General features: G+C 41.3%; 1 protein-coding gene and 1 non-coding gene across 4 annotated transcripts; both read left to right on the top strand.

Annotated features, from left to right (window-relative positions):
* The first annotated feature begins 72656 nt into the window (after positions 1 to 72656).
* LOC122541302 (hippocalcin-like protein 1) lies at positions 72657 to 135067 on the top strand. Of its 3 annotated transcripts, XM_043677941.2 has the most exons (5): positions 72657 to 72792; positions 73831 to 73956; positions 125478 to 125876; positions 129845 to 129950; positions 133976 to 135067. In XM_043677941.2, exons 3-5 carry the CDS (start codon positions 125499 to 125501, stop codon positions 134071 to 134073), a joined length of 582 nt encoding a protein of 193 aa, XP_043533876.1. In that variant the 5' UTR covers positions 72657 to 72792; positions 73831 to 73956; positions 125478 to 125498; the 3' UTR covers positions 134074 to 135067. The 3 variants fall into 3 exon arrangements, with proteins under 3 accessions (XP_043533876.1, XP_043533885.1, XP_087833899.1); XM_043677950.2 differs by lacking the exon at positions 73831 to 73956 and having other exon boundaries at positions 72668 to 72792; XM_087977773.1 differs by lacking the exons at positions 72657 to 72792; positions 73831 to 73956 and adding an exon at positions 74331 to 74433.
* On the top strand, positions 127950 to 128131 carry LOC122548707 (U2 spliceosomal RNA). Its single transcript, XR_006311318.1, has one exon. It is a non-coding gene; the product is annotated as a U2 spliceosomal RNA (small nuclear RNA).
* Positions 135068 to 144179: the final 9112 nt, after the last annotated feature.

Below are 144179 nucleotides of genomic sequence, written 5' to 3'. Positions count from 1 at the left end.
TGTTCTCTAACTTTATTAACCCTTCCTGCCTTCTGCACTTCCTACTCTCACACACAGGGGCTTTCCATCACCCCTCTTTTCTCTCCATCACCAGAAACTCTCTATCATTCACTTCCATCATACTCACTCACTCTCTTTGTGTCATTGCAGGAAAAATACTCTCCTACAGGGGTAGTGGGGGGGGGGGGGGGGGGGGAGGGGTGGGGATCAAGGCTGGTGTGCTGGGATGTTGGATATTAGATTCCTCACCCCATCGGAGAAGACGTTGGAGTTGGTCATTCGAAGAGGCTGACAGCTCATGTGGGCACCAAGACACCTCCCCCCCCACCTCGATTATACTCTCATCCACCCTCTTCCATCAGGCAGAAGCTACAAAAACTTGAAAACACATACCAACAGATTTAAGACCAGCTTCTTCCCTGATGTTAACAGACGAATGAATAGACCTCTCATATTTTAGAGTTGATCTCTCTCTGCACCGCCTCTGTTGCTGTAACATTATGCTCGGCATTCTGTTCTATTACCCTGATGTATTTATGTATGGTATGATTTTTCTGGTTACAGTGCAAAGCAATACTTTTCCCTCGGGTAGGGGAGTTCAAATAGAGGGAGCATATTTTTAAGATGAGAGGAGAGAAATTTTAAAATAATGATTGAGGGGCAACTTCTTTGACACAGAGTGGTTGGTGCATGGAATGAATTTCTCAAGGAAGTGGTACACTTACAATGTGATAAAGACACTTAGATTAGTACATGAATAGGAAATGTTTGGAGAGATACGGCCCAGAAGGAGGCAGGATGGACTAGTTTAGTTTGCAAATACCATCTGCAAATATTCACAGCAGTTGGTCTGCACAGGATCTGAGTGCTCGGTCAAGGACTCCATCCAGGCCAGTCGCTTTCCGTAGGTTCACTCTCAAGAAGGCTGATCTGATGTCTGTGGCAGTGACTGTGAGTACAGGTGCATCCTACACTGTTGGGATAGGTAACTTTGTTTCACTGACCTTCTACACAAAGTGAGCATAGAATGTATTGATCTCATTGGGTAGGGATGTACTGCTGGCCGTGATTCTGCTCAACTTCGCTTTGTAGCCCGTTACATTATATAAAACGCTAGATTTTGAACCGGTGATTATGAAGGAGTGTTAATACATACCAAACTCAGAAGGGCATAATATTCATGTGATGATACCCAGTTATCCATTGGGATTTTGATCTTCTCAGTGATCGAGATGTTGTTGAAATAAATTTGATGAGTTACTGCATTGTACTCTAGACACTCATTCTGTTCAGTGATAGAAGGGTAGATATTGATTCTCAAAATACTTTGCTGTGATGTTAACATATTTCTCCAAGGGGGAATCTCATGGTCCATAGACTATCATCTCTTCGCTTGCAGTATTATGAAAGATATGAGCAATTAGTTGTACTTTAAAATGTCAAAACAATGGGATGGAAATTGATGTTGGACAATAGTGCAAAATAAGCAATAGAGAATTGGCAGCCTCTTTCAAACTCTGCCCCGTTTTCCTTTCAATTGAGGGTTTGCAGTATCATCTAGGATGCACTTTTGTGTTTTAGTAAGCCAAGCCGTGAGCTCCACCCTTCACTGAAGGAATGCCTTGGATGCCTATTCCAGCTGGGTTCAGGACATAGAGTCATAGAGTCATAGAGATGTACAGCATGGAAACAGACCCTTCGGTCCAACCCATCCATGCCGACCAGATATCCCAACCCAATCTAGTCCCACCTGCCAGCACCCGGCCCATATCCCTCCAGACCCTTCCTATTCATGTACCCATCCAAATGCCTCTTAATGTCGCAATTGTACCAGCTTCCACCACTTCCTCTGGCAGCTCATTCCATACACGTACCACCCTCTGTGTGAAAACATTGCCCCACAGGTCTCTTTTATATCTTTCCCCTCTCACCCTAAACCTATGCCCTCTAGTTCTGGACTCCCCAACCCGAGGGGAAGGACTTTGCCTATTTACCCTATTCATGCCCCTCATAATTTTGTCAACCTCTATAAGGTCACCCCTCAGCCTCCGATGCTCCAGGGAAAACAGCCCCAGCCTGTTCAACCTCTCCCCATAGCTCAAATCCTCCAACCCTGGCAACATTCTTGTAAATCTTTTCTGAATTCTTTCAAGTTTCACAACATTCTTCTAATAGGAAGGAGTCCAGAATTGAATGCAATATTCCAACAGTGGCCTAACCAATGTCCTGTACAGCCACAACATGACATCCCTATCCTGTACTCAATACTCTGACCAATAAAGGAAAGCATACCAAACACCTTCTTCACTGTCCTATCTACCTGCGAATCCACTTTCAAGGAGCTATGAACCTACACTCCAAGGTCTCTTTGTTCAGCAACACTCCCTAGGACCTTACCATTAAGTGCATAAGTCCTGCTAAGATTTGCTTTCCCAACATACAGCACCTTACATTTATCTGAATTAAACTCCATCTGCCACTTCTCAGTCCATTGGCCCATCTGGTCCAGATCCTGGTGTAATCAGAGGTAGCCCTTTTCACTGTCCACTACACCTCCAATTTTTGGTGTCATCTGCAAACTTACTAACTGCACCTCTTATGCTCGCATCCAAATCACAAAATGACAAAATGACAAAAAGTAGAGGACCCAGCACCCAGTCCTTATGGCAGTCCACTGGTCACAGGCCTCCAGTCTGAAGAGAAACCCTCCACCTTTGAGCCAGTTCTCAAAGAGAACTTTGAGCTAGTTCTCCCTGTATTCCGTGAGATCTAACCTTGCTAATCAGTCTCCCATGGGGCAACCTTGTCGAATGCCTTACTGAAATCCATACAGATCACATCTACCGCTCTGCCCTCATCAATCTTCTTTGTTACTTCCTCAAAATACTCAATCAAGTTTGTGAGACATGATTTCCCACGCACAAAACCATGTTGACTATCCCTAATCAGTCCTTGCCTTTCCAAATCCTGTCCCTCAGGATTCCCTCCAACAACTTGCTCACCACAGACGTCAGGCTCACTGGTTTATAGTTCCCTGGCTTGTCTTTACTGCCCTTCTTAAACAGTGGCACCACATTAGCCAACCTCCAGTCTTCCAGCACCTCATCTGTGACTATCGATGATTCAAATATCTCAGCAAGAGGCCCAGCAATCACTTCTCTAGCTTCCCACAGAGTTCTAGGGTACACCTGATCAGGTCCTGGGGATTTATCCACTTTTATGCGTTTCAAGACATCCAGCACTTCCTCCTCTGTAACATGGACATTTTGCAAAATGTCACCATCTACTTCCTTACAGTCTATATCTTCCATATCCTTTTCCACAGTAAATACTGATGCAAAATACTCGTTTAGTATCTCCCCCATTGTCTGCGGCTCCACTCAAAGCCTGCCTTGCCGATCTTTGAGAGGCCCTATTCTCTCCCTAGTTACCCTTTTGTCCTTAATGCATTTGTAAAAACTCTTTGGATTCTCCTTAATTCTATTTGCCAAAGCTATCCCATGTCCCCTTTTTGCCCTCCTGATTTCCCTCTTCAGTATACTCCTACTTCCTTTATACTCTTCTAAGGATTCACTTGATCTATCCTGTCTATACCTTACATATGCTTCCTTCTTTCTCTTAACCAAACCCTCAATTTCTTTAGTCATCCAGCATTCCCAATACCTACCAGCCTTTCCTTTCACCCTGACAGGAATATACTTTCTCTGGGTTCTCGTTATCTCATTTCTGAAGGCTTCCCATTTTCCCGCCATCCCTTTATCTGCAAACATTTGCCCCCAATCAGCTTTCAAAAGTTCTTGCCTAATACCGTCAAAATTGGCCTTTCTCCAATTTAGAACATCAACTTTTAGATCTGGTCTATCCTTTTCTATCATTATTTTAAATCTAATTGAATTATGGTCGCTGGCCCAAAGTGCTCCCCCACTGACACCTCAGTCACCTGCCCTGCCTTATTTCCCAAGAGTAGGTCAAGTTTTGCACCTTCTCTGATGGGTACATCCATGTACTGAATCAGTAAATTGTCTTTTACAAACTTAACAAATTCCTCTCCATCTAAACCTTTAACACTATGGCAGTCCCAGTCTATGTTTGGAAAGTTAAAATCCCCCACCATAACCACCCTATTTTTCTTTAAGGTGGCTGAGATCTCCTACAAGTTTGTTTCTCAATTTCCCTCTGACTATTAGGAGGTCAATAATACAATCCCAATAAGGTGATCATCCCTTTCTCATACTGTACATATCAAATAGGAGGGCCACATATTGCTATTCAGAAATATGAGCCCCCAATGAACAAAACAGTTCCCTTGTTACACTAAAAGGGGAAACTCTCAAAGATAAACATATTAGATTACATTACAGTGTGGAAACAGGCCCTTTGGCCCAACAAGTCCACACCGCCCCACCAAAGCGCAACTCACCCATACCCCGACATTTACCCCTTACCTAACACTACGGGAAATTTAGCCTGGCCAATTCACCTGACCTGCACATCTTTGGACTGTGGGAGGAAACCGGAGCACCCAGAGGAAACCCACGCAGACACAGGGAGAACGTGCAAACTCCACACAGTCAGTCGCCTGAGACGGGAATTGAACCCGGGTCTCAGGTGCTGTGAGGCAGCAGTGCTAACCACTGTGCCACCGTGCCGCCCATATGACCCACTTTACACAAAGAATATGAATCTTGCATATGCAGACATTCTGAAATGCATATTCATCAAAATTTTTCTTGTGCATAGAATGTTCAAACCTTTCCTCTCCTTCCTTTCCACACATTCGATCCCCCCTAGCTTTTCCTCCTATTGTGTTTTTCCTTTCCAGTCCTCAAAGTTTCAGAGTCCAGGGGTTCTCCTTTTTAAACATTCTGGACTTGGAGTACCAGCAAATGCTAGTTTTCTGACTGGTGTAAAATGGCAGTTACCCATTCAATAAGTGAACCTTTCCAGTGATCTAGGCCCAGGAAGTTTAAAGACAAGCATCAGCTCAGTGAGCAAACAGGTGTGGAAATACAGAACCAACATAAGTTTCAGGAACCAAATCACAGATTTGTCTCACCGGGCATGTATGGCACAAGGCAAAAGTGAGGATTGCAGATGCTGGAAATCGGAATCTAGATTAGAGTGGTGCTGGAAAAGCACAGCTGGTCAGGCAGCATCCGAGGAGCAGGAAAATCGACGTTTCAGGCAAAAGCCCTTCATCAGGACAATTCTATATTGTATGGCACAATTCTACTCCAGTCATGTAACACTTCATTTCTGACATCGATCAATGAGAGTTTTGTTTCTTTACCTGTGAATCTCGACTGTCTAAACTCATTTTAATGAAGTCAATGGAGGGCATAGGTTTAGGGTGAGAGGAGAAAGATTTAAAAGGGACCTAAGAGACAAATTTTTCATACTGACGGTGATGCATGTGTGGAATGAGCTGCCAGAGGAAGTGGTGGAGGATGGTACAATTACAACAGTTAAAAGGCATCTGGTTGGATATATGAGTAAGAAAGGTTTAGAGGGATATGGGCCAAATGCTGGCAGATGGGACTAGGTTAATTTTGGATATCAGGTCGCCATGGACGAGTTGGACAGAAGGGTCTGTTTTTGTGCTGTACATCTCTATGATTCTATAATTGGAATTTCTGCAGCCATTTGTGACCATTTACTTCATCTGGGTTGAATGGATTTGAACACAGGAATCAGGGTGAGACAACAGTGTTCAAACCTTGTGCATTACAAAAACTTACACAGAACATATGCCACAAAAAAAAAATTGGCTCTCCTAATCCATGCTATACATGAGCCCACAATATCCACTCTCCATGTTGGAGTGCTATATACATGCGGTCCCTGTTTTATGAATACGTTCCGTTCCAGAGTACATTCGTAAGTCAATGTTTAAATTTGAGTATCATTGTAATGAAACGTTCAGTTATTTGTTCAGCCTGACATTTACATGCTCAATTGATGCTATGAACAAATGCATCTTGTTATTTGTCAGAAAAAATGTGCTGTGCTATCTTTACTTTCATTAAAATTAATGGAGTTTTTTTGTAGTCCTTTCACAGATGATCACTCGTCTAATAACTGGCATGAAAGCATTAATATAATTGCTGCATATCCTGTCACTGTATCAAGATCTCACTAAAAGGATTCCACAAACAAATGTAGATCATCCAAGAAAAAGCAAACTTGTACAAATAAGATACCTCAAACCATGAAATATCTGAAATGAAAGCGGAAACTGCTGAAAACCTAGCAGGCAGACAGGCAGAATCTGTGAATTCTTTCAGAGAGTGTTGGGTTAGAGTGACTACTGGTAATTCTCAAGTTTGTGAGAGAACAGAGGGAAAGATCCAGATGACGTAAAAGTTCTGAAGATGGCAGAAAGAGCAAAATGTGTAGTAGCCTGGCACCGGATCAATTAAGTGAATGTGAATGAGAAGGCCATGGAAGAATAACTCAGCATCTTGTCATTGAAGTGGGGGTTATGAGGGGATCTGGTTGAGGTTGTTGCGGAGGATTGATCACTGGAACTCAAAACAATAGTAAGTGGGGAGATTGAATGGAGAGATGGCATGAAAAGTTTTTCATAAACAGATGAAATAAAATTAGAGTTGTTGACTGAGTTGTTTCTGACGTTTTAGATGCTGCAAATGACCACAGGATAAAGTTATTCACTGTCTCCAACAATAGGTCCTCTTTCAGGTCATAAATTTGGGTCTGACAATACTGAAATTAATCTTAACCAGCATCTTTTCATTTGGTTGCACAGGGGAATATGTACTATTTTTCTGAAGACCAAAAATATCTTCTTAAGTTGTGCCCAAAATTCATCCCTCAAATTAATTAAAATTGAGCTGTTAATTATTATTAATATTCCCTCAAACCAATGTTTTGTTTCTTTACTATATTTGCCTTTAGTTCCATGATATACTTGTTACTTCATGGCTCCTGCCCTCTAACTTTGCACATTCCAAATATTTCCCAGTGTGACCCAATGGTAATGCCTCAGACTTGGAGGCACCCACAGTGAAGGTGAAGAGGAGGGGGAATGCTTTAGCTTTAGAATTGAGCAGAGGGGCATTTGTGTGGAGCAAATGTTATTTCTGACTTGACAACCCAAGCTAATACAAAATCTGAGGAGTCATGATTGATGTTGAACACTGTGCAGTCTTCACCGAAAACCCCTACTTCTGACCTTCTGATGGAGGGAAGGTCATAGCTAAACAATTGAAGATGGTTAATCCTAGGTCACTCCCCTGAGGAAATCCTGCAGAGATGTCCTGGAACTGAGAGACTGACATTTGACAACCACAACATATTCCTTCAGTTTATGTGTGACTCCCAACCGGCAGAGAGGTTTCCTGCTATTACCCATTAATTCCAAATGTGCTGGAGCTCCTTGATGCCATAAGCAGCTTAATCCTATCTTGATGTGAAGGGCAGTCATTCTCAATGCACCTCTGGAAATGAATTGTTGTCTTTGTGTTTGAACCAAGGCTGAGATAAGGTCGAGAGAGGTGGCCCTGGCAGAACCAAAACTGAGTATCAGTAAGTGGGTTATTCCTTTGTAAGCACTGTTTGGTAGCACTGTCAATGATCCCTTCCAACACTTTGTTGATAACTAAGAGTAGAATGATGGAGTAGATTAGTAGTTTAGATTTGTCCTGCTTTTTATGCACTGGGTAATATATCATTGCCACCACTATTAGTGTACTGGAACAGCTTGGCTATGGGTATGGCTAGTTCTGGAATATAAGTATTGTTAATACAAGAATGTTGTCAGGATCCATAACCTTCTGTGTATCCAGTGCTTTCAGCTGTTTCATGTTATCAGGGGGAGGGAATTGAATCGGTTGAAGACTGACACCCATGATATTGAGGACATTAGCACAAGTCTGAAAGTGATCATCCACTTGACACTTCTGGCTGAAGATGAATTCGCACACTTCAGCTGCGTCTTTTGCACTGGTGTGCTGGGCTCCCCCAACATTAGGGATGTTTGTGGAGCCTCCTCCTCCTCTTGTTAGCTCCTTACTAGTCCACCAGCATTCGTAACTGTATGTGGCAGAACTGCAGAGCTCAAATCTGATCCTTATGAGCTGTGGGATTGCTCAGCCCTGGCTATTTTGTATCTGATTTTGCTTCTGCTGCTTGCCATATTCAGGAGTTCCTAACACTGCATGTTGCTTCACTTGAACTGCCATCCTTAATGAGTTTTAATTGTACTTACTTATGTTGCCTTTTATATATTTTTATGTTCATTTGGATACTATGTTAAGATTTAAAAATTCAAAATACTTAAACCACATACTAGAATCAATTCCGATCAGCTCAAATGAATATAGCTCTGTCTGCTTGCCAGTGTTTTTTTTCTCACCTGCTCTCTCGATGGAAGGTACTCTCAATGTATCATAGAATCATAGAATCCCTACAGTGTGGAAAACGGCCATTTGGCCCAACAAGTCCACACTGACCCTCCAAAGAGTAACCCACCCCTACCCTATTGCTTTATCTTATCTATTCCCTTCTTAATTTTAGTTGTTTGTATAAATTCCCCTCTCATTCTTCCAATGAATATAATCCCAGTCTATTCAATCTCTCCTCATAAGCCAACCCTCTCAATTCCAGAATCAACCTCACGTACCTCCTTTGTACACCCTCAAGTGCCAGTACATCCTTTTTCAAGTCAGAAGACCAAAGCTCTACAGAGTACAGTACCTTTTTGAGTGATCTCTGGTGTCCCACTAAGGATGCTCAGAAACCGAACCAACAGATTACTACATTTCTTAAAAGATTTTTCTAAAATCATTAAGAATACCATCAGAAGCAATGCAATGACTGTGATAAAGCAATGCAATGACTGTATAATACGTTATTATAATTTGGGAATTTGAATTTTTAAAATAGAAACAAGTAGATTTTGGTTTCAGTTCTATGAAGGTAATTTTTTTTTTACAAGGTCAGGACGTAATTTGGAACCATGACTTAAATATATAATTACCAAAAAAGCATGAGAAGTGAAGTGTCTGCCAAGATACCTATGATATTAAAGATGAACATGGGTGGCACAGTGGCAGAGTGGTTAGCACTGCTGCCTCACAGCACCAGGGACCCGGGTTCGATTCCCGCCTCAAACAACTGTCTGTGTGGAGTTTGCACGTTCTCCCCGTGTCTGTGTGGGTTTCCTTTGGGTGCTCCAGTTTCCTCCCACATTCCAAAGATGTGTAGGTCAGGTGAATTGGCCATGCTAAATTGCCAATAGTGTTAGGTGCATTAGTTAGGGGTAAATGTAGGGGAATGGAATTGGGTGGGTTGCATGTTGGTGTGGACTGGTTGGGCCAAAGGGCCTGTTTCCACACTGTAGGGAATCTAATCTAATCTTATACTACTGAGTTTACCACAGATAAAGTAGATCAGGTACCACGAGTTTAGCTTGCATTCAAGAAGAATCGAGTTTTCAGTTCATGAAAATAATAATCCAAGTGGAAGGGTTTTAGTTTGTGAAATCTCTAAGCTGTGAGTGTTGCTATAAAAGACTTCAAGTTGTCAGAACTAAAAGGAGGTGCAGGCCAGCAGAACTGGAAAGAACTTGTGAAACTCTCTCTGCATTCCAGTTTCAACTGTGCGATCTTTAGATCTAGAATCCTCCAGCTTCCAGCTGCATCAAATATGTATTTTTCTACTTAAAGTCAAACCTAACTTAGCAGAAGAGTAGACAAATTGACCGAATTTCCAGCAATTACTCACTCAGCATTGGAATTTATTTAGCAATGCAATCTCTTGGTTCTGTTTGAAATGCCATATTAATTCAATATACTATAGAAGACATCAACTTTCAATTATCCTTTAAGTTTTATTTTTGTTGTTGCAGGGATGTCCCAGAAGCAAAATAAATCAAATATAGTCAATAGTTTGAGTACTGCATTAAAATAAGTAGGATGTGGAATCATTTTGCCATTCTAGAAAACAGTGCTTGATATGCCAAAACTATGGGGTAAAAACAATGACTGCAGATGCTGGAAACCAGATTCTGGATTAGTGGTGCTGGAAGAGCACAGCAGTTCAGGCAGCATCCAAGGAGCAGCGAAATCGACGTTTCGGGCAAAAGCCCTTCATCAGGAATAAAGGCAGAGAGCCTGAAGCGTGGAGAGATAAGCTAGAGGAGGGTGGGGGGTGGGGAGAAAGTAGCATAGAGTACAATAGGTGAGTGGGGGAGGAGATGAAGGTGATATGCCAAAACTGTGTATCTACTAGGGAAGTGAGCAAATTATCATGCAAATAAAGATTCACATCAGCAATTTTCATGGGAAATCTCACAGGTAACTGCTAAATATCAGTAGAACCCATGAGATTTCTCAATGTCACCAACGTTATGGCAGTAAGCCAAAAGGACACACTATGAGTTTTCTGTATAGTGTGTTAGCATAGAATTTTTGCAATGGAGTTCCTGATCTCACACAATAACCTCAGCAGAAGATCAACAAAATCTTATAGAAATGTTGTATACAGTCTTTGCACAATTTTACTGGGCTTTGTTACAATTTGCCACTGAAGTTATGGTCAGAAATCAAGATGAAATCCAAAACCAAACTTTCCTTGTTGTTTTGTTTAGTGTGTTGAAAAGATGATGTAGTGCAACTGCATTGATCTTAAAGTTGGAATTTCTGGAAAAAGCCCAGCAGGTCCGACAGCATCTGTGGAGAGAAATCAGAGTTAACATTTCGGGACAAGTGATCCTTTCTCAAAGGGTCAGCCTCAAATATATTAAACGACCGAGACGCGACAGTTCATTATGGTAACAAACTGCACAGAGTTATGACCCCCTGTGAGAAGGAATTTCTCCTCAAGTTTGTCTTAAATGGGTGATCCCGAGATGATGCCCTTTGGTCCGAGACTCTTTCACAATCTGAGTAGTTACTTCCTTTTTTATCCTAGAATGCAACCCTCAAAGTTTATATTCTCCCACTGAATAAGTTTTTGATCATCTCTGTTGGTTTTTGAAAATGTCCCAATTGTCCAGTTTCCCACTAACCTTTGCAACATTTTAGGTTTCTTTCTTTGAGCTTGAGACTATTCTTAACCTCCTTGGTTAACATAGGTTGGTTGAATCCTTTCCTAGAATCCTATTTTTTACCTATTTTTGAATCAATGTTATCACACACCTCTGGAACATATGGGATTTAAACCTGGGCCTCCTGGTTCTGGGACATTACCATGGCACCACAAGACGGCCCCTATTCCTCATTGTTTTTTTTTTGCTGTGAGTCATGCACTATTTTCTTAAATAAAGGCAAAAGACTGTGGATGCTGGAAAAATGAAACTAAACACATTGAGAATGCTTGAGAAAATCACCAAGTCTAGCAACATTTGTGGAGGGAGAAAAACAGAGTTAATGTTTCAAGTTTAGTATGACTCATCTTCAGCACAGATCTTCTTCTGATCAAGAGTCATATCAGACTATTTTCTTAAACGTCTGAGAAATGTTAACTCTGATTTCTCTTCATGGATGCTGCCAGATTTGCTGAGTTTTTCCAGCAATTTCTGACTTAGTTTTTTAGATATCTGCCCTTCGCTACTAAACCCATGTCCCAGTCCACTCCAGCCAGCTCTACCCTCACTCCCATGTAATTATTTAAGTTTTTTAAGTTTAGCACGGTTGTTTGATAAGATGCAAATGTGTGAAAATAAGGTAGTCACCACTCAAAGGCTTCAGAGGAAAATCAGGAAATTATTTCTCAATGTTGAGAATCTAATTATTTTTCATTCTCACCAGATTGTCCCACCATTACTCACACCATACCATGAGGGAAAATTCCATCCAATGTCCTCAGATAGTGACCCCTGCCACATAACTTGCAAAAATTCTTCCCACGGTAGTAAAATTATGCTTCCTTCTTTGATGGTGCCTTTATGGCTTAAACTGCAGTCAAACATTTATTTAACTCCATGCCCACTAGTGCTTCCTAGATTCAAATGAGAACTAAGGATAGGTTCAGGTCTGGCAACAACCGTGAAGCTGACAGTGAGGGAGGGGGTCAGGAAGAAGGTGGGGAGTATGGAATCACTTCTCAAAGTGTGGCTTTGGAGAAACACTTTTATTTAACATCATGTTACCCTGCATTGTATAGATCTGCGTGGTTCTTGGTTCAGACTTTGGACCAGGTAAGTCAGAATTCTCTTGTTCCCATCTCTGCCCTTCACACCCCCACATTCCCACCTGCCTTCCCTCCCCTTCACCTTCCCCCCACCCCCCCACCACCATTGCTTACCTGTCAGTCACATCATGAGTTCAATTGTTTGACTCTACCTTCACACCCCAAATGTTGGTCAAACCTACCTGTACTACCGCCTGGTGGACAACACCCACTCCCTATATTTTTCCAGACAGCACAAAGTCAGGTAGCTTCATGGTATCGGAGAATCATTACAGCTAAGAAGGGTCTATTTGGCCCATCATGTCTCTGCTGCCTCTTCAAAGGAGAAATTCACTGAGTGCCACTTCCTCCCTGTAATAATCCAAATCCCTTTTGAATGCCTCAAATGAACATGCCTCCACTACTCTCGGGAAGTTCATTCCAGATCATACTCATTTGCTGTATGAAAACACTTTTGTTCATGTTATCATTGCTTCTTTTGCCAATCACCTTAAATCTGTGCCCTTTGGTTCTCGAACCTTCCAATAGGATACTTGTTCTGATTTATTCTCCTCTCCCTGTTCACCAAGGAGAACACTCCCAGCTCCTCTGATCTAGTCAGGTGACTGAAGTTACTCATCCTCTGAACCATTTTCTTGAATCTTTCCTCCACCCTCTGTGCTTCAGATCCCTCCTAAAGCGTGGTGCCCAGAACTGGACACAATAGTCCAGTTGAGGCCACAGCAGTATTTTATGTAAGTTTAACATAAATATCTTGCTTTAGTACTCAAATTTTCAATCAATAAAGTCCAGGATGGAAGATTCCCCTCAGAATTGATGGGAAAGGTAGCAGGAAGGGTAGTTAATAGGGTTGGTTGTCACAGGGTATACATCCTTTCGCACCATCACAGCAATTAAGCTTGAGGCAAGAATGCCCATGATTGAACTTCCTGAGCCACCTCTAATTAAGCCCATAAGTGGTCAATTAATGACCGCATAAGGGCCTCAACAACATCTGAGCTATAGTTACTTCAGTTCCAGTATTGTGACCTCCCCTACTGGTCCTAAGTTAGAGGTCAACTCGCCATTATACCACACTATCATTTTCTCTTATCTGCCATCTCCACAGAAAATCTTAGGAACCGCGTAGGGCAGCTGCAGACTGATGGAGCTGGTCTGGGTGCAACAGCAGCTTTTTAAGACTGGTATCCCAGTGCCAGGGATACCAGTCCATTCCAGCAATGGTGAGTTGTTCCAGGTACAGCAAGTATTAGAATCAGACAAGAAGGGTGCCATAGGGCTGGGGTAGGTAGTTAATGAGACAAGTTTGGTAAGATATGGCGAGAAATTGTGATAGGGCCTCACAGAGAGAAACCTCTATGAAACTCAACAATGTAGTCTAACAAAACTTCAGCCCCGTGTTTCTACTGTCCCTTGTATTCTACAAACTAATTTTGTTCATATGTGTGTTGTGCTATACTTTATCAAACTTCTTTTTGAAGTCCAGGTGCACCACATCAACAATACTCTCCTCATTAACCCTCTCTGCAAGCTAATTAAACATGGTTTGCCCTTAACAAATGCTTTCCTTACTTAGCCTGCACTTTTCCAATTTTTGTGTTCAAACTTGTCATTTTTCAAAGCTTCTCCACCACTGACATTATTCTGAAGTTATAGTTCAGATCTGAGGCCTATAGTTGCTGAGCTAATAGTTACACTTGTTTCTGAACTAAGGCAGTAACATTTGCAACTTTTCAGTCCTCTGGCACCACTCTGACTCTACAGAAGATTAAAAAAATTATGATCAATGCTTCCACAATTTCTCTTCTCATTTGCCTCAGAATCCTTGGATATATTCCATCTGGGTCTGCTGTTTTACCCACTTCACTAACAGTGTCCAAAATCTCGTCATCATCAATTTTCAACCATTCTTCTGTCTGCATTAACTCTTCTTCAGCCATGGACTGTGTCATATCTTCATCCTTGGTGAAAAGAAATGCAACATACTCATTTAATAACTTAGTCTACTTCTATATAAGAATTAGTTTTTTGGTCCTTAATTGTGCCCATACATCTTTTTACCCCCATTTTAGTATTACATGCACATAGATGACTTGTTGTTTCCTTTATATTTTGTTTGCCAGTCTCTGCTCATACTCTCTCTTTGCTTCCCTTATTTGCTTTCTCAATTCCCCTCTGAACCTTCTATTTTCAGCTTGCTTCTCAGTTAAATCACCATCCGACATCTGTCATAAGCACACCTTTTCTTCTTTGGCTTAATGTGTGATCCAGGAAACATTGGATTTGTTTGTGCTACTTTCCCCTTTTGAGGGAATACGCCTAGATTATGACTGAAGTTCCTCTTCGAGAAAGGCAGCCTTTCTTGAGTTACTGTTTTGTCTCCCAGCTTATGAATCAATTTATCTGGGTCAGATCCAATTTTCCCACAGAAGATGGCTTTCCCTCACTTATTTACTCTTACAATGGATTGTTCCTTGTCTTTTAACATAGCCAACCCATACCTAATATTGCAATGATCACTGTCCTCAAAAATTCTCCCTCTGGCACCAGATCCACTTGGCCAACATTGTTTCCAAGAACCAGGACTAGCAATGCCTCCTTTCTCATCGGACTAGAAGTATTCTGCTATAGAAAATTCTTCTGAATACATACTATGAACTTTTGCCCCTCTCTGCCCTTTATACTTCTACCATCTCAGTCTATATTGAGATATGTAAGCCCCTCATTATAACTACTCTATAAATCTTGTACGTCTCTGTCACTTCTTGCAAATTTGTTGCTCCACATCTGTCCCACTGGTTGATGACTTTATAGACTACACTAAGCAATGTAACTGCACCATTTTTGTTCCATAGTTCTGGTATAATCGATTCTGTCTTTAACCTGAAACATCCTTTTTCCAACACTACAGTGTTCATCTTAATCAATACTGTCATCCCTCTTGCCTTGGTCCCTTTCCTGTCTTTCCTGAACACCTTGCATATCCAGGAATATTTAACTCCCAATTCTATCATTCTTTGTACTATACCTTCAGTTATAGCCACAACATCTTGTTTCCATATGACTACCTACTCCAGTACCTTGCCAATCTTACTTACCACACTCTACATGCAAATTCACATACATGAAAGAAAACGCTAATTTGCACACATTTTTCTGTTCACTAAGCTTTTTATGTCCAGATATTCCTTGTGTTTACATAAGTAATTAATTGAACACTACTGGCATCATCTGCAGAGAAAGAAGACGTTCTATAAATAATCTTAGGATAGCAAATGTAGAGAAAATAAACTTCAAAGCTGCTTAAAGTGCTACAGTCTTCATGGAAACTTATTTGAGAACTGTCTTATGAATTGTATCCAAACAGGCAAAGATCACCGTGATAGAAATCTCACTGAAACATATTATCATGTAACTTGCATAAAATGTCCCTGCTCTGTTAGAGAGAAGGTTGAGAGGTGACTTAATTGAGATATATAAGATAATTGGAGGGTTAGATAGGTTGGGCAGTTTGAGCCTTTTTCCTCAGATGGCGATGGCTAGCATGAGGGGACATAGCTTTAAATTGAGGGGTGATACATATAGGACAGATGTCAGAGGTAGTTTCTTTACTCAGAGAGCAGTAGGGGCATGGAACGCATCGCCTGCAGCAGTAGTAGACTCACTAACTTTAAGGGCACATAAATGGTCATTGGATAAACATATGGATGAGAATGGAATAGTGTAGGATAGATGGGCTTCAGATTGGTTCCACAGGTCGGCGTGACATCGAGGGCTGAAGGGCCTGTACTGTGATATGTTCTATGTTCTAACAGGAAGAGCTTCTCTTGCATTTGACCAAAAGAAACCAAAATGTTTCCCAATGTGTGTTCCTGAAGAAGACTGATGCCTCCCTTCATGGAAGTGTGGACTGGAGGAGTGACACATGACTTTAAAGTAAAACTGGCAGATCCCTATTCAGACAGGAAGTTAACAAATATGAATGAGCCATTGCCAAGAATGAAGAGAAATGGCTGCAGTATCAATTGGGTTGACTTTCATGTGTCCATTTTGTCATAAAGTTTGTCTCCCTAGAATTGGTTCAGAAAATCACTGAAATGACACCAGAGACACGGCCAGTCTTAAGATTTGAAGTGATTGTGAAATCATCTTACTCGACTATCGAGGGAGTAGTAAAGGAAGCAGCCCAGAGCCTCAGGCCATATGACATTTCCCTTCTAACACCATCTGGCTCCTGCAAGAGAAGTCATAAGCCTGTTGTGACAGTTTTTCATTAAATAAATATTTACTTGTCTCATTTCTGAGTAGCCTGCCCTAACTAAAGGAACAAAAGCAAATTTCATAGTGCAATTTGCTATCTTTGATGGGAAGAAATCACATCATACCAGTTTCTGGCATGTGCTTTGTTGGCAGTGTGTAGATTTTTTCCATTAAATCTGTGTTTTTGTAAAGAAGAAGAAATTTTAAGTAGATTTTCACAGTAAAGTGATCACGCGCTGTTGTTTGTTCTTTCCGAATCAAGTTCTTTTCTTTTCAGTAGATCCCATAAACATGAACCGACTTGTACTTATTGGGTTAGGCTTTTACCCACTCCTACTTCAGCTGATACACTTCATTCTCTAGGGTTCCTCAAAGTAGGTTCCTTGCTTGCTTCCGTATTAGTTTAGTTGGTTCTAAGACAGCAACTTAAGGGCAATCAATGTTTAGAGCTTATCGTTCCTTGATTCATTGAAGGCATCAAATAAACACTTTAATATAAGAACTGAAAATACAATTTGGTGCAGATTAAAATCTAATTTTTGAATTGCCTTTTTTATAAGTAAAGTTTCGTAATTTTCCTTTGCATTTTTAAGCTCCGATCTGGCAAGAAGCTAATTGTGTGAGTTCTTCCGAGGTTCTTCCAATTGTGCTCTGAAATTAAAAGCCAGGAGGCACGGAAGTTCCATACCGGTTTTCTCCCTCCTTGTGTGGAGATGCCCAATGTCCACTCAAATATTCCCAGGATTACGTTGTTGTGATCTGACATTCAGTATGAACAGTCTAACTGAGATCCTGCTATTCCATGGTGCCTTATATCAAATATTTTAATGGAATCAAAGTAATCTATGGATTCACAAATAATTTCAATTTAGAAAGCATTACTTATGCAAATTTAATGAAAACATACACAAAAATGTTCAGACCTATGTATTCTGTGTCAAACATCCCACTTTGTACTCAGAAAAAGAATCAGAATAAGTATCCATACAAACATGAAATGTTCTTTAATCAATAGGGTGAAAATCAAATGCTAAACCATCAATTTTCCCTGCATTATTGGCAATCTTTCTTAAGAATAGTGAACATCATTTGACTTTTGACATTTCGTTGGAAATTTTAATCCAGAATTTCAGCCATTAGGGTCTCTCCGTGTACGATGTTAGTTTGACAACAACCTTTTCAAGCATTTTTAGGCTTCACTGATCATAAGTATATTTAATGTTAGTCAGTTGTTGTTGATAAATTGGGATCAGAAGACCACTGAAACACACTGGCTTCAGATTTACTCAGTTCCAAGGAAGCGGATAGGCCGACTCTTACCAGAAATTGGTTAAGTGTTCGTTTTCATTGTGCTTCACCGTTTTTGTCCGAGAGCACTAGCGAGTTCTTTGCACTATCTTCCCAAACTCGCCTCATTACCTCTGCACCACATATGTTGTCCCATTCCTCCTATTCTCCAAATCACTGCAGGTTTAAGTGCTGCACATTGCTGGAACCTCACAGGATTCCTTTAGAGGATGTCTTTAGAGCTCAGCTGTGCACCTGATCAAGGGCTGGTATTCTGCGGTGACCATGCACTGTTTTATTTGCCCTGGACATGTTGGACAGAGGGTATTTTGTACCCCACTTTGTCCACAGGGACCTAGAGGTCCTGCTGGATTGGGGTACTTGTGATCGCTGACTATGGATGGTGCCAAGAGCTGTTGATGCCTGATGAGGGCCAAATAGCAAGCTGGGATCACCAGGTTACTGCTCTGAGTTTCATGTCGGCAATTCTAGTGTCTATCTGGTGGGTGGGAGAATAACTGGATATCAATGAGACAAAATGATATTATAATGAGGATGAAGATACAGGTTAATTATGCATGCTAATAGCCCTCTCACCAACAGGAATCTTGCTTTACAGCCCTTGGTTTGAAAATGGGACTTTATGCTTTCAATGATGGGTAGCTCCTCACTGCCAATTTCACACAACTTTCTCACCAATGCCCATGTCGTTCAGGGACTGGGAAGATTCAAACCAAAGGATGAATTGCTAAACCATTTATTCAAATTCATTAGAATTTTACAAGTCACGAAGGTCATTTGGACTCCATTTTGATTGATCCATCGGGGACATTGTCTCCACTAAACAGGAATCAACACAACAGGCAGTGGGACACCATTTATGTTAAGGGGAAGTGCTTGATCCAATCAAAGAAGCTCATCACAGGCAGAAAATAGCCTCATCTCTATCCTTCCTACCAAAATGTATAAGTTCACACTGTGCCACATTGTATTTCATCTGCCACTTCTTTGCCCACTTGACTAGCATCTCCAAGTCCTTCTGCCGCCTTCCCCCTTTCTCAACACCATCTGTGCCTTCACCTAATCTTGTGTCATCTGCAAACTTAGCAACATTGCCCTCAGTTCCTTTATCCAGATTGTTAGTGTGTAATGTGAATAGTTGTGGTCCCAACACTGATGTCTGCGAATTCCACTTGTCACCAGTTGCCATCCTGAAAAAAATCCCTTTATCCCACTCTCTGCATTCTGCCAGTCAGCCAATCCCCTATGCATGCAAGTACCATGCTCCTAACACCAAGGACCTGGGCGGCAAGGTGGCTCAGTGGTTAGCACTGCTGCCTCACAGCACCGGGGACTCAGGTTCGATTCCAGCCTTGGGCAACTGTTTGTGTGGAGTTTGCACATTCTCCTCATGTCTGCATGGGTTTCCTCCGGGTACTCCGGTTTCCTCCCACATCATCAAAGATGCGCAGGTTAGATGAATTGGCCATGCTAAATTGCCCGTAGTGTTCGGGGCATGAGTCAAAGGGAAATGGGTCCGGGTGGGTTACTCTTCGGAGGGTCAGTGTGGACTGGTTGGGCCAAAGGGACTGTTTCCACACTGTAGGGAATCTAATCTAAACTAATCTAATCTCAGAAATGCATAAAGGTGGATAAATCCCCAGGACCTGATCAGGTGTACCCTAGAACTCTGTGGGAAACTAGAGAAGTGATTGCTGGTCCTCTTGCTGAGATATTTGTATCATCGATAGTCACAGGTGAGGTGCAGGAAGACTAGAGGTTGGCTAACGTGGTGCCACTGTTTAAGAAGGGTGATAAGGACAAGCCAGGGAACTATCGACCAGTGAACCTGACATCGGTGGTGGGCAAGTTGTTGGAGGGAATCCTGAGGGACAGGATGTACAGGTATTTGGAAAGGCAAGGACTGATTAGGGATAGTCAACACGACTTTGAGCGTGGGAAATCATTTGGAAAGGCAAGGACTGATTAGGGATAGTCAACACAGCTTTGTGCATGGGAAATCATGTCTCACAAACTTGATTGAGTTTTTTGAGGAAGTAACAAAGAGGATTGATAAGGGCAGAGTGGTAGGTGTGATCTATATGGACTTCAGTAAGGCTTTCGACAAGGTTCCCCATGGGAGACTGATTAGCAAGGTTAGACCTCACGGAATACAGGGAGAACTAGCCATTTGGACACAGAACTGACTCAAAGGTAGACAACAGAGAGTGGTGGTGGAGGGTTGTTTTTCAGACTGGAGACCTGTGACCAGTGGAGTGCCACAAGGATCGGTGCTGCGTTCTCTACTTTTTGTAATTTACATAAATGATTTGGATGCAAGCATAAAAGGTACAGTTAATAAGTTTGCAGATGACACTAAAATTGGAGGTGTAGTGGACAGCGAAGAGGGTTACCTCAGATTACAATAGGACCTTGACCAGATGGGCCAATGGGCTGAGAAGTGGCAGATGGAGTTTAATTCAGATAAATGCAAGGTACTGCATTTTGGGAAAGCAAATCTTAGCAGGACTTATACACTTAATGGTTAGGTCCTCGGGAGTGTTGCTGAACAAAGAGACCTTGGGGTGCGGTTCATAGCTCCTTGAAAGTGGAGTCGCAGGTAGATAGGATAGTGAAGAAGGCGTTTGGTATGCTTTCCTTTATTGGTCAGAGTATTGAGTACAGGATTTGGGAGGTCATGTTGTGGCTGTACAGGACATTGGCTAGGCCACTGTTGGAATATTGCATGCAATTGTGGTCTCCTTCCTATCAGAAGGATGTTGTGAAACTTGAAAGAATTCAGAAAAGATTTACAAGAATGTTGTCAGGGTTGGAGGATTTGAGCTGTGGGGAGAGGCTGAACAGGCTGGGGCTGTTTTCCCTGGAGCATCGAAGGCTGAGGGGTGACCTTACAGAGATTTACAAATTTATGAGGGGCATGGATAGGGTAAATAGGCAAAGTCCTTCCCCTTGGGTCGGAGAGTCCAGAACTAGAGGTCATAGGTTTAGGGTGAGAGGGGAAAGATATAAAAGAGACCTGTGGGGCAACGTTTTCACACAGAGGGTGGTACGTGTATGGAATGAGCTGCCAGCGGAAGTGGTGGAGGCTGGTACAATTGCAACATTAAAGAGGCATTTAGATGAGTATATGAATAGGAAGGGTCTGGAGGGATATGGGCCGGGTGCTGGCAGGTGGGACTAGATTGGGCTGGGATATCTGGTCGGCATGGATGGGTTTGACCGAAGGGTCTGTTTCCATGTTGTACATCTCTATGACTCTATGACTCTCTTGCATGCATTTAAGTATAACACTATCAGTCCTGCATTGACGGCCCCCAACTCCTTGTTCCCTTGTCAGCTGTGCCCTGTAATTAGATTCCTGATCGTTTCCATATTCTCAGTCCTATTACTTGCACTGGAAACTATAATGCCCTTACTGCAGCCCTAGTTAAGCAATTCACCAGGACTCTGGTCCCATCATGCTTTAGATGGAGGCTGTCCCATCAGAACAACTCTCTCCTTCCCCAGGACTGGTGCCAATTTCCCATGAATTCAAACCCGTTTCTCCCACACCAATCTTTCAGCCAGGCATTTACCTCTTTAATCTTGTTGATCCTGTGCCAACTAGCTTGTGGCTCAGGTAGTAGTCCGGAGATAATGATCTTTTTGGTTCAGCTTTTTAATTTTCTCCCGAGCTTCTCATATTTCCTCAGCAGAGCCTCTTTTCTCTTTCTGCCTCTATCATTGACACCTACATGGACCACAGCAACTGATCTTTCCCTTTCATCCAAGATCCTCTGCAGCCCAATGAGATATCCTATACAGCCTCAGGACTCTCAATCTTGGCCATAGAGAACAGTGCGTATTCCCCTGACTATACTATCCCTAATTACAATTTTTATAGGATCATCACTGATGGGTGGCATGGTGGCCCAGTGGTTTATACTGTTGTCTCACAGTGCCAGGGACCAGGTTCAATTCCAGCCTTGTCTGTGTGGAGCTTGCACATTCTCCCCATGTCTGCGTGGGTTTCCTCCGGGTGCTCCGGTTTCCTCCCACAGTCCAAAGATGTGTGGGTTGGGTGGATTAGCAATGGGTTTATGGGGATAGGGTGGGGGTGTGGGTCTGGGTGGGATGGTCTTAGGAGGATCAGTGCAGACCCGATGGGCCAAGTGGCCTCTTTCTGCACTACAGAGATTCTATACAACTACACCCCTCCCCCCACCACGGTGCTATGGTCAGTTTGCTCATCCCTCCTACAGCCCTCACTCTCAATCACAAAGTGAACAAGAATCTCAAACCTGTTAGAGAAGTTCAAGGGCTGAGGGTCCCACGGAACTACCTACTGGCTTCCTCTATCTGCCTCACTCATAGTCACACCCTCCTATCCCTGACCACTGACTGAATAGATTAGATTAGAGTCTCTACAGTGTGGAAACAGGCCCTTTGGTCTGACAAGTCCACACCGACCCTCCAAGGAGTAAACCACACACTCCCATTCCTCTAACCTGTATTTACCCATGACTAATGCACCTAACCTATACATCCGCAAACACCGTGGGCAATTTAGCATGGCCAATTCATCTAACCTACACACCTTTGGATTGTGTGAGGAAACTGGAGCACAGAGCACCCGGAGGAAACCCACGCTCACAGGTGGAATGCGCAAACTCCACACAGACAGTCGCCCAAGGTTGGAATTGAACCCAGGTCCCTAGCACTGTGAGGCAGCAGTGCTAATCACTGAGCCACCATGCTGCCCCACTTAATCTAAGGAGTATGCCTGCCTCCTCAAAACATAGAGTCCAGGCAACTTTCCACCTTTCCTGATGTGTCTCTGTGTTCCCAAGTTCAGACTCCAGCTCATCAACTCTGAGCTGGAATTCGTCAAGCAACCAACACTTGTTACAGATGTGGTTATTATGAACCATAATGTGGTCCACCAACTTCCACATCATGCAATTACAACGTAGCACCTGGCCTGGTATATCTATTTTAATTACATCATTCTTACTTTGAATTTTTTTGTTAATCTTGTGCTAGTCATTTAGTTTGTAGCCTTCAAACATTTCCCCTATTTACCTTCAATCTGAAGTAAGCTTTAATAGATATTCAAATCAGTAGCTTTCACCAACCAATGAATGTACAGTTTACCTATGATGTCATTCATGTATGGGAACCCCACTCCTGAGCTTAATTACCCTGTTAATAAAATTTACAAACTATGAGTCAAAAAAAAAGCAAAAAGCACCTTGCTCCCCTCTGCATTGAATTCTCACACTGCCACCAAATTCCCTGAACTATAAACTCACTCAGGTTGTGTCTCACTCTGGTGAAAAACGTGAGCCAATTCGGAACGGCTTGGCCCATAGCTGCTGAAAATCCCATTTACCTCTGGGAAGAGGGATTGCCTGGGGTATCCCCAACTCTGAACCTTGTCAACACTCATCTCAATCCTGTAAACAAAAGGCTACTTTAGCTAAATTTTTTTCAATGTAGTTGCGCCATGTCAGAGGCTTAGTTTTGCTTGGCTGGCCTAGATCCCAGAAGGTGGTTCCAAACATGCCTTTACAGAGGTGGACACACCTTCACTCACTCAATGTGCCAGCTGAGCTAGCCTTAGGAGCAGGAACCCTCAGTTTGGGGCAACTCCTTTGACCTCGTTAGGGAAGATGAAGATTGAATTGACTTAAAAGGTGATGATAAAATTCATCTTACTGCATGTTCAATTGGGTTCTGCAGGAGTAATGATGGAACCCTTGCAGAATCCTGGAGTCTCAGTATGTATAATGCAGCCTATAACCCTTCCAATTTGTTTATCATTTTAGGTCTAGAATATTCTGCCCACAATTCCATTTGGTGTCATTGACAGTGATATGAAGTGGAACTTATTCAACATAAACCTGCTCACTGGTACTCAGGATGTGTTCGTCGAGGCCCACTCAGCTCATGACACTTTGCAGCCTTGGTTCAGACACAGACAAAAGAGCTGAATTCAAAAGTGGAAGTGAGGGTGACATTTGACATCAAGGCCTCATTTGACCAAGTGTGGAATCAAGTAGCCCTCGCAATATTGGAGTCAATGTGAATCAGGGTGAAATCTTTCCACTGGAAGGAGTTATACCTGGCGTATAGGAAAATGATTATGGCTGTTGGAAATCAGTCATCTAATCTCCAGGACATGTCTTGAGGAATTCCTCAGGGTAATGTCCTAAATATTGATCCATCAATTATCTTCCCTCTAATATATGGTCTGAGATTGAGATGTTTGCTGATGATTGCAGAATGTTAACCATTATCCTTTGGCATGCAATGGGATTACCATCACTGAATCCTCGCACTATCAATACCTTGGGACTTAAGCATTGATCAGAAACTGAATTGGACCAGCCACCTAAATACCATGGCTACAACAGCAGATCGAATGCTGGGAAACCTGTGGCAAGTAACTCACTTCCTGTCTCCTCAAAGCCTGTACACCATTAGCAAGGCACAAGTTAGGAGTGTGATAGAGTACAGTCCACTTGTCTGAATGAATGTAGCTTCAACAACAGTCAAGTAAATCAACACCATTCAGGACAAAGAGATTGCTTGATTAGGACCTCTTTAACATTCACTCCCTTTACCATCAATGCACAAGTGTAGCAGTGCGTACCATCTACAAAATGCATTGCAATAACTCACCTTAGACAGTACCTAGCTCCCAGCTCCAGCCCCACACCAGGTCCTAGCTCCCAGCCCTGCCATATTTCACCATCCCTCCAGAACTACCCCTCTCTGAGCCGAAGCCTCTTAGACAGTACCTTCCAAACTCATGACCTCTATCACCAGATAGACAAGGACAAAGAACCATTGGACCACAACTATCTGTCATACATCATTCCAACTTAGAAGTATCTCATCATTCCTTCAAAATCCTGGACTCCCTTCCTGATTGCATTGTGAATCTATCTACACTAAATGGACTACAGTGGTGCAAGAAGCCAGCTCACCACCACCTTGTCAAGGGCATTTAGGGTTGGGGCCATAAATAGTGGCCGAGTAAATGATGCCCACACCCTGTAACTGAATAAAGAAAAATGAGAAACTGAAACAGAAACTGCTGGAAAATTTCAGAAGGTCTAGCAGTCTCTGTGAAGATAAATCAGAATTAATGTTTCAGGTCCAGTAACCCTTCTTCAGAAAAAAAATGAGGTTCTGTTTTGTGGAGCTGGCCACATAATGAAATTTATATAAACAGAGCGAACAAGAAAATTAACACATAAATACAATACAGAATTTCAATTACTATGCATAATGATCTTTTCAGACTCAGACATCTGGAACGCCACCATGATAACTTTATTTTCATCTTGATTACAAATAAGTTGTTAGAAACACTTTGGAATGTTTGCATGAACATTTTTGGCAGGGACTGTCTCCAGATTCCTTACTTCAAAGCAGGGCAACCAAGATGATCATCTGTTTGCGATACAAGTTCTATGCTTCCACATAACGACTTCAGGCACCACAACCACATCGACATTTTATGGCTTCCTTCTCCATTAAGGGTTTATGCCTGAAACATTGATTCTCCTGCTCCTCAGATTCTGCCTGATCTGCTGTGTTTTTCCAGTACCACACTCTCAACTCTAATCTCCAGTATCTGCAGCCCTCACTTTTTCCTTCTTCATTGTGCCTCACCACATGATGATGCCTTAAACGCATTGCCTGTATACCTCAATTGGGTATGTCTCGGATGCTTAATGAACGCATTAATGACTGACAATGGTGCTGCTGATGCAATTAAACTCAAAAATTTATTCTATTGTTTCCTGGCAAGTAACTCCTCTGGGAAATACTTTCTTGAGAGATTATGCAGAATTATAACATAATCAGCCACTTTTTAGCTTTCTTATGAAAAAAGCATACATTAGTTAGTACACTTTATCTGTTCACTCAAAGCCACTGAAAGCATAAGGGTTCTCATATCTCCAACCTTAGAGTGGAAGCTGGTTATGACATTTGTTACCTCATCATTTGTTGTTATATGCAAGGCATTATCCTCTCGTTACTTATTTTTGCGGAAATGCCTTAGACATATTAATAGCTGTAGTTCAGTCCTGCAGTCATAGCCTCGGCACATAAAATGGATATTTGTAATGACGGTGGGTGAGGAGTATGGGAAAATAACAAGCCCTTTCTTTTCTTTCATTACTATCAGCAGGTCGAGAGTGTAGTGCTGGAAAAGCACAGCAGGTAGGAATGATGAAGGGCTTATACCCGAAACATCGATTCTCCTGCTCCTCAGATGCTGCCTGACCAGCACTAAACTCCTGACTGAGCTCCAGCACCTGCAGTCCTCACTTTCTCTTAGTAAGAGCAGGTACCAGGGAACAAGGACCTGAAGTATGAGGCTTCTATATGTTAGCATTCAGAATGGGAATCACTCAGAGTATTGTCTGTGAACTTTGTTTCTAGTTTCAGCTGATGTGCAGACCCTGTTGCTATACAAAATAGTTGCATGCTCCTGCATTATTCAGTTATCTTCTCTATTATCCATCTGAGATGCCTTTACTAACCATCAACGTGGTCATCAAACTGCCTCCAACATGCAATGAGCTCCTTGTAATTATGCAAGTACTTCTTACAGCTACCGACATAATCCCCGACTCCCCTGTACTCCAACAATTCCTGTATTCCTCCATGTTCAAATCCGTGCCAGGAGCACTTTTACAGCAGAGTTTGGAATTTCACTTCAGAAACTCACTTCCTTTCGTTCCAGCCATTTAAGACTCTTGTCCAAGAACCTGCTCATTCCTTCAACTGAAAATTACACCTTGTTCCACATACCTATCAAATCTCCCAAGATGCACTATCTCCTCACCCATCCTGCATCCTTAATTGTCCCATCTTATTATTAAGTTAGCTACCTTTGGAATTTCTGACTGCACAACCCTTCTGCAATTTTGATGGCCATAGGTGCAATCCCGGCGATTAATGCTGGGAAGAATCAGTTCCAGGAATTTCCGTGCCTCTTTACCTTAGCTGATATCCCACAATTCATGCTATTGCTGCTCCTTCCTTTGCTTGCTGAGAAATGCTTTAATCTGTCTCCAGCATGTTTCTCCTGTTTTGCCTCTTAGGCATTGTACTCAAAGCCTTTTACTTTTGATCACCTTGAACTGAACCTTTTGACTGATTGTATTTCACTGCGTGACTGTTTAAAGCAAAGCAATTAACCAATCTTTAGATCAAAGAAAACGGGGCAGATATTCATACAAATGAGACATTGAAATTTTGCTACACAATAGACAAGCATTTAACTTGCTCAACATGTGCCCTTCTCTGTCTATATTGTAGAGAAAGATCTGACTACACTCTGTGACCTTTTCACTGACGTACCCATCCTCTTCATTTGGAAATAACCTTTTGAAGTTTCACAATAAGAAATAGGGCCTTTCCATCTGGGGCCTTTTGTTAAAGTATCCACCTCATCAGATGGAAATTTATGCTCATTATGATGAATATTCTGCACCAGTTTTCTGAATGATTCTGTTAGTTATCAGAAAAAAATGAAATCTCAACACTCAAGAAGGCTCAATTGTGTTCATGCACGGATGTGAGCATGAGACAAGTAATTTACTGCTTATTTTATAACATATCAGAAGTACATTATCATTTCTCCTTTGTTATTGGGTCAAAATCCTGGAACTCTTTCCCAAACAGCATTGTGGGTCAACCCACAGCAGGTGAACTGTAGCGGTTCAAGAAGGCAGCTCACCACCATCTTCTCAAAGGCAACCAGGGACAGACAATAAATGCTGGTCCATTCAATGAAACCCACGGTCCACAAGTGAATATAAAAAAAAATGATATTTATAAATATGCAAAAAGATTTCCCTCCAAAGTGTGAAACTAAAACATTGGTTGGGTATTTATGGTGTGAGGAAATTAATCAAAGAAAATTATCCTTGACACAGAAGGAACTGCATCATTATTAAATCGGCCGGTCCATATTTTTAATATAAAAACATTCTGTTCAATTCAAATCTCCATGCACAAGTTTCGCTCATATGGCAAAAAGCCTTTCTTCAATGCTTCTTTAGTACATTGTCAGTTACTGATTGATACACATCAGGAGTAAGTAGTTCATCATCTGATTATTTTCCTTCCCTTCTCTCAGGAAATGCCTTCTATCCAGTGCCATAACATGTTAACAGAGCCATGATTGGTGTATTGAGGATCCACACAAACCAAACAATTTCTATTCTTTTAAACTTGGCCCAGACAATAAAAACTGACAATCAACTCACATTTTTATTTTATATGATGAGAAATGTGGTTCATGATTTAGAAGGTTTAACTTTTTGAAAACATTTTCCCAGTTGCCATGGAAATGCAGGCACATTCCAAGAGTTTCCAACAGCTGGAAACTGTTTTCTAAGTTCAGGCTGTGATCAATTATGGGTGCTTTGGTGAAATAAGGTGATTCATATGAAATTAAGTCAAAAATGTATGAAAACACTCACAAGTTTAACTGTTTGGCGATTCTTTTAAGCTTCTTTTGGAAAGTTAGAAGTGCAAACTCTATAAATATACTATAGTTAGGGGTTGGTTAGTTCAGTTGGCTGAATGGTGCCAACTGCATGAGTTCAATTCCCACACTGGCTAACATTACCTTGGAGGATTCTCCTTCTCAACCTCTCCCCTTGCCTGAGGTATGGTGGACCTCAGGTTATACCAGAGTCAAGAGTGTGCTGGAAAAGCGCAGCAGGTCAGGCAGCATCCGAGGAACAGGAGAATCGACGTTTTGGGCAAAAGCCCTTCATGAGGAATGAGGCTTGTGAGCCAAGGGGGTAAAGAGGTAAATGGGAGGGAGGTGGGGCTGGGGGGAAGTTAGTTGAGAATGCGATAGGTTGATGAAAGTGGGGACAATGGTGATAGGTCGGAGAGGAGAGTGGAGCAGATAGGTGGGAAGGAAGATGGACAGGTAGGACAGGGCATCAAGGCGGTGCCGAGTTGGAAGGTTGGATCTAGGATAAGTTGGGGGGAGGGAAATGAGAAAACCGGTCAAATCCACATTGATTCCGTGTGGTTGGAGGGTCCCATGGAGGAAGACGAGGCGTTCTTCCTCCAGGCCTCGGGTGGTTAGGGTTTGGTGATGGAAGAGGCCCTGGACCTGTATGTCCTTGGTGGAGTGGGAGGGGGACTTGAAGGGTTCGGCCACAGGGTGGTGGCATTGGTTGGCACGGGTGTTCTGGAGATGTTCTCTGAAACACTCTGCAAGAAGGCATCCTGTCTCCCCAATGGAGACACATCGGGAGCAATGGATACAGTAAATGACATGTGTGGAAGTGCAGGTAAAACTCTGATGGATATGGAAGGCCCCTTTGGGGCCTTGGACAGAGGTAAGGGAGGAGATGTGGGCACAGGTTTTACAATTCCTGTGGTGGCAGGTGGAAGTACTGGGAGGGGAAGGTGGATTGGTTGGAGGGGGTGTCATGGGCGGGCAAGAGAGTCGCAGAGGCAATGGTCTTTACGGAACACAGATGGGGTGGGGAGGGAAATATATCTCTGCTGGTAGGGTCCGTTTGTAGTGGGCGGAAATGGTGGAGGACGATGTGATGTATACAAAGGTCCGTGGGGTGGAAGGTGAAGACCTGGGGTGGGGGGGTTTGGTCTTTGTTGCGGTTGGAGGGGTGGGGTTTGAGGGCAGAGGTGAGGGAAGTGGATGAGATGTGCTGGAGGACATAATCAACTAGGTGGGAGGGGAAATTGTGGTCCTTAAAGGAGGAGGCCATCTGCTGTGTTCTGTGGTGGAACTGGTCCTCATGGGATCGGATGTGGTGGAGGCAGAGGAATTCGGAATTATCTCTAATTAGAGAGTAGCCATATGCCCAGGAGGACTATGGTGACTTTCCCATTTTAGATATCAATCAGTAACAAGATAATCCTTGAACATAGCATGATTGTAACTTTGATCCTAAGTTAAAGATAGGTGAACAATACACGGTAAAACATATGTGGTTTAAGTCATGAAGGTTGAATTGACTTAAAAGCTGATGATAAAATTGTTCAGTTGGTTTCTTCTGGAGTAATGATGCTTTACCATGTAACACAGATCTGAAACCTGTAGCTTTGAACATTAGAAATGTATTCTTGATGCACAAACCCAACTGGCAGTGTAACTATGTTTAATATGTGTCTTGGAACAGAATAGTGTTACCATAGTAACACTGCTCCTACGGTAGTTTTTCATTTTATCTGTAGTTTGAACCAATGTCACAGATTAATTTAGCTTGATATGATCAGTAAGATACTTTGTACTACTATAGATATATGACATAATAATGTGTTTGGATGATCACATGATTTAATCGAGAAGACAGTCTCTGATGACAGTGAAGTCACTAATTTCCAGAAGAGCAGGTCAATTGTTTGCCACAAAGTACCTTCAAAACCTAGTCACCTTGAAACAAAAATAATTTGGCCCCCAGGGCTTTATGTAAACATCACAAAATGTTTGTTCAGTAAGTGTTGTATATTTTTATTCAAACAACACACTGATTTCTAATACACGCGCAAGTTCTACTTTGCTATCACAGCCAAAGTGCAAACAGAAATGTATGAAGCCTTTCTTCAGTGAATAAAAGAAGCACTTGGCAAATAAATTCAGGTTCACTAAAATAGATTTTTCTATTAAAGGAATACAGAGGGTAACAGCATTTGCTGACACTTTAATGCAAATAGTATATCAAATTCGTATAGATAAACTCAAATATCCAGAATTTGCTGTCAAAATTTTGCCGTCCTTCTGTTGGTTTTGCAAAACCAACCTTTCCCTGTCTGAACGACCTTTGAAATGCATTGAATGGCCTGTCGTTGCTGTACTCATGAAGTAGATATGAACTATACACACTACAGTGAGTCATGGTTGGTCTGAAATGATGCAAGAGGCCTATCTTTGAGTCAGTTTTGGTCCACATTCATTTAATTCTGCCTGAATTAAGATGCAGGGAACTTTTTTAGTTTTCGGTCATTCTTTTAACAAAGTGGTCAGTGTTAATTACTGGCCATCAACCACTCTGGCATAGAAAAAGCCCGAATTACAATTTTTAAGGTTTCAATTTTCATGGGAAATTTTAAAATTCAAATAGTTTAAATTGAAATGATATTTTAAACCATTCTTTTTGTTCTTTTTCTCTGTTTTGAATGTACAACACAGCAGCGTGTTTAACATGATGGCTTTATTTAAGTGAGCTATATTACATGCCTAGAGTATGTATGTGCACCTCGTGATAGAGGTCAGATGACTGTGGCAGACTGGGAGGGACATTTTGTACATGATTGCATTTCAATCTAAATACTCCGTTTTAAACCAGTCATTCTTTCTGTATGGGATTTGACATTGAATTTACCTACAGTAAGTTATACTTCCTTTTCTCAGTCTATGCATTGCAATCCTTTCAAACTGATTGTACGTTTCTTTACTTGCCCAGTTTACTTAGATCCCTGGTGCCTTCTTTCCCGCATTATGATGTTATCAGCTTCAATACCTTGCCATGTAATTTTCTTAAGAAAATTAAACACACAGGATCAAGTCTGTTGTTCGATGTCACTGCCACTGTGAAATTTGACCCATTTTTCTTGTGACCTGAGTAGTATCCAAAAATGTGATGCTGGAAAAACACAGCAGGCCAGGCAGCATCCGAGGAGCAGGAGAATCGACGTTTCGGGCATAACCCCTTTTTCAAGAATGAAGAAGGGCTTATGCCCAAAATGTCGATTCTCCTGCTCCTCGGATGCTGCCTGGCCTGCTGTGTTTTTCCAGCATCACATTTTTCAACTCTGGTCTCCAGCATCTGCAGTCCTCACTTTCTCCTGAGTAGTATCTGAACTGAGTATACAACTACACAGAACTTAGAACACTACAGCACAGGAACAAGCCGTTTGGCCCACCACAGCTGCACTAACTGTGCTAGAATTAGTACTTACATAGAGTCATAGAGATGTACAGCATGGAAACAGACCCTTCAGTCCAAATCATCCATGCTGCATACTTCATATCGAGTCAGAGTCAGACAACCTGGAAACAGACCCTTTGGTCCAACCCGTCCATGCTATAAAGGTTTCCCAAACTAAACTAAACTAGTCCAATTTGCCTACATTTGGCCCAAATTCCTCTAAACCTTTCCTACTCATGTACCTTTCCAAAAGTCTTTTAAATATTGTATCTGTACCTACCTCTACCACTTACCCTGATTGTTCATTCAATATACGCACTACCCTCAGTGTGAATACGATACCCAGCAGGTCCCCTTTAAATCTTTCCCTTCTCACCTTAAACATATACCCTTTAGTTTTGAACTCTTCTACTCTAGGGAACAGACCTTTGCTGTTCACCTTATCTGTGTCTATCATGATTTTATAAATCTCTGTAAGGTCACTCCGCAACCTCCTATGATCCAGGAAAAAGAAGTCCTAGCCTATCCAGCCTCTCCTAATTTCTCAAATCATCCAGACTGGTATCCTTTTTGTAAATCTTTTCTGCATCCTTTCCAATTTCATAATCTCCTTCCTATAGCAGGGTGACCAGAACTGTACACAGTACTCCAAAAGTGGCCTCACCAATGCCATGTACAGCCACAACATGGTATCCTAACCCCCATACTCAATGCACTGACTAAAGGAAGCATGCATACCAAATGTCTTCTTCACCACCCTATCTACCTGTGACACCACTTTCAAGGAACTATGTACTTGAACCCCTAGGACATTTTGTTCGACAACACTCCTTAGGGCCCTACCATTAACTATAAGTCCTGCCCTGGTTTGTCTTACCAAAATGCAACTCCTTGCATTTAGCTAAATTAAACTCCATCTGCCACTGCTCAGCCCATTGACCCAGCTCATCCAAATCCCCATTGTCCTCTTAGATAACCTTCTTCATTATCCATTATACCATCAATTTTGGTGTAATCCACAGTTTGCTAACCATGCTTCCCACATTCTCATCCAAATCATTTACATAAATGAAAAACAACTGTGGACCCAGCACCAATCCCTGAGGAACACTGCTGAACATTTTGCAAAAATTGATGCATATTTTATTAAATTAATATAAAGATAATGCCTCTGTGGTTCCAGAGGACTATAGAGCTGCCTTCTCATTACCGAGGTGACTGATCATGGTTTAAACTGAAGGTCACCACACCTCAGACGAAGGACAGGTGAGACCTTCATAGTGATCTCAGCCTGTCTGGGAATTGACCCCATGCTATTGACTTCACTCTACATTCCAAAGTAGCCAACAGATCTAACTAATCCCCACACATGGGAAGAGGATTACCTAAGCGAGGAAATCTTAGGTAGGTGTAAATAGATGTCTTTAATTGAAAAGCAAAATCTCTCAATGTCGGTAAACTGAAGTGTGAACAGAAAGTGCTGGAAAAACCCAGCAGGTCTGTCAACATCTTTGGACAGAGTAACAGTTAATGTTTCAATTCAAATGATTCTTAATCTGTATCAGAGCTTCTGTTTCCCATTCCCATAAAAGAGTTGGATGTTGGCAGAAGAGGAATGACATGGACTTTCACTGAGGCACCAAACTCGAGCATTGTCAAACTGAGAGGGAGAATGATCGAGACTTCAGTGGAAATCACACAAACGAGTCAAGCAGGTAACTGGGTGGGAGAAGCTTTTCAATACAAGGAGATTTGGAATGGTAATAGGGATGACCAAGCTACAGGCTGTGGGTCACTTATGGCCCAGCTGAGCATTTCATACAACCCAACGTCTGCCATTTCCCAACATTGTGATCCCTGACTGCCAGGGCCCAGCCACTGTATTTCCATCATGCCAATTCAGGAATTGGCTGGAGTTGGAGCTACCACTTCCAGAAGAAGCACAGAAGCAAGAATTTGGGTCTGTCCCATGCCTGGACTGAGGAAAGGACACCTTAATTCCTCAGGAAGTAACTGGAGGTCATCACAAATGTTCCAGCTGCAAACTTTGACCTGCGAGTACTCACTGCCTTTGCTGGTGCATATGTCATTCAATAAACTTTGTCCCAAAGGGAGAAGATTCTCAGTGAACAATATTCCAAAAGTGGCCTAATCACTGTACAGTCGCAACATGACCTCCCAATTCCTGTACTAAATGCTGTGACCAACAAGGGAAAGCATACCAAACTCCTTCTTCACTATCCTATCTACATGCAACTCTACTTTCAAGGAACTATGAACCTGCACTCCAAGGTCTCTTTTCTCAGCAACACTCCCTAGGACTTTACCATTAAGTTTATAAGTCCTGCTCTGATTTGCTTTTCCAAAATACAGCACCTCACATTTATCTAAATTAAACTCCATCTGCCATTCCTCAGCCCATTGGCCCATCTTATCAAGATCCTGTTGTAATCTGAGGTAGCCTGCTTCGCTATCCACTACACCTCCAATTTTGGTGTCTTCTGCAAACTTACTAACTATAACTCCTATGTTCACATCCAAATTATTTATACAAATGACAAAAAGTAGTGGACCCAGCACCGATCCTTGTGGCGCTCCACTTGTCACAGGCTTCCAGTCTGAAAAGCAACCCTCCACCACCACCCTCTGTCTTCTACCTTCGAGCCAGTTCTGTATTCAAATCATTTGTTGTCCCTGTATTCCATGAGACCTAAGCTTGGTAACCAGATACCATGAGGAGCCTTGCCGAATGCCTTCCTGAACTCCACAGAGATCTCGTCTATTGCTACAAGAACATAAGAACTAGGAGCAGTAGTAGGCCGTCTGGCCCTTTGAGCCTGCTCCTCCCCGCAATAAGATCATGGCTGATGTTTTTATGGACTCAGATCCACTTACCCACCCTCTCACCGTATCCTTTAATTCCTTTCGAGTTCAAAAAAGTCTATCTTAGCTTTAAAAACATTTACTGAAGTAGCATCTACAACTTCCCTGGGCAGGGAATTCCACAGATTTACAACACTTTGGGTGAAGAAATTCCTTCTCAATTCAGTTCTAAATCTGCTCTCCCTAATCTCATGGCTATGCCCTCTTGTCCTAGTTTCATCTGCCAGTGGAAACATCCTCTCTACTTCTGTCTTATCTATTCCCTTCATTATTTTATATGTTTATATAAGATTCCCCCCTCATTCTTCTGAATTCCAATGAATGTAATCCCAGTCTACTCAGTCTCTCCTCATAAGCCACTCAAGTCTGAAATCAACCCAGTGAACCTCCAGTGCCAGTACATCTTTTCTCAAGGAGACCAAAACTGCACACAGTATTCCAGGTGTGGCCTCACCAGCACCCTATACAGCTGCAACATAACCTCCCTGCTTTTAAACTCAATCCCTTTAGCAATGAAGGACAAAATTCCATTTGCCTTCCTAATTACTTAAGTACCTGCAGACCAACCTTTTGTGATTCATGCACAAGGACAGCCAGGTCCCTCTGTATAGCAGCATGCTGCAACTTTTTACCATTTAAGTAATAACCCTTTTTACTGTTACTCCTACCAAAATGGATGCCTTCACATTTACTAACATTGGATTCTATCTGCCAGACCTTTGCCCACTCACTCAAAGTATCTGTGTTCCTCTGCAAAGTTTCACAGTCCTCTGCACACTTTGCTCTGCTACTCATCTTAGTGTTATCTGCAAACTTTGACACACTACATGTGGTCCCCAACTCAAATCATCTATATAAATTGTGAAAAATTGCAGTCCTAACACTGATCTCTGAGGCACACCACTAGTCATTGATTGCCAGCCATAATATCACTCATTTATCCCCACTCTTTGCTTCCTGTTAGTCAACCAATCCTCTATTCATGCTAATACTATACCTGTAACACCATGCATCCTTATCTTATGTGGCAGCCTCTGGTGCAGCACCTTGTCAAAGGCCTTTTGGAAATCTACATTCACCACACCCACTGGGTCCTTGTTGTCCACCTGGCTTGTAATGTCCTCATAGAATTCCAAAAGATTTGTTAAACATGACATGCCCTTCATGAATCTATGCTGTGCCTGCCCAACGGGACAATTTCTTTCGAGATGCCCGGCTATTGCTTACTTGACATTAGACTCAAGCATCTTCCCCACTACACAGGTTAAGCTAACCGGTCTATAATTCCCCATCTTTCATCTACCTCCCTTTTTAAACAGTGGTGCCACATTTGCTATTTTCCAATCTGCTGGGACTGCCCCAGAGTCCAGCAAATTTTGGAAAATTACCACCAATGCTCGTCAACTGTCCCACCATAAAATCGTTGTTTCCAGTCTACTTTAGCCAAGTCCTCCCTCATTCTGTCTCATTACACAGGACCAGATCTAGGATAGCTTGCTCCCTCGTTGTTTCCATTACATACTGTTCAAGAAAACTATCATGGATACACTCAACAAAGTCCTCTTCAAGGCTACCCCAACTGAGCTGGTTAGACCAATAAACATGTAGATTAAAATCCCCCATGATAATTGCTGTACCATTTTTACAAGCATTAGTTATTGTATTGTTTATTGCCACTAGAAATCTAACAATACATTAAACATAAATAAGGCTGACTTCAAACTCATGGGCACTAAAAAATAATAAATATGTTTACAACATTTACACTTATATGAAATGTTCTGATGTATAATGTTGTGGCCTGTGCAAGATCTACATGGCTCAACAGTGCAAAACGATCAGGCAACCCTGAAATCGTACATTACTAGAAAAAGAACAGCAAAATGAATTCTGCTCTCACCGCCACGAGGAGGAACAGAGGCTTAAGGAGGTTGACACAAAGGGTGGAATCTTCAAGGGGTCAGCTTATCTCTTTCCAAACGACCTCCAGGTCAGTCATTGGGTAACTGGACACACACACCACGTGCAGGGGGCTCATGATAGCAGGGCTTGGGTTGGGTTCGGTGAAGGTGAGTAGGATAGATGTTGCAGATGTCAGTGAGACTGGGAGAACCTGAGTCTTGCTGTGAGATTGGTACAGCAGCAGCAGAGTGTGTGAGGTATTGAATAGAAGATGGTGGCACTGACACTGGGGAAGTGGAGAAGGTCACTGACCTTCTTCCAACAGTGTTCCTCCAGATAGCTGAGACTGTGGTAACCTGGTTGGCAGCCGCAGAGCAGGCTGGCACGGTTTGGTGTTGCGATCTCAGCTGCTGGTCCTGAGGGGAACAGGAAATCCTGCAATGGCACCACCCTGTCCAATGGATCCTTTGCCCATTTCAGGGCAAATGTCAATGCGGCAGATATTAAAGATGCCATCACTGCAAGGAATGCCAGTGAATTCTGGGCTATCCACTGAGCAACTAGTTATTCTGGGAATAGTGTATAATTGAATGGGGCTGGAATTGGATGTGAGGACACTATGGAGAGTTTGATAAGATATGGAGAGAAAATGTGCTAGGTCTTGCGGCAGAAATCCCTTCAAAATTCGAAACAACTTGGACTTCACCAAAACAAAAGTAAGATTCAACCCATAGTGAGATTGCTTTCTGACAAGTTGAATTATCAAAACTTTAACCATTTTTGTCGTTAAGAAACAACATTATAAATAGCAGGCTTGTGGGAAACACCACCAATTCACTGATAGCCGAAAACACTTGAATATTTATACATTCCACTGTGTGCAATCTCAACACAGGTGGATATGTTATTTTTACCTCCCAGCCCTCGCAGTGCTGGTCTCTGACCTCCGTGTATAAAGTTGGACCTAATGTACAATGTGACACACGCTCACATCCATTGTGCCGCAGATTTAATCAAATGGAATTTTCTCATTGTTATTCTGCTGTCACTGAAACAAAGGCTTGAACCTGCCTCTGTGGGTGTAATATAAAATACTTGCCAAAAAGGTTGCATTGAAAGAAACAGATAAGCAGATCAGTTCTAAACAAGGGTGGATTTTTCTGAAACAATAGCTCAGAAAGGAGAAGCTGAACAGAAAAAATACCTGAAAATCTGAACACAACATGTGGAGACATCAAATCTCCAGAACAGGTGCAAATGCTGGATATTCATTTTTGATAGCAGTGGGAGAGGAATTTGATGGTCAGTTTTGTAGCAATGATAGATAAGATTTGATGGGCATATGTGAAAATTGTTGACACGACACGACATCTCGTGTTTAATATGTCAGTCCCTTCTGTCCGCCCAATATTCAACAAGTCAGTGCTTTTTGGGATGTGCTGAAACAGATGGAAATGATGAGCTCGTGATATCACAGATGTCAGGAGCTGATGTAATGCACAAATATTACAATTTTCCAATAACAGCACTGGGAGAGCCTTCCTTTTCACTCCTGAAAGAACAAGCATTGTGAAGTAACAATGAGCTACTTAAAGAGCTGTATAGCAGAGGTCACTCTATTTGTGCCATTCTTACTGTGGGTTAAGGTTTCAGTCCAGCAACCTGGACTGAAACACCTGTATTGCTAGTACTGAAGGAGTGCTGCTCTAACAGAGAGTCCAGTTTGCAGATGAGATATTCAGCCAAGATCCTATCAAGTGAGCATAAATGGCACTATTTCAAAGAAGACAGAGGGCGTTCTCACCAGTATCTTGGGTAATATTTATCCCTCAATTAATATCACAAAAACAGATGCTATTTGTGGGAGTAGGTACAGATTACCTGTTCTATATCCTGCAATACATCAGTGACTAACTTCAAAAGATCTACTTCATATCAAAGGCTGTATAGTGTCCTGCAATGTTTGGTGGCTGGGAAAGATCTACATAAACTCAAATCATTCTTTTATTCCATAAATGTTGCAACTGATGTGCTTTGGCAAAGTTAGTGGATATACTGTAATGAGTCACTTTCTGCTGATCACAAAAAGGCAGAAAATTACATTGCCTCCACAAGTGAGGGGCAGCAGTTCCAGAGGCACTTGCTGTGCAACTTGAGCAGGTAATGCAACAGGAGAGGCAGAGAGGGAAACATTGGCAAGGAAGAATAAGAAGAAGGACGCTCTTTACTGGGTCCTACTCCTTTGCAGAAACACAGTCCTATTACATAATAACCAAGGAGCAGTGGTCCAGGAGGCTTCACTTGACGAAGTTGTGGGATCTCCTTAATAAAGAGCTGGAACCTCAAAACAGATCAAGAGGAGCCCTCCCAGAGGCTGGGATAAATTCTGATATCCTTTTGTTTTCACAATTGGTTCCTTCAGGCGGGAGCTGACAACACTGTTAATGTGTTGCAATTTAGTATACACAGGAGCACATGGGTGTTAACTATGATCGGACTGGAGGAGGGAAAACTTTGCCCTCTCTCTCTTGAACAGGGAAGAACAGACTGAAAGGGCACCTGTTTTCACCTGAGTTCCCCACAGTGCAGGTGTCATTGACTGTATGCATGTGGCCCCATGAGCCCCCCATGTCAAAGGGAAGAGATACAATAACTGCAAGGGCTTGCACTCTGGCATTATATAGTTGATGTCCGACCAACCCATCTTATCACAGAGGAAGTGAGGACGGTAGATGTTGGAGATCAGAGAGAGGTGCTGGAAAAGCACAGCAGGTCAGGCAGCATCCAAGGAGCAGGAGAGTCGACGTTTCAGGCAAAAGCCCTTCTTCAGGAATGAGGCTGGGAGCCTCCGGGGTGGAGAGATAAATGGGAGGGGGTTGCGGAAAAGGTAGCTGAGAGTGTGGTAGGTAGATGAAAGTGGGGATGAAGGTGATAGGTCAGAGAGAGGGTGGAGAGGATATGTGGGAAAGTAGATGGACAGGTAGGACAGGTCAAGAGGGCGGTGTCAAGTTGGAAGGTTGGGTCTGGGGAAAGGAAATGAGGAAACTGGTGAAATCTACATTGCAGGGTACCAAGGCCGAAGATGAGGCATTCTTCCTCCAGGCGTCGGGTGGTTAGGGTTTGGCGATGGAGGAGGCCCAGGACCTGCATGTCCTAGGCGGAGTTGGAGGGGGTGTTGAAGTGTTCAGCCATGGGGCGGTGGGGTTGGTTGGTGCGTGTGTCCCGGAGATGTTCTCTGAAATGTTCTGCAAGTAGGCGTCCTGTCTCCCCAATGTAAAGGAGACCTGTTCTACCTGTTCATCTGCCTTCCCACCTATCTGCTCCGCCCTCCTCTCTGACCTATCACCATTAACCCCACCTTCATCTACTTATTGCACTCTCAGCTACTTCCCCCCAGCCCCACCCCACCTCTTATTTATCTGTACACCTCCTCGGCTTCCAGGCCTCATTCCTGATGAAGGGCTTTTGCCGAAACGTCGATTCTCCTGCTCCTTGGATGCTGCCTGACCAGCAGTTCTTTTCCAGCGGCCCATCATCTTATCACAGAGCCAATGCCACTCCCATAGGGCACTACCATTTCAAGCATAAGTGCTGGCATATAGATTCCTGAACTGCTATGATACCTTCGGTGTCCCCTTTGGCATACAGAACCATGATCATGCTTGTTATTATGACCAAATATGAAGTGGGTATCGGTTCCCTCTTTTTAACCTGCTGTTTGTTGCCCCAGCAAGTACTCTAAATATTTCTTTTTAGCACACAGCTTTCAGACTTCAATTAAGCTTAGAACCCCTGCATGTGGAAGCTGGCTATTTAGCGCATTGAGTCCACACTAACCCTCTGAAGAACATCCCATACCCATAACCCTGCATTTCCCGTGGCTAATCCACCCAGTCTACACATCCCTGAACACTATGGACAATTTAGTATGGCCAATCCGCCTAACCAGCACATCTTTGGAGTGTGGGAGGAAACCAGAACGCCTGAAGGAAACCCACGCAGACACGGGGAGAATGTGCAAACTCCACACAGACAGTCGCCCAAGGGTGGAATCAAACTTGGGGTCTCAGCACTGAGGAGGTAGTGTGAACCACTGAGCCCATTGTGTAGCCCCAATGCTAGGTTAACTGGATCAAAATGAAGAAGCCAAATACAAAGGATTTTCTTGAGAGAAAGAAAGGAATTTTATTGCTTATTAATCTGGGAAAAATCATAAAAATACATCCAAACATAGGCCATGAGTTTAAATTGGCAGTATCTAATACAACAGGTCAGGCAGCATCCAAGGAACAGGAAAATCGACGTTTCGGGCATAAGCCCTTCTTCAGGCTGAAGAAGGGCTTATACCCGAAACGTCGATTCTCCTGTTCTTTGGATGCTGCCTGACCTGCTGCGCTTTTCCAGCAACACATTTTCAGCTCTGATCTCCAGCATCTGCAGCCCTCACTTTCTCTCAAAGTATCTAATACAAGTTGGGAAAGTAAATGTGATGCATTTTAAAAGTTCTTAGAGTCTTTGGGGTTCAAATTTTTAATCTGAGACAAGAGTTGTTTAGTTGTTGACTGTTATCCTCAACTGATGTGAAGTTTGTGGATACTCTTCAGTTGTTAGTGAATAGTTGTTTCCCCAGTTTGCTTTTCCACTAGACTCTGTTTTGAAGGTACTGAAGGAAACAGGCAAGGAGAGACAGAGGGAGAGTGATTTCCAGTTCTTGCTTATAAATCCATTTTTCCTTCTTTCTGTTCTGGTGCTCAAAAGCGACAATTGAAATATAGTTCAGTGTACATTCCTAAGTCTAATTCCATTGTCTTTCCAAGCAGGTTAATGGGGGGGGGGGGGGGGGGGGGTCAAGCCTTTCCTCTCCAAATAAGTGAAATTACCATACAATGTACAGTGGTGCCTCGGAATCTGAATTTAATTCATTCCAGGAGGCTGTTCGGATTGCAAAAAGTTTTGATTCCAAAAATATTTTCCGCCAAAAGAAATAATGGAAAGTGAATTAATCCTTTTCTGGACCCAAAAAAAAAATTTTCAAGACACTTTTAACTGCAAATATACATGGTTAAGGTAAAATTTGATGAGTAAATGACCTAAATATCAAGTAATAATAATAAAAGCAAGAAATAAATGTACTAACATGAAAATAACTTTATTTACCTTAGTGAGGAGTGCAAATGGTGAATGTACTTATTTGCTTCACTGCTCTTCTTGGGTGCCATGGTGAATGCACAAGGGTGATATTTAAAAAAAACAGCACCAATCAAAGTGAAAACACAAGGTAAACTAGTGATGGACACACGAGAGATGCTTTCACGACTAATTCCCGGAACGAACTGAACAAACAATGTGCGACCTGAACGTTACGTGGTGTTCGAATTCTGAAAATGTGTTTGGATTTTAGGGCAATATTTTCTCAAAATAATTATTCGGATTCCAAGTTGTTTGAACAATAAGGGGTTCGGGGGTCACCATTTTAAATTCAAACAGGACAAGCGAATTTATATACATTAACTTAATTGCCTGGTTTTGATGGCTTTAGATAAAAATGATAATTTGAATGCAGAAACTTTTATTTATTCCACATAGGTCTTGTGAAGCTCGCATCAAACTATGGCAAAGTGACCATTGCAGCCATTTCTTAGAATCATCCAATTCCTACAATGTGGAAGCAGGCTATTTGGCCCATCGAGTCTACACCAACCCTCTCCCTGTAACCTTGCATCTCTCATGCCCAATCCACTAGACTGCACAGTCCTGGACACCATGGGCAATTTAGCATTGACAATCCACCTAACCTGCATATCTTTGGACTTTGGGAGGAAACTGGAGCACCCGGAGGAAACCCATACAGACACAGGGAGAATGTGCAAATTCACTTTTTTTCCCCTTTATTTTAGTCCATGAAAGGATTTAGGTTGAACAATCAGGAGGATAGAAGTTATAATTTGATATTACCACCATCTACCATGCTGGCAGAAATCTGGGCCTGTACACCAGAGGCCAGGGATTTTATTGCTCTGTGCATTCTCCTGCAACAATCAGACACTAGAAAGACACTGCCTGCGCTGCAGTGGAACCAGACAGAACATCCAGCACATGCTCCACCATTGACCAGGCTGGCAGCCCTGATGGAAAGGATGAATGCCAAGCCATGCACATTTGTATTCATAGAGACAGACAGCACAGAAACAAAGCCTTCAGTCCAACCAGTCCATGCTGACCGTAATCCCAAACTAAACTAGTTCCACCTGCCTGTGCTTGGTCTATATCCCTCCAAAACATTTCTTATTCATGTACTTACCCAAATGGCTTTTAAACATTGTAATTGTGCCCACATCCATCACTTCCTCAGGAAGCTCATTCCACACGCTAACCATTTTCTGTGTAAAAACTTTGCCCCTCGTCTCTTTTTACATCTTTCTCCTCTCACCTTAAGATATGCCTCCTAGTCTTGAAATCCCCCACCCAAGATAAAAGACACTTGCCATTTACCTGATGATTTTATAAACCTTCATAAGATCACCCCTGTGCTATGGTGGAGCCCAATTCCTCTGTGTTCCTAGGCAGTGATGGGAAGCTACCTGATTAGTCTCATTATCCCAAGCACCTGAGTGTGCTTTTTACCAGTGATTTTCCCAACAGAAACCTCATCCTGTAGTTGAACTAATCAGTAAGCTTATCCTCTGGGCAGTTTGTAGACAATCTGACCTATCACCCTAGCCTGGCTGCAGTCCACCTGTTCATGGATACTCACCACGTGCTGATCCTAATTCTAAGCTAACCTCCAACATCCACTGTGCTGATATCTGAGCTGGGCTCGAGTGCCACTGAGTCTTCCTCCATTCTCTCTATCCCCTGGTGTACTTCCAGGTGAAGCTGCAAGGCTTGAGCAGCCTGAAAATCTTGGTTGACTGGGAGCACAGAAACATATGGGGAAGGTAGAGAGCTAGGGAGAATGTATGGGCTCATCCCATCTACAGCCTCCATTTCAAGGCATTTGTCAGCTTGAAGATTCAGTAGAGAAGACGGATAAATCAGCAAATAGCATCATACAAAGATGCCCTCAGCATTGCCCAGTGTCACTGGATCCATTGCATTGGTAGTGTATCCCTCAGATCCGTCCATTAAAGAGTGCCCTGGTGATGGATCACTGTCGTCTTCCATCAGATATCTACCTCACCGCATTGTTCAGGTCAACCCTCTCCTGAAAGGCATTGAAGTGAATGAATGAATGGAGTGAGGTGATCGGAGTAACTGAGTGAGTGATTGGAGTGAGTGAGTTAGTGGGGTGATCAGAGTGACTGAGTGAGGTGATTGGAGTGAGAGAGTGAGTGAGTGAGGTGATCAGAGTGACTGAGTGATTGGAGTGATTGAATGAGTGAGGTGATCAGAGTGACTGAGTGAGTGGAGTGAGTGAATGAGTGAGGTGATCAGAGTGACTGAGTGAGTGAGCAAGTGAGGTGATCAGAGCGACTGAGTGAGTGATTGGAGTGAGTGAGTGAGTGAGGTGATCAGAGTGACTGAGTGAGTGAGTGAGCAAGTGAGGTGATCAGAGTGACTGAGTGAGTGAGCGAGTGAGGTGATCAGAGTGACTGAGTGAGTGATTGGAGTGAGTGAGTGAGCGAGCGACTGCGTTCCTGTGTGTTTGGGTGATGTGCCTACCATAGCTCAATAGTTGTTGCTTGACAGTGCAGAACTTGAGTACTGCTGAGTAAAGAGACATGCTGAGGTTTTTCAGCTGACAATCATCAGGCCAATATCATCAAAATTCTGTGTCTCACGGGAACAACAATTTATACTACATGAGAAGAGAGTGCTGATTCATTATCAAAAGGGCTCTCATTGCAAAGTCATTGTCATGGTTAACCCACCAGAGAACCGTTAACCACAAATTTTAAGTTAGGTTAAGTTCAAAGTAGGCAAGTCAACTCTGATTATGATGTGGAGGTGCCAGTAATGGACAGGGGTGCACAGGCTAAAAATCACACAACACCAGGCTATAGTTCAATAGGTTTATTTTGAAGCTGTACTTCAAACTCTGATTAGTCAGTGTATTGCCCTAGGGAGTGAACCATGGAATGGCTAACCCGAGGCTGAAAGAGTCTTTCTGTTTGTAAAGGACAAGGTCCTCCATGCAAATAAACAGAGCTTCCAGCATGTATAGATAAGCCACACAATGAACCTAACTGTCACAGTTACAGAGTCGTACAGCATGGAAACAGCCTTCAGCCCAATTCATCCATATCGACCTGATATCCTAAATTAATCCAGTCCCATTTGCCAGCATTTGGCCCATATCCCTCTAAACCCTTTCTATTCATATACCCATCCAGATGCTTTTTAAATGTTGTAATTGTACCAGCCTCCACCACTTCCTCTGGCAGCTCGTTCCATATGTGCACCACCCTCTGTGTGAAAATGTTGTCCCTTAGGTCCCTCTTATATTTTCCCCTTTCATCTTAAACCTTTGCCCTCTAGCTTAGGACTCCCTTAAGCTGGGTTAAAGACCTTGTCTATTCACCCAATCCATTCCCTCATAACTCAAAACATCCAATCCTGGAAACATCCTTCTAACACTTTTCTGAACCCTTTCAAGGTTAACATCTTTCCTACTGCAGGGAGACCAGAATTGAACACAGTATTCCAAAGGTGGCTGAACCAATGTCCTGTACAGCCACAACATGACATCCCAGCTTCTGTACTCAATGCACTGGCCAATAAAGGCAAGCGTACCAAACACCTTCTTCACTACTCTAACTGTGACTTTACCTTCAGGAGCTATGAACCTGCACTCCAAGGTCTCTGTTCAGCAACACTCCCTGGGACCTCACCATTAAGTATATAAGTCCTGACCTCATTTGCCTTTCCAAAATGCAGCACCTCACTTTTATCTCAATAAACTCCATCTGCCATTCCTCAGCCCATTGGCCCATCTGATCAAGGTCCCATTGTACTCTGAGGTAACTTTCTTCACTGTCCACCACACCTTCAATTTTGGTGTCATCTGCACAAGCCATACATTCCCTATTTTAACATCCAAATATTCAGAGAAATGACAAAAAGCAATGGACCAAGCACTGATCCTTGCAGCACATTGCTGGTCACAGACATCCAGTTTGAAATTGTGTAATTCTTAGCACAATTTATGTTGTTTAGATGGTGCTGTCCAATCATGCATCACATCTAATGTTGGACAATGTGTTCCTAGCTTAGCAAGCATGGGCCGTTTCATTACCATCAGTACTCTGTTTGATGCAAATGGCTAAAAGGTTGAACAGTTTGGTATTAGTCATTAGGACATACAGCCTAAGTACCTAACATCACACCGGCACTGAAACCCACATGCAATAATACTTGTTTGTGTGGTAGACAGTGCATTGTTTTGGTTTGATGGGAGCATCCTGTCAATGGCAAAGCCACTCATGTTGCTTCTACATAGTAGCAACGTGAAACAGCTAGCTTCACCTGTTGCTCAGATTTATGAGAAATTTAATCTCGCCATGGTAACTTGAGAGAGACTGGACACTTTCCAAAACCAAAGTGACGGCCTTGTGCCAATCCATGCATTTACACAGCCTGTTTGGGATAGCCCTTATCCTGCAGGATAGCTATGATGTGCCCTATTTCAACAATCAGAAATTGAACAGAGGGCAGAAGCCAGCCCAGATTGTGCCACACACTGTTCATCTGGCAGGTCTTCTTCAACCACAGTCCTATTACTGTGACCACAGTCTGAGGTTGCACTCAATGTCCCTTGACCCTACTTTATTCACCATTCTTGCCCCCTCATTTACCCTCAACCCTCCATCCTTCACCTGCTAGCCTTCTTTGGCCATCCTTGACCCTTCCTCATTCATGCCCGAAATGTCGATTCTCCTGCTCCTTGGATGCTGCCTGACCTGCTGTGCTTTTCCAGCAACACATTTTCAGCCCTTCCTCAGTCACCTTTGGCTCTCCTGGTCACCCTCAAGATTCCCTGGATCATACTTGACACTCCTTTAATAATCTTTGAGTCTCTCTTGATCATCTTCAATCATCCTTGACAAAAGCTTGGTTGCCCTTGAAGTTCCCTCGATCATCCTTGGTACACAACTCTCCTTTGTTTATCCTTGACTTTCTGACAGTCACCCTTGACCTTTCCTTAAATACTTTCAGCAATTCCTCAGTCACCAGTGACCTTCCCTCATCATTGTGGGCCCTCCATGATCATTCACACCTTTCCCTAATCAACCTCAACTCTCTATGAGTCTTGATCTACCCCCTGACATTGCCAAGGATTCCACATCCCTTGTCCAGCAAACTTTTCCAGTAATGACACACAGCTACGATTCACTCAGTTTCAACTGCAGCACACCAGATTTACCCGATCATGAAAGTGCACCTCCACTTTAATTGCAAAGGTATCAATAACTATAAAACATTTTAAAGAGTTCTCGTTGCGTCCAATCCATTACAGTTAGGTAGTTGGCCATATGCTACCAGTACTGCAAGTCCTGGTTCCACAATTCTCCATCACAAGAATTCAACACTTTTACCCTGACATTGGGAACTTGTAACCGGGCTTCCCGCTCTATTCAGTGTCCCCACCCACATCCTTCCCTATTCCCATGGCCATCAATAGGCTCTGCCTTATGCCTTTCATCAGGGAAGATGACATGCGACACATGGTTTGTGATCAACATTACTCAGATTTCTGGGGTGTCTGAAGGGCACTCATATTGAAGTGGAGATGTGACTAAGTGGGAACCACATCTGACCACACCATAAGCATGAATTTTGAGTCTTACCCACCTTGTTTCCAATGAGCAGATAATGAATTATGGTCCTCATACCCAAAAAGCAAGGTAAACATATTCTGATCCATTCCATTGCTCAAATCACAGGTAAGCTCCTTTAGAATGCCCATCAAGACATCAATAAGCTTAATCATTCTGAACATTATCTGCATTAAAACCATTTGATCATTTACAAACTTAATCCTATCCAAATGTAGCACCACCTTGTTTTGTTGAATGTGTCCAACAAACAGCTGAGGATCAAAGGCCACAGAATAAAGGTTCCACTGACACCTTGTAATGCCTCTTGTCAGGGTCATTGCCTCTTGATGTGCTAGCTCAGTCCTACTAGCAAAGAAAATGTTTAATGTTTATGACATGCTATCTGCTTTCATTATCGCAGCCATCGTTAAAAGCAATATTCAATTTTGTCTGTTGGTTTTTCCAGATGTGCTTAAAATGTTACAGTAACTCACATTTAAAAGTTCTTTTTTAAAACGGAATATTCAAAAATTGCAGAAAAACATAAAAACAGTGGTACAAAATAGTGTCAATTCAACTCTGAAGTACTAACATAAATCTAACTCAAAATAATAATAGCAAAGGTCTTCCCTTTATGCCAGTTAAAAGCATCTTAAACAATAAACATTGTCAGCAGATCTTCTCAGAAATCAATAATAACAAGTGCAGTTATTGCCCTGAAATTATCCAGCAACAATTACAGACAGGCTGGGAAATCCGTGCATTACAAATTGTCTGTGTATGTGAGTTTCACTCATTGCTAAATCTCATTCTCTGATTTTTATTTTAGTCACTTGTGCCTTGGCTCCCTCTTGGCATATTACCATCTGCTTCCATTGCATGCTTCCTAGTGCCTACTGACAAAATTATATATCAACAAGTACTCCATACTCATAGAATTCTGTTTTCTGTTTGTCAGACTCTATACCTGTCTAGTATGCTTTTTGAACTTTTCATTGTTTGTTTTGCCCAAAAACTGGTTGGTTTGGTACTTGTCCAACACCTCCCTGGTATTCCTTTTACCCAGAACATTATCTATTAAGCTGTATATCCAAGCCAGAAAGCATATTCTTTTCCACTGGAGACTATCTTATATGTGCTCATAGATCGTCACTCATTTAGTTTTTTGAAAATGTTTTATTACAAATCAAACAAGGTTACATCACCTCAGATTGAAGGGCATTAAAGAGCCATCTAACTCCAAGGATAACTAGATCTTAATTCAGATATGATTACATTCCATTCAGTGCACTTAGCTTTCCCTGTGCAAATAAACAGATAGGCACACACAATGCAATTGGTAACGCAACCATTTGCCTCTACACCAGTCTAGCATGTATACTGCAAAATTTCTAATGTGCGGCTGTACAGATCTAAATAAAACTATTAAAAGAACACTGATAGGGTATATAATTCAAATAAACACATTTGTAAAGAAGTATTTAAATGCATATGACTTATCACATTTCCAGATTTCACATTTTTCTGGGTGACACTTTGGACAGAATGTTTGTCTGAAACTCTTGAAACACAGTTTTCTGCCAGGGTTATGCACTCAGAGTGGGAAGGGGGTGTGAGGAGAGCAGGAATATGACACCAATTCCATTCCAATGAATAAAATCACTTAAATTCTAGCAGTGGGGGACAAAGAGAGTTTTCACTTTTTTCTGTATGTCATTGGAACATATCTGAGGTTCTCCTAGCCTGCCTTTGGAATTCAGTCATCTCCAACCATCACTGGTCTCACCAGAATTTATACCAGCTAAAAGCTAGAGTAAATCCAAAGGAAAGGCAAAATCTTTGCAATTCAAGATGATTGATTGATTAAGAATCATTTATCTGAGGACCTGAAAATTGGAAATCCAATGAACATTGGTGCTGTCACTGACCTTTCATTCAGCAATAAACGGAACAGCATTGCTCAGGCATAGCAGCCAGGAACCCGGGGGGGGGGGGGGGGGGGGCTTTGAATTTCCTTTTATGATGGACTTAGTTCTAAATAATTTGGAATAGGATCAGAGCTTCATTGCTTGAGAAGACACAAGATTCACTTTAAAAATTATGCAGCAAAGTAGTCATTTACGAGAGAGAACTATGGTGGTGAACCTTGATGCATAGCTAGTGCAGACTTGAAAATAGTAGCTTTGGTGTTATAGAGCTAAGTTGAGGATGGGCAGGCTCAAGCATTAACTTTAACATCAAATGGTGAATTGTGCTACCAGTAAAACATTAGAAGAATTTCACATAAAAAATAAAAACAAGGCTTTTAGTTTAAATTTGTTCTCAGGATGTGAATGTCACTGACTAGACTTGTATTCCTTGCATAACCCTAGATCCCCTTGAGCTGTTTGGCTTCCTCAGAGAGCAGATATGATTTATTTTGCTGTGGGCCTGGAGTCACATGGAGGCCAGACCAGGGAAGGATGGTAGTTTCTTGTCCGGAAGGACATTAGTGAACTAGGTGGGCTTTTATACCAATCAAAAATGGCCACCACTAGGCTAGCTTTTAATTCCAGATTTTTATTGAATTCAAATATCACTGTCTGCTGTGATAGTTTATACCCATGTGTCCAGAACATTAGCCTGAGTTTTTGGATTACTAGTCCAATAACATTACCACTGCCTCAATGCACTGAATGTTAATTCTGCTAAAATGACAATTACACCAGCTAGAAATAGGCTGATCCCTCAGTCTAGGAGAAAGTGAAGACTGCAGATGCTGGAGATCAGAGCTGAAAATGTGTTGCTGGAAAAGCGCAGCAGCTCAGGCAGCATCCAAGGAGCAGGAGAATCGACGTTTTGGGCATGAGCCCTTCAGGATTCCTGAAGAAGGGCTCATGCCCGAAACGTCGATTCTCCTGCTCCTTGGATGCTGCCTGATCTGCTGCGCTTTACCAGCAACACATTTTCAGCTCTGACCCCTCAGTCTGGCCAAATGGAAATTTCAGAAACTGCACTTCACATTAAACAGTTCTGTCAGGGTAAAGCAACATCTCAACAAATATTTACAGGGACTAAAAAGAAACCCAGTTAATTACAAAACACTTAAATTAGTAAATGATAAAGGAATAAACTATTTAAGGATTCTGGATTAGTGGTGCTGGAAGAGCACAGCAATTCAGGCAGCATCTGAGGACAGGCAAAATCGACGTTTCGGGCAAAAGCCCTTCATCCTTTTTATTCCTGATGAAGGGCTTTTGCCCGAAACGTCGATTTTGCCTGTCCTCGGATGCTGCCTGAATTGCTGTGCTCTTCCAGCACCACTAATCCAGAATCTGGTTTCCAGCATCTGCAGTCATTGTTTTTACCTCCCTAATAAACTATTTAAGATTATACAAACTCCATGCACATATCACTTTTGTTTCTTTCCTAAGAGTAGGCTTCCCTTTTACATTATTAACTGCTAAATGCGTGAAATGTTTAAATGAGTGGAAAAAATGACTAGATTTATTGATTTAAGTGTTTATTTTGTCAATAAGCTCTTTGTGTTTTACCATTGCACAGAACAGTTTTATAAACATTTTTGGCATTCTGTGAAAATGGCCTAATAACAAACACACCTCAGCAACCACCTCATTCTTTCTCCACCAGACTCCACTTTCTATTCCAGGTGAACTCAGTGAATAACCAATGCTGTAGAGAGAGAGAGAGAATCCTAGCACATTTATTTTAAAAAGCAGACAGTTCAAAAAATCATTCTCATTATTTTAATCCATATTGAAAATCATCTTGTACAACATTCCCTTTTACAAGCTAAGATGATCGTGATGTGAACAGCTCACAAACCTTTGGTAATAATATCCTTTCAAGATGAAACATAAAAGACTAGACAGCAAATGATGACTTCTCCAACTCACCATTCCCTCCAGGTAAAACATCTTACTCTTCTCTCCACTTAACACTTCCACTAGTAACCTCTGACTAATTACCACAGCAGAAAGGTGAGTATAAACTTGCCACACCATGGTACAACAGTATATTCACTCACAAAGCCTGTCAGGCATCTAAAACAAAGTGAGCTGCAGCTTATCATTGAAATGTCATTCTCTGAGTAGTTGACAAATTACTAAGTCCAGTGTAATTTTGTATTGTAGATCGATCCAGCAAATTACAATCTGGCAGAAACAGATTGATCTGACCTTTGAAAGTAATTAAAGGCACAATACCCAGCATCATATCCATACAAGAATTAAACTTATATGCAATGAGAAAGTTATGAGATTTACTAAATGGGTGCTTTTCTTAATACAAGGTCGATGATACACACAAAGCACCAAAATGATCACTGACTCCATGGAGCTCTCTGCAACTACTGCAGGCATGCCCTTTCCTAAAAAAAACACTGTATGATCAATAGACTATTAGTAGCTGCATTTTGATTATCAAATAGTAGCCATGTCTTTGCATACAATTTCTGGTGAAGGACTGGCCATCAAGGAATGCAATAAACAATTTTTCCCATTGGAAGCATTTCATAGCAGTCGTTTAAAATGCTGGAGCTCTGAAGATTCTGGATTCTATTCAATATAAATCCTCCAAAGGTAATTTAGGAAATGTTGCAAGATATAAAAGAGACCTAAGGGACAACTTTTTCATGCAGAGTGTGGTACGTGTATGGAATGAGCTGCCAGAGGAAGTGGTGGAGGCTGGTACAATTGCAACATTTAAGAGGCATTTGGATGGGTATATGAATAGGAAGGGTTTGGAGGGATATGGGCCGGGTGCTGGCAGGTGGGACTAGATTGGGTTGGGATATCTGGTCAGCATGGATGGGTTGGACTGAAGGGTCAGTTTCCATGCTGTACATCTCTATGACTCTATTTTCAAAGCACGCACCCATTGATCAAAATGACTATGTTTAATTCTTTCAAACTCAGCATAAGTCTAACCTAGTTCCTTCTATGTGTTTCTGAACTGCTATCTACATGCTTCTGATATCAATTCATAAGCACTTAAAATAGCCTGTTTAACCTCTTCATAATCTCTTGACACCTCATCTGACAGCACGGGCAAATACCTCACTAGCTCTGATTACCAGTTTAGTCTGAACTAGCATTAGCATAAATCCTCGGACCACTCCACCTGCCAGGCCAATATTTCAAATGAAATAAAGAAGGCTTCAACATCTTTCTCATCAAAATGTGGCAGAGTTTTGGCATATTTGTATATATCATGATCTTCTCTTTTAATCTCCATCCTGTTCACTTGACTTTGCTGACTAAGTTGCAACTTCTCAAGTTAAAATTCTCTCTCGTTTTGTTTCTCCCTTTCTTCTCTCTCTCTTTGCTCAGCTAAGAACCTTCTCTCTCTCTCTCTCTCTCTCTTTCTCCCTCCCTCTGTTTAACTTCTAACTCCATTTTCCTCAATTATAATTTAAGTTTTTCTACCGCTACTGCACATGTCTGTTTCTCGGACACACCTAAGTCTTTGAGTAATTCCCTCACAATTTCAGCTTTACTTTTGTCCTTAGTTAAAACCAAATCTAAATTATTTGCCTTATTCTTTCCTTCTAAACTTTCTTTGCAAATTTGAGAATCATCTTCAAATTCCAGAACCTCTTTAGCAATTTTAAGAGCCATTTCTCTCATGTTTAATTTAATCAACCACAAGTTACTGAAATTAAACAAATTGTCTCACCTACATTTTATTTAAAGATCTCAGATGCTAGCCTGCAAGTGTTTAAATCTGCCGGGACTTTTCGTAACCCCCAAATCTATTCAAATCTGTCTAAACCAGTTCAAATCACAAATCCAAGACCCAAATTATTCAAATCACAGACAAAGGCCCCCTAAACGATTCAAATCTCAGTGATGAGACCCCAAATTGTGACGACACTGGGTAAACACTCCTGCTATATTTAAAACAACAATACCGAAAAAAATTATCCCATGCAGTAATCTGTGAAAAGTTTGAGAGGCCAAGAACTGTTTAAAGTAAAAATTAACAACTTTATTTCTTTAAGTATAACAGAGATTAATAACTAACAACTATTTACAACTCCTCCCTTGAATCTATCTTTTACCTTCCCCTTCTACAATACTTGTCCAATAAAACCCCTGATTAAGATTCACAAAACAAAACCTCTTATCTCAAAGCCAGTCAGCTCTCAGTTTTCTCCATAATCCAGTCTTCTTTTCTCCTTCTTGGGGATTCTGCTTCACAGGTTACTGATTCATAAAAGGTACCTTTAAAAGAGCTATTTTCTGGGCAGTGTGCAGATGTCGTTGGCTTGGCAGTTCTCCTCTCAACTGTTCAATTTTCCCTGGACTTATGCCTGACTTATTGTGTCATTGGCTTTTAAGATTGTCAATATACTCAATTCAAACTTGATTAGAATTTGACATTTTACGCGTATAATTTAAGCTGATTGACCGATTTTGAATTTGTTCCTTTTGGTCTCATAGCAACTCAGAAAGTACTATCTGTTGTGAATCAAATGTTAAATTGTTTCTTATTGAGAACACTTGGTGCTGTCACTGATAGTTTTTAACTCTCTTAAAGGTGCAGTACATCCACATTTTCATAACAATACCCTTTACTGCCCAAATTCTAGTCTTATGATAAAAGGGTCTATGAAGCCAGATAATTCAAAAAATGAAACCCTTGTGCTATGCACATTATAATCTTAAATAAAGTTGTCCAAACTTCTGAAAGATGACTGATGAAAAGTGGCATGTTGAAAAATCAGTCAAACAGAACCACTTCACAATCGCTGTACAAGTGAGCAAATCAATATTAAACTGACCAAACATCAATGTAATCACTTCCACACTCCCTGTGACATGGTATGTAGAGTTTACCGCAGTGTCACCAATATTTTTTTTAAATATAATTTTGTGGTTAGCCATTTCTGACTAGTTGAATCTTAAAAAGGACTTACCTCATCAATCTGTCTCCCTCAACTGAGCAACTGACAACAGAATTAGACCATGTCCAATAGAAACAGAAAGAGTTAGAGAAACTCAATAAGTCAAGCAGCCTCTGTGGAAAGAGCAACAGAGTTAATGTTTTGAGTCCAATGTGACTCTCTATCAGAACTGAACAGAAAGAAAACTGATGAGTTTTACACTGCAGCAAAACACAGAGGGGAGGAACAGAAGGGAAGGTTAGAGGTGAGCAATGTTACGAGATCGCAGATGTCATAGAATATAAAGAAGGAGAGTAGGGATGATTGTAGAGAAGTGATATAGATCCAGAGTAGGTGTTAATAGAAGTTGTTAAGAGCATAATATAGGTGAGCCCTATTGCAAGCAAAACCATGAAAACAAGACAGCTGTTTGTTACGAGGCCCCAGAGATAGGAGTATGCGGCTGGGATAAAAGACAGAATCCATTTGTGTTTGGCCAGTTAGAGAGACCACAGCTAAATTTTAACACCCTCCCTAGCCTCACTATTCATGGATTGCTCAGAGGGACTGCCAATTCTTCCAGCTGCTATCTGCCTCACCATCCAAACCCTCCAGTTAGTAACCATCTCCAACTGTTTTCAGATGAACAGGAACATCTTGGGAGACGCGTTGGATCCTCTGAAAAGCATAAATTTGAAAATTGGGGTGAGGAGCAACAACTCAGTGCCAGTTGAAGGGCACCCAATGTAAATAGTTTGGGAATAGTACAAGCCCCAAATGTCTGATCACTCAAACTATCATAATGCATACATCTTTGTAAAGGATCAAAAAGCTATCCAATAAATTGAAGTGGCTCTCTGTAAATCAAGAACAAGGAATTATCTGGAAAATAAATATGTACACCCACCGCAATTTGAAATGATGTGAATAAATTGGAATGTCCTTTGTACGACTTCATACAGCTGGGCATAAATAGAACTTGTTGTCCTCAAATGTGAAATTGCTGTCCCTGACTCACTGATACAGATATAAAACTTAATCTGTGCACCTGCTCGATCACTGTATCTTGGCAATAATGAAAGCCTTTCACATAGCACATACTGCACTACGACTGATATTAATATAACTATTTCCCTATCGTCCTGGGTGACAGGACCACAACTCTGATTCCTGGCATTTCTCAAGATAAAGAGCAAGAGGATAAGGGGGAGTATTAAACCTCCCAATACATTAACTGGAAAAAGTCACCACTTGAACAGGATAGGGAGGTATACTAACTATTCGTGAGTGATTGTGACTCTGCAAATCCTTAGAGATGTAGAAAGATGTTCTCAGAAGCAAAAATTGCAGTGAATCTTGTTGAGACACTTCTTAACACATTCCCTTGAGGAAATTGGACCATGTAGGTGATGGAGCTGCCTCATTTATTCACATAGGAAACATGATGAGCAAATTCAGGTTTTTCTAAGTAGGTCTGTGGCTACAATCTGAGCAGAATGGCAAATGAGTAATCCTTCTCTAGCCTAAAGGTGACAGTGCAGCCAACTTGCAGTCAGTGTTCCATGTCATATAGCTACTTTACTAGATAAGATTATAATGGATGATCACAAAGCCACTGTGAAAATTGAGTGACAAAACATTGAAAATTGTAACTTTTTTGAGGACTTTGGCTGAGTAGAAGCAACACCTCAGATTACCCTCTAGGACGAATTGAAGCAGCTCGTTAGAGCGCACTGATCTGTCCCCATGTAGATTAGTGCCCCAGATGAGGACACATTTCTGTCCAGCATAATGCAAGGTGCTATCTAAATTTTGCTGATGAGTTTCTGCAACAGCAGACAGCCAAAGAGTGTTTCAAAACAACCAGTCAATTGTTAATCTCTGGAGACCACTGGACACAAAATTAAATTAGAACTTGCAAGTTTGAGAAGAAGCATTGAATTGAAAAAGTAGGCTGGCATAGTCATACATCAAATTAATTTCACTTAGTCACTTGGTAGCATCAATTTTCAGTACATTACACACGAACATTTTTGGACATAAACATGCACCATGTTACTCCTCTTGCTTAATGTGTAGACATGTTTGTTACACTTCACTGCCGTGGCAGACTGGAAAGCAAGCTCTGCTATTCCAGGAGTCATTACAGAAGTTAAAGATTTTATAAACGTACGTAAAATTCCCCCATTTACCTGTCATTTAAACCCAGGTTAATAACAAGCATGGATCAGGTTTCTGTACATAACAAGAACTACTATTTATTCCAAAAACACAGACTGTACCTACAGATAAATAATTATGAACTGTTGATATATAACTCTACTAATTAAAACTCTAACTTACTTTTAAAATCCCCCTCTGCACATGCATACAGTTAGAGATACAATAAAGAATTGGGTGTGTTGGTTGGAGGGAAAGACTAGGAAGGTAGCTTAATGGTCCCTGTACATGGGGTTCACTAATCCCTGTTCATTGAGATCATTCTTTTGGCTTGTCAAGACTTGTTGCTTCTTGACTCCCCTTCTTCCAAATACTTTTACTTGCTTACAGAAAATACAGGATGGCTGATTCACATTTATGAAGTATCTGGTTTACTATTGACAGCCGCAGCCTACAGTAACTGTTGAGGGAAAAATAATGACTTTATTCATGCTTAAGGTGATTTTTACTGCAGAAACAAAGAGTCAGTTTCTACTCTTGTAGGGGTCTGATGGTTTCTCTCAAACATTCACACTCCCAAGCCATTCAGCTACTTGGGAGCCAATCCCAAAATTCATAGGCTCTCTAATTCACAGACCAATTAGCTGCTTGTTGCTGGCTGAATCTTCATTTGTTCACAGTTCCCTAGATCCAGCTTATCTGCAAGAAGAATTTCACTACTGCTTGAACAAGCAGCTGTGTAAACAATTCTTGTGTGAGGTAACTTGCTTTCAAAAAGTGTAGCAATCATTTAATAATCTTTGGCTTTTAAACCAGCCCTTTTTCCATTTCAATCATAATGTCATTGATTCATAGAGATGTATAGCAAGGAAACAGAGCCTTTGGTCCAACTCGTCCATGCCAATCAGATGTCCCAAATTAATCTAGTCCCATTTGTCAGCACTTGGCCTATATCCCTCTAAACCTTTCCTATTCATATACCCATCCAGATGCCTTTTAAATGTTGTAATTGTATCAGCCTCCACCATTTCCTCTGGCAGTTCATTCCATATATGCACCACCCTCTGCGTGAAAAAGTTGCCCCTTAGGCCCCTTTTGAATGTGATGTCTTTTAATCTTACTAGTCTTGATTTACTCTTTCCCCTCTCACCCTAAACCTATGGCCTCTAGTTCTAGACAGTCCCACCCCAGGGTAAAGACCAAGTCAATTTACCCTATCCATGCTCCTCAGGATTTTATAAACCTCTATAAGGTCACCCCTTAGCCTTTGATCCTCCAGGGAAAACAGTCCCAGCCTATTCAGCCTCTCCCTATAGCTCAAACCCCCCAACCCTGACAACATCCTTGTAAATCTTTTCTGAACTCTTTCATGTTTCACAGTATCCTTCCTATAGGAGGTAGACCAGAATTGTCCACAATAAAAATTACAGAAAAATAAAAAGACACAGTTTTTACACTTTTGATTGTACACCAATTTACACATAATAAAAGCAATGTAGTTGCTGAAAATCTGAAGTAACAACAGAGTGTGCTGAAAGTACTCAGCAGGTCTGGCAGTACCTGTGGAGATAGAACCAGAGATAACATTTTGAGTCCAGTATGATTTCTTCAGAACTGAAGGAAGATAAAAATGGGATGGGATAAATGCCATTGAAAAGGGGCATAAAGAGAGTAGAACTAACATAATTCAAGACAAAATGCTTTGCTTCTTTGCTAAAATTATGACCACTCTACTTTTTGTTCCATGGCATCTTTGTCATTTTGATCTCTCCTACCTTCTACCCTATCTCTGAACTTCCATATAGCTCCCTCCTTTCCATTCCTTACACACCCCACCCCCACCTTCAATGACATAAAACCCATCACATTTTTACCTTACTCCATCTCCAAAGAAGAATCACATTTGACTTGAAATGTTAACTCTGTTTCTCTCTCCATAGATGCTGCCAGGCTTACTGAAAATTTGCTAACCTCTCAGTTTGTAATTTACAACTTCCACTGTTGTAGAAGTTACTAACAATTAAACCTGCTCACACCCGTTTGGGACACCAGCAAATGCAGTTGGAAAGCAAAGATGCAACAGGATACGAAAGCATTTGCCTCTTGATGTTTAAGGAAAATATTTTTGGTAATCACGCCTGATATTTTAAGAATTTGGTTACTTGATCTGAAGTGTAAACATCTTAAGTAACTGAACACACATGCTGATCATTTTATAGACTTACCACCAAGGGTGGGAGATTAGCTGCCACATGCCAGTTTTCAGGTTGGACAGCAGCCAAATAGAAATTATCTGACTCGGAGTTCAGCTGATTTAAACGGATGAGATAGGCCAGCAGGACAAACTATGACTGTCTCTTTAAAATCCGGAGATGCAAACTGGCAGATCACCTGAGCTCATGGAAGGAGTCAGTCAGTTATATTTACAGGGAGCAAAAGATTAGATTCTGGAAGCTAAGTATTATATACTTTCACAGAGGGGATGTACATCACATAGGGCCAAATCCTCTGGCCACTGCATGGTTAGAGGCTGGACACATGACAGAAGCTGCATGTCAGGACACTGTGGAAGCCCTCACACTCAGACCTGCGAGAATTGCCTGGGAAGTTCAAACTTTCGATGAGCTACAACCTGATATCTGAGTCGCCAAACTTCGGGTGGAGACTAAGACCAGAAGCATGGAAATGAGCTGAGTTAATGCATGGGGTTGCAGTAGCCTAGTGGTATTATTGCTAGATGATTAATTCAGAAACTCAGCTAATGTGGTGGGGTCTCAGGTTCAAATCCCACCATGGCAGGTGATGGAATTTGAATTCAATAAAGAATCTGGCATTAATGGCTTAATGATGACTGTAAGTCCATTGTGAGTTGCTGGACAGAACCATCTGGCTCACTAATGCCCTTTAGGGAAAAAAAAACTTGCCATCCCCACCTGGTCTGGCCTACATGTGACTCCAGACCCACAGCAAAGTGGTTGACTCTTAACTGCCCTCTGGGCAATTAGGGATGAGCAATAAATCCTGGCTCAGCCAGTGATGCTCTCATCCTGTGAATTAATATATATTAAAAAAAAGACTCTTTGTCAGAACACAGGGCCCAAAACATTAACTCTGTTTCTCTCTCCACAGATATTTCCAAACCTGCTGAGTTTCTCAGATGCACAAGAGACACCCAATCCCCATCCCTGCTATGACTTCTAAGGAACTGCCTAGGATATTTGAAATTCAAATGGACAATTCTCCTACTCCTAGGACTGCTTCAAGGAGCTCTCTAACTCCGAGTTAGAGTTGTAGACTTCGGATCAACTTATTTGATAATTACCCAGGACGTTTAGACAATAAAGTCCTTCCCCTTAGTCAAAAAACTGACCTCTTGAACCCCATTCTAACAAACCCCTGGTTCTCTATTTACCCTCTGAGCTCCAGACTCCAACTCCTGCTGCCCAACTCTCCAAGTTGTCCCCTGAGTCACAGCCCTGACTGCTCCTGCACTGCCACACTACCCACCTACCACTGTACTCAGCTACCACCCTACCCTTTACATACCAATACATTCACCTGTACACTCACACTAACACATTGAGAAGTTCCAGGCAATTTGAAGCTACTTACTTGGACTCAAGTCATGATCTACTCACAGTACTCCAAATGCAGTCTCACCAATACCCTGAAGAATTGAAGCATAACTTCCCTATTCTTGCCTTCAATTCCCCGCTCAATAAAACATGACAGTCTATTAGCTTTCCTGATTACATGCTGTAATTGCAAACTAACCTTCGGTGATTCACACATGGTAGATTAAATTATAAAGTTAGATCTGATGGCATTCAGGGAGGGCCTACCAATTGGATACAAAATAGGCTTTATGGTTGGAGACAGAGGATGGTGGAGGATGCTTGCTTTTCTGAAGGCCTGTGGTATTCTGCAGGGATCAGTACTGGGTCCCCTGTTGTGATCTTTTATAGAAACAATTTGGATGAGAATTTGGGAGGCATGGTTAATAAGTTTGTGGATGATATAGTGGACAGTTAAGAAGATTATCTAAGATTACAAAAGGATATTAATCAATTGAGCCAATGGGCTGAGGAGTGGCAGATGGAGTTTAATTTAGATAAATATGAGGTTTGGACTTCAGCAAAACAAACAAGGGAAGGACTTATACAGTTAATGGTGGGGCTCTGGGTAGCGTTGTGGAACAGACGATCCTCAGGGTACAGGTACACAGTTCTTTGAAAGTTGTGTCACAGGCAGACAGGGTGGTGAAGCAGCCATTTGGCATGCTTGCCCTCATTGGTCTGTACATTGAGTCTAGAAGTTGTGATTGTGCAGGATGTTCGTAAGGCCACTTAGTAATATCCTGCCATAGGAAGGATATTACTAAATTGGAGAGGACTCGGAAAAGATTTACAAGGATGTTGCCTGGACTGGAGATTTTGAGTTATAACGAAAGGCTGAGCATGTAGGAGGTTGAAGGGTGACCTTATAGAGATTTATAAAATCATGAGGGACATAGATAAGGTGAAGAACAAAGGTCTTTTCCTGAGGGTAGGGGATTTCAAAATTAGATGGTATAATTTTAACGTGAAAGGAGAAAGATTTTAAAAAGAGCCTGAGGAACAATGTTCTCACATAGAGAGTGGTTTCAAATATGCAATGAACTGCCAGTGGAAGTGATAGATGCAGATACAGTTAAAAGACATTTGAACAGGTACACAAATAGGGATATGGGCCAAACGCAGGCAAATAGGACTAGATTAGTTTGGGAAACCTGGTTGGTATGGATGAGTTTGATCGAAGGGTCTGTTCCGTGCTGTATGACTCTATGATTCAATGCACTAGGACACCCAGGCCTCTCTGTGTTCTAGGGCTCTGCAACCTCGCACCATTCAGAAGATACACTTCATTTTTATACTTGTTGCTAAAATGTGGGAACCTAAATGAATAAGTCTTTCATTACTTCATGTTTTCATCTAAAATAGAGATAAGGAAAACAATTCTCTCTGAGGGTCATGAGTCTTTGGATTTCCCTTTCTCAAAAGGAAATCTTTAAATATTTTTAAGGAAATGAAAGATCATCGGGATGTGCAATAATGTAGAGTTGAGGTTAAAATCAGATCAGCCATGATCTTATTGAATGGCAAAATGGGCTGAATGGCCTACGTTTGTTCCTTGTTCTTTTGTTCATTAGGTGTGGCCATTTCAGTGAGCTACAAGATTTCCAAACCAAATCTCTTCAAAGGCACTGTTTATAGGAGTGGAAACAATTGCAAGAAAAGATGAAAATGGAGTTTGCAGCTACTTAAGAGGTAGGTCTAATCAGGATCTCATGCTAAAGTATCTAACTCAATTGGAACTCTGAAACATAGAACTTAGGAGTGGGAGTAGGCCTTTTGATTCTTTATATTGGCATCATCATTCAAAATAATCATGGCTGATCTGGCTGTGGTCTCAAATCCACTCAAGTCCACATAGCCTTTGACTCTTTTGTTAATCAAAATCAAACTGAGCCTTTATGAATCTATTGCCTAGCCTCAGCTGTTTTCTGAACAAACAAATTCCACAGACTAATACCCATCTAAGGAAGAAACATCTCCTCATCTGAGTCTTAAAAGAAGACCTCTCACTCTCAAACTGAGAGCTTCATGCATGACAGTGAGGTGCTCTGGTAAACTGGAGATGGAGAAGCATGCACATCTATTTTCAGTTTCTTAACCTGTTGTTGACAATGAAAAGAAAATAATACACTTAGGAAACTCAGCAACTTGGGCAGTTTTATTCAGTTTGCTCAAATGGATGATGTTGACATGGGATGCTACTGGGCCCAGCAATTATAAATATCTTTACTGGATTCCATGAGAAATGTATTGTCAATGGAATGAAACCTAACCTTCTATCCCTTGCATATTTCCAAACAGATAATATATGTAGATAATATATTTATAACATTTAAATCTGCAACTGCATATAGGAATTTCCTTATATGTCTTATTGGGCACCTTCCAACACTGAAATTCACATATGAAATAAAACTGTCAAATGATCTCCCTGTAGTTGACATCTATATCGAGATTTTGGCCAAGAGGTTACTACGGTCTGCCGCAAACCTAGCTTGACTGGTCATTATACATGATAGAATTCCTGCAGTTCCACACACTGTAAGATTGGCCTTATCAACAACCTCATGAATAGATCTGGGCCATTTGCTTATTGTGCAAGCTGATGCTGAGAAAAGGCATGTCAAGCCTTCCTATGGTATAATGGCTATCTGGATCAAATCAATTCTTGCTGTACATTGGATAAATGCAGGAACAGATCTAAAGACCTTTGGTACTGCCTCAGATTACCCTGGTAGGGGAAAGTATCTCAGAAGTTGGAGCAACAGATGATGCCACATATTTCATGTGCAGTACTAACATGAGTGGTGCTCACCCCTAACAAAATGCTTCTGTCAAGCTGAAAAGACTTTCTGCCAATCACACACATGAGTAATGTTGTATATAAATTTCAAAGCTGGTGTGATGTTATGTACATAGACCATATGTCCCAAAACTGGGGGATCATATCAAAGACCATATCCCATCAGATCTCACATCAAGTAAATTACGGTCCGTTCCCAATCAGCAAAACTTAAAACCCAATATCTAACATTAGTGATTCTACAACTGGACAAATTTGCTGAATAATCCTCAATATCCTGAACAATTTAAGATTGTCGCTCAGGCTTGCAGTGTGGTACACTTCTACACACTGGAAGCTACATATATTAATAACAGGGCACTGTCCTTTGCAGGCAGATAGAACACATTGCACCTGTTTCAAATCAACAGAAGAGATAACAATTACTCTCTGGTTCATTTCTCAGGACAATTTCTGCTTAAAATTTAAACAAACCTGAGCAGTTAACTACCAGTCATCATCCAGCAATGCCTCTACCAATCAGAATCCATTTGCCAATCAATCAGCACTCTCATCTTTTGTAGTATAAGGAGGATCTTTTCTCTTTACATTGCTGTCTATCTTGTGAATTGTCCTCATGAGTGCAAATTGTAAAGCTTTGACAGCATCTTTTTTCATCAATACAAGAATATTTTTGTTCTAGCAAGTGTAAATATATTTTCATGAATTGATTACTAAATTAATGTTTTTAATATATAATTGTAGTATGATACATTACACAGAAAAGCCATAACACCCATGTCCTGACAATGTAAACTTCCGATAATCCACTATGGCAGTCAATAAGATTTGATTGGCTCATGTCACCCACCAATCAGGTCGATGCCTTGACACATTCAATAAGTAATAATTTAGCTGCAGCAAAGCTATTTGATTTCCAATTATCTATTGACATTTTCTCAAGGACTACTTCTTTGTTACCAAGGGCAAATTTTTCATTCTCACTAGGTCCTTTATTAGATGAATCAATCACATAGAAATGATACCTTCTGTACTTGTTTAGGATATTTGACTCACACAGAAACAGAGGTGGAAGAGTCCATCAATATCTGCAATAATAATCAATTATCCATTAATCTTTGAGACAGAACATACAAGGAGAGCATTAGTTTTCTACATACCATAGTATTTACAATGCAACAAGTCAACAGGCCAGAGTTTTTTCAGAATAATTCACAGATACTTTTCCACTCAAAAAAAACAACACTCTAAACACACCTCCGGATTGGTAAGGTTGTTATCATTTTTTGAACTGCATCTCAATCTCAAATTTTAATTTCAATAAATCTCACTGTGTTCTTTACAAGAGCACCTATTTAAATTTTACACATAGTGCAGCTCCTGAACATATACAGGCCTAAACTAGAGATTCCATGTCCATCTGCAAGTAATTCATTACCTCAATGATTTCAAGATTTACCATCTTTATTGACAGATTTGAAACACTTTCTTGTAGCCTCCCTCTTCCCGCCACTGCTCTCCCTTTCTCCTCTGCATCTTTTCCAGCCTCCCTCTTTTCCAACTTTCTTTCAACTGCCCATTTCCGTCTCCCTCTCTACACAATCCCTGTTTACCTCCATCCAGTTTTCCAAACTCCTGCAGCCATCATGTCTTCCTATCCCATCTTGCAGCCTCCCATTTCACTCCACCCCACTTGCAGTCACCCCATTTCCTCCTCAGCACCCTTCAGCAGCTGTGAAACAGCTTTTTGTTAGTCCCGCTTTTTACCTATAGCCCTGTAAATTTTCCTTCTGAAATTATTATTAAATCAACTTGAAGCATCCCTTCAGACAATAATTTCAGACCATAACAGCTTGCAGTGCAAATCAAATTGTGTATTCCCTTGATTTTTATGCCACTGATCTTAAATCTGTGTCTTTTAGTTATTGATCCCTAGCCAATGGAAACAGAAAATCGAATTTGATGGTTTCTCTGATGGCAGGTTCGGAGGTGGGATGGCCATTTATAATTAGGCAGGGCGGTAGTGAGCTTGAATCCTGCTGTATCTTGACTCTGCCAGAATTAAACAGGGACTGGGGGATCAGGAATTGATTGATTTATTGATTGATTGCTTTATTGTTGTCGCATGTACTGAGATACAATGAAAAGTGTTGTTTTGTGTGCTATACAGGCAGATAGTATTATGCATCAGGGTAGTAGAACTGAGTGCAGAATACAGTGATACAGCTGGAGAGATGGTACAGAGAGAGAGATCAACATTAACAGTTGAGAGGTCCATTCAAACAACAAGAAAGAAGCTGTTCTTCAATATATCCGTATGTGTATTCAAACTTCTATATCTTCTGCCTAATGGAAGACAGTATAACCAGGATGGGAGGGGTCTTTGATTATGTTGGTTGCCTTCCCAAGACAGCAGGAAGTATCGATGGAGTCAATGGATGGAAGACTGGTTTGAATGATGGACTGGGCTATGTTCATGACTGTACCACACTGTGATGCTTCCATATAGAATGCTTTGTATGGTGCATCTATAAAATTAATAAGAGTCCTTGTGAACAAGGCATGTGGTTGGACTTCTCACCTCACCCTTAATTGAGGTGTTTGGGTGGACATATGAAAAACATTTAAAGGCCTTATCTTTCTGTTGCTGTTTTTTTTTGCACATTATGATGCTCTTAGAACAGGAACTAGCCAAGATGTTCCAAGCTTTGGCTTTTTAATGGTTTTCTTGGTGCTCAGCCAAGCCTTATTACATAGATATTGTCTAACCAGCAGAATCAGAGATGTTATTTAATACCTTTGGAGCAGGTTGGACTTCACCCTGCATCTCCTTGTATAGAGGTAGGAACACTACAAGTGGCATTAACCCAGAGGTGGGTGGGCCTATTGATGGAGGAGAAAGTGAGGGCTGCAGATGCTGGAGATCAGAGCTGAAAATGTGTTGCTGGAAAAGCGCAGCAGGTCAGGCAGCATCCAAGGAACAGGAGAATCGACGTTTTGGGCATAACCCTTCTTCAGGAATGGGCCTGTTGATATGTGGCATATATTACAGCTAAAATGTTCCACCTACTTATGGTCTCCCCGGGAGACAGTCCCTCATTCAAATGTTGCATTTGCTTTATAAAGGGATGCAATAGCAAAAATGAGGTGACCTCTGACATCCCCTACCCTTACAACATAGAACATTACAGTGCAGTACAGGCCCTCCAGCCCTCGATGTTGTGCCAACCTGTGGAGCCAATCTGAGGCCCATCTATCCTACTCTATTCCATTTTCATCCATATGTTTATTCAATGACCATTTAAATACCCTTAAAGTTTGCGAGTCTACTACTGTTGCACCTTGCTGCTGGCCACCTCCAGATCATTCTATCTGCAACTCACAATCCCTGAAACCCTTCCTAATATGATTTGCCTGTGGCCCGGGTCTCTCTTCAGTCTTGGAAGTCTGTCATTTCAGCAGTAGTCACCACCTCCCCAGTAGCACTGCTTGTTGGAAGACCTGTCGATGTCTGATTGGCCAACATACTTCAGTAGGAGAAAGTGGGGACTGCAGATGCTGGAGATCAAAGCTGAAAAATGTGTTGCTGGAAAAGCGCAGCAGGTCAGGCAGCATCCAAGGAACAGGAGAATCAGCGTTTCAGGCATAAGCTCTTCTTCAGGGCTTCAGGAAGGGTAGTCTTCCTGAAGAAGGGCTTATGCCCGAAACGTCGATTCTCCTACTCCTTGGATGCTGCCTGACCTGCTGCGCTTTTGGCAACATATTTTTAAGCAACATACTTCAGTAAGTGAGATTTCCACATGTGGCTTCCTGATCCTAGGAAATGTCCGGCACTCATCACCTAAGTGGCGGAATGACTCTCAATATCAATGGGCCTTCCTCAATGAGAGAACATAGGTTTCTCTTCAGCTGTCCATCCAGGAGGTGCGACATTCAATATCTCCATAATCTTGTGTCTCCCTATCTACTCGACCAAATCCTTCATTATTTTGGATAGCTTCATTAAACCATTATTAAAAGTGACACATATCAAAACAGTTACATTTTTATGTGGTTATGTGAGCTATCAATTTGAATACTGGCAAATTAAAAATAAAAACAGTCATAACATTCAAAGGGATCAACAATTTACACTGCATGAGAAAAGTGTACTGATTGGTTGGCATGTTCTCTGATTATAAGACCATAAGACATAGGAGTGGAAGTAAGGCCATTCGGCCCATCGAGTCCACTCCGCCATTCAATCATGGCTGATGCGCATTTCAGCTCCACTTACCAGCGTTCTCCCCGTAGCCCTTAATTCCTCTAGACAACAAGAATCTATCAATCTCGGCCTTGAAGACATTTAGCGTCCCGGCTTCCACTGCACTCCGTGGCAATGAATTCCACAGGCCCACCTCTCTCTGGCTGAAGAAATGTCTCTGCATTTCTGTTCTGAAATGACCCCCTCTAATTCTAAGGCTGTGTCCACGGGTCCTAGTCTCCTCGTTTAACGGAAACAATTTCCTAGCATCTACCTTTTCCAAGCCATGTATTATTTTGTACATCTCTATTAAGTCTCCCCTTAATCTTCTAAACTCCAACGAATACAATCCCAGTATCCTCAGCCGTTCCTCATATGTTAGACCTGTCATTCCAGGGATCATCCGTGTGAATCTCCGCTGGACACGTTCCAGTGCCAGTATGTCCTTCCTGAGGTGTGGGGACCAAAACTGGACACAGTACTCCAAATGGGGCCTAACCAGAGCTTTATAAAGTCTTAGTAGTACATCTCTGCTTTTATATTCCAACCCTCTTGAGATAAGAGACAACATTGCATTCGCTTTCTTAATCACGGACTCAACCTGCATGTTTACCTTTAGAGAATCCTCGACTAGCATTCCCAGATCCCTTTGTGCTTTGGCTTTATTAATTTTCTCACCATTTAGAAAGTAGTCTATGCTTTTATTCTTTTTGCCAAAGTGCAAGACCTTGCACTTGCTCACGTTAAATTCCATCAGCCATTTCTTGGACCACTCTCCCAACCTGTCTAGATCCTTCTGTAGCCTCCCCACTTCCTCAGTACTACCTGCATGTCCACCTAACTTCATATCATCGGCAAACTTCGCTAGAATGCCCCCGGTTCCCTCATCCAAATCATTAATATATAATGCGAACAGCTTGTTCAAGGTGTTGCTTTGGAGACTACATCTAGAGACTGTAACCCACCACATGTTCCCCTTCCCCTCACCACCCCACTCCCAACCCATCCCACCCATCCACCAAATGTTTATTTTGATATAAAAAAGGCAACTTGTCTCTGAATTCATGAAGTTGACAAGGAACCAGGATCAGATGAGATGTATCTAAGGAAGTGAGGGTAGAAATTGCAGGTACACTGGCCACAATCTTTTCATGTCCACTGGACGTGGGGGAGTTGTTAAAAGACTGAAGAATTAAAATCATTATGGCCTTGTTCAAGAAAGGTTACAATTAATTCCAATTAGTTTAACTTCAATGATGGGGAAACTTATAGGAAGAATTATTTGGGATAGAATTATTAGTCACATGGAAAAAGGTAGGTTGATTAGGAAGAGTCAACATGGATTTCTAAAAGGGAAATTGTGATTAACTAACCTGTTGGGTGTTTTTGAAGATGCAACTAGAAGACTCAATGAGAGTAATGCTGTTGATGTGATATACATGCATTTCCAGAAAGCGTTTAATACTACGTCAAATAACAGACATGTGAGACAAGTTTATAGTCCTTGGTATAAAAGGGTCAGTAGCACAAAACTGGCTATTGTAAAACAGTCTGTGTGGATTTTGCACTTTCTCCCCGTGTTTGCATGGGTATCCTCCCACAGTCCAAAGATGTGAGTTAGGTGAATTGGTCATGCTAAATTGCTCATAGTATTCAGGGATATGTAGGTTAGGTGCATTAGTCAGGGGAAATGTAGAGTAATAGGTTAGGGGATGGGTATGAGTGGGTTACTCTTGAATGGTCAGTGGAGACTTGTTGGGCCAAATGGCCTGTTCTCACACTGTAGGGATTCTATGATATGTGTGCACAGATCATCAATGGAGGCAGGACAGGTGGAGAGAGCAGTTAGTAAAACATAGTGTTATAGAGTCACACAGCACCTTTTGGTCCAACCAGTCCATGCCAAACATAATCCAAACTAAACTAATCCCACCTGCCTGCACCTGGCCCATGTCCCTCCAAACCTTTCTTATTCATGTACCTATCCAAATGTCTTTTAAATGTATTTATACCCCATCCAACACTTCTTCAGGAAGTTAATGCGTTCTTAACTTAATAGGGACATAGAGTAAAGGACAAGTAAGTGACGTTGAATGTATACAAGTCACTTGTTAGACCTCAGCTGGAGTACTGATTATGATTGTGGGTACGACATCATAGGAAAGATGGAGAGAATGCAGAAGCGATTTACAAAAATGATCCTAGCAATGAGAAATTTCAATTCTGGGATAAGTTGAAGAAGTTGGACTGTTCTCCTTGGCAAGAAGGTTCAGACAAGATTTTATAGAGGCTTTCAAAGTCATGAGTAAGCTGGACAGAGTAGGTGGGGAGAAGCTGTTCCTAGTTGTAAAACGAAAAGGAATGAGAGGCATAGATCTTAAGCGATATACTAAAGAAGCAAGAATAAAATGAGAAAAAACTTTTTCACACATGGAGTAGTTAGAACATGGGATAAGTGGACAGAAAATATGGTGGTCGAGAGTGTAGTATTAGAAAAGCACAGCAGGTCAGGCAGCAGGAGAATTGACGTTTTGGGGCATAAGCCCTTCATCAGGAATGAGGCTTGTGGGCTGGGGGAGCTGAGAGATAAACAGGAGGGGGTGAGGCTGGGGCGAAGGTCGCTGAGAATGTAATAGGTAGATGAAGGTGGGAGAGAAGGTAATAGGTTGGAGCGGAGGGTGGAGCAGATAGATGGGAAAGACGATGGACAGGTCAAGAGGGTGGTGCCTAGTTGGAAGCTTGGGACTGGGATATGATTAGATTAGATTACTTACAGTGTGAAAACAGGCCCTTCGGCCCAACAAGTCCACACCGACCCTCCAAAGAGCAACCCACCCAGACCCATTCCCCTAAATTTACCCCTTTACCTAACACTACAGGCAATTTAGCATGGCCAATTCACCTAACCTGCACATTTTTGGACTGTGGGAGGAAACCAGAGCATCTGGAGGAAACCCACGCAGACACGGGGAGAATGTGCAAACTCCACACAGACAGTTGCCCAAGACGGGAATTGAACCCGGGTCTCTGGTGCTGTGAGGCAGCAGTGCTAACCACTGTGCCACCGTGTGGGGAGGGGAAATGAGGAAACTGGTGAAATCCACATTAATCCAGTGTAGTTGCAGGGTTCCAAGGCGGAAGATGAGGTGTTCTTCCTCCAGGCATCAGGTGGATAGGGTTTGGCGATGGAAGCGGCCCAGGACCTGCATGTCCTTGGCGGAGTGGGAGGGGGAGTTGAAGTGTTCAGCCATGGGGTGGTGGGATTGGTTGGTGCGGGTGTCCCAGAGATATTCTCTGAAACAATCTGCAAGTTGGTGTCCTGTCTCCCCGATGTAGAGGAGACCACATCAGGTGCAATGGATACAAGTAGATGATATTGGTGGAGATACAGGTAAATTTCTGTCGGATGTGGACGGATCCTTTGGGTGGTCAGCCCTGCCTCAACTTAGGGCCACACTGTCCTGAAGTTTGGTGGAGTTGTGGATAGTGAAGAGGGCTGTTGTCAGCTGCAAAGGGACTTAGATATGATGCAGAGCTGGGCTGAGGAGTGGCAGATGGAGTTCAACCCTGTCAAGTGTGAGGTTGTCCATTTTGGAAGGACAAATAAGAATGCGGAATACAGGGTTAACGGTAGGGTTCTTTGTAAGGTGGAGGAGCAGAGGGATCTTGGGGTCTATGTTCATAGATCTTTGAAAGTTGCCACTCAGGTGGATAGAGCTTGTAAGAAGGCCTATGGTGTATTAGCGTTCATTAGCAGACGGATTGAATTCAAGAGTCGTGAGGTGATGTTACAGCTGTATAGGACCTTGGTAAGGCCACATTTGGAGTACTGTGTGCAGTTCTGGTTGCCTCATTTTAGGAAAGATGTGGAAGCTTTGGAGAGGGTGCAGAGGAGATTTACCAGGATGTTGCCTGGAATGGAGAATAGGTCGTATGAGGATAGGTTGAGAGTGCTAGGCCTTTTCTCATTGGAACGGCGAAGGATGAGGGGTGACTTGATAGAGGTTTGTAAGATGATCAGAGGAATAGATAGAGTAGACAGAGACTTTTTCCCCGGGTACAACAGAGTGTTACAAGGGGACATAAATTTAAGGTGAAGGGTGAAAGGTATAGGGGGGATGTCAGGGGTAGGTTCTTTACCCAGAGAGTGGTGGGGGAATGGAATGCGCTGCCTGTGGGAATGGTAGAGTCAGAATCATTGGTGACCTTTAAGCGGTAATTGGATAGGTACATGGATATGTGCTTAATCTAGGACAAATGTTCGGCACAACATCGTGGGCCGAAGGGCCTGTTTTGTGCTGTATTGTTCTATGTTCTATGCCCCAGACCTGAAAGGACTTCTGCCCTGAAGCTCTTCAGCCATGTCCCGAAGCAGACTCGCTACCACAGCCACATCTCCTTCCTCAGCGCCTGCCTATGGAACTGACTGATCCCGCATGGACTCCAGACCACATTCAGTCCAACACAATTTGGACCTGAACAGGACAACCAGCATGTACTACAAATCAGTTCTCTTTCCAGATCCTCTGCTCCACACTCAGAGCCGCACGCCACCACCTACTCTCCGTGCAGTCAGCCCTGCCTCAACTGAGGGCCACACTCTCTCAGACCTGCAAAGGACCTCTGCCCTCTGCCCAGAAGGAAATATGGTAGAGCAGGTTCAATTGTAACATTCAAGAGGACTTTGGATGATTATTTGGATAGAAATAGTGAGCAGGCATATGGGAAAATGGCAGGAGATTGGCACTAGCTATTCACTGTTATATGGTATCGTTTTGCACAACAACTATGCTGTGGTCAAGGCATAGCCATATGGATGGAACCAGAGAAAGATTGTCCCCCTGTTTTTCTTTAATTGAAACAATACAATGCCTAGATGTCTTCTCTCTCTCTTTGCAGAGGATACGGATGTTCATACACATAGCTTTTAGCAAGTGTTAGGAAGGCACATTGTGAGCCTATCTGGTCAGTTTCAATTTATCGTTAGTATAATTCTCAGCACATTTAGGATTATTTGTTCAATGTTATTCAAAAGCAGAATCACATCTAATGTTAGACACTTTCTTCAGATCCAGATCATGGCAGCACATAGTGTCATAGAGATGTGTTTAGAGTGCCATGATATATGAATCCAACACAAAGGTCTATGGTAAGTAGGTTCACAATGTCAAGTGAATACATTGTTATCCACATGCATGTCTTGCAGAGATTGTCAGAACTTCTGACTGAACCCCACTTTTCAGCTTTATCTGTATATTCCTTGATTCCCTTAAAATCCACCCATTATCAATTTTGAACCTACCCAACAATTTACTCCACAGATCTCGGAGGTAAAGAAAAAGTGTTCATCTTTGTCCTAAATGGCAAACTAGGAGAAAGTGAGGACCGCAGATGCTGGAGATCAGAGCTGAAAATGTGTTGCTGGAAAAGCGCAGCAGCTCAGGCAGCATCCAAAGAACAGGATGCTCCCTAAATGGCAAACCCTTTATTGTAGGTCTATAACTCTCTGCGGGAGTCACCAATTAGGGAAATATACTTGCAACGTATGACACACAATACCACTTAGAATTTTATAAGCTATATATGATATGATTCCATGAAATGAGATAACCCAAGATCTGGAGAAAAGATGCTTGTTCCACGTAATCTCTCCTCTTCGGGCAATTTTCCCATTCAAGTCTGAATCTCGCGAATGTTTGTAGCACCCGCTACTTTAACCTGAAAAGGAATTTGCTCACATGACTCCATTTTTTTTGAGTCAATTAACATGGTCGTTAATGTCAGCATTAACTCTCAAGCAGAGTCCTGGTCATTCGGTATATAGGATTGTAATAAATTTTTAACAAAACGAAAACACGCGTAGCTTTTGGAATATCGATCTGTACTGATTATGAAGCAGTAAGTGACTGTAGCTGAAAGATTAAAAAAAGTTTCGGTTTATTGGAAATGTGTAGTCGGAAAGCATTTGCATTAGGAGAGATTTCTGACTGTTCTATTGTGTAACAACGTTACTAAATTTTAGCATTTGCAATTGTTGCGAGAAAAGTGATCCCACTTTAGATATTAAATAGCGAAAATCATGTCTCGATAAATAGATCTCAGGTCTTAGAAATTACTTGCCGTGTTGACACACTGGAAGCACATCAATGCATCCCCCTCGACAAACTGCGCAAGTACGTCCTCTATAGGTTGTACTCTCAGCATTTACAGTCTAATTAACTTGTCCCAAAAATAGGATAAGTGAAAACTTTTGGGATAATACCCCGAAGAAGCTGCTCGTGTAAGGATAAAAAAAAGCAGCACGCAAAACAAATGCTATTATTTTTAAAACGGAAATATGGATTCCGTATGGAAACAACTATTTCACCTTCTTTCTAGCCTGACCTGGTTAAATGACTTCTCTTAAGGAAAGACAGCGAGTCTTTAATTTGGACAATTGTTACTATAAGTATCAACCCTTAAACTGGAGTAGATTGAAGGATCAGTTCAGGCTTCACTTCCTGTCACTGAGAAATACAGATAGGCTGGAATGTGCTAAATTAAAAAACCTGGGGGGGGGGTGTGGATTGTTTGTTTGCTTTCACTTTTGACACATAAGCATTTTCTATCCTCATAACAAGAGCTGCCGAGTAATTGCAGTGGAGTGATTAGTGTGGAAGGATTGTACCATAATGAAAAAGAGATGGGTGATTGTGTGGGAAAGGCCCTTGTCCTCACACCCCCCACTCCCCTCTTTCCAGTGGGTGGGCTGGTCCATGGAAATAGTTACATGGAGCCGCGCGGCGGCTCTTCATCCTTTGCCTGAAATGGAAAGGGTTGCTCCTGGCGTAGACAAGGCTGTGTACAAACCACTGATGCTCTCTCACTGCAGGCTTGTAATTTCTACATCGTATCGTGACTAATTGAGGTCTCCTTTTATCTATCTTAACGAGCTAGGTTTTTGATCCTGGCTCCGGTCATTTTTTAAAATCAAAAACAAAAATCAATTGGACTGAACAACGGACCTACAGAGTAAAAGTGAGGAGGAAAGGTGCACTCTTAAGGAGCCCTGTGGGGTATTTGGTGAGTCTATGTATGTACGCGTGTGTGTGTGAGAGAGAGAGAGAGGAAGCTAGTTTGCAATGCGAGCAATACACTACAGCAACTTTCCCGAATTGTTAGTGTTACAGTGGTTCCACACAGGAGCTGCCGGAAAATAAAGTGCAGAATGGTGGGGTGTGGAGTGGTTGCTCTCTCTAATAAACAGCTTCCAAGCTAATTCTTCCTCTTTTTTTTCCTTCCGCTCTTACCCCCCCCCCCCCCCCCCCCCCGGGCGTATTACAAAGTATGTTTGTCACTTCCACCCCCAAAATAACTTGGCCATATTCTGTCGCCTTTCTACCCACCCTCCACCCCCCAAATCCCTGCCGCCCCAAACTTGTTTTCCAAAGCGAACGTTTTAAAAGTTGACCGTTATTGGAATGACTTGCCTGGTGTAATGTTTTGCTTTCCAGGGTGAGGTCTGTAGACATCAGTCTTGCAACTGCAAAACTGAGCTTTGTAAGTAACTCGTAACTGCTCGGGAGATGGGCGTATGAGTTGGACCAGGGTGTTTTAAACTCCCTCCTTGAAATGCTGTTCTTGTCGCTCGTTGATGTCCGAAGTGCCGTGTCAATAGCAGTGTTTCCTTGGAGTTTTGGAATGTGAGCTTCTAATCTACTTCCAGCTTTAATACAGGGGGGAAAAATCTACTTTAGAATGACACGTTGACCTCGAACATTTCTTTTAAAAGCAGACTTGTGGGCAATAAACTTTTCTTTCCCTTCTTGTTAAACCAAAACGTAGGGAGTGTTTTCTTTAAGCTGACTTATCCTGGACAGTGCTTGTATTTGCAATTGGTAAAGAGAAAACTCTGTGATTGTTCACTTTTTTTTATTTGAGGTCGGTAAAGCTGCTGTACTGCATCTGTTTAAAAATACTGTCTACCTGGCAGGTTCTCACGACGACATGCAGTAATCCATGGATGAGATGAATAATCCTCACAAAGCTCGGTGCATAGCCAGACAAGGTGGAGTGGGCCTGTGACACAAGTGCAATGTGAAACACCAGTACAAGGCCTTGGCTAGTTTTTAACCCAGAATTCCAGGTCAGGTTTTAGATTTGGCTGTGAGGTTGAGACAGCTAGTGATCTATGTATATTGCAGTTCAGCATGTATACTTTCAGTGACATGAATCTGATTCATTAAAGGTGCCCACTTCCAATGCTGTGTGCAGTTTGAAAGTATTACTCAAATAATCTCCTCTCCGATATTCAAAAGTAGCTCTTCTCCCAGCTAATGAATGCTTGCTTGTGCTTATTCTTTACAGGGCAAGTTTACAGACCACTCTGCTTTTAATGTATGGCTGTAAAATAATGGAAGGCTTAGCGGGTCATATAATTGCACGTCATTTTGGCTATTTTTGATAACTACTGATTGGACTTTTAATCCTCTGTGGCGGCAAAACAAAGACTTCCTGGTATCCAGAATGTACAAGAATGCCATGGCACCCATTTCAAATGTATATCCAGCTGGATGTCAAAGCAAATGAAAGGAGGCTGCTTTTTCATCAACCTGTTCCTATGGTGTCATTCAGACTTGAACCTGGGCCTTTCTTTCCAGAGGTAGGAAACAGAAACACACCCTTCTCTACACACAGCCAGTAGTGGAGATTAGCCTGTGGTGATTGTTTAATTCCCCTATGGCTGAGCTTGTGTAACACTTGTTATTGTGTGATGGCACCAGATGAATGGTAAAATACCTGCTTCCTCAATTAGGTTCTTCTGGGATGGTGTAGAATTCTCAAATACTTGTGCTTTATTCAAGTGAGGATGTTAGGAAGGAATGCCCTGTTTGGTATCTGTGGCCATATGGAGCACTCTAAGGTCAGTTGTTTCATGGGTCACAGCTGTGTTTGCACATTATACCTAAATCCCAACCTGGATTTATTCCAATACAGTACTAGTCACTCATAGTTGATGAACAGGACATTTTAAATACGAAGATTACACAATTTTTTAGCTCTTGTTAAAAGAAGACTTTAATTCGACATGTGAACTATGTTTAAATCCAGGTTGTCCAATTCAAAGGATGATTTCTCAATCACTGTACCTCACGATTGTTTCCTCCAGTTCTTCCTCTTAAAGGGACACTATTTATCTCCATTAGGCTGCTAGGAGTAGAGCACTTTGAAATGTGAATCAAAGCTATTTATGCTTTTGACATCACTTCCTTTTATAGAATTTCTTGAGTGCTACCAGGAGGCCTTGATTTAGAAATTTGTCTGATTGAGCAATTATGGTTGGAAGGGTCAGAGGTTGGAAGACAGGACAATAGCTGAGTTAGATTGCATTCAGAAAATTCTTCACAGCTGTAACAGGCCTAAGCAATTAGAGCCATTTTTAAATGCTGTGATAAATTCACGATGCCAGATTATCCTCCAATTATTTGTAAAACTCATTCAGAAAAATGTTATCTCCACATTGGAATTACAAATTTGCATGTTTTTAAGTATATGCTTTTCCTTTAACAAAGATCAAATTCTGGAACGAAAAGGGTTTTTGTCTTTAAAACAATCCTTCCCAAGTATAATTGGATATTTACTTTGAGTGGTTGTGTATCAATGATAATGTGTACCCGTCTCCCCACCCCCACCTGTGTGGGATGTTGTATGGGAATACCATCAGCATCCTGACTACGAACTGTATTGTTATTCCCTTTGCTGTCACTGGATCAAAACTCTGGAACTCTTCCTTAACTGCACTGCAGGTGTATGTATTACCATATGGACTGCAGCAGTTCAAAAAGGCAGACTCCTGCCACCTCCTTGAGGGTAGTTTAATGACAGGCTATAAATACTCACTAAGGTAATGAAGCCCACACCTAATAAATGAATAAAAAAGTAATTGAACTTAGCTTGGTAAGATTCTTGTCTGCCTTCATGGAAGCAAAATATTTGTTCATCTATTTTCCAAACCAACTTGTAACATGTCAGTATTTGTTTTGCATTCTTTGAAAGTAGCATGTTTCATAATTCTGAAATTGCCTCAAGATCCCTTCTGACAATTTTGGCATTTCAATTTGACTGCCTTGTAACTGACATTTCAAATATGTTGCAATCTGGTGCTCATTTTGTAATGCTGCATTCACGTGAGAAATTTTATTAAATAACGATACAAATCTTCTGTAAATCATTCTTCTTATGAATGATGCTGTGGTAAGTAACCTGTGAAATTAGATTTTAGTTCAATAATGGATCAAATGATGTAATAGGATTTACTCCCCGTGTGGACTTTAACTCGGCCAAACTAATCGTTTAATTCTGACAGTATTACAAAGTTGGCGAGTTCTTTCTTCAAGGGATTGGTTTGTTTTAATTCATGTCCCATTCTTTTTTTAAAAAAAAACACAGGCTTCAATTCCCAAATGTTGCAACTAATAGCTTCAGCAATGTCTTTGTTCCTGGTTATTTTAAAAGCAAGTTAAATGTATGTTCTATAATTGGAGCCCAGGAATAAGATCACCTAAATTGTGTACCAAGTGTATTTGAGATGCACTTAACTTGACATGAATTTGACTTGTATGGTGACGTTTAAATGTTAGTGTGCAAGACGTGAGATAATTCATCTCAGCTGAAGGGAGGATTGAATATGTATCCATATCCAAAAATAGTTGAGTCTTCTAATGAAAGTTTAAGCTAGCAAAATTAGATTTGGCCTAATAATCAGGTCTTGACCTCTAAGCTCCTATAATCATTCAACTATATAACATTCAATTCCTCACTGACTTGCTGGTTATTATTGCTAGAATTCATTGCCAAAGAAGAACTTGCACCACAACTCAAATTTTACATAAACTATGCACTTTGTACAATCTCCTATATTCTTTATAATTAACTGAAATTAGTTTGCAAGTGTACATTCATAGAAACAATTGAAATTAAATTAATGAATTTAGATTGTTGAAATGATTAGTTGTAGCATTTGAGCATTGAGGATTCTTTTAAAAGGTACTGAACTACAATCTTTCTGAGAACCACTTTGAGTGCACTCAATTGTATGATTAGGTTAGCCAGTTAAAATCCACAGGATAGTAAATCCTATTACACATAGTGATCCATTACATAACTGAAACCTAATTTTATTTGTATAATTTCTCCTTTATCTGTGGTTTCCCTCCACACCATGAGATAATGTGATTATATTGTGACCATCCAACTAACATTTCAGTCAGCTGAATATTGTATACTGCTGGTTGTTTTTTTATTCTGTTTTCCTGTATGGTGAGCAGCAGACTGTGAGCAGAGATCAAAACATTCAAACTGGGGAAATCGTGTCCAGAGTCATTCATTTCTGTAATTCTTCCACTCAAAGTAATTTATCACTTAATAAGCATTGAGCGCTGAAACATATTTTAAATTCTGGACAAAGTAACCATCCTGCTTGTGATAAATAACACCAGTTTCTTTTTGGTAGATGACAGTTGTCTGTACCCAAAATGTGTTTTGAATTGAATTGGAGGGTTTTTGGTCTCACTAGAAATAGGAACTGGGGTTGTTTTGAAGCAAAATTTCAACTTTAAATCTTGGAGAATATAAATCCAGGGACTCTTTTGAGCTTCAATACTTGATATTTTGAAGGAAACTTTACAAGATTAGTGGAAAACAATCAAATCCCATTTATTGGTAATTTGTGCACCTTGAAACTATAGGCTACAGCTTTTCAATTGTGTACTCTGTGGCAAATCCAGTACCGTTATAACTTTAGTAGGCAAGGAATGCTCTCAATAATAAAATGTGCAAAAAGGAAGCATCTCCGCTATTTGAGTTGGCTTAGAAATGTATTAATATTGCAGATTATACCCCTTTTGGAATATTAAGTTTGAGCTTATAGGTCTGTTTAGTGACCAATACTTGACCAGAATTGATGGATTTAAAAAAAAAAAATTGCAGTCTGGTGTAAAACCAATGGCCATCAGATAATTAAAATTGGATGGTTTCTTTATCAGTCAGTTTCCTTTATGCTTCAGCAACATGTTGAAGATCTACTCTATCTACTCTCAAAAGGCATGACAATTTAGACGTTACACACAATGATGTAAAATCTTTGTAGTTGCCATTTTGGAGATGAGAAAAGAGAATTTTTAGCATTACTTAAATACTGTATAATGTGAAACCAAGCAATATGAAAGATTGAAGTGTCAATGCACTTTGCTCTTGTAATGAAATATAGGCCTGAATCCTCAAATTCCTATTGAGTGCTGTCAACAAAAGGCTGTGCCAACAACAGGATGTTATAGCAGTTGCTGTTTGACACTTTCTAGAAACTGGTTGAAGAGATGCTGGATGATGTCCACTTAGTTTATAACAAGTAGCTTGTGCAGGAGGAAAGTAATAATTAGTTATTTATGGTTGGACATAATTCATAGAGCTGTTTAGTGTCATCAATTACATTGGTTAAGTTAAGCATTTCTATTAACTTCAAGTGTACCTTTAGTTTCTTGTTTGGCTATGACTTGAAGCTATGTAGTGGATGAACATAATATTTTGTACCTTTTATGGCTGTCTTAATGCAATACAGAAAGTGCACAGCAAATCTGTTAGCTTCTGTCAAGAGTGAAGGAAGGCTTATTTGGATATAAATAGCCATTTTGTGACTATTGAACTCAATATAAGTGGAATTGATGGGAGCCTTTGCACTGACTTATCTGATGCCATCAAGCCTTTTTGTTTCTTCAGTATTACCAAATGTAAACATACTACGTCGCACAGAGCTCCTATGAGTCCATAAAAATTCTTAAAAGCTCAAGAGTCAAAGATAAAGTCAGGTTTGAAATGTTTTGAGCAAATGATCTAAATCTTGTAATCCCGAGGTTCTTCATCAAGTCTGCGTTCTTTTTGAACTATTTTCCCTGGGCACCCATAACAAACCCGTAAAAAGATAGGGTTCCACCTCCAGTGAGGACCCTTATCTTCTTTGAGTTCTTCCACCAACTCAAAACACACCTAACACCAAAGCCTTAACCCCAAACCTCCCTTGTTGCTAGCGCAATAGTCAAGTCTTGACACTTGGATATCACCTGCAAGTAGTGTATAATCAAAAGTATGGTGGCTTCATGAAAATGCATGCATGTATGGGGCTGCATAAAATGGAGGTGTATCTTTGTAAAATATGACAGTGTGCTTCAGAATCCAACAATTTAAAAAATACTATTGCAGGAAGGAATTGAATTCTCAAAGATGCTGTAAACAGTGCAAGGCTATTAGTATTACAGTTCTGTGGACTCTTGAACTTATATCTGTTTGTAGGGATGGCGGATGTCTGGGGAGAGGCCATCTTTATTTTTTACTTGGGTCATGTGTTTAGTTGAGTCACATCCTTCCACTAATTTCACTTGAGAGCTGCAAAAGTTCTCCACAGGCAGTCCCAGCAGGGCTTTACAAATACTTTTCAATCTGTTACTCCATTCTACTTCAGTGCTGAGATTTAAATGGAAACTTTCTATCCTGACTTCCATCCAGATGAATTTTGCTGTTTTAAACATTGGATGCAACCCAGAGAGAGAGTTAGAAGGGAGATCTATCGTTTTTTTTTTCAAAAAAACCCCACCAATAGCAGCCAGGACTAAAGTTGGGAATGAATTAATATTTTTAAATATTACAGCAATAGCTGAGGTCAAACAACAGCAAATGACTGAATAAGCAGCATGTGCTGGTGGACAGTAAGCAGCTTAATGGATAGAAATAGGTGATAACTTTAAAGTGGATTATTTTGGTTGGGACAAGAGGTGAATAAAGGTTTAGTTGGAGCTTTCAAAACTATTCAGTGCATGTGATATTTACATCGGTCAATGAAGTTTAGCCATGTACACCTATCCACACTTGCAGCTTTTAATTTAAGCCAGTAATTTGGCAACTTCAATGAAATCTGGTTCTATGAACAACTGTAAAAAGATATGCAAAATATTTGCAATGGTCAATGTCTTTGAGAGTAAGTTACATTGATGGGATAGATATTTGAAAATTATGAACCTTGGAAATTTTTGAAGTGCGAAGCCAGTGAATTTTCTATCTTAAAGTACAGCAAACGCAGTCTTATTTTGGTCTGAGTGGCATGGACATTGGTGAGGTGTGGTAGAATTGGTTAAGTGTCACAAAGCATGCCTCAACCATGAGACAATCTTGCTCCATCTTTTATGCTTTTCCCGTGTAGCATGGTATGATTCATGCGAGGTAGCAATTGACAGATTATTGCTTGTTAATACCTTGTTAATGGCCCTGTTTCCCTTATTAATATTCAGATGCCTATCTTGCCAAACTCTCCAAATAATCTTGATGTTAGGAAACTAGCAAGCATCTGGTCAGTTCAGCTCCCCACTTGTTTCAAATGACCTGCATGTTTGGTGTCCAACATCTCAAGGCATGATCCATGGGCACCTGACTATGCACTGTGTGTCCATGGACATTAGCATCTGGCATGCGCCAACCTCTGGATTCTCATACCTGGCCACTAATCCACTTCTGCATTTCAATGCTATACCAGCAACTATCATTGTGATGTTGCAACGAGGGCACTGTGAGCACAGGGACATGCACCTGGCTTCTGGACTGGACCTGCATCTCCAGCCTTGTCTCTGTCTCTGTCTCTGTCTCTGTCTCTGCAATCGCTCGCTCTGAGGTACCTAAACACTAAGTATCCCTGCGATGCCTTGCCATGTCTTTTTGAAACTCAATAAAAGATGCCGGACTTGTATACCGCTGTCCTGCCTCGCCATTTAGGGCAGACTCCAAGCCAGGAGGTTTGTTGTAGTGATCAGTCCTCAATCAACTCAAGGGAGGGAGCCTTAACTCTTGGGGCTGCCAGTGCAGTAAGCCAAGGGGCAGCCTCCAATACCAGTTCAAATGCCAGTCAGAATCCCGATCCTCTCCTTGTTAAGGGCTGAGGAGCTGACTGAGCTGTACCTTGACTTTTCTGCCTCTTGATGGGCTATTTTCCTCATGGTGTGAGAGAGGGGCTAGAATCAGGGGGTGGCACTGTTACTGCAAGTGGGGAATGTCATCACCTGAGACTGTGCAGAGGGCATGCAGATTGTTTTAGTGTCGGGTTGAGGTGGGAAAGGGGTTGCATGCAGTACTGAGTGTGGCATTGCATAAACTTGGTGAGAGGTGGGTGCATTGGTTGAGGTAGTGAGAGGTACCATATAGGAAATAAGTTGGGAGGCACTTGCCCTGGGGAGTGGAAATATTGATTCCTCCTTTGCAGTTCTGTTTCTCCAGACAGCTGGCATGGTCTGAGAGAAAGTGAGGGCTGCAGATGCTGGAGATCAGAGCTGAAAATGAGTTGCTGGAAAAGCGCAGCAGGTCAGGCAGCATTCAAGGAACAGGAGAATCGATGTTTCGGGCATAAGCCCTTCTTCAGGAATGAGGAAAGTGTGTCCAGCAGGCTAAGATAAAAGGTAGGGGGGGGACTTGGGGGAGGGGTTTTGGAAATGCGATAGATTGAGGGAGGTCAAGGTGAGGGTGATAGGCCAGAGTGGGGTGGGGGCGGAGAGGTCAGGAAGATGATTGCAGGTTAGGAAGGCGGTGCTGAGTTCGAGGGATTTGACTGAGACAGGGTGGGGGGAGGGGAAATGAGGAAACTGGAGAAATCTGAGTTCATCCCTTGTGATTGGAGGGTTCCCAGGCAGAAGATGAGGTGCTCTTCCTCCAACCATCGTATTACCATGGTCTGGCGATTAAGGAGTCCAAGGACCTGCATTTCCTTGGTGGAGTGGGAGGGGGAGTTAGTGTTGGGCTGCGGGGTGGTTGGTCCAGGTGTCCCAGAGGTGTTCTCTGAAACGTTCCGCAAGTAGGCGGCCTGTCTCCCCAATATAGAGGAGGCCACATCGGGTGCAGCGGATGCAATAGATGATGTGTGTGGAGGTTTAGGTGAATTTGTGGCGGATATGGAAGGATCCCTTGGGGCCTTGGAGGGAAGTAAGGGGAGAAGGTGTGGGCGCAAGTTTTGCATTTCTTGCGGTTGCAGGGGAAGGTGCCGGGAGTGGAGGTTGGGTTGGTGGGGGGTGTGGACCTGACGAGGGAGTCACCGATGGAGTGGTCTTTTCGGAACGTTGATAGGAGAGGGGAGAGAAATATATCACTGGTGGTGGGGTCCGTTTGGAGGTGGCAGAAATGACGGCGGATGATACGTTGTACATGGAGGTTGGTGGGGTGGTAGGTGAGGACCAGTGGGGTTCTGTCCTGGGGTGGGGTGGTAGGTGAGGACCAGGACAGAACCCCACTGGTCCTCACCTACCACCCCACCAACCTCCATGTACAACGTATCATCCGCCGTCATTTCTGCCACCTCCAAACGGACCCCACCACCAGTGATATATTTCTCTCCCCTCTCCTATCAACGTTCCGAAAAGACCACTCCATCGGTGACTCCCTCGTCAGGTCCACACCCCTCACCAACCCAACCTGCAATCATCATCCTGATCTCTCCGCCCCCACCCCACTCCGACCTATCACCCTCACCTTGACCTCCCTCCATCTATCGCATTTCCAAAACCCCTCCCCCAAGTCCCCCCCCCCTACCTTTTATCTTAGCCTGCTGGACACACTTTCCTCATTCCTGATGAAGGGCTTATGCCCGAAACGTCGATTCTCCTGTTCCTTGAATGCTGCCTGACCTGCTGAGCCTTTCCAGCAACACATTTTCAGCTGGCATGGTCTAGCAACATGGCCTCCACTGCTAATGCTAGGGGAGGAGGAAGTGCCTCACTGGCATCACCCAGTCCAGTGTGACCTCCAGGTCCCTACCTGCAAAGCAGTGCACAGACACCACCCCCCCCACCCCCCCCACCCTCCCCTCCCCGACACATCCAGGGCAGATGTGCTGAACTGTACAGACCTGGACTGATGGTCCTTCTCCAAGCCCTCACTGGTTTTTAAAGATGGCGTCAGTGGACGGGATACTGGTGAATTCCTGAATATCTATCAAGTGGTGATTTGTTTTGGTAATAGCGCATGGTAAGATGGGTAGAAATTGGGCATGGTAGGTAATTTAGAGCCAAATTGGCTAAGATACAGCGAGAGAATTCTCCTTCATGGCAAACCCCCAGTGCCACTCTAACCTGGCCAAAAAAAGTTATCCCAATCAATCTATCTTAAACCAAATTTAAAATTGATCCAAATACTTTAAATGAAGTCTGTGCAAATCTGTAACAGTGATGCTTTGCTTTTATTTAAGATATTCCAGACTACTTTTTGTTCACTTTCTGAATGAGTGAACAAGCTTTTGAAAGTAAAAGCAGTGAGGTACGATAGGTGTACATGCTACTCTGTCACCAGAGACTGATGCTAAAGGTCGTGTGGCTGTTACTGTCCTCTGTTCCTCACTTCACTTGCTTTTTCAGAATGATGTAGTACTGTAGGCATCGGCTTGCAATGTAGTTTAAGGAGCAGAGCTAAGATAAGGAAACCCAGCTCAGCAAGGAATCTGAATGAAATTGTGTTACAAAGTTGCTCCCTTTTATCTCTGATTTGGCAACTTTCATGTCTTCAGTTTAGTGTTTACCATTCAACTCGGTTGGTCAGCCGAATGTTAGGGGCAACTTAGTTTGCCAATAATCCTTACTTTTAAAAGGAAAATTCAGTTGATGCCAAGTCATTGAGGACAGTGGAGGGCAGCTCGCAGCCAGTGGATAGATTGAATTAAGAAAACGAAGGAGTCTATGATCAGACTGAATTTCATAAGTGACAGGCAACTGCAAAGAAGGCCACTAATGTAAATGTCTTAACCATGAGTTTTGGATAGGTGGCATAATTGATCTTTAGGTCTAATTTGTTCTTTTTTTTTTCCCACTGGCAGCAACCCTTGATTTTCTTCATTGCCCTGTGACGGGGATTTCAGAGTCTTACCAATTGCGATGACTTACAAGAATATTATCTGAGCTTTTAATGTGTTTGAGAATCAAACGTTTTCTGTAAAACTATGTTTAACAATCATGCCAGCATTTTGAGATTTTCTTGACATTAGAAAGATAGGGAAGGAAACTCTATAGTGTAACGTGATTATGGCTAATAGACCTGCATTTTATTGCATCCCAAATTGTCGGGGGGGGGGGGGTCAGTCCCATTGAGCTTGCTCAATCTTAAATCTTGGCAAGCATAGGCCTACAGCACTGAGCTGTGGTAGATTCATTTTAAGCTATAAGGATGGTGGGTGTAGGAAATTGGGAAAGTTTGAGTAAGGCCAGGTTACTCAGAGCAAATAATGTATGGGTTTAACCATTAATCTATTACTCCACAGTAAGCATGTTACATTGGAGTGTAATTCCGGCACTCACTGAAATAGTGAGGATGGGGAGGAGGGGTGGGGGAGAATAAACTTTTTATACTGAAGAACAATCAATTCATGGGAAAATCCAATCTAGAAATTAAATTACTTTGCAAGATTAGTGAGGTTAGTAACAGAAATGGTAGAACTATTCTGCTTTCTAATCTTAACGCAGATTCTCAAAAGACAGTGTTTCTTGAAGAAAAATGTTTTTAAAAAATGGATTGCTAGACTGTTAATATTTTCCATGGAGTGACTACGTTAGAGTTGCCAAATATCCAGGCATTAAAGAATTTCCAGTGCACAGTTGCAGGCGACCTGGCAGAGGGATTGTAGAGGTATTTTAAAAACATGGAAAGAATACAGTTTTGTTGAACGTTTATGTGGCTGATGCAGTGTCGGTGTAATGGAACCTCCACGAACATGTCCAGCCAAAGCTGATGATTCTTGGCCCTGCGTACTTTGCTGTAGCTGATATGGGAATAATTTCCAGACGCAAGACTTGAAAATGCTACGCAATATGTAATGTTTGACATAACATTTAAGACACCATCTACTTTGCAAGATGCAAGTTAAAGCATCATAGAGATGGAAAAGGCATGGCAACAGACCCTTCGGTCCAACTCCTCCATACTGACCAGGTTTCCTAAATTAATCTAGTCCCGTTTGTCAGCTTTTAGCCTCAATCCCTTTTAAACCCTCGTTATATACCTTTCCAGATGCCTTTTAAATGTTGCAATTGTACCAGCCTCCACCACTTCCTCTGGCAGCTCATTCCGTACCTGCACTGCCCTCTGCGTGGAAAAAGTTGCCTCTTAGGTCCCTTCTAAATTTTTTCCCTCTCTCCTTAAACCAATACCCTCTAGTTTTGGACTCTCCTACTCCAGGGTAAAGACCTTGGCTGTTCACCCTATCCAAACACCTCATGATGTTATAACTTCTATAAGGTGAAACCTCAGCCTCCGATGCTCCAAGGAAAATAGCCCCAGTCTATTCAGCCTCTCCTGAATATCTTATTGTGATGCATTAATTTTCTGGTTATTTTTGTACCAATGAAAGCTTCAAGACTTTCTCCTTGCATGAAGTGTGGCAAATGAGTTTAATATAATTTGTGGCGTGGAATCTATGCCCATGGTTGTTTAAAGTGAAGAAATGATGATTTTTCTTGTAATTCCAAGTCAGGAAGGTTATATCACTTGCTCCTCTCCTGTCACTGGACCAGAGTCATAAAAAACACTTCCCTCAAACATTGCAGTCCATTCGGTGTAGTTACAGACAAAGTTTGAAGAAGACAAGTTGCCGTCACCTTTGGGCATTTAAACAGTCCTTGGATAAGCATATGGATGATGATGATGATGGGACAGTGTAGGGGGATGGGCTGAGGTTAGTTCACAGGTTTGTGCAACATCAAAGGCTGAAGGGCCTGTTCTGCACTGTATTGTTCTATGTTCTCAAAGGTAGCCAGGAATAGGCAATGAATGCTGATCCAGTGAGCAAAGCCTGCATTCATTGAATGGTTTTCTTTTAAATGCCAACCTGATTTCATCAGTGCATTTCTTTGTATCATGAAAAAGCATTTGTAAATGTAAGTACCAGACTTTGTGAAACAGGCCACATGTTTTGCAAATACAAATCAGGTTTTTTTTTGTTTAAAAGAATGGTTTATGAAGTGAGAGCATTTCTGGTCTGAAATGTAACCCTACCAATCAGGATTTGCAGGGATGAGCATGAGGGGCTGAAACTTGCATTTTTTTTGGTCTAAGTCTGAGTTTTGTTTTGGGTGCACTTCTACCATGAGGTCAAGTAAGTTTTCTCATCCTGTCAAACTCTCCTCATTACTGACCTACCCCATCCCTGTGGCATCCCTCACGTCCAAGTCTGGTTCCATCTTGTCATGTCATTCCTGGAACAGTTCTCCATTCAGTGGATATCCCAGAATTCACCATTATCCTATGTGTCTGCACCATCTTTGAAAGCCCATTGTGCGTCTGTGCAAGTGATGTCAGTCCTGAGTTGCCTCGTGTGGATCCTGACGTTTACCCTGCATGTGGCAGATGGACACATTAGCACTCTGCTTTGTAGGTTGCTGGTCCTGCAGGAAGTCCTACATTGTCTCCAGAGGAGGCAGCAATGCTGGATCATGCCTGCCTGGTCTGTGGTTATAGGAGAATTGTCCAGCAAGAAGGAGGTTAATGACCACCTCCACTCTGCCAGTGTATGTGACACTATCTTCTCTCCAGCTCTCATTCATCTATCCTTTTTACTGTACCTGCTTGCCATCAGATCTCATGTGCCCTCTGCCCTCATAGTCTTCCCCAGTTAGTCTCACCACTCCCATCCCCACCCACTGCTAGCCTCTGACACCACTAGCCCTGCCTATTCCCTCCCTGATGCCTACTGAATCACTTGGGGTACTTCCCCACTTGCAACAAAAGTAACAACCGTGCCACCCACTCAGGCACATTGGCAACTACAACAAGCTTCCTGGCATTGTTCCTCTGCTAAACAGCAATATGAGCCTCATATCTCTGGGAGAGGGGGCAAATTTCTAAAAGGCAGGGAGCATCCAGGTAGGGTCGAAATGAATGAGCACTGTGACAGCGAGAGAGAGCTTGGTGATACAGCCTAGTCCAGTCTATGAGGAGAAAGTGAGGTCTGCAGATGCTGGAGATCAAAGTTGAAACTTTATTGCTGGAACAGCACAGCAGGTCAGGCAGCATCCAGGGAACAGGAGATTCGACGTTTCGGGCACAGGCCGATTCCTGAAGAAGGGCCTGTGCCCGAAACGTCGAATCTCCTGTTCCCTGGATGCTGCCTGACCTGCTGTGCTGTTCCAGCAATAAAGTTTCAACTAGTCCAGTCTATGAGCAAAGTCTGTGCCACTGAGTGCACAGTGTCCTTGGTGCAGCATTGTAATAGTTTCTGGTGCAAAAGCATCTTATGAGTGGATCCACAGATGTGCCATGAAGGTTCTTGAAGGCTGGCACATATTAGATGCCTACATCAGTGACCATGGGATGAAAGAGGCTGGCGTCCACAGATGGAGCCTTAGTTGTTGGGGTCCAACGTCCACCATGGACGTTAGATTAGATTACTTAGTGTGGAAACAGGCCCTTCGGCCCAACAAGTCCACACCGACCCTCCGAAGAGCAACCCACCCAGACCCATTCCCCTACATTTACCCCTTCACCTAATACTACGGTCAATTTAGCACGGCCAATTCACCTAACCTGCACATTTTTTGACTGTAGGAGGAAACCGGAGCACCCAGAGGAAATCCACGCAGACACTGGGAGAATGCAAACTCCACACAGACAGTTGCCTGAGGTGGGAATTGAACCCAGGTCTCTGGCGCTGTGAGGCAGCAATGCTAACCACCATGCCGCCCACATTATTCAGACCAAGTGCTAATTGGGATTTCCACGTCTATTTTATTTAGATATGTTTGGTAAGAGAGGAAGCTGAATGTTGACACCAACTCTCCACACTAACAATGCGTTTGACCAGTAATTGTCCCCCTTAATTAGCACCTCATTGCTGCCAAATGAGGAATTCACCACATCACTTGCCAAAAGTGTAAGGTGGGGATATGAAATGCTCCCAAAGTCTCAGCTTCACCAAACTCCCTGTTCGATTCTGCCACAAATCCTGAAGAAGGGCTTATGCCCGAAACATCAATTCTCCTGCTCCTTGGATGCTGTCTGACCTGCTGCGCTTTTCCAGGAACACTGTTTTTCAGCTTTTTCTGCATAGACTGCTGTAAAATTCTGCTTGAGGAAATGCTTTGTTTTATCTTGATAGATACCCAAGTCCTCCAGTGGTTTTTTTTTTGTCTTTGAATATTTTTTGTTTTGAAGAAATTGATTGTTGAGCCATTCTAGTAGCACTTGATTACAATGTTCAACTATGGTATTGTTTGACTTTGGCTTGCTCACTCCTAAACCTATGTTCTAATATTTGATACAACTCTTGAAAAATTCTGCATCAATATGCTGCTGGCTAAACCTAAATTAATGTTAACATATCAAGGCTCTCTTTGGTTATAAGAAAAATAAACCAAAAAAAGTTGTAGTTCCAACTTTTTGTTTTAATACCCTTTTCAAGTTTCACAACATCTTTCCGATAGGAAGGAGAGCATAATAGCACACAGTATTCCAACAGTGGTCTACCCAATGTCCTGTACAGCTGCAACATGACCTCCCAAGTCCTATACTCCATATTCTGACCAATGAAGGAAAGCTTACCAAACACTGCTTTCACTATCCTATCTACCTGCAACTCCACTTTCAAGGTACTGTGAACCAGCAGTCCAAGGTCTTTGTTCAGCCACTCTCCCTAGGACTTTACCATTATGTGTATAAGTCCTGCTGTGATTTGATTTCTCAAAATGCAGCACCTCGCATTTATCTAAATTAAACTCCATCTGCCACTTCTCAGCCCATTGGCCCATCTGATCAAGACTCGTTGTAATCTGAGGTAACCCTCTTTGCTGTCCACTGAACCTCCAATTTTGGTATCATCTGCAAACTTGCTAACTATACCTCTTATGCTCACATCCAAATCAATTATATATAAATGATGAAAAGTAGTGGACCCAGCACGATCCTTGTGGCACTCCACTGGTCACAGGCCTCCAGTCTGAAAAACAACCCTCCTAAGATTGACAAGGATGTTGCTAGGGTTGGAGGAACTATAGGGAAAGGTTGAATAGGCTATGGCTGTTTTCCCTGGCGTGTCAGATGCTGAGGGGTGAACTTCGAGGTTTACAAAATCATGAGGGGCATGAATAGGATAAATAGACAAGTCTTTTCCCTGGGGTCGGGGAGTCCAGAACTAGAGGGCATAGGTTTAGGGTGAGAGGGGAAAGATATAAGAGACCTAAGGGGCAACTTTTTCACGGAGGGTTGTATGTGTATGGAATGAGCTGCCAGAGGCAGTGGTGGAGGCTGGTACAATTGCAACATTAAGAGGCATTTGGATGGAGATATGAATAGGAAGGGTTTGAAGGATATGGGCTAGATCGGGTTGGGATATCTGAATGGCATGGACGAGTTGGACCGAAGGGTCTGTTTCTGTGCTGTACATCTCTGACTCTGACTGTTCCTGATAAATATTATTTTGTGGTGAAATGTGTGCATTCTATTGGAATTTGCATTGTCCTCCATCCTGCAGTGAGTGATGGTGTCTCAAGTTTAGGACTGACATCTAATTGGTGTGACTTGTAGATAAATGGGACTAAGTTAATTTAGAATATCTGGTCGGCATGGATGAGTCAGACTGAAGGGTCTGTTTCAGTGCTGTACATCTGACTTTCTGCCCTCCACACCAATGTTCCCCCTGTTTGTGCAGTCTGTGATCCCCAGACTTTGATTCTGCACCTTGTAAGTGGCTTGTTAATTCTTCTGTGGCACTTTCCCAGTTACTGTGCACAATGTGGGGGAAGCATTAATTCTGATATGGCAGCCCTATGGGAGCATTGTCACAAACTGCACCGGTTCAAGATCATATCTGAACCGTTATCTTCTAGAAGCCAGTTGGGGGGTGGGCAATAAATGTTGACCTTGCCAGAGGGGCCTGCATCCTGAGTGAATTAAAAATGTCCCACAAATTCTATTTCCAATCCAGTTCAGAGAAAAAAAAAATACCCTTGTCTTGTTCCATTGCTTCTCCTGAACAATCTTCAGGTGGAGAGTTCTTTCTTTCTGTTCAACAAACCTCAGCGCAGTGACCCCCTCCACTGTCAGCATTAGCTGACGTGTTCTGTTTTTGACCCAGGCAGCTTTTATAAAGCTATGTAGTGGAGGTAAATGTGTAAGAGTAGGAAGGTAAAAGGGGCAAATATTGTGAATGGGGCCAACTGTGTGATTCCCCAAGAGTTTGACTGGGATTTCTTCATTTAATATTTCCCCATTACCTATCCAGTTCATTAAGTCAGAAATGTCATAGTCTCCAACTCTAACTCGAGTTGGAGTTTCTGAGTCCTTTGGAGCAGGGGAACTGCCTGTCACAAGTTCAGACCTCCGAGAATTTGCACTGAACCCTTGCACTGGAATATCTGCGAGATTCTGCAGTGTACCTTCTGGAATATATCTGGTCTCTGGGCCAGATCCTCTGCTCTCTAGATGGTCAATGGATATTTATAGCAGGGAGCTTAAATCACCTGTCGGTATTAGTATTTAATGCTTCAACATGTCTCGAGGCAGGAGAGGCTAAAAGGCAAATCTGAGGCCATCTCAGCAATGTCTTCAGGTCAGGTGTGGGAATCAATGGAGGAGGGATGAGGATAAAGGGGTACCAAAGTATATTTGTGTTGGTCTTGATTCTGATCAAGTACTGCTATTGAAAATTGTGTTGTTTTATTCAGTCACTGGTTGTGGGCATAATTTCAGGCCAGCATTTATTGCATTGCTAATTGCCCAGAGGATAGTTGAGTCAACCATGTTGCTGTGGGTCAGGAGTCACATATAGGTCAGACTAGGTAAAGATGGCAGAGGGGCGGCATGGTGGCTCAGTAGTTAGCACTGCCTCTCAGCACTAGGGATCCAGGTTCGATTCTCTTCTCTGATGACTTTGTGGAGTTTGCAAGTTCTCCCCGTGTCTGCGTAGGTTTCATCCCACAGTCCACAAAGATGTGCTGGTTAGGTGGTTTGGCCATGCTAAATTTCCCATAGTCAACTTTGGCGCAAGTGAGGACTGCAGATCAGAATAGAGTGTGTGATGCTGGAAAAGGACAGCAGGTCAGGCAGCATCAGAGGAGCTTCTTGGGGGCTGCCTGACCTGCTGCGGTTTTCCAGCACTACACTCGCCTCTAGATTTCCCATAGTGTCCAGGGATGTGCAAGCTAGATGGATTAGCCATGGGAAATGCAGGGATCAAGTGTAGGGAGGCTCTTTGGAAGGCTAATCTGGACTCTATGGGCTGAATCGCCCACTTCCATGCTAGAGATTCTTCGATTTCCTTTTCTGAAGTGATCCAGATGGGTTTTTTATGACTATCAATCATCTTTGCATGCTAGCTTTCTTAAATTGAACTCCTACTCCATCTGCTTTGGTAGGATTTGAACCCATGTTTCCAGAACATTAACCTGGGGTTCTGGATTACTTGTCCAGTAACACTGCCAATACGCCACTGCATCCCTGACTTTCTTGTGCATTTCACTCGGCAGTGTTGACTTTGCATGTGCATTGAGGTTCATCTGCAGGCAGGCTAAACACAGGGTGGAGCATAATTAGAAACCACATCTAAAGTCAATGGAAAATGTTGGTTCAGTTGTTTCAGTTTAATAATCCATATCAATTTCTAAGCAGGCATGTTTTTTAGCCGTTTCCTTTTGTAACGTTCTACCATTGGCTCATAATGCACAGAGCAAACAAAGCGATTTGAAATGCTGTTTGAATAGTGTAGTGCCTCAACTTGGAGTGACTGAAGTGGAAGTTTAGTGTATATTTCTCAGGATATAAATAATTCAATGGAGGGAGTAGCTTGCATGAATGCCAATTTACTTCGTCAACATTCTTGTGTTTAATTTGGCAGTGCTGACTTGCATTGTCCTTAGTTTGCGAGTTTCTATCAAGCTAAAAATAGCTCGTTCTGCTGTGTAGAATCATAGAATCCTTTAGTGTGTGGAAACAGGCCCTTCAGCCCAACAAGTCTACACTGAGCCTCTGAATGGTAACCCACCCAGACCCATTCCTCCTACCCTATATTCATCCCTAGCTAACACAACTAACTTAGCCATACTTGGGCGCTATGGGCAATTTAGCATGGCTAATTCACCTAATCTGCATTTGTGGGAGGAAACCAGAGCACACCCACGCAGAGATGGAGAATGTGCAAATGCAGTCGCCCGAGGCTGGAATCGAACCTGGGTCCCTGGTGCTGTGAGGCATTAGTGCTAACCACTAAGTTGACGTGTCTTCTGTATCACAAGTGTGTTGGCTTAAAAACATGCTTTGACAATTCCAATTATTTGTGTTTAAAAGAAATTAACTACAACCTACAAAACAAAAAGCCTTTAAATTCCTGATGTACAGACAAAGATAATCGCATCTAAAAATGCCTTCCAAATTGGAATCTGGTGGTCTGAAGCTGATTTTAAAATAAAAGTTAACTACTCTTGGAAGAATTGAAGACATTATCAAAATATTTGTTCCTTCATTATCACAAAAATAAACATTGTCATTACCATAATTGCTGTATATGGGATCTTCCTGTTTGTAAATTAGCTACTGTGTTTTTTCTGCTTTACAACTTGGTTGACCGGATCATAACCTGGGGGGGCTGGAGTCCTCCACTTGATGCGAGAGTCCGACTTGTTGCTGCAAAGCTTAAGGGTTGATGATTCAAGCCCTTCCTTTCATGAGAAGTTGGGCCAACACGGCGTAGTGACACTACCCCACTTTTCCCAGTATTCACATCAAATGTGCACAGTTAAACAAAAAGGGAGGTTTAAAGAAAAGATTAACACAAATACAGATTGATTGCTGTTACCTAGTCACCAGTTAACTGTGCAACCTCTCGTTAGGTGATGTCCCTTTTCATAGTAAACTTGCAGGTGTTGTGTGTGGGTCTGAGAGAGTTGATACCTGATTGAGCGCACTGAGGACTACCCACTGTAGTGATTAGATTCCCTACAGGGTGGAAACAGGCCCTTCGGCCCAACCAGTCCACACCGACCCTCCGAAGAGTAACCCACCCAGATCCATTTTCCTCCGACTAATTCACCTAACACTATGGGCAATTTAGCATAGCCAATTCACCTGACCTGCACATCTTTGGACTGTGGGAGGAAACCAGAGCACCCGGAGGAAACGCAGACACTGGGAGAATGTGCAAACTCCACACAGCTGAAAATGTGTTGCTGGAAAAGCGCAGCAGGTCAGGCAGCATCCAGGGAACAGGAGAATCGATGTTTCGGGCATAAGCCCTTACCCAGTCTAGCCCTGTTAGAATTTGAGGCTTCTGAAGAAGGGCTTATGCCCAAAACGTCGATTCTCCTGTTCCCTGGATGCTGCCTGACCTGCGCTTTTCCAGCAACACATTTTCAGCTCTGATCTCCAGCATCTGCAGACCTCACTTTCTCCTCAAAAACTCCACACACAGTCATCCAAGGCTGGAATTGAATCTGGGACCCTGGTGCTGTGGGTCAGCAGTGCTAACCACTGAGCCACCGTGCCACAGCAGCAGGTTGGTGTGATGTCACTAACCTGCTGGGAATAAAGATGGAGCTAGGTTACAGACCTGGAGCTTGTGTACTTCATCACATTTAGAAATCACCTTGTGTGTTGACTCCTTAGTTGTGGCATAATTAGCAGCACCTTGCCTACAAGTCAAGGTTGTACATTCAATCACAGGCCCAGGAAAAAGTGAAGGTTGAAGCTTCAGTCCAGTACTGTACTGATGGAGTGCTGCACAGTTCAGAAAATAGGAGCAAAGCTAGGCCACTCTGCCCTTTTAAGCCTGCTTCACCTGTGCCATATCAGGCTTGATCATCCAACCCTGCTCCTGCTTTCTCCCAATATCTTGTGATCTCTTTAGCCCTGAGTACAGTATCTACTACCTCAAAAACATTGAATGTTTTAGCCACCCCTACTTAGTGTGACAGAATTCCACTGGCTCACCACTTTGAATGAAGGCATTTCTTCTTCTTGCAGTCCAAAATGATCTACCCAGTATCCTTAGACTGTGATCCCTGGTTTTGGACTCTCTGGCCACTGGGAATATTGTTCCTGCATTTACCCAGTCTAGCCCTGTTAGAATTTGAGGCTTCTGAGATTCCTCCCCTCCCCCCACCCCACCCCAAGCGTTCTTCACACTCCAGTGTATCTGACCTAATCCATTTAGTTTCTCTTCAGACTCCAGTCTTACCACTCAGGAATTCGTGAACCTTCATTGCATTCCCACTATGGCCAGACCATCAGTTTCCCTTATTAGGAGACTAAAACTTTGAACTATATTCCAGGTGTGACCTCTCAAAGTGCTGTACACTTTCAGCAAGACGTCCTGCTCCAAGGTCCTAGCCTATCTCTCTCCTTTTGTCACAAAAGGGGGCGGCACGGTGGCACAGTGGTTAGCACTGCTGCCTCACAGCGCCAGAGACCCGGGTTCAATTCCCGACTCAGGTGACTGACTGTGTGGAGTTTGCACGTTCTCCCCGTGTCTGCGTGGGTTTCCTCCGGGTGCTCCGGTTTCCTCCCACAGTCCAAAGATGTGCAGGTCAGGTGTATTGGCCATGCTAAATTGCCCGTATTGTTAGGTAAGGGGTAAATGAAGGGGTATGGGTGAGTTGCGCTTCGGTGGGGCGGTGTGGACTTGTTGGGCCGAAGGGCCTGTTTCCACACTGTAAGTAATCTAATCTAATCTAATCTAATCTAAAAACTGATTTATCTGTTCATACATGTTTTAGGGAGGTTGCTGCATGCAACATATTTATTGACTTTCTAACGCTTCTATAGTGACTAATCAAAAACTACTTGTGTTTGAAGACTTTGTAATGATAAAAGGTGTTTTATAAAATGTAAGTTTTCCTTGCTTTACAACCAGATGACACTTATTGCTGTTTTGAAATATATGTGAAAGTTGTTTTTTATCGAGATGTGCCAACGATACTGATTTTTGACTATCCAGCTTTCTAATGCACTTTTTCTCCAGAGGGGGAAGAAAATATGTTCTTGCTCATAATTTGATTCTCCATGTAGCCAGGAGAAAGGTGAGGACTGCAGAAGCTGGAGATCATAGTCAAGAGTGTGGTGCTGGAAAAGCACAGCAGGTCAGGCAGCATCTGAGGAGTGGGAGAATTGAAATTTTGGGCATAAGCCCTTCATCAGGAGTCAGGAAACACTTGTCACTGCACTGTGTCCAACACAGCAAACACTGAATATGTAGTGGTAAGCGCTGGCGCTACCTCACACTGAATAGCTTCCATCTTTTCTTCACCAGTGAATTTTGTTTGGTGTGTGCTATGGTCCATTTTAGGATTCTCTCATTTTTGCCCCACCTTCAATTTTGTTGCCCCAGTGTGTGTATTTTATATTCCTATCATAGTCTCAAGGTTTCAATGGGACTGTTCTCTATCATCTCTTTAAGACTGTCTTAAAGCTCTATCTAATTGACCAACATTAAGTCATCAATCCTGTTATTATTCTACCTTAGCATCATGGTCTCAGGGTGTTAGGACCACTAAGCATAGTTTAAATTACAGGTGCTATATAAGTTCAAGTTTGCTCAGGATACTAAATTTTCAAACGTTTGGTGGTGGTAATTTTATGCTCAGTAATGGTTTGTATCAGATTGAAACTTCAGATAACTTCATTTGTTTAATTTTGGATTTAAAAACACTTTACTTTCCACAAAATTCTTAACTTTCTCCACTTGGAGCTGGAGCACATTCTATTAATGCAGCGTTATTATAGCACATTTTAGGCATTTCCCTCTACTTTGAGTACCATGACTAAAGGATCACCTGTGCATCTATCTCCTTGCAACAATGCAACTTTTATCAATATCAAAGCAATTGACTTAATACAGAAGTAGTATTAGTTAGAAATTCTTTATATGAAGTCAGGTGAACAACTTCCGGGACCTTTAGTGATTTTAAAAAGTAATGTTCCATTTGCTTTTCTTTTTTTTCTGGATGGAGTCTAGAGAGGAAACGGGGGGGGCGGGGGGAGGTGTTTGCTATGAAGAAAGCAGGATAGTTATGAAACTACTTTTAGTCTCATTTGTTTTCTCACATGAAGTATCTTGCATTCAAATGGGGGAAACCTAAACACGAAAGTGTACCCATATTAGAATTTCAAAACTACAGTTGATGTGTGACAGACTACATTTTATCATGCACCTTGTCTTTTGACATCAATGAAATGGTCATTAATCCCTATTTACAAGGCTGATGTTTCTTTTGAAATAGCGCACAAAGATGTTTTTTCTTGCAAAGAAATAATCCATTCAGTTAAACTGCTGACACATGCAGAACCTATTGTAAGGTTCATTTTAATCATAAACAAAAGTGAATCAGGCTTTCCCATTTTTCTGCCTTTTTGCTTCACTGAATTTTTCTAGTACAGTGGAATTTTTTATTCGGCATCTTTTACTTTATAATGTGGGTTACCTGTTCAAGAGACTTTGTATTATGCCAGTCTGAGAGCTCAAACTGCAACTTTGTTAAAACATTTTGTTTTGAGTAAAATTTAGTCAAAGCTTTTCATCTTGTACTCATCAGGACAATTTGTAAGAAACGCCAATTTGAAGGGAAATAACAACATTCATAATGTATGAGAAGACCATGTTGATTGGTGAATGGACTTTGTTAGCAGTGGTGTCATGATGAATGCACCAGTTAGATGACTGATGTTTTGATGCTAGGCTTGGTTAAAAGTTAAACCAAGCAAATTGGCTCTGGTCTTTGTATCGCACAACAAATCAGTCTGAGAATGGTTGTCGCTTGTTTTGTTGAATACTTGGGGCGGGGGTTTTGTGGTACAAAGATAGGAGCCATGAGGTCTGAGTTCAAGTCTCACATGCTCCAGAGGTGTCATAAAATATTTCTGAACAGGTTGATTAGAAAATATAGCATTAGTCTAACTGGTCAATATCAGCATGTGGCCTGCGTACACTTGAAGCCATATTATATCTCAAATTATAATTTGGCTAACCTCTCATGTCCAAGTTTCTCCTCATTTTCATGCAAGATATTTCCAGTCAAATATAACTTGTCTGCATATGTTTCCTGCAAGTAGAGGGCCCTGTGTGTTGATAAGTAACTTGGTATGTGCAAGTGGACAGTTCTGCCAGCTTGGCTGACAATTGGTTTCAGTGTAATTCTTAGGTAAAAACAATAACTGCAGATGCTGGAAACCAGAGTCTAGATTAGAGTGGTGCTGGTAAAACAGAGCAGTTCAGGCAGCATCCGAGGAGCAGGAAAACCTGATGAAGGTCTTTTGCCCGAAATGTCGATTTTACTGCTGCTCGGATGCTGCCTGAACTGTTGTGTTTTACCAGCACCACTCTAATCTAGACTTCAGTGTAATTCTTGCCATGTGCTGGATTATTTAGCAAATGTTGTCCCATTGTGGAACCCAATCTAATGTTGGCCATCTTTTCAGCAATTTTGAGCAAGTTCTGTATTACCAAAAATGCAGTTGTATCTTGTGACTTGAACTACAGTGATATAGTACATTTCATTTAACGATTTTGTTGCAAGGACATTGTTGACTCTAACTATCATAATTTGAAGAACAATAAATAGTTTTAAATCTTCCAATTTTGTTTGTATCTTTGAGCCTGATTGTTGGGTTGCCTGTATTATTCATCAGGTAGTGAAAACCAAACCAACTGTTGCTATCACTCTGCACTTCGATTTGTAAGTAGAGGTTAATTTAAGAATCAAGATTAGAGTTGTGCTGGAAAAGCACAGCAGGTCAGGCAGCATCCAAGGAGCAGGAAAATTGTGCTTTCCCTGCTCCTTGGATGCTGCCTGACCTATGTTTTTCCAGCAATACTCTAATCTTGACGCTAATCTCCAGCATCTGCACTACCCACTTTCACCTCATTAATTTAAGAATGATTTAACTTCTTGAAAGTTACAAAACTTTAAGTTAATTTTCTTGGAGTTGCATTTTTAATATGGAAGTTTGAGAAATCATTAAATTATATAGCACCATACTGATCTATGACTTTTTAGTACAGTGAATACCATCACTGAATAGGGCAAAATTGAGCCATGGCCCTCCCACATGCCTCATTGTTAAGGCAATTGAGAGAGCAAATTTCTTGGATTTACACCAATTTACTTGACAAATCTGCTTATTCTGAAAAATTAACACCACCAAGTAAACTTATTTTAAATTCACAAACTCCGATTGTTGACAAATCCACAGGTCGGAATGAATTGTATCCCAAGCTGCTTAAGGGGAATGAGGGAAGGAAATTACATTGGCTCTGACCCAAATTTTTACTTCCCCCACCTCTGACCCCAGCTGAAGGACAGCTAGTGTGGTTTCACTTTTCGAGAAGGATGGTGGTAGTAAACCAGGAAATTACAGACCAATGAGCGTTTCACCAATGACTGGGAAGCTAATATTGGTGAAGATTGTGAAGGAGAGAATTAATCTCCCCTTGGAAAAGCAAGATCTGATCTGGGATAGTCAGCATGACCTTCCTCAGATAAAGCCCAACTGCCCTGTGGTAATTTAATGCCTCTTGCATCTCCTCCAAACACTTTCAATTTCTGAATGAAGTTATTAAAAGAAACAGACAGCAAGTAGTTCCCATTAGGTAATTGAGATGGTTATGCCTACAGAACTAAGATCACTCCAGGGAATGATTTAAGGACTCTGTATTCTGTTTTGCTGCAACAATTTGAAAAAAAAAACACACTGAAGCAATTTAATAAGCTAATTGGAATTCCTTCACAAATTGCAAATTTTGAACTTTATATGTACATGCAGCTTTTAATCATCTTGATGACTACCTCTTTTGTATTCTAGCAAGGCTACTGGAGTAAACAGTATGCTCTTTGGAATAAAGGAATCTCTTATTGTCAAATTTGAAGTTTCATGCCTAATTCTTTTTCAAGTGAATGCTTGTGTGAAGGAAAGCTGGACAACCTTGTTTCAACTTTTGCACTGTCCAAAAAGTTGAGGCAGTATTTTTAAAGCCTGTCTGGATATTTTCACAGGCGTAACAGTGCCAAATTGTTTTCAACTGTCTGTCTGGTTTTGATTGCTGCTTTGGAAGTGGGAAAAATGGTGTTCAGCATTGGGCCTTACTCTGATTAAAAATTAACTTTAAAGATCTTTTACTAATGCTAGACATTCCAGTTGATCCTAGATATCTTCAAGTGGGAAAGTTTTCAACACCCAGTGTTTCTAGAGTACAGGTTAACTTGTAAGGAATAAAGCTATCCAATTTCAGGCTAATAGGAAGAACAGATAGGGCCAGGTTAATGAACACAGTGGGACTGGCAGTTGGAGTGTGTGTATTTTCAAGCAAGGAGTGTAACCAGTAAGGCAGTTGAGCTCAGCCTGGATTGGCATATGCAACTACAGTGTTGTAGCCAATACAGAAACTCAGTTGAGAGAAGATCAGGACTTTGGGGCAGCACAAGTGTGCTGCCTCTCCGTGCCAAGAACCTGGGTTCGATTCCACCCTGGGATGACTCTGCAAACTCCACACAGGCATTCTCCCCATGTCTGCGTGGGTTTCCTCCGGGTGCTCCAGTTTCCTCCCACAGTTCAAAGATATGCAGGTTAGGTGGATTGGCCATGCTAAATTGCCCGTAGTGTTCAGGGATGTATATAGGTTAGGTGTATGAGTCAGGGGTAAATGTAAGGGAATAGGTCTGCATGGATTGCTCTTCAGAGGGTTGGTGTGGACTTGGGCCGAAGGGATTCTAATTCTTATTCTGTAAACTAGCAGGAGATAGAACCGAGCATAGAATGATATAAAGCAACAACAGGGTTTTTGCAGTGCGTGATTTTTAACTTCCCCTCTTATTGACTGGGTCACTCAATGTCCAGAAGTAAGATGGTGCAGCTTTATCTGCATCCAGGAAGGACTCTTGAAACAATATGTAAATAGTCCAACGAGAGAAAGAGTGGTATTAGACTTTTGTATTCGGGGATGAGCTTAGCCAGGTGAATGAAGTTTCCGTGGGAGAGCGTTTTGGGATCAGCGATCATAAGATAAGCTTGGTCCTTGGGTGAAAGTGCCAAATTTGGGGGAGAGCTAATTACAAGTGTCTTGCAGGAACTGGAGAAATTTTAGATTGGGGGGAGAGGGCGTCAGCTGTTTGAGAGCAAATCCACATCTGATATGTGGGAATCTTTTCAAGGTCAGGTGATCAGAGTTCAGGACCAGTATGTTCTCCTGAAAATGAAAGATAAAGATGGCAAGATTCAGAAACCCTGCATGATGAAACTTTGGGAGTTTAGTCAGAAAGGAAAAGGAAGTGCATATAAGGTTCAGGCAACTGAAATCAGGCAAGGCCCTTGCAGGGGAAAAACAGCAGGAAAGAACTTGAACAAGAAATTAGGAGGATGAAAGGAGGCCATGCACTGTTCTTGCCATGTAGGATTAAGGAGAATCCCAAGGCATTTGTTTTTAGGAGCAAATGGGTAGCTAGGGAAAAGGCAGGTTGACTTAAGGACAAAGGGAATTTGTGAGGAACCAGAGGAAGTGATGTCCCTGAATGCATACTTTGCATCAGTATTCACCAAGGAGAAGAACCTGGATGATGTGTTTAGGGAGGGGTATGTTGATATTAAGGGGAGGAGGTGCTATTGGGTGTCTCAAAAAGGAAACTTTGATCGATCCCATCAAGCGCTGGGGATTTATTGTGAGATACCTTGGGAGGAGGTTGCTGGAGCCTTGATAGAAATCTTTAGATCCTCTTTCAGCACAGCCAAGGTCCCAGAAGATTGGAGAATAGCCAAATTTGTTCCTTTTTATCGTGTCATGTATCACAGAAACAGACCCTTCAGGCCAACTTATTATGCTGACCATACATCCCAGTCTGACCTAGGCCCATATCCCTCTAAGCCCTTCCTATTCATGTACCCATTCAGGTGCCTCTTTTAAATGTTGTCATTGTGCCAGCCTCCTCCACATCCTCTAGCAGTTTGTTCCATGCATACTATCCTCTGTGTGAAAAAGTTTACTCCTCCAGTTCTTTCCCCTCTCATCTTAAACCTGTGCCCTCTAGTTTTGGACTCTCCCACTCCAGGGAAAGGATCTTGGCTATTCACCTTCTCTATGCCCCTCATTATTTTATAAAACTCTATAAGGTCACCCCTCAGCCTCAGCCTATTCAGCCTCTTCCTAAAGCTCAAACCCTCCAGTCCTGGCAACATCCTTGTAAATCTTTCTTTCTGCGCCCTGTTAAATTTAACAGCATACTTCCTACTTTTAAGAGGAGTAACCAGGATAATCCAGGAAATATACAGGCTAGTTAGTGGCAGGGACATAATTGGAGAAGGTTCTTCGAAATGTAAAAATGTGTGTGTTATATTAGCAGGATATAGATCAGTTGAAAAGATGGATGGAGAAATGTTGGTTTATTCTGGACAACTGAGGTGGTACATTTTGGGAGGACAAATGCAAAAAGAAACTACAGTAAATGGCAGGACCCTTAGCACTGATATAAAGAGGGACCTTGGTATGCAAGTCCATAGCTCCCTGGAAGTGGCAATGCAAGTGGATATGATAATGAAAGTATGGTATGCTTGCCTTCATCGGTTGGGGCATTGAATAGAAGAGTTGGCAAGTCATGTTGCAATTGTATAAAACTTTAATTAGGCTATATTTGGAGGAGTATTGCGTAGTGGTCTGGTTGCTACACTATAGGATGGATGTGGAGGCTTTGGAGAGAGTGCAGAAAAGATTTACCAAGAGGACGCCTGGATTGGAGTGTATTAGCTAGAAGGAGAATTTGGACAAACTTAAATTGGTTAACATTGCCTCACAATGCCAGGAACCTCTGTTTGATTCCCGGTGACTGTGTGTAGTTTGCACCTTTTCCTCTGGGTGCTCTGGTTTTCTCCCACAGTCCAAAGACATGCAAGTTAGGAGGATTGGCCATGTTAAATTACCCACAGTATCCAGGGATGTGCAGGTTAGATGGCCTAGCTACAGTAAATGCAGGACTACAAGATTGGGATGGAATGCTGTTCAGAGGATTGGTGCGGGACTTGATGGGCCAATGCACTATAGGGATTCTATAGTGGGCAACAGGATAGAAGTATATAAAATTGAGGCATGGATAGTCGAGCCTTTTTTTCCCAGGGCAGAAATATCAAATACTAGAGGGCACAGGTTTAAGGTGAGAGGAGGGAAGTTTAGTGGAGAAGTGCAAGGGAAGTTTTCAAAACAGAAGGTGGTAGGTGCCTGGAATATGCTGCCAGGGGATGTGGCAGAAGCTGATACAATAGTAATAGACATTAGGCAGACATATGAACAGAGCAGAGGGATACGGAGGCAGGCAGATGGGATTAGTTTAAAACGGCATCATGGTCTGTGTTGACAGTGCGAAGAACCTGTTTCTGTGCTGTTCTGGTCTGTGTCTATAGAATGATGTTACTGAGGTGGCAGGGGGAGGGAGGAGAGATTTGGCATTTCATGTCTGTTTTATGTTACTCTGAAACAGCAAATTGTCCCAATAACCTAAATTTAATCTGAACCTGAGAATACTTCCTCTCTCTTATCCATTCCACTAAATCTGCACAACATTTCTGCCACCTTTTTAGATATGATGTTATTCTGCTACTACTTTGCAAAAGATAAAATGCATTTTTTATTACTTTTCAATGTTTTTAATTAAATATACATTATAATGAAGACAAATTCAAAATATTGTGATTGCTTTTTAATTTGGGTAATTAGTGCGAAGAGAGAAAGGGACAGTCACTTGATGTTTTGCTCATTTTGAAAAAAGCAGTGTTCCTTTTTTGACCCCTCTTTGTACGTGGCTTTACTTACCAGTTAAGAGAGTTTCAACATGGGGTGTTTATCATTCTATGCAAGCTTCAGTTTCATTCTTGGCAAATGCTGGTCAGAACCATCCTGGCAATCAAGGGTTTTGCACATATGAAAAATAACATGACATGCAAGTTCCATCTCATAAGTGAAGAATAGATTTTCTTAATGATCTACAGATGTTTGCTGTAAATCTGCAGACAGTCTAGAATTTCACAATATTTTCATTATAAACTCATGCAAAATAAAATGATAGTTGAAGGGTTTTCAAGTTGCACTGACTAATAAAGAAGCTGTGAAATTTGATATTTGCATCCCAAGTGAACTGTGACCATTTTGTGGTTGAAATCAGTATCTTGCACATACAAGTAGAAACATTTCATTTCTACAATTTTGGAAATGGTTCATTATCATGGCTTACAATAAACATCTGAATAAAACTCTTTCATTCTGTTAACCCTGCAATTTCTGCTTCCCCTCTATAGTAAACATGTGCATTTGTTGCTAGTGACATTCAGAGACATAGGTAGAGAACCCTTTTCCTAAACACACTATCAACAGCCCAGATGATCACATCCATCCATTATCGGAATTCTGGACATTTGTTCCTTAGGATGCACTTCCTCAAAATGCTTTTGAAAATTGAAACTTTTTTACTTTGAGTAGTCTTCCTCTTGGATGTGAAGGTCGTTTATTTTTGATCTTTATGCAGTTGGTGAATGGTAGTGGTTCATAAATCCAAAGATGTGCAGGTCAGGTGAATTGGCCATGCTAAATTGCCCATAGTGTTAGGTGCATTAGTCAGGCGTAAAATATAGGGTAGAGGATTGGTCTGGATGGGTTACTCTTCGGAGGGTCAGTGTGGACTTGTTGGGCCCAAGAGCCTGTTTCCACACTGTAGGGAATCTAATTTTTAAAAAAATCATGGATCTATGAAAATGGATTTGATTTGTTTCTTGCACCAGTGGTACTTTCCATTATTGGGAAGACTAGACTTTTTCCCAAGTGTTTTTAAAGGTTTAATGCCCTAATCCCACTCTGATCCAGGTAAATAAATAAGAAATGCTGCCAAAATTTTATCTAAACAGCAAATCCTGGTTCCACGGGAGCCTTTTATCGCTGCAGTTTTCCCTATGTGCTTACACAATACATCTTTCTGAAAATATTTGCAAATGTAGAAGCAGCAAGTTTTTGGTTTCCATTTTAAAAGTAGTGCACATGTATCAATTGTGTAATTACTTTTGATTTCATAATTTTGTGTGTAGTGAGAAAACAGGTTTGCTGAATTAGAATGAATTTGTCAATGTCTCTAATTTACCATTGAGCCCGGCGAAACTAAATGTTTGCTTTGAACTTTTTTATTCAAGTTGGGAAGTTTGTTTTTAAAGTGATAACTTATTGGTATTTCTGGAGGGTTTATCAAACCAGTAACAAATTTTCAAACTATTTTTAATTTAAACTGAACTGACTAGAGCCAGCAATGTTAATGTAAGAACTGTTCGAGCTGCTTTACTAGTATGAGAATTGTGACCTTTCTATAAGGCAGATGTTGGTAATATTTGGACTTTTCACAAATGTGTTCAATTAAGTTTTTTTATCTCTTGTGTACAACACAGCTGAGAGGGCTCTTGTCATGCAGTGGTAGTATCCTTAAACCTGGGCTGGGAGGCCCAGGTTCAAGTTCTACCTGCTGCAGAGGTATGTTTTCTTTTCTCTGAGCAAGTTGATGAGAAAAATTAATGTTTTCAAAAAAAGACAAGCAGACTCTCGGGGGTCCTCTTGTGGTGCAATGGTAGTGTCCCTACCTGTGATCCTGGAGACCTGGATTCAGTCCCAACAGCTCTAGAGGTATGTAATAACATAAAGAGAAATTGCTGAAGAAACTCCACAGGTCTGGCATCTATGGAGAGAAAGCAGAATTAACGTTTCTGGTCCAGTGACCCTTCAAACACAAAACAGTTTTTTTTTGGTTGTTTATGTAATAACGTCTGTCTTGAAGTTGATTAGATAATAAGCAGCTGACATCCCAGTTCATATCTGTGGCATTTTCTTGTGTAGGAAATCTTCACATAAATTCAGCTGTGCAGCATTATCGTGTTTCTTTGGAGCTTGTGTTATAGGTGGTAATGGGTTTGGAAAGGTTAATGTTGTACACTGCATTATCTCCATCCAATTTGAAGCCAGTCTTGGCTGAGCAAGTCAGGAGAGTGGGTCTTGAAGAGGACAGGAGTCAGCCATACCTCCAACAGCACTGGCTAGTTCATTGTTACTGATGTACTGGTGCCTAATTGTTGTCCTGTAATAAACTATAAAATTCAGGTCGTGCTGCCTCCACCTCTGTATAAACCCTTAAAACCAGTCAAAGAAAGAATGATGTAATACCCGCAAATAGTATAGTCACTTCTTGCAATACTCAGTTAGAAAATAACAATGATCCTAAAGCTTGGGCAGAATTCAGTGTTATTACTGGGTCAGTATGTAATTGGGTGGGTATACTGTGAAGCTTTATTGTCCAGTAGCCTTTTTTTAAAAAAAACCTGAGAGTAAACTGCTGTAATTGAGTTTTCACTCCAGATTTATACTATTTATACTTGGTTGAAATAGAGGTTTTGCCTCCTGACTTTCACAGCTCACTGATATTCCAGGGGAGTTTTGTACTCAAAATTGTGATCTGTCAGAGAATGTGATTTATTAGAGTTGGAGATCGGTCAGGATTTGGTTCCCATGATGCTAGGCTACCTCTCCCAAGAGTTGGATAATGGATTGGGGGGGGGGAGTTTCCTATCTTCAGTGTCAAGATTTCCCATTAGCTTTAAAAAAAAAAGCAAATTTGGACGTGTATCCTTTGGGAGATAGTATAGAGCTCTGTGACTTCCATTTAAATCCTAGAGCCAGGACTGAATTCTGGCCTGCTTAGATAATAGTTATCAAGCGCCTCATTTATTCACACCCCACAGCTAGCAAGTGGGATTCCTGCACCATGTCTTTCCACACTATAACTTAATTAGTAATATGGGAATGCCTGGCTTGCAAATGTATAGCTTGCAAACGTATAAACAGCTACTTTCTATTGTCTGGCATTGTGTACAAATCAACTTATGAACTTAAGGATAGAACCCACCTGCAACCCAGGGACAGTGTGCAATTGACTTGATGCCAAGCAAGTCTCTTCTGACACCTCCCTGCCATTGTGCCCATTATTGGCGCCATTAAATTCTGGTCAGAAAATGCCATAACAAGAAAAGCTGAGGGTTTCTGTTTTTGCTATATCTGAGCGCATATATTTTCATTTACAACTGCTCGAAAAACAAAGTACTTCGGGAGGCAATTCAAGCGTCACAATTCTTGTGTTTGAAGCATTTTGCTCTTTCCAAAGTTGTTATAAAACGCTGTACTGACCTTCAAAAATATATCTGCAAATGACATTTGAAATATCGACATGAAAAATGTCAAAATGATAAAACCTTACTGAACTTTGGGCTAAATGTAGACTGTATCAAATGTTTACAACAGCTGTGCAACTTTAGATAATGAAGATTTCCTTTTGATTCTGTGAAAGGATAACCATACCATGGCATTACAAACCTTGTGTTTCAAGAAAAATGAGTTTGAAATGTAACCAAAAACGTGATGGGAGCTGCTTTCAAACCATTCAATCAGTCTTTTGACAGCACTGCTTCTGATTTGGCTTCACCCTTCCATGTGTTTGAAGCCTGTTTTCCCACTGGTTTTAAGCAGGTCATTGTTACTTACCTTTAGTCTTAACATTCTCAAGTCCTATTCCGTCTTAAACCAGTCTCCTAACTCCCAATTTCAGATTGCCCCCCTTCCCATATATAACTATCGTATTTGGGATTGGCTGGCTGCTGATTATCAGCATTCAGTCCAATTTATATATGTTTAAAAACTTGTACTAATTTTCTGACTTCTGCTCATCCATTCTTTTATATCTTAAACTGTGACATGGCCAAATAGTTATTTTCCTCTGAAGTTTACGATAATATTCAGTGCTCTAATTTTTTTGTATTTCTAATTGGGTCTGTTTCTTGCCTAATTTGCTTGCTTGGATATTGTAATGGATATATTGTATTATTTTCATTGCTGTATAATTCTCCATCCTATTTAACCACATTGGAAGGTCCCTACCTCCCCTTTTTGAATTGTATGTTTCTCAAGTGTTATAGGATCCACTGAAGCAAATTAATCATTACAAGCTGCAGATGCCTGCTAATAAACTTCAAATAGATTGTCATGCACAGAAATAAGCCAAGGAAAATGTTAGGGATGGATCATGAGAGACTGATTTGAATTTTCACATCTGTCTTAATCTTGGCCAATTTTAAATTTAGTTCCATGTGGCCAGTGCCTCATGAAGATGAGGGATTAAGAGAAGAAACACAGGATAAATTAAATTTCGAGATTCGAATAGGACACAAAGCCCTCTCTGCAGTGTTGGTAGTCATCAGAATAATAGGGTTCGTCAAGAAGGGATTCCAAGTCTGATCTGAATGAAGTGTTCCTCCTTTTTCTTAAAAATAAACCAAGGCATTGAATGACCTTTTAGAGAAGCTATTCTGTACTGAATATGGCAGTAGAATTACTGTGCATAATGCCCAGGGAGCAAGTTGATTCAGTATTTTTATACACATTTCCAACAATTTAATTGAGCAATTTAATAATGCCTTGCAGATGTGAAAGATTTTTTCTAAATCCCAAATCTCTTGTTCTAGTTTCCATATGCCTTTTTCTATTTATAGTATTCATCTTGAACTTCAGTAACACAGCTCTTTGAAAGCTACTAGATTTCTTTAAAAATTAAAGCTTTAAGTTTGCCTTAGTAGTCTAAAGCCATAATCAAACCCTCACCAGACTGAACTTCTAAGAACCCTTGAATATGTGACTGACTAAATAGCTGATTCATCTAATGTTTTCAGTTAATGTGGAGCAGAGTGTAATTAAAAATGAATGATAATTTGCAATATTTGCATTTCTTTATTCATTTGTAGCCAACTGGTTCCTTTTTGACTCAGCAGGAGTACACAAAATAATTTGGACAGTGTAGGAAAGCTTTAACTCGCGTTACATATGTGCTCAAGTAATGCATTTGTGTTGAGTTGTCAGAGTCAATGGCAATTGGCTGAATTTAATCTGTATAGTTTAATTAGAAATGAGCAGAGTGTAGATGTCTGCATTGTTTCCTTTGATCACCAAAATATATATATTTTAAAAAAAAAAAGTCCTTGCATGAAATGAGGCGGAGCAACTTTGCAAACTTCCCTGTAGGTATTGATGTACTACTTTTAAAGCCAACTCTACTTTGGGGTTGGAAGAGGAGTGCTTAGCAAGAGCGCTTTAACTGTTGTCAGTGTGCGGCAGACTTGTCAAATTTGTAGATTTTAATTTCATTGTCAGACTTACTCAGCAGCAGTCTTGCTTCTGAGTTTGAAATAGTTCAAGGTCCACCCATGCTAAACTGAAAAATGAACAACCAAATATCTCTCAAGTTAACTCCTTCAGCTGATCTATGCAGATTTATTGAACAAGTATTTTGCAGTGCAGTAGATTATGGGGGCCATTTGCAATGTTATAAAAAACATACCTATTTTGCAGCAGTTGTTTACTGGACACTAGTGAAGCGGTAAGAAGTATGTAAATGTGATTTTACAGTGGAATCTTCACAACAGAAAAGGAGGACTTTCAGTCCACTGCCAGCTCTGAAGGACCAGCTAGCTAACTTTTTTACTCAGGCCTTCTCCATATAATTACCTACCCTTCTGAATGTTTCATTTGAATCTTTCTCAACCATACTCTCCAGCAGTGCATCTGCATTCTTAGCTACTCATTGTATTTTTAAAAGCAATTTCTACTCAATGTGCAACTGGGCCAATTACTGTCTATTTAAATATTTTTGTATTTAGTAATTCACTGTATGTAGATCTTGTCTGGACTAGCATTTATTGCCCTCTTGAACTGCTATACATATTGAGCTATGAACACACCCAAGGTGCAATTGAACCAGAGTTTGAGGTAAGTGGGGTCTTGGGGAAGAGAGTTTGAGGGGTTTGATCCAATAACATTGATGGAATGGTGAGAGTTCCAAGATAGGATGGTGTGTCTCCCAGCGGAGAACTTTCCCTCCACACTCAAGGTAGAGGTCATAGGATTGGAAGGTGATGTTGGAGTCTACTGAGTTGGCACAGTATATCTTGTACAGTACACACTGCTGCTCCTGTGTGCATTGGTAGTGAATATTAAAGGTATCAAATGGGATACCTATAAGCAGTTTTAGATGATGTCAAGCTGCTTGAATATTGTTGGAGTTGCCCAGTCAGGTAATTGAAGCATTGTGGCTGTTAAATTGCATGTCAGTAAGTACAAAAGTGATCTAGGTCGCAAGCAGTAGGTTTGGATTACCTCCAGTTTATGGCTGGTAAAATGTGGGAGACTAAAAGTGTATTTATTCATTTGTGGGACCGGAGAGTCGCTAGCTGGGCCAGAGTTTATTGCCCATCTCTAATTGCCCTTGAACGTGGTGATGATGAGCTGCTGCCTTGAACCACTACTATTGTGTACTGTGGAGACCCCCACAATGCCCTTTGAAAGGGAATTTCAGGATTTTGGCCCAGTGATGATAGTGACCATATTTCCAAGGTAAGATGGTGAGAGGCTCGGAGGGGAATTTTCAGCTGATGGTGTTCCAACTATCTGCTGCCTTTGACCTTCTATGTGGAAGATTAAGTCATAAGATAAGAGCCCTTGGTGTTAGAGATAGTATCTTGGTGTGGATAGAGAATTGGCTGATGGACAGAGAACATTGATTTGGGTCAGGATAAAGGGTCTGTTTGGGTAGGCAACCTGTAACCAATGGATTTCCATGGAGATCAGTGCTGGCACTGCAACTGTTCCCAATATATCGTAATGACGTTGAGCAGTGAGGTGAATGTACTGCAGTGAAATTTACAGGTGACCCAGAATTAGTTGGGAAGGCAAGTTGCAAAGGGGATACAAATGGTTTAGAGAGAAATTGATAAGTTACATAAGGGGTTGGGGATGGGGGGGGAATGTTGACAAATGTTCTGTGGGAAAGCCTGAAGTTCATTTTGGAAGGGAGAACAGAAGAGTATTGTTTAAATCGAGAAAAACTACTGAAAGCTGCAACACAAAGGGACTTGGGCATACTTGTGTGCAAAACACAAAGTTAGCGCTGGTGCAGCAGGTAATCAGGAAGGCACAAGGATATTCACCCTTTTTTTTTATCCCCAAGAGGGTGGAGTATAAGAATAGGGAACTCTTGCTGCAGCTGTACAAGGTGCTGATGAAACCACATCTGGAGGACAGTGAGCAGTTTTGATCCTTATTTAAGGTAAGTTGTCATTTTGTTGGAGGAAGTTCAGAGAACGTTCACTACGTGATCCACGGTGTGGAAGAAAGACTTTTTAAATAAGCAAAGATTTAACCAGGTTGGGATTCGATTCACTGCAGTTTAGAAGAGTGAGGGGTGATCTCATTGCAATAGAATTCTTGAGGGGCTTCACAGGGTAAATGCTGAGAGAATGGTTCCCCCTCATGGACCAGAGGCCATTGTCTCAGGGGAAGCAAAGGTATGTTAGTTTAAGACTGAGGAGGAATTTCATTTGACAGTTGAATCCTTGGAGCTCCTTGCCACAGAGGGCTGTGAGGCAAAGTCCTTGTGTAATTTAAGGCTGATGAATTCTTGATCAGTAGTGGAATGGAGGGGTATGGGGCAAACGCAGGCAAGGGTATGTGAGGGATGCAGAATCACTTGTGGAGTCGCAGGTAGATAAGATAGTGAAGGTGGCATTTGGTATGTTTTCCTTTATTGGTCAGAGTATTGAGTACAGGAGTTGGGAGGTCATGCTGCGGCTGTACAGGACATTGGTTAGGCCACTGTTGGAATATTGCATGCAATTCTGGTCTCCTTCCTATCGGAAAGATGTTGTGAAACATGAAAGGGTTCAGAAAAGATGTACAAGGATATTGCCAGGGTTGGAGGACTTTAGCTATAGGGAGAGGCTGAACATGCTGGGGCTACTTTCCCTCGAGCGTCAGAGGGTGACCTTGTAGAGGTTTACAAAATTGAGGGGCATGGATAGGATAAATAGACAAGGTCTTTTCCCTGGGGTCGGGGAGTCCAGAACTAGAGGGCATAGGTTTAGGGTGAGAGGGGTAAGATATAAAAGAGACCCAAGGGGAACTTTTCCATACAGAGTGTGGTACGTGTACGAAATGAGCTGCCAGAGGATGTAGTGGAGGCTGGTACGATTGCAATATTTAAAAGGTATTTGGATGCGTATATGAATAGGAAGGGTTTGGAGGGATATGGGATGGGTGCTGGAAGGTGGGACTAGATTGGGTTGGGATATCTGGTCGGCATGGATGGGTTGGACCGAAGGGTCTGTTTCCATGCTGTACGTCTCTATTACTCTGACTCGACGAATGGACAAGCAGGATAGAGGGGTTAAATGGGCCTAATCTTATTTCTGTTTCCTTTGGTCTTCTGTAAGTGGTCATGGGTTTGGAATGTGCTGTCTAAAGATCATTGAACTCTGCAGTGCATCTTGCAGATGGTACACTTTGCTGCTACTGAGCATCTGTGGTGGAGGGAGTGGATGTGGGTTTGGTGTGAATCAAGTGGACTGCTTTGTCTTGAATGGTGTCAAACTTCGTGTTGCTGAAGCTGCAGTCATCCAGGCAAGTGGGCAGTATTCTGACCTCTGCATTGTAGATGGTGGGCAGGCTTTGGAGTGAGGAGATGAGCTATTTACTGCAGTATTCTTAGCTTCTGACTTGCTTTTGAAGCCACATTTTATACAGCAAATCCTGTTCAGTTTCTGGTCAATGGTAATTCCCACGATGTTGCTAGAGGATGATTCATTGGTAGTGCCACTGAATGTCAAAAGGAAATTTGCCTTTTATTGGGGAAGGTCATTATCTGGTGTTTGTGGTGCGAATGTTGTTTACCATTTTTTAAGCTCAAGCTTGGCTATTAACCAGATCTTGTCACATTTGGACTTGGAGAGCTTCAGTATCTGAGGAGTCAGGAGTGGGTGCTGAACACTCATGCAATCGTTGTGTCCATCCTCACTTCTGACTTGAGAGGGACTATCATTAAAGCAGCTAAAGATGGTTGGGCCTAGGCCACTACCCTGAGGAATTCCTTTGGCGATGTCCTGGTGCTGAGGTAACTGACCTCCAACAACCACAAGCAGTAGAGAGTATTTCCAATGTTTCTCAATGACACAAGTTTCACCAGGGTTTTCTGATGCTGCCGTTGGTCAAATGGAGCCTTGAGGTCAAGGACAGTCACTCTTCAGCTCAACTAAAGTTTCTGCAGTGAATTAGCTGACCAGGGTGAAGACAGGTGATGCTAGAGGTGGAAATGGACAGGCTTGCTGATGACATAAGAGATTGGATACTCGTATCTGCATCAAATATTGTGAATAAACCCGGCTTAATCTCAAACTGTTGTCAGGGAAGGGGGTGGAGCTGTTGTGAAGTGGAATTTGGAATGGGGACCGTCTTACTGATATTTAATTGAAGGGTCTGTTTAATCATCCAATGGTAAGTGTCAAATAAACAATCTGATTAGTTAGCAATGGTTGAGAGGTGAAGAAGTAGAGCCAGTGTGATCAGTGTATATTGAAAACTGTTTTATATATGGCTGTTGGACAACTGAGATTAATCATTTAACTGCACTTAGCTCGATAAAGTGTGAAATGCAGTTCCTTAACCAAATAAAAGTTGAGTTTCCTTTGCCACGTTTCACCACGGGTGAATTAATTTCTGATTGGAACCTTTTGTGGGTGACTAATTTCAATTATCCCCTTAATGACAGTATTCCCCCTGACCTGCATATTGAACAAAATGCTTGCTATTTTACGATTTCTGTCCAGGTTTCTGCATATGTGGTGACAAATCTTAAATGAAGTGGAATTGGAAAAGAAATAGGGGACTTGTGCAAGGAGCTGATAAACCAGCATGGTAGTGACCCAGGGTAACATTTGGACAAGCCATAAGAGAGAATGTGGTGGTTTATCCAAAAAAAAGCTTTGCCATGTTTTCATGAACTGTATGAGTAGCAGTGCCAGTAAAATGACTGGGGTTTGTGCTGGAATGTGTTTACTACAAATCTTCCCATTAACATCTGATCAACGATGCTTTTTGTACTTATTCCATTGCAATCATGTAACAAAGTTTTCTGGGCAATCTGTGACAGTGGTTTTAAATCCAGCATTAACATGTTAATAGTTGGGGAAGTATTGACTTTTGGTAAGTATGCGACTAGCGCTTATATCCTCGAGGCTTGATTTGTTTGCATTCAAAATGAGAGGCTACATATTTCAGTGGCACGTGTAGTTGTTACGTTTTGTTAATGCAGTTTGGAATAATAGATTCATTTTGCTCGCTTGTATCATTTGAGTCCAAAGTGTCTCATTTGTGTCATGACTCTTTTTAAGTTGAAATTATTTTCTGCTGGTCACCAGTGTCTCAAAGTGCTTTACAGACAATTAAATGCATTTGTTGTACTGTCACCATAGTGTAAGAAATATGGCAGCTTGCACAATATGATAACAAAGATCTATTTTTGTAATGTTGATTTGACAACATTATCAAGGATAGCAGGGATAATTCCCTTTGTTTTTTTTATGAAATGGTGCCACGGGATTTTCCAGCATCTCCCTAAGCAGTCGGATGAAATACCTTGGTTTAATGTCTCCATCTGAAATTAGACACCTCTGATAGAGCATTCTCAGCAGTGCACTGTAGGGTCAGCCTGTTTGTTAAAGGCCTGTTGTATAACTTGACCCAGAACCTTGTGATTCAAAGGCAGGAGTCCTACCAACTGAGTCATACTGGCACTCAAGCGTTAGGACCTTTTTTAAAATAAGATTTTCAAATTTTCTTTGAATATAAATGTATGTTGTAGAATGATTTAAACTGCAATATTTTAGTATTTTTAGTTTGTAATTACTAATGCCAGATTATGGTTATGTTTTAAAGTCTGAACAGTCTAGATGTTTATTGCACAAAGTTGATGTGTACAAATTTAAATATTTTAGTCATTCCTGAGATGGTCCATCACTGGCAAGACCAGCATTTATTACCCATCCATAATTGTCCTTGGGAAGGTAGTGAGCTGCATGCTGTAAGTTAATCATAGAGGTGTACAGCACGGAAATAGACCCTTCGGTCCAACTCATCCATGCCATCCATGCCAACCAGATATCCCAGTCCAATCTAGTCCCACCTGTCAGCACCTGTCATATCCCTCCAAACCCTTCCTATTCATATACCCATCCAAATGCCTTTTAAATGTTGCAATTGAACTAGCCTCTACCACTTCCTCTGGCAGCTCATTCCATACAAGTACCACCCTCTTCATGAAAATGAACTAGAGGGCATAGGTTTACAGGTCCTGGGGATTTATTCACTTTTTATGCGTTTCAAGACATTCAGCACTTCCTCCTCTGTAATATGGACATTTTTCAAGATATCACCATCTGTTTCCCTACATTCTATATCTTCCATGTCCTTTTCCACAGTAAATACTGATGCAAAATACTCGTTTAGTATCTTCCCCCATCTCCTGCGGCTCCACACCAAAGGCCGCCTTGCTGATCTTTGGGCCCTATTCTCTCCCTTGTTACCCTTTTGTTCTTAATGTATTTTAAAAACTCTTTGGATTCTCCTTAGTTCTATTTGCCAAAGCTATCTCATGTCCCCTTTTTGCCCTTCCGATTTCTCTCTTAAGTATACTCTTACTGCCTTTATACCCTTTTAAGGATTCACTCAATCTATTCTGTCTATACCTGACATATGCTTCCTTCTTTTTCTTAACCAAACCCTCAAATTCTTTAGTCATTCAGCATTCCCAACACCTGCCAACCTTTCCTTTCACCATAATAGGAATATACTTTCTCTGGACTCTTGTTATCTCATTTCTGAAGGCTTTCCATTTTTCAGCTATCTCTTTACCTGCGAACATATGCCCCCAATCAGCTTTTGAAAGTTCTTGCCTAATACCGTCAAAATTGGCCTTTCTCCAATTTAGAACTTCAACTTTTAGATCTGGTCTATCCTTTTCTATCATTATTTTAAAACTAATAGAATTATGGTTGCTCGTCCCAAAGTGCTCCCCCACTGACACCTCAGTCACCTGCCCTGCCTTATTTTTGCACCTTCCCTTGTAGGTACATCCACATGTTGAATCAGAAAATTTTCTTGTACACACTTAACAAATTCATCTCCATCTAAACCCTTAACACTATGGCAGTCCCAGTCTATGTCTGGAAAGTTAGAATCCCCTACGACAACCACCCTATTATCCTTACAAATTTGTTTCTCAATTTCCCTCTGACTATATAATACAATCCCAATAAGGTGATCATCCCTTTCTTTCAGTTCCACCCAAATATCTTCCCTGGATGTATTTCCGCGAATATCCTCCCCCAGTACAGCTGTAATACTATCCCTTATCAAAAACACTACTCACACTCCTCTCTTGCCTCCCTTCTGTCCTTCCTGTAGCATTTGTAACCTGGAACATTAAGCTGCCCGTCCTGTCCATCCTTGAACCATGGTTCTGTAATTGCTATGATATCCCACTCCCATGTTCCTAACCATGCCCTGAGTTCATCTGCCTTCCCTTTTAGTTCTCTTGCATTGAAATAAATGCAGTTTAATTTATCAGTCCTACCTTGTTGTCTGCTTTGTCCCTGACTGCCCTGACTGTTTGACTCGCCTTTGTTCTCAACTGTACCGGTCTCAGATTGGTCTCTCCTCACTATCGCCCTGGGTCCCACCCCCACCTTAATAGTTTAGATCCTCCCGAGCTGCACTAGCAAATCTCCCTGCCAGTATATGTTGTGAAAATTCATATTGCTGTTGATCAGAGAATTCCAGGATTTCGACCCAGTGGCAGTGAAGTTATATATTAGTGTTAAGATAGAATCTTGGATGGCATCTTCAAGAGGCTAGACTGGTCCTGTTGTCCTTGTAGATGGTGTCTGTTTTGTCAGGAAGACAGTCTAAAAGATCTCAATGGCAGTCTGCACTATAAGATGCTGTGTGTCAGTAATGAAGGGAATAAATGCTGGTGGTGGATGGTTGCCAATCATGCTTTTTGTCCTGGATGGTCTTGAGCTTGTGTTATTGGAGTGTGTTCATTCAAGCAAGTGGGGAATATTCCATCATACTCCGATTTTGCTTTTATAAATGATGAACAGAGTCCCAATCTGCTCTTGTATAACTAGTATTTTTAAGGTTGGTTCAGTTCAGTTTCTGGTCAATAATGACCTCTAGGAGTTAATATTGGGGTTCAGTGATGGTATTGTTGTTCAATTTGTGGCAATGTTAGTTAGATGTTTTAATGGTGGTCATTGCCTGAAGTGTATAATGAGTGTTACATTCCGGTTTTGTGCTCCAGCTTGAACTTTTGTCTAGGTCTTGCCGTCTATGGACACAGGCTGCTTCAGTATCCGAGGAGTTGCAAATGGTATTAAACACTGTCACTGTAACAGTTACAGTGGTCAGACATCTCCACTTCTAACCTTATCGTGAAAGGTTGGTTAAAACTCTAAAATCTATGGTTCCAACTGAGGTTGGAGGGATGCACAGTTTCCTTTCCAATCTGCCTCTCCCACAAGTCGCAACAAATTTACAAATTAATCAGGTTGGGATTTGGTCAGTTATCTTTGGTCTCTGTGTCAGTGTTAGGAACAAACCTGACAAGTTTCTTTAGCCAACAGCATGCAACTAATTTATTCAACTTTGACCAAGTAATAAACTTATGAAGAAAGAATAGCACATGGTTTGTCTGAAACGGTGTTCTACAGTTCTGTGTGCACAACCTTTTGTTACTGGAGTGTCTTCCTGAAATGCAGCTTGCTGAGTTTCCTTTGGGATAGGTGGGCTGTATTCCAAGGAATCCTTGACGGGAACAATCCACAATGGCAAAGGAGACTTGTAGGTTTTTGTTGCTGAGAGGAGTTGTAAAGAGAGTGCAAGTAACAGGATGTTGCTCTTCCAACAGTTCGAATTTTCTTCCTTGGGTTCAGACTTCAGCACCCTCCTCCTAGTCATCAAATGAGGTATGTAACCAACACACCCCCCCCCCCCCCCCCCCCCCCCCGGTCCTCCAGCTCCCTGCAGGGGCAGCATTACAGTTATCCTTTCGTTTAAGCGTGTGTGTGTCTCACTCGTAATCTTTTTTAAAAATTGCATTTTTATGTCAATATATTTAGATACTTCTGTAAACATTGAAGAATAATATATTCAAGTATTGTCTTTGTGGGCAACTTGGCTTTCCACCCTGAATGTTCATAGCACCAAACTACAGATTGCACATCACCATTCACATTGAAATCTGAATAATAGATGTTAAAAGCAACTGATGGTTTGAACAATTAGTTTGTGATTTGGTTTGCATGCCTTGATTTCTCGCATACTCTGGTCAGATTGGAACAAAACCAATTTAGATCCCTGACCCACATAGATCAGCGCTCTCATGAATTGATGAAGATCAGTGCCAGATTCCGGGAGTTCTATACTGATTGGAGGTCTGTGGGGATGGAGATCAGATGGAATCCTTTGAAAACTTTGACCTCCCTGGTATAAACGTAGATCAAGCCTCCCTTTTAAATGCACCTCTGACAGTACAGGAGGCAGTAAGGCAGCTCCAAGGTGATAACGAACCTAGCCCAGATGGATTCCTGAATGAAGTTTACAAGGGGTTCATGCATGTGTTAACTGAACCACTGCTGGGAATGTATAGTCATTCATAGACCCTCTCTTAGGGATGCTAGTATCTCCCTTACCTTAAAGGAAGGGAAAAACCCCAAGAATCACATATCGTATAGGCCCATCTCATTGTTGAATGTGGATTTTAAAATCCAATCAAAGGTGTTGGCTTTGAGACTGAAGAAGGTGCTGCCCATTATTATAAAAGAGGACCAGACGGGTTTTATCTAGGGCCACAGCTCCTCCAACAATATCAGGTGGGTATTGAATATAGTGCAAATATGTCCGCAGAGAACAATTCCAGGTTTGGTGGTCACCCTAGATGCAGAAAAGGCTTTTGACTGGGTGGAATGGTCGTATCTCTTTGCTCTAGATTGTTTTGGTCTGGGAGAGGCCTTCGCGAGATGGGTGGCAGTGTTATATAAAAACCCTAAGGTGGCGGTTATCACGAATGGGGTTAAATGAAGCAATTTTGGTGTGGTAGTCTAGTTGTTCCTGCAGGGCCTGGGCCTGACCTTCCAAGGTTCGGACCCACCCCTTTGAGCTCTCCGTGGCCTCAGGGGTCCTCTGCTCCAGCGCCTCCACATGCTGATCCAAGGCCCGGACCGCTACCACCTGCTTTGTCAGCATGGCAGTGATTGGTTACAGCGCTGCCTCATTTTTTTTTCCCACTGAATTTTGCAAATTCAACAGTTGAGTGGAGCAGCAGAATTTACTAAGTGAGTTTGCAAACGCACTTAGGTTCAGTGGAGCAGCAGAATTTACTAAGTGCGCCTCCAGGGGATCGAGGTAACTGCTGCGGATATGCCTGACAGAGTAGGGGAGTGCCCTGCCTGCTGCACTCCCCTAGGTCCCTTTCCCTTCGATGTCTTCATGTCAGCTGCAGATCTTCCAAATCCTAACTTAAGGAGGCTCTAGATGCTCTACTTACTTTATGCTGCAAACTATCCTCAGGGGTGACTAATGGGGAGGGGGGTGCGTAAAAGCCCACCTTGCCTTGGGTATGAAACAGAGCCCAACACAGCAGACTGTTCAGATTGCTGCCATCTTGAATCTCCCCGTTTTAGGTTGTGTGAGGGTTTTTTTTTACTTTAATGTAGTCTGACTTCCCTTAACAAACTTGGTTGCAAGGGATTTGACCTAGGATAGAAGATTAAATTATTTGTACAATTTTAGTAAGTTGCAACAGGGGTCTGCAATTGGCAGCTGTTTTTAAATTCACATTTATTTTTTGATCCTAATCACACTTTAAGGTAATGAGCTGCCTCCTTGAACTGCTGCAGACCATTTGCTGTTGGTAGACCCGCGGTGACATTGGGGAAGGAGTTCCAAACTTTTTGCCCCAGTGTCAGTTTTATTTCCAAGCCTCGATGGTGAATAGCTTGGAGGGAACTTGCAAGTGGTACCTGCTCCTCTTAACCTTGATATGGGGGGAGAGGAGGGGAAGTATGTATCTCTCATTTACAGTTACATGTTCCTTGTGTATTCGCGCTACAAAGTTTTTATGATAGACCTGTGTCCTGATTTTTATTGAGGCATTTGAATGTTGTTTCAACAAGTTGTTTACTTTTCAGTCTTGTACTCTGTATTCGTTCCTCCTAACGTCCTTTTTTTTAAAAAAAAATCAAAGACTTGCATCCCAGCTTGGCTAATCTTATATTTCTCTTTATTTGCTCTAATATATTAAATATTTAGATTTGTGAAAGTATCACAACCACGTCACTCATTAGAATCCAAAAGTTGTGGAAAAATGACTGATCATCAGTAAGATTTCTCTAGAGCTGAGATAAGGGGACATGGTGGGTGTAGCAGGACTTCACTGTTCAAAGATAAGAGACTTGTATGCCAGAGATTCTTTTCGGTCAATTTTTGGCCATGCCCTACAAGGGTGAAGTGTGATGGCTTGTGCGGTTGGTTTTACAGTCGGACAGTTATAGTCTCTTGACTAGCTCTTGGAGCAAGTGGTTTGTTGATGTTGCAAAACTGTGGGGAGGGGGTTGGGGTGGTGGAGGAGAAGATTTCTACTGTTAAGGTTTGCCAGTAGATTTCTCTAAGATGTCAAAATTATATAACCCTTTCACTTTCAAAACTGCCCTCTGAGGGGAAAAAAATATAATTTGACCTTAAATAGTGTTCAGTTAAAATAAATGTTTTTATTAATTTTGTGCAACTTAGTGCAAGACCTGCTACTATTACCCAAGTTGGAGTACATTCTACGCTTTATGTATAATGTGATTTATTTTTAACTTTCAAATCTGTACATGGCTTATTGGAAAGGCTGCTTCCACTTAGTTTCATTTACTCAATCTCTTTGACACAGTGACAGCAAGTAGCACGCCACAGTGTTAGACATTTGTCTGATTCTGCTGATTTTTGTTCCATGATACCTGAAAATTGTGAATATTGTTTTTAATTCCACCTAGTACAGTGTGAAGGTGCGAAGAGTTGTTTGGGTACCTAGCACATTTAATGGTGAATCTATTCTGCACACTGACTCTAATTATTTTTCTAGAAGGGCTGACCTTTTTATAGCTGCACAAAGTATTGCAGCTTATTCAATGTTAATTTATTTATGCATTTAGTATGTTTGTTCTTGAACTGTAAAGAATGTTTATCTGCTGTCTACTGACTCTGTAAAGTTTCTCACATCTGCAGCAATGTAGTTGAAGCATCTGTAGGGTATAATCCAGTCTGTTATATATGTACTCCACATGGAGATGAAAACAAATCTGCTTAGGCATGTTTTTGAGCTATGGATTCTATACAACCATCCACTCAAAAATGCATTGGATGTGTATAGTCATGAGTTAAAGATCTCTCAGCGCCAGGTTATAGTCCAACAGGTTTAATTGGAAGCACACTAGCTTTCGGAGCAACGCTCTTTCATCAGGTGGTTGTGGAGTAATGAGGTTGGACTCCTATGTCAGTCACTTTGACTGGGACTGTCCATTGAGGTTCAACAGCAAGACTTGCCTCAGAGATAAGCGCATTTGCTTTAATAGCAAAAATGTATTGGTCGAATGAATTTACCTGGTATTCTATTCTCAGAGAGTTCACTATTCTGCCACCCTTTAAAAGGTGTTTATTCCAATTTTTTTTTTCCTCATGAATGATAGAGGAAGGGTGTTGTGAAACTTGAAAGGGTTCAGAAAAGATTTACAAGGATGTTGCCAGGGCTTGAGCTACAGGAAGAGACTGAATAGGCTGGGGCTATTTTCCTTGGAGTGTTGGAGGCTGAGGGGTAACCTTTATAGAGGTTTATAAAATCATGAGTGGTGTGGATTGGGTGAATAACCAAGGTCTCTCTTCCTAGCTAGGGGAGTCCAAAACTAGAAGGCATATGTTTAAGAGGGGATAGATTTAAAAGGGACCGAAAGAGAGAGGTTTTCATGCAGAGGGTGGTGCATGTATGGAATTAGCTGCCAGAGGAAGTCATGGAGGCTGGTACAGTTACAGCATGTAAAAGGCATCTGGATGGGTATATGAATAGGAAGGGTTTGGAGGGGTATGGGCCAAGAAGTGGCAAATGGCTCCACATTAATTTAGGATATCTGGTTGGCATTGAAGATTTGGACTGAAGGGACTGTTTCCATGCTGTAGGATTTTTAGACTCTAACTTTGGTCTGTTCTGACACTGTCCCACTAGGGCAGAATGATTGTTTGTTTATCCCACCTATCTGATCAGTTCCTTCCAAAATCAGGGAGGGGAAGCCTAGTTTACATAAACTTTTCTCCCTAACCTAATCCTTGGGAACTCTGGTGATATTCTGGACCTTGTTTCTGACAAGGCCAATGTTTTAGTGCAGTGCCCGAAACTGCAAATGATTCTGTAGATGTGATCTTTTTAGGGCTTAAATATAAAGTGCTGCCTAAATATGTGCAATTTTAATCGCCAGCTTACTGATTTTCAACACTTGCTATTTTCCTTTGGGAGATGGTTAATGCAGCTACGCTCTACCCTTCAAGATAATTGACTGAAGAAACTGTAATCTGTGCAATTTTGAAGGTGTGGATGCAGTAACCAGCATACATATGCATAATCACAAACTAGAGTTGTCTTATTCTATTATTTTAAATTCATACTATAATTATGGCTTTAACTTCTGTTGCAAGGCAGGGACAGATGAAATTTTATTATTCAGTCCATCAATATGAAGAACTTTTGATCATTTAAATATGATTGGTGCAATATTTTTCATTGCTATGAGTTTTATTTGTTTGAATTTCCATTTAAAATAAATTGGTGTCATTTTCCCAGTTTATAAGTAGGAACTATGCAGACAAAGTTACTCTGGGTTCCTATCCATGAGAAATTTCCAACAGTGTCTTGTATTGGGTGATTCATAGTTGCCTTAATGAAAGAATGACTGTCTTCAGGAGTTGGAATTTTGTAAGCGGCCAGTCTGTTGGAATGTATTTCGTGCCCCCGGCAGACTGGGGCGCCTGAGACCTGCTGCTCTGGTTGTTCTTTTTGAGATGATGGATTATTCAATTGTCAGGATTCCTGCTCCATTTCAGTTAAACTCAAACTCAGCAGAAGGTTTAAGGGCAGCATCTTGTTCAATTTAAACATGCCACAGTTCCAAACTTGATCTTGTGCAAACATTTCACTGCTCTCATTCTTTTCTTTCAACAGCAGGTGTTGGTTATGGCCCTGTTGCTTATTCATATTGTTATGACTGGTAAACCCCCCACCCCTGCTAATTTAAGCCAGCACGATAAAGGAGTTAACCTGTGTTGTAACCTGTTAAAATTCGCGAGGCAAAGTAGTATCCCAAAGGTCATGATTTAAAGTAAAAATTAACTACTTTATTTTCTGTTAGCTGTTAGACTTTCAAAAAAAATATCTATTTACAACTGCTTACTTTAACCTATCTTTTACTTTCCCTTCTATAATACTAGTCCGATTAAAATTCCCAATCAAGGTTTACCAAAATATTCAAATTTCAAAAGCAGCCAGCTGTGGAATTTTCTTTGTATTTTCCTCTGTCGTCATCTTAGGTTTTCTGGTTCACAGGTTGTTGATAGATAAAGGTACCTTTTTTTAAGAGTTATTCTGCAGGCACTCTGCATATGTTGGTGGCTTGGCAATTCTTCCCCCAACTGTTCAATTTGCTTAATATTTATACGCTAAAACCTCAGATTGTTTCATTGGATTTGGTATTTTGACAATATTAAAACCAAACTTAATTGGAGTTTAGTATCTTGGGGCATAATTTAAATTTAGCCAAATTTGGATTTGTTTTTGTCTTGTAGCAATCTAGGTATTGCTAGCTGTTGGACCAAATGTTACATTGTAAACTCTCTAGCACCCTGTATGCTTGCTAAGTCCTTCAAGGCTCTTGAAGGTATAGTATCCCTACATCTTCATAACAATATTACTTCTGGACACATCTTGTTTCATTATTTGTTCTGTTATCATTCGCTTTTGCCTTTTAGTATAACCTTTTGTTGTTTGATCACACTTGCCATCCACTCTATTACTGACCTTTCTTTTTCATAGAATCACTACAGTGTGGAAGCAAGCCATTTTTGACCCATAGAATCCACACCGACCCTCTGAAGAGCATCCTATCCAGACCCACCTCGCTACCCTATCCCTGTAATCCTCCATTTCCCATGGCTAATCCATCCACACTGCCCATCCCTGGGATTATGGGTGATTTAGCATGGCCAATCCACCAAACGTGCAAAGTCCTCTGTCACCCAAGGCTGGAATCGAACTTGGGTCCCTGGTGCTGTGCGGCAGCAATGCAAACCACTGAGCCACTGTGCTTTCCTCAGAGGCCCTTTCACTATCTCTGTATTTTTTTAAAAAAACAGTTACTGCCATGAAATTTTCTAGTCACGTCCAAAATGGTTGTCAAGCCAAGAATAAAGGCAAAATTCTACAGATGCTAAAAATCTGAAACAAACCCAGAATGCTGGAGAAACTCAGCAGACCTGGGAACATCTGCGCAGAGAAAAGCATTTAACATTGAGTCTGGTATGACTTTCTTCCGAACCCAAGGTGTTGACTCAAATTTTGCAGCCTACAATGAATAGGCAGCACTTGCTCCTGATGTCAGAGGAAGTTGCCCTCAAACATCCAGCAATCCCAATGGCATGATTTTCACTTTCTCTCGTTGATTTGATTCCAACACCAGCTTTGATAGCAACTTCAACCAATTGGATAAGCAGCCAAGCACATTAAAACAATTCTCATGCTGCAAGTGAGGAAATAAAGTGAACCAATTGTAGAATGATTAGAAAAGTGAGCATGCGAGAGTGACGTAAAGATCAGAATACACACGTGGGACTGAGAAACAGAAACATCTCGGGCTAATGTGCGGAATTTTTAAGTATTGAAAGTTTACCACACTGAAGAAGTTTGAAATTTCACAAGTATAAAATTTTGTCCTAGACTAATCCCTGCTCAACCCAAAAACTGTTACATGTTGGTCAACAGAACATAACGTTTTGGGGGGGACCTTTAATATGCGATTAAAGCTGGAAAAGTGCATGCCAATACTGTGACCGTTGGAGAAGCAGGAGATTGCTGACAGTGCTCTTTATTTTCAGTGTTTCAATCATGTTTATGGATGTAAGGAGCTGCTGTTAGTATCAGTTCTAATCCCAATGAATGCCAGCAGTTTGACTGTCAGAACAGTCTTGACATTTGCAGCTGTAAACTACCTTTTTTTTTCCTCTGCATAGATACTGCTGACCTCCTGAATATTTTGACAATTTTAATAATTATTAAATAGCGTTTAAAGAGGGCAGCTTAGCCTCCTCTTTACAGGATCTCATTTTCTTTTCGCCTAACCTCTGTTACTGTTATTCCACGACCCTTTGTCTAGATACATAGACGTGCCAAATGGACCTAATACCCGATTTTTAAAAAAATGTTCCTATTTGCTCAACACTATATTTGCCTAATCCTATTGCAGCACAACTGTTGGATCGTTATTCGCAAGCTATATTAGTTCATTTATTCTGCCACAATGCTCATTAATGTGTTTCCTGTTTTATGTAGATTTGAAACCAAGCCAAGAGGATGGGAAAGCAGAATAGTAAACTGCGTCCCGAAGTGCTTCAGGACCTGCGAGAAAATACAGAATTCACAGATCACGAGCTCCAAGAGTGGTACAAAGGCTTCCTTAAAGATTGCCCTAGTGGGCACTTAACTGTAGAGGAGTTCAAGAAAATCTATGCAAACTTCTTTCCATATGGAGATGCTTCAAAGTTTGCAGAGCATGTGTTCCGTACGTTTGATACAAATGCCGATGGAACAATTGACTTCAGAGAATTTATAATTGCACTCAGTGTCACATCCCGAGGGAAGTTGGAACAGAAGTTGAAGTGGGCATTTAGTATGTATGACTTGGATGGAAATGGGTACATCAGTCGGAGTGAAATGCTGGAGATTGTACAGGTATGGCATGGAATAAATGCAATTCAATTTGCACGGTCTTGTTTATTTCTGATAACAAGACTGTGTGTGTGGCTCTCGTTCTCGCGCGCTCAGTTTCAACTTGGGCAGAATAACTGCGTCCATTGTCTTTGACTGCAGCTTGGCTGACCTAGACATTAATTTTTGTAAATTTAATATTGGTTATAGGATATTTGAAAGTGAAACACCGATTTGTCAATTCATTGAATGCAAAAATCCAGGAGTGAGAAGAAATGTAGGTTTGGAAAAGTCCAGTGTTTCGAGCAGATGAAGGCAAACAAGTGAGCCATTGAGAAATGGTGACGTTGGCAGCAGAGAGCTATGGGTTGGATAGTACAGTAATCACTAAGAAAGGAATCTTCGCACTTAATCATATGTGGGTAGAAATTCAGTGCAGGTAAAACCAGGGTGCCAATATCCATACCTCTGAACATTGTTTGAAGGCAGTCAAGATAATGAAATGTAGGTCAAAGATATGTAGGGTGCAGGCAGGAGGAAGAGATTTGGTTTTAGCTTAGCTATTGATGAGCTGACATTTAAACAGCAGATGAGAGTAGAAACAGCTTTTTCAGCTGGTAAACTCCAGTTTCAACAGTGTGCATGTGAGATCATCCCTTTTAAGTTACAAATTTCATCAAGAAGTAAAATAGAAATTCATGTAAGAGCCGAGGGGGTGACTGGGACAATTAGAATAGTACCATGGAAGAGCACTGTGGAGATGACCGAGAAGGATGGACAAGATGAGGAATGATTTGAGGTAGCCAGTCATGTAAGATGTTAGCAAATTTTGCCCTCGATGCAAGGCTGAATGTAAGTCGTAGTGGAGTGTGTTTAGGAAGGGAAAACAGTTCTTGTAGCTTGGACTTCTCACTCATTCCAGCAATTTGGATAGAATGGAAAGCTTGTCAATGGAACAGTTTATGACAAGAATGGAGGGGGACAGGGATTCATATCACGGTGTAACTCAGTGATTTGTGGGAAAATTAAATAGTTAGCTTGGCAATTGGACTTAAATGAGCTTGATGAGAGTGGAAATGGAATATCTATGGTTATGATAGAAAAGAGAAAATCAAATGTTGTCATATCCTGGTAACTTGTCTTGTGCTCCTCACTTGTGACTGTATAACAGAAGAATTGAGACAAGTCAAAGGGTCTACTATTTTAATTCTCTGGAAGTAGCAAAGCTTGATTGTTCAGAGGAAACCACTGTACTTAAAAATACAGAAATAATTACCAACTTATAATCAAAGTTCAAAAATTGAGTTTACATCTGAAATCCAAAATGTATTGCCGAATCTGGTGCTGTCACTTTAACCTAATGAATTTGCTCAGATGAGAGATGACAACTTAGGGTTGACAATTCATTCTAGCTCCTCTTTCATTAGTCTTTAGCCAGACTCATCCAAGAACCCCTTACTAACCTGAAGAATTTACTACCTTCGCTCGAACAATCTAATGCTTGAATGGTTTGATGGTATTTCTCACATTACACCCTAAATGTAACCAGATTGCAATAACTTGTGTAAGCAGACTAAAATGTTTAAATGCAGTTCCTGCTTGCTAGTTACTGCAGAAAATATAATGGCTAATTAGCAGGGAGTGAATTATCTGGGGAGTAAGGAAAGCAATTGACTAACATTCCATTAATTCTAACCCACATAAAAACTAATGCACTTTTGTAATGGGTATTGTGCTTGCATTTTCTGCAAATTGACATGTATATTTGTTAGTGCAGTGTCCCCCTCTGTCCAGTGGGTGAAAGTAGAGTTAGTCGGAATATAAGAACAGGAGTAGGCCATTGGCCTATACAGTTTTCCCCACTCATGGCTGATTGAACACACCAATGCGTTATACCCACCTCATCCCCATAGTCTTAGATCTCTGATTATCCATTGAGTACATCAATCTTCAGCTTAAACTTACTCAAAAACTGAGCTTCCACAGCCCTCTGGAGTGGGAGATTCCAAAGATTCACTACCCTTTTTGAGTTAAACAAAATTCTCCATTATATCTAACCTAAGAAGCATCCTTTTTTTAAAAAATACAATTGTGTTCTCTGATTCTTGGCCTTTTGGCTTGGAATACATGTAGTTTCTGTTCTTATCAGTTTAATATCTGATATCTCCTGAATGTGGGAGTGTTTGTATTAAATTGATTTTTGGAGCAGGGAGATGGGTCAGGGGTGTTTGGGAGCGGCACGGTGGCTCAATAGTTAGCACTGTTGCCTCACAGCACCAGGGTCCCAGGTTCGATTCTAGCCTGTGGTGAATATGTCTGTTTATGTGGAGTTTGCACATTTCTCCCCGTATCCACGTGGATTTCCTCCGGGTGCTCTGGTTTCCTCCCACAGTCCAAAGATGTGCAGGTCAGGTGAATTGGCCATATTAAAATGCCCATATTAAATTGCCCATAGTGTTAGGTGCATCATTGAGGGAAGTGAGTCTGGGTGGGTTACTCTTTGAAGGGTTGGTGTGGACTAGTTAGGCCGAAGGTCCTATTTCCGCACTGTAGGTAATCTAATCTCCACAAAACTTTGAGAAACATCATGCCTGTATCTGCTCTGCCTATCCCATTTAACTATTTTAAAAGTTTGATGGCTTCCAATAGTACTGAAACATTTTGTCTTCTGCCTACTTTTTTTTCCTTTTTCACCACTGTGTTCGCTCATTCTACCAGCGTGTGCACAAAAACAAGAATCCATGCTAATTTTCTGCCTCTTCTGCTTGCTAAAGTGCATGTTGATGGATGTGTTGGGTGGGATGAGGGGAAGGGAGTGACTGCCTTTATTGCAGCTTCACAATCCTGTGACAAGTAATTTCTTTTTGTGCTTCCATGAGCTGTTAGCACGGCAAGCATTTGTTGCCTGTTGCTAATTGCTCTCGAACAGAGTGGCTTGTGCGAGTTAGTTCAGAGAATAGTGAAGAGTCAACTACATTGTTATGGGTCTGGACTCGCCTGTTAACCAGCTCAGGACAGCAGGCTTAGCAGAAGGCACTAAGTGAATTTTTACAAGAATGGGTGGTGATAATATCACGGTTACCATTACTGACACTAATTGCCAATTTATTTGCTGAATTTAAATTCTGCTAGCTGCCATCGTAGGATTTGAACCTGGGTCCCCCAGAACATTTATTATGGGCCTCTGGGTTGCTTGTCTAGTGACATCAACTCTGCCAATACCATCACTCCAATTAACCTGCGGTAATGACTAATGGGAGTTATTGCCAGTCCAAAGGCAATAGAAATTACCACTTTTGAAAATGAAGTGCCTCTCAAAATGGTTTATGAAATAAACTGCATTGCAAAAGTTACTGCACAAACCTACTGGGAAAATATTTCTGACTGCCAAGTACTTTACTGCGAAGATAATCAGTGCTTCACCACACCTCTCTTTGCTGATCTGTCTGGTACACACTTGAATATTAAAAATTTTTGAGTATTTGGAAAAATGCTGTTGGGTATCCTAGGCAGTCTGGAAAGTGGAATGAAATTTTGAAATTCCATATTCCCATTTATATGTTGCTTTTTCCTGGAGGTTTTAGATCATCATGCCTTGTAGGTTCAAAGCTTCCAGGTAAATTAACTAGACGTTTCAGAAGTAAATTTAACATTGCGATGCAGCATGCTTCTGCATAGTCTATTCCATGTTTATGTGCAAATCTGTTTCACTAATAAAAAAATCCTGTTTTGGAGAAGGGACAATAATTGTATATTACCATTACATGTCATAACTGGGGGGGGGGGGGGCAAAAAAGCCATTAGGATTTAAAAAGTTAAGATTTTGACATTTATTTAAGCAAAGCTTTATTTCTCTGCGGTAAAATATGTGGGAAGTAATATTTTGGATTTACAATGGTCCAGCCCTCTGCTTGTTTGCTTTTAAAATCTTTGTGTAAAGATCTTGAGCTGTTGTTTTAATAAATAAATCTACTCTCATTTCTTGATGTCAGGCAATTTATAAAATGGTATCTTCTGTGATGAAGATGCCAGAAGATGAGTCTACACCAGAAAAACGAACAGACAAGATTTTTAGACAGATGGACACCAACAATGATGGTATGTAACCAAGAGCATGAAAGAACAAAAGGCAGGAATAGTCCCTCCAAGGCTGTGCCGATCATCATGCCCTAACTAAACTAAAAAAGAAACCGTATAAAAGGATATATGTTTGTGTTGATAGTGGGAAAGAAGCATTGAAGTGAACCATTTGAGCTGTCTGTTTGAAAAGGGAGAAAGGCAAGGCCCTGGATACATCATATGACCAGTTGGTTTCTCAGTTAGAGTAGAAGGTACAATTTAACATCAGTCACGTGTTTGGAATTTCAAGGCACATGTTAAGTGTGTACTTGCTGAGTGCAGGTCCAACAATACCCTGTTTAGGATAAGTGTGTGGCACCACATTCACCTGACTTTTACCAGGGAGAGCAGTGTATAGCATCTACAAGATGCACAGTAACAATTTTCAAACATCAAGCAGAATTTGGCCACTGGCTTGAGTGTGCTTTGTCTTTCAATCATGGCTCCTCCTATTGCTCCATGTTCCCTCTTACTCCATTGCTTATCGCGAATCTATCAACCTCTGCCTTAATAATCTCAGACTCTGCTTTACACTGCTTTTCACTATTAACCCTCTGAAAATAAAACCTCTCAACATCTGTCCGAATTGTGTAACTCCTTATTTGAAACAGTGACCTTATTTATAGGTTCTGTTCCTTTAGTTGCGTGTTTGTGTATATACTGCAAGTCAGTCAGTGATTTCTATGGCAGCTGCACATTAAAATCACAAAAGAGATACATATCTTCACTAAAACCATAAATGCAAAAGACAGCACTGTATAACGTTTAGAGGGATATGAGCCAACTGCTGGCAAATGGGACTAGATTATGTTGCGATATCTGGTCGGCATGGACGAGTTGGACTGAAGGGTCTGTTTCTGTGCTGTACATCTGACTCTAATTCTACTTTGTTGCAATGTCTTTCTGTGGCCTTCAATTGTTGACATACCATTCTTCATATTATCTCCTCCAATGCCTTCCTTAATAGCTGTGTTCCTGCTGATTCCATCTGATCTATCCAATTAAAGCCATGGATCTTTTTCACCATGCACAATCACCCCTAGAGCTTCTAAAAGATCTTCCTTCCTGTTCCTCTGTTACATGGTGGCATCATTCAGAATATAGTAACGGACTTCACATGTAGACAGCTGCATTCTAGCTCCAATGCTCTTAAAATTACTTTTTGTTTTTAATCAAGTCTGGCATCCTTCTGATTCCTTCCATTGGTAATTGGGAAAACTAAAGTCATTGGTTACTCTGACCCTGCCACAAGCACTGTTTCCTTACTCAGCTGGCTGTGCTCTATGCCCTATCCCCCAGGAATTTTCTCATTAAACTTTGTCACTCCTTGTTCTCGTCAAGCCCCTCAAGATACACACTTTTGTTGCCTTTAATCATCCTTCCTAATGTCTCATCCTTCAATTCATTGTCCCTTTTAGTTTATGCTTTTATGAAGCCCCTTGGGCAACCTTCCTGTCAAAATTTGTACAAAAATGCATGTAGTTACAGGAAATGAGAATAGGACAAAATAGTGAGGTTGTGGATTAATTATTACAGAACAACCTCGTTTATCCAAATTTTGGATTATCTGAACGAGATCTCAAGGTCCCGATGCTTGGGTAAACTGCATTATCCGAGCAGAATACTCCCTGCCTATGTCATTCAGATAATCAAGGTTGACCTATATATCCTTTTTGTAAGAGGTAACTATGTTAATATTCATTGCTCGTACTAATACGGTAATTAACGTGCCCCTATTTGATTTATTGTGTCAAATGGAAAGAACGTTTGGACCATGGTGGATAGTTGGGCTGATTCTTGATCACGTTTAGGCTTGAACAATTCAACTGAAAAGAAATAGAAGAATGAACATATATATCATTACAGAAAGGTTAAGGTCATTTGCATTAAGATTAAAGCTAGTATGATCCTAAGATTAAAGAGCTATTCCATCTCACTTGCTACAATTCAGTCTAAAGGCAATTAAGGATGGACAAGCATGGATAGAGTGAACATCCAAAGTCTTTCTCCTGGGGTGGGGGAGTCCAAAACTAGAGGATGTAGGTTTAAGTTGCAAGCAAAGAGATTTTAAAAAGGACCTAAGGGGTAATTTTTTTTGATGCAGAAGGTGTTGTGTGTATGGAATGAGCTGCCAGAGGAAGTGAAGGAGGCTGGTACAATTACAACGTTTAAAGGCATCTGGATGGGTATATGAATAGGAAGGGTTTAGAGGGATATGGGCCAGATGCTAGCAAATGGGACTGTCAGATTGGGATGTCTGGTTGACGTGAACAAGTTGGACCGAAATGCCTGTATCCATGCTGTATAATTCTGACTCTAATTGAATAGAAGACAATATTGAATTGAGGGATAAATACTCATATTTAATCTATAAATCCATTGAAGACAGAGGACACTTTTTTTTTAAATACTAAATCACTTGGAAATACACTGAAGATTTCCAAAAACAAAATGAAAGTCTTTTGGGATGCGATGGAGCTAGGCATTCAGGCCATATAGACCAAATGATTAAAAGTTCTCCTGAACTGTGTGCTGATCAGCAAGTTGTTTTATTCAAATTTAGTACTTCTGTGCATTTTTCTTGAAAATCCACCATTCCCGTTTGTTCCAAAATGAATCCTGTGCTGTCTGGCAAGCCTGTTATCTACAAATCCATTAGTAATCACCCTTTGCAGTTTGATGTTGGCAAACAATTCAATTTGCAGTAGACAGCATTGCTAAAATCGAACTGTACAGACCAACCCATTTGGTTTAGCTGTGCCCATCTACTGTCTGGATCTAAACTAACAGGTGAAGGAAATAGTATATAAATAGCCAAGGTGTATGAGTAAGGATGCTTCAATTTATTTCCTGTGATTTTATGCATAGAGTAGAAATTTAGACTCAAATTGAATTAGTGCACAAACTTAACTTCAAATTCATGTCTTTAAAATAGAGCTGTCATTTTTTATTTGTGCTCTAATTGAGGTAGGGAATTTAACAAAACTATTGATATTTGTCATGCTGAAATTATACTCTTGTTTTTGGTGATAGTGTGTTCTATTGAATACAAACATTTAAAATGTATAGTGGGGGGAAAGTTGACCAGAAGTGCACAAGGATTTATTTTAAAATGTTGCTAGTTGATTGCTTGTTCATTGCGCATGGGCAACCCAAGACCAAGTATGTCCTCAGGTGAAGCAAGTAGAGAAGACGTTGGTGTGACCAGAAGTAATTTGCTCCCAATTTTAAAATTGCGTGCCCACCCTTACTCTTGGGTATTGAGTCTCTACATCCACATTATAACAGAGCAGAAAGGAAAGGTGATACTTCCCTCACAGGAAGTGAATCTGTACAATCCTTTAATAAAGGGCTGTAGAAGCTGATTGTTTATATTCAAGGCTAAGGTAGACAGATTTTAATTAGTAAGGTTGTCAACAATTATAGGGAAAAGACAGAACAATAGAGTTGAGGGTCATCAGGTCAGCCATGATCTCCCTAAATGGTGGAGCAGACATGATGGGACAAGATATCCACTTCTACATTTTATGATCTTTATTTTAAACACAAACTAAGCTGGCATTTCAGTGCCTCCATTGGTAGGAAGTTGTAATTAATGAGCTTGCAGGGGCAGTTACCATTGAACAATGGCAATAGAATCCTATCCAAGTGGAAAATGTTGCCTTTTAAAATTTCATTCAGCATAGTACCTCTCATGACCTTGCATGCATACTGATTAGTTAAAAACAGCAGTGTGGGTAGATGACAAAGTCCTACAAGATCTAAGATTTGCAGATAAATGAACACTAGGTGTGAAAAGTTAAATAAATTAAACATTAATTAAAGAACAAAGTCAAGGAGGTTAAACCGCACAGCCACTGCAAATCAATGTAAATGTATTATAAAGTATACTGTAACAAAGTTTAATTTTCAACTCTGCTGAAGGGGACTTTGAATGAAGTATATAGGTGTTGTTTTGTGAGATGGTCATAACTTTTGTTTTATTTTTAAAAATGTATTTTCAGGTAAACTGTCTCTTGAAGAATTTATAAAAGGTGCCAAGAGTGATCCCTCCATTGTTCGACTACTACAGTGTGATCCAAGTAGTGCAAGTCAATTCTGATTTTTAAAAGATTTGCCTGGACATTAACGAAGAACCACTGGCTTGTCATTTCAAGCTTAGCTTGCAGCAGATGCCTTTCACTCATTCCTAATGGTTTGGTGGACAGATTCAGTTGCCAGATTTTAATGCATCATGCAATAAAGTGGCCGGCATTCTGCTTTTCTTGCAGTTACATAAATGCAGCAATGGAGCATTTCAACAGATATTCAAGTTTTAAAGTTATGTTTACATGCAGTTGTCTTGAGTTTTTTTTGAATGCAGTTAATGTATCGGATGTTTAGCTTCAATTAATTATTAGTACAGGGGATTGTAAATATCCAATGAATGACTGACTATGGAAATGTTTATTTGAGCTGGATCATAAGTCAGTTGTTTAAATAACAATGAATGTAGCTGACAGCCTAAAAGCTTATTGTGAAAGCACCTGTAGCTTCTATGCTTCTATTCTGTAAGAAAATTGCTTGCACTTAAAAAATGTTGGGCATTTTGTAAAAATTCTTAGTGGAATGTAGTTCAATATTGAAAGCAGGTCTATATATTTAATGTAATGCTGTTTTGCTGTCCCTCTATTTTATTTCAAGTCTAGCTTGATATCTATTCATACTGATTTTTAATCTTGCTCAGAATTGACTGAACATGTCACAATCATAGAACATTTAATATTTGCCTATTATGTAAGATATAGTGATCACAAATTTAAGTTAATTTTTTTATTTTAAATCGAGCAAGTTCTTTTTAGGATTCTGTAAGGAAGGCAAAACTTGCAATTTATGTTGACAGAATTAAATTGTAAACTTATTGCTGTAGAAAATTATTGGAGCAAGGGGCATGTTATCTGGAAGTTATTCGCTGTTACTGATGTATTGCAACATCCTTTTTTGGAATGTTTCTGTATTTTCAGCTGTCAGTAGTTCAAACCTTGTGTACCCCAGTGTTACTAGACATCTGCCTCCTGCTGCGAAGTGTAGTAAAATAAAGCCTACCATTTCTTGTCCCTGACTTTGTGTTAATTTATGATGTCAGCTGCAATACTGTTGTGCAAATTTTTCTTCCCAAGAAATGTCACCAGTTCAGTGGGCACAAACCAACGCTTTTACTGGTAATATAGGTTTTAAACGCCACTTTCTATCTGGGCACTGATTATAATTGACAGTGATGATGAGCTTGCTCTCCACTGCATTTTTTTTAATACTAGTAATCAAGGTTTACTCCAAGTTTAATTCATCTGGATCTCACTGAGATAGCTCCCAAATACAAGATGAAGCTCCAATTTGTTCTGTTTATCAACTCTTGTGATTTTGTTTGAAGATTAATATTTGCCTATTATGTATTGATCACAAATTTAAGTTAATTTTTTTATTATAAATCGAGCAGATTCTTTAAGGAAGGCAAAACTTGCAATTTATGTTGACAGTATTAAATATTAAATTTTTTTGCAGTAGAAAAATATTGGAGCAAGGGGCATGTTATCTGGAAGTTATTCACTGTTACTGATCTATCAGTGGGGAATGACCAAGTATCTGAAAATGGCTTGTTTCTGAATGTGTATTAACTGCATCAAGTGGTCTTGAACAAGTTCATGGCGGAGTTGGTTGTAGTATTTGGAACTAAAGAAATCTAAAGATAAGGGGTAAAGCCAGAAACAGGCTATTGATTTAAATGGTCATAGTGAATGGCAGAACAAGTTTGAAGGGCTGAATGGCCTACTCCTCTTTTCTATCTTTCTATCTCTTGTCACAGTCAATGAAATTTTGGGGATTCTTTGAAAGGCCTGATCTACCCTCTGTGCCTGGAGGTGAGCTCTGAAGTTACAAATTCCCTCCTGAGCTGTAAAACTGACATTCATTTCTGACTTGGCGATAGTCCTGTAATCCTACCATTTCTTATTTGAAAAAAAAAAGTTTAGTTTTTCGTTCTGAATGTGCATCCAAGAATAAAATTGGTGCCTTGAACTTGAAAAGCATTCAAACACAAATTTCCAAGGCATCTGAAGCATTGATAATGTCCAACACTAATTTCTGTGGATCATTTATCAGCTTCACATCTCTGAGCCACTTAGAATTCTCTTGCGAAGGTTAATGCTGCACTTTAGAGAAAACTAGTACTTGTCATTGGAATGTTGTTATGGCACATAGACGCTCATCTCATGATTGCAACTGCAGAGCATTCCTGATACTCAGTTGCTTTTTTAGCATTCCACTGACTTGATGCACCCACTTGGATGTTTGCAGCATCCCTGTCTTGCCTTGCCATTTTGCACTTTGCCCCCCTCCACCTTAACGGCTCTCTGCTTCTGTCTTGCCTTTTGCTGGAGACACAAAGCTAGGCGGCTTGTCGTGGTTGCCAAGTGGCATTGTGCTATCTCGATTTCTCTCATACATCCTGTGCTAGTTGCATATTTGCCCAACACCAAATGGGCTCAAGACTAAGGAGAGTAGTCCTGTGTAAAGTCAAGGGTGATGGCCTTTAGTCAGTGTCCCAGTACAGAGTGTCAATGATAGTGCCCAATATCGGACTGGGGCCTTCCGTCCTTTGGGCCTGTAAGAGTTATGGGATGTCACTAATAGGCCAGTGAGAAGACTACTGCAGATAGAGGATGTCCCAAGACTCAGGCACAGAATAATGCCAGTGGTTGGAGTAGGTCCTGTGACCTGAAGGGGTAGGTGCTCAGTTTATCTCAGTGGCTGCCAGCATGGCAGCTATTCTGAATGGTTATGCAACTGGCTGCTTCCAGGGGTCCACCACAGTCATGGATGGGACTTCACAATCCTCAACCCACAAATGTATTTACAAGGTCCATTTACAGGAATGTTTCCAGGGGTGAAAAAGGTTAATTTATGAGGATAGACTGAAGTTGGGAGTGTTCTCCAAAGCATGCTGAGAGGAGATTTGATAGAGGTTTTCAAAATCATGAGCAGTCTGGTTAGAGCAACTAGGGAGACCTTGTCCTGTTTGCAAAGGGAAAAAGTGAGGGTGTCGATTTAAAGTGATGTTCGCTCAGTGTGTTGTTAGGGTATGGAATGCACTACCTGGAATTATGGTCAAAAAGGTTTAATTTAGGCATTAAAGAGAGCATTGGATGATTATTGGGTGGAACCAGTGTGCAGGGGTATGGGGCAGTGGCAGGAGATTTGCATAAGTAATAGAGCTTCTGTAGGCACAGTTAGCTGCCTCCTATATAGTAGCTGTTCTATGTAGGATTTGTGCCAGATCTCCCCACCTTTCCCCAGTGAGGGTCAGTTTTGCAGCTCAGGTGGGAGGCTTTGCCCATGCTCATGGTAGATTGTGCACACCTCACATTGAGGACATCTTCTCATCATGCAGTTGTGTTTATCAACAGGAAAAGGTTTCATTCCACCAACACCACAGGTGATCTATGATTGTCTGTACTACATTATAAGATTACCTTAGCTGCCATGATGCCTGTAATTTTGAACTCTCCTATTCCTCCTCCATTTCAAGAGCTGGATGCCTTACAAGAAAAAATTAATGGGAAACAAGGACTTCCCACTGTGTCTAAAGTTTGTGACACCATTTTACGTGATCCCCTGACTCGGGCCAAAGGTAGATCCAATGTACCCATTATTCAATCGGGGGCTGCAGAAGATGAGGTTTTGATGCCTTGCAGTACACTATAGTGCAGGTAGAGTGTACTGCATAATCTCAGTATTCTGTGCTCTGCAAAATTTGAACAGGCAAAAAGGGAATGTGATGGACTCTGGAAAGATGGAGGTGCAGCAGCATCCTTCCAAGGAGGAAGATGGCATGTTGAATGAGAAGAATGTCACTCTCTGCACAATAGCGAACTAGAGCTTCAGGCATTGCCAGCTAGACTGGATTTTAATTGATATCCAGTTCTGGTAGATGAGAGTGAGGTGAATTAATCACCGTGAAATTGTTGCTGTGGTCCCTATCTGTTCCTAGAAGCAAATATCTGTTCAATTCTGTGCTTTGACTGTTGCTGAATGATTTTAACTATTCAAAGATTTTCTCATATATGATGCTTCTACACTGAATAATAAAAAGCTGTTTGGCTGCACTGGGGATACAGTAAAAGTCTCCTGGACAGCGTTAAGATGGGATGATGCTAACAATGTAAGCTGTGTAGCTTAAAAAGCAAACTTACAAACCTGAACTGTAAGTGCAATGAAGTATTAACTATTTGCACGGAGAAGTGCTTTTGTTTCTTCTGGAATGCTTCCTGTTACATGCACAAGTGACTAAACACTTCCATTTGTTCCTACTGGCTGACAGCGGTGACACTTACGTCCATCTGTGACGAGAGCGAGAGAGGGGATCTGACAAGTGGGACAATGTTGGAGGATGGTGTGTAATTAAAGAAGGAAATTTTGGTTGATGGAGTGAGAAATCACACACGGAATCACGGGAAAAAAATCCTTCCATGAAACTCGCCAAGATTGATTACCCAATTTCTGGTAAAATTCAGCCCCATATACTGTCACCCCACTCTCATTAGCTTGGTATCTGAGTTTCACACCGTGCAATTTATACACTAAAGCTTTTGAATTGGCAGTGAAGGTTATGCTGAGAAAATTAAATGTCATTTATCTAATGGATAAAGTCCCATTCCCTTCAACATTCAAAGCTGTGTCCTGCCAGCATATTTTTGTAGTAAATTATGTAGTTGCTATTCAGTTCATGGTCTTAATTTCAGAGGGCAAAACTATTGAGCAGATACTGTATGTACTATTCAATGATTTATATTGGACCCAACATAGTATTTGGGTTATGCATATAGCCTTCTGAAGCTAAGAGTACAATTTCAGATAGCCACTAATTGTTTATTTTTCAGACAGTGTGTCCTGGTATTAATGCTGCTATTTTTGCACCAGCTCAAAGCATTTTGCTTTGTTTCTTCATTGTTGCCCCTCTAACAAACTTTTTTTTTGTAAGTTTAAGCACTCCTGCCTTTTTACTCTTTCACAAGCTTTTCTGTTTGTTCTTCCCTCCACTTTCCCTTTCCCTGATTCTGCATTTAAATGCTAGAGGTGAGCAGGACTTTTTTTTCTCTCTCTCTCCCAGTTCTGGTGAGGTTTAATTCTGGTCAGGCAGCATCTTTGGAGTGAAACAAGCAAGAACATGCAAAAAGTGATGACAAATTGTAAAGAAGGATAAAGTAGACTGAGAAAATGCTAGCTAGCAATATAAATGTAGATGCAAAACAAAGTGCTGGAGAAACTCAGCAGGTCTAGCAACATCTGTGGAAGAAAGCAGTTAACATTTTCAATCCAATAACTAATCAGTTCTTAACTCTACCCAAAGATGCTGCCTGGCCTGAGTTTCCCGTGCAAATTCTGTTTGTTTCAGATCTCCAGCTTTATTTATATAAATACAGGTAGTGTTTCTAAATAGGGACTGAGTAATTAAAGTCAGTGGCGGTCCTCTGGGGCATGTATGATCATGGAAAACAAGGAAATAACTGAAGTATTGAACTATGTGACTGAATTTTGTGACTGTCTTCACTATTAAAGACTTTGAAAACTTTCCAAAGATACTTGAAAATTAAGAGGTGAATGAGAGGGAGCAGCTTAAACACATCACCATCAGCAGGGAAAACATGTTGAGGAAAAGTATTGAACCTCTAAAGGAACTCAAGTCCCCAGGGTCAGATTGCGTACATGTAAGGTATTAAAAGTAGCTGCAGAGATAGTTATGATCTTCCTTCCAGAATCTAAAGAATGTTGGGTCTCAGCAAAAAAAGGGAAGAGACAAAAAAAAAGTCAATCGTAGACCAGTTGGTCTAAAATCTGTCATGGTGACATTGTTAGAATCCATTATGAAGGCAGTTATAATAGGATACTTGCAAAATCATAATATGATCAGGAAAATTCAACATGGCTTTGAAAGGGAAATGGTGTTTATCAAATATATTGGAATGTTTTGAGTAAGTAACATGCAAGGTTAACCAATAAATTGGTACTTGGATTTCCACCCAAGGAGGTGCCATGTTAAAGATGAAAGCAAGTATTATGGGGGAGCCATAATATTATGGATAAAGGATTGGCTAGCAAGCAGGACACAAAGCATTGGGTTTAGTTGTTTTTCAGACTAATGTGTGGAGTGCCACAAGAATCAATGAGGCCTCAGCAATTTACAAACTATTTCAATGATATATAAGCAATGGGTGCATGTATGGTAGCTAAATTTGCTGCTGATGCCAAGATAGTTGTTGGGATGGTAGAGTGTCTTCAAAGGGATGCAGTTGAGAGTGTGTACAAAACTTTGGCAAATTAGTTTAAATAGCAGAGGCGAAGGCCTAATGGTATTATCACACTTTGTCATTGAAGTGAAGGTGACATTGCTTGAAATAGTTGCAGCGGGATTTTCTCTGTTTTCTTCCATGGCATTCTCCATTGATGTGATGGAGAACTGCAGATGCTCTCACTCTGCTTTGAGGCACTGTGTTGGGAGCACGTTGGTGGTTAGCAACAAATACGGACATTGCTTTCTCTCTTTTCCCTCCCACCCCCACCCACCCCCACCCACCCCCTTCACTTTTTCAATCACCTCAGCATTGCCCTTTGATGAGATGGGCATTGCTTGTCACTGACCACTTGAGTGTTTCCTTTCTTCCTGGTGGTGGAATGTGAATAAAGATTTCTGCACTCATTTTTTCACTCTGTCCTACGTCTGCGCACACATGACATGGATTCTGGGGAAAATAAACACTGCTGCTGTTTAGTGGTAGTGTGGAGGTTTAAAATAAAAAAATTACAAACAGGGGTTTTAAAATCTTTTTAAAAAAAATACAGAAATTGCTGAAGAAACTCAGCTGGTCTGGCAGCATCTGTGGAGAGAAATCAGACTAGCTCTGCATTCTCCCTCCAGATGCTATCAGACCTGCTGAGTTTCTGTATTTGTTTCAGATTTCCAGCATTCCCAGTTTTGTTGTGTTATATTGCTGTTGGGCGCAGTTGGTTGATTTGTAGTGTAGGATGAGGCAAACCGTACAGGTACAATTCCCTTACTGACTAGTGTCACCATGCCCTGAGCTTGTCGGTTCTCCATCTTGCCCCTTGTGTGAGTGTGAAGACTCTGATTAAACTTTCTATCAGTCATTCCTCTGCAAGAGAGAGCACCCTATGGTATTTTGTGACTTTGATGAATTTCAATTTCACTTTGCTCTTGTAGGCAGGTGGTGGGAGAGTTACAAACCAGTGCAGCCTAAAAAGTCCTAAATAGTAAAAGGTGATGGATAACTGCTTGACCTGTGAGACAGAAGAAAGCTGCAGTAAGATAAGGCTGGTTATCATGTTTTGACATATCAAATTCTAACAGCCAACCTGTTAAGATTGTATGAGATTTACAAGGATGTTGCCAGGGTTGGAGGATATGAGCTATAGGGAGAGGCTGAATAGGCTGGGGCTGTTTTCCCTGGAGTGCCAGAGGAGATTCATTGAGATTCATAAAATCATGATGGGCATGGATAGGGTAAATAGATAAGGTCTTTTCCCTGGGGTAGGGGGGTCCAGAACTAGAGGGCATAGGTTTAGGGTGAGAGGGGAACGGTTAAAAGGAACCTAAGGGACAATGTTTTCACACAGAGGGTGGTGTGTGTATGGAATGAGCTGCCAGAGGAAGTGATGGAGGCTGGTACCATTACAACATTTAAAAGTCATCTGGACAGGTATATAAAAAGGGAGGGCTTAGAGGGATATGTGCCAAATGCTAGCAAAAGAAACTAGATTAATTTAGGGTATATGATTGACCTGGACGAGTTGGAAGAGTCTGTTCCTGTGTTCTAAATCTTTATGACTCATGACTTTATGCTGTGGAAACTATCAACATCTTGTTTATAGCAGGTCAAATCCTGACATACATTTTCCTGAATCACTTACTTTCTGTGGCTGAGGAATTCTTCCTAGAGATACAGTGTGGCTTTAGATATTCCAGAGGAACCTTTGACATAGTCCTTCTCTGCCAAATAAATCTAAGAGATCAACCCTTATAAGACCCGACCAAACAACGTGACTCAGTCAATTACAAGACTCTGTGAATTATGCTCTAAAGTTTTGATGTCCAAGAAACTTCAGCCCAAGGTTGCAATTGTTTCACGATGATATGGCTGTCGGGTTTATGTGATGCAGTGGATAGTATTCCTGCTTCTGAGCCTGAAGCTTTGGGTTCAAGCTTGGAACTGGTGACCAAGCAGCTTGAGTATGAACTTGTAAAGCCTGCAACATGTGCCAGTGAGAGTGGGAGAGTCTCATAGTTAGCAATCTGAGAAAATTGGAACCTCTACCATCACAATTCATAGCTTCAGGACAACAACTTAAACTAAGTCTAAACCTCATTTTCTTGTGGGGATGGAGGGAGGAGCATAGATATAAATGAAAGTATGTTTCAGAGACAGAATATTTAAACATAGCTAATTGAATCCATATTGCTAAATAATTTACACGAAGCTTGAAGACAGACTGTGTAAAGAACATCATTAAGAGTAACAAAATAGCATTACTAAAATCAATAAAGTAAAACAGGCTTCTTAGTAATTGCTGAAATACAGAGAAAACTATACACACGTTTATACTGAAATTGATTCTAAGGATTTCCTGTGTTTTGCAGGGTTCCTTGTCTCTGTGTGGTTTGTTTTTTTTGTCAATGAATACATTATGAAACTGAGACTTCCTGAACATGCCTGCAATATTTGACCTAATTTCAAGAGCGGTGAAGTTATGTTATGCAAAACTCAAATTGCAGAGAAGTAGACCCACAATATTATTGTTATGCTTTCTTTTTCCACCTTTATAGCAAACATATTTTCATCAGATTCAAACCAACCAAAACTGAATCCAGACCTGACAGTATGTCCATGTTAATTCTTAATGCTGCAACTTTATTGATGGATATCTGCCACAATGAAAAGAAATAGGAACTTTATGATTGAATTGTTTCTTTGGCCTAGAATTAGCCACTAGAGGCACTATCTGCTGGCTATTCTACATGCTTTCTTTTAAGAAAAAAATGCCAATCATATGTTTGATGTTTCCACGTATGTGATGTGAGTACTGTATGCAAATATAAAACAGGAACAAAACCAGAAAAACTTGCACCCATTTCACACTGAGTATAACTTTAAGAGGTAGATCTTAAGATAAAGAATAAACCATAGAAAACCTCTTAAATTAAGTTGTTTAATTCAAAAAGTCTGGAAGTTCAATTTTCATAGCATGCAATTTCTGTTTTGCAGTGTTACTTGCATTGGTTCTTTCAAGTTATTACCTGATTCATCTTTTAGCACAGATTTGATTATCAGTAGACTGAATTAGTTTCTTAGAATGCATGGAGACTGAAGCCATAATATTAGTAAGCAATTACACATAAGTTCTAAATCAGTGTATTGTTGATGTAAAATGCTAACAAATCTATGACCTATCTCTTGCAACAGGAGGTTAGTACTGTTGGCATCATCAACATGCATCATACAGCATTGGAAATAATAGTTGGAACAGAAGCCAGAAGTGATGTATCTATCTAACATAGCTGCCTCTCCATTCTTCACTCCCCACGATCCAACCTCAATGCCATCCTGTTGTCTGCTCTCCTCACCATTCTGATCTCCTTTCTATTGTACAAAACAGTCAATACCTGAGAGGCTAATTCACATCACGAGATAACCTTCCTCCATCATAATATGATCCTGGGATTATTTAGCTAGATCTAAGAGCAGTCTCTAAAATGTGATTCTAAGCATTAGGTTCCATGTAGTTAACAGTAATTGTACTTACTCTTAAACTTAGCCTGAGGTCTCACAAGAGACTATTATGTAACTCAGATGTGATATAACTTGTTATTAAGTGAAATGTGATAGTAATGATCTCCATATCTCCACGGCTTTGGAAATCCAACACCTGATGGACCTTGTGAGCCAACCCACATTTAATTCCTAAAATTGACTTGAATTCCTTCGCTAACTTTCTCAGGCGTACATGCAGTTTTCGATACAGTCGAACATTTGACATTTTTCGAGTGTTTTCTCCAGACTTGGGAAGTGTTGCAGCATTGGGGGGAAATCACAGACCCAACTTCAATTTAAATGATTTCACAGAACTGATCATATGGATCAATTCTTTACCTGCAGTTCA

This window comes from Chiloscyllium plagiosum, unplaced genomic scaffold (assembly GCF_037043375.1).
Source record: "Chiloscyllium plagiosum isolate Xiang-an unplaced genomic scaffold, Cpla_swu_hap1 HiC_scaffold_3, whole genome shotgun sequence".
Lineage (NCBI taxonomy): Eukaryota > Metazoa > Chordata > Chondrichthyes > Orectolobiformes > Hemiscylliidae > Chiloscyllium > Chiloscyllium plagiosum.
Note: the sequence above shows the minus strand (reverse complement) of the source record. Positions and strands in the feature narration are given on the sequence as shown.

What these genes read in the sequence shown, in the direction of transcription:
- LOC122541302 (XM_043677941.2), top strand. Translation starts at nt 125,499, where the DNA reads ATGGGAAAGCAGAATAGTAAACTGCGTCCCGAAGTGCTTCAGGACCTG. An exon ending in AAATGCTGGAGATTGTACAG is followed by an intron (nt 125,877 to 129,844) that starts GTATGGCATGGA and finishes TCTTGATGTCAG; the next exon opens with GCAATTTATAAAATGGTATC. An exon ending in GATGGACACCAACAATGATG is followed by an intron (nt 129,951 to 133,975) that starts GTATGTAACCAA and finishes ATGTATTTTCAG; the next exon opens with GTAAACTGTCTCTTGAAGAA.